The sequence below is a fragment of the Aulostomus chinensis genome, chromosome 18 (assembly GCF_037954235.1).
Source record: "Aulostomus chinensis isolate RoL2024-O1b breed Wild chromosome 18, RoL_Achi_v1.0, whole genome shotgun sequence".
In the NCBI taxonomy this organism is placed as follows: Eukaryota; Metazoa; Chordata; class Actinopteri; order Syngnathiformes; family Aulostomidae; genus Aulostomus; species Aulostomus chinensis.
In genome coordinates, this window is record NC_141337.1 from 16,517,824 (window position 1) to 16,660,219 (window position 142,396).

General features: G+C 42.5%; 8 protein-coding genes and 1 long non-coding RNA gene across 13 annotated transcripts; 6 read left to right on the plus strand and 3 right to left on the minus strand.

The window, feature by feature from the left end:
• The first annotated feature begins 338 nt into the window (after positions 1–338).
• pvalb6 (parvalbumin 6) lies at positions 339–42,215 on the plus strand. The gene is made up of 5 exons (XM_086183909.1): positions 339–591; positions 38,155–38,220; positions 39,852–39,984; positions 40,123–40,232; positions 41,627–42,215. Exons 2-5 carry the CDS (start codon positions 38,160–38,162, stop codon positions 41,650–41,652), a joined length of 330 nt encoding a protein of 109 aa, XP_086040035.1. The 5' UTR covers positions 339–591; positions 38,155–38,159; the 3' UTR covers positions 41,653–42,215.
• Positions 42,216–42,770: 555 nt separating this feature from the next.
• Positions 42,771–57,772, minus strand: baiap2l2a (BAR/IMD domain containing adaptor protein 2 like 2a). Of its 2 annotated transcripts, none has more exons than XM_086183908.1 (14): positions 57,609–57,772; positions 57,140–57,215; positions 55,011–55,097; positions 53,829–53,890; positions 53,585–53,656; positions 53,182–53,262; positions 52,932–53,063; positions 51,285–51,383; positions 50,186–50,234; positions 48,697–48,895; positions 48,545–48,610; positions 46,752–46,902; positions 44,635–44,675; positions 42,771–44,172 (listed from the first exon to the last, which is right to left on the minus strand). In XM_086183908.1, exons 1-14 carry the CDS (start codon positions 57,660–57,662, stop codon positions 44,094–44,096), a joined length of 1,248 nt encoding a protein of 415 aa, XP_086040034.1. In that variant the 5' UTR covers positions 57,663–57,772; the 3' UTR covers positions 42,771–44,093. The 2 variants fall into 2 exon arrangements, with proteins under 2 accessions (XP_086040034.1, XP_086040033.1); XM_086183907.1 differs by having other exon boundaries at positions 46,752–46,905.
• Positions 57,773–58,933: 1,161 nt separating this feature from the next.
• LOC147245428 (uncharacterized) lies at positions 58,934–64,340 on the minus strand. Its single transcript, XR_015110123.1, has 3 exons — positions 64,105–64,340; positions 60,558–60,923; positions 58,934–59,540 (listed from the first exon to the last, which is right to left on the minus strand). It is a non-coding gene; the product is annotated as an uncharacterized LOC147245428 (long non-coding RNA).
• nptxra (neuronal pentraxin receptor a) lies at positions 62,066–74,686 on the plus strand. Its single transcript, XM_086185512.1, has 5 exons — positions 62,066–63,059; positions 67,711–67,993; positions 68,465–68,697; positions 70,249–70,428; positions 70,842–74,686. The coding sequence occupies exons 1-5, from the start codon at positions 62,361–62,363 to the stop codon at positions 71,070–71,072; spliced, it is 1,626 nt and encodes a 541-aa protein (XP_086041638.1). The 5' UTR covers positions 62,066–62,360; the 3' UTR covers positions 71,073–74,686.
• Positions 74,687–95,756: 21,070 nt separating this feature from the next.
• Positions 95,757–106,247, plus strand: fam20cl (family with sequence similarity 20 member C, like). Its single transcript, XM_086184199.1, has 11 exons — positions 95,757–95,848; positions 97,748–98,245; positions 98,949–99,127; positions 101,688–101,766; positions 101,854–101,946; positions 103,644–103,759; positions 103,861–104,041; positions 105,144–105,253; positions 105,503–105,584; positions 105,756–105,815; positions 105,962–106,247. The coding sequence occupies exons 2-11, from the start codon at positions 97,749–97,751 to the stop codon at positions 106,212–106,214; spliced, it is 1,650 nt and encodes a 549-aa protein (XP_086040325.1). The 5' UTR covers positions 95,757–95,848; position 97,748; the 3' UTR covers positions 106,215–106,247.
• A 1,229-nt stretch (positions 106,248–107,476) lies between these two features.
• On the plus strand, positions 107,477–118,754 carry sp100.1 (SP110 nuclear body protein, tandem duplicate 1). 3 transcript variants are annotated; one of them, XR_015110144.1, is made up of 16 exons: positions 107,477–107,843; positions 109,569–109,743; positions 109,884–110,090; positions 110,198–110,314; positions 111,293–111,426; positions 111,535–111,579; positions 111,695–111,734; positions 111,960–112,037; positions 112,982–113,101; positions 113,169–113,308; positions 114,372–114,440; positions 114,665–114,798; positions 116,273–116,390; positions 116,512–116,586; positions 117,396–117,576; positions 117,685–118,754. XR_015110144.1 is itself a non-coding variant. In XM_086185602.1 (16 exons), exons 1-16 carry the CDS (start codon positions 107,700–107,702, stop codon positions 117,781–117,783), a joined length of 1,836 nt encoding a protein of 611 aa, XP_086041728.1. In that variant the 5' UTR covers positions 107,477–107,699; the 3' UTR covers positions 117,784–118,754. The 3 variants fall into 3 exon arrangements, 2 of the variants coding, with proteins under 2 accessions (XP_086041728.1, XP_086041729.1); XM_086185602.1 differs by having other exon boundaries at positions 117,436–117,576; XM_086185603.1 differs by lacking the exon at positions 111,960–112,037 and having other exon boundaries at positions 117,436–117,576.
• Positions 118,755–119,691: 937 nt separating this feature from the next.
• LOC147245432 (uncharacterized) lies at positions 119,692–122,957 on the plus strand. Its single transcript, XM_086184928.1, has 4 exons — positions 119,692–120,201; positions 120,719–120,787; positions 121,184–121,476; positions 121,808–122,957. Exons 1-4 carry the CDS (start codon positions 119,970–119,972, stop codon positions 122,654–122,656), a joined length of 1,443 nt encoding a protein of 480 aa, XP_086041054.1. The 5' UTR covers positions 119,692–119,969; the 3' UTR covers positions 122,657–122,957.
• Positions 122,958–124,486: 1,529 nt separating this feature from the next.
• On the plus strand, positions 124,487–135,225 carry LOC147245433 (uncharacterized). 2 transcript variants are annotated; one of them, XM_086185623.1, is made up of 14 exons: positions 124,487–124,512; positions 125,271–125,406; positions 125,543–125,741; positions 126,351–126,413; positions 126,518–126,651; positions 126,749–126,802; positions 126,888–126,936; positions 127,994–128,200; positions 128,306–128,361; positions 129,844–129,889; positions 130,324–130,659; positions 131,987–132,235; positions 132,905–132,947; positions 133,027–135,225. In XM_086185623.1, the coding sequence occupies exons 3-14, from the start codon at positions 125,579–125,581 to the stop codon at positions 133,187–133,189; spliced, it is 1,563 nt and encodes a 520-aa protein (XP_086041749.1). In that variant the 5' UTR covers positions 124,487–124,512; positions 125,271–125,406; positions 125,543–125,578; the 3' UTR covers positions 133,190–135,225. The 2 variants fall into 2 exon arrangements, with proteins under 2 accessions (XP_086041749.1, XP_086041748.1); XM_086185622.1 differs by having other exon boundaries at positions 125,271–125,741.
• Positions 135,226–135,711: 486 nt separating this feature from the next.
• On the minus strand, positions 135,712–139,070 carry ccdc97 (coiled-coil domain containing 97). Its single transcript, XM_086184731.1, has 9 exons — positions 138,992–139,070; positions 138,774–138,852; positions 137,709–138,596; positions 137,457–137,621; positions 137,175–137,334; positions 136,681–136,769; positions 136,387–136,564; positions 136,184–136,307; positions 135,712–135,968 (listed from the first exon to the last, which is right to left on the minus strand). The coding sequence occupies exons 3-9, from the start codon at positions 137,847–137,849 to the stop codon at positions 135,851–135,853; spliced, it is 975 nt and encodes a 324-aa protein (XP_086040857.1). The 5' UTR covers positions 137,850–138,596; positions 138,774–138,852; positions 138,992–139,070; the 3' UTR covers positions 135,712–135,850.
• Between the last annotated feature and the right edge of the window lie 3,326 nt (positions 139,071–142,396).

A 142,396-nucleotide genomic window follows, 5' to 3' on the forward strand; every position in this document is an offset into this window, starting at 1 on the left:
TTGATTGTCTCCCAGGATTGCCCTCATGTGACAGCTTGACATGAGTTGGACTTATGTTTTCGGAAGCCGCTAAAGGTCACTCATGTAATGGATTAAAGTGTGAAATGTGCACTGAAATCTGATGGTTTTACTTATTTTCTTCCAACAAACCTCTTTTACCTTTACCCTCATCCATCCCTCACTATCCTTCCTCCCTCCTCTGTCCAACTTTCCTCTCCCTCCACTCCCTGCAATCCCTCCTCCTCCTCTCAAACATCACACAATCCCCTCCTATCCCAATCCGGCGCACCCTCCCTCTCTCCCTCCATCTCCCTTTATCTCTCCCTCCCTCTCTTTCTCCCCTTCATCTCACCTCCAGCCAGCCTGAGCACCCTCCTCCTCCTCCTCTTCTTCCTCCTCCTCTTGGAATCGCCACCTTCTCTTTATACCTCTCATCTGTCTCTCTTTACCATCTTCTGGTCTTTTATCTCTTCCTCTCTCTATCTCTGTCCTCCACTTCTCTTCGGCCATCAGAAGCTTGTGAGCTCGCTGCTCTTCCTTCAGCCACTGAGGATTTCAGAAGCACACAGGACGAAGACTCTGTCATTGGAGGTAAGTGTCTGGGTAACTTGTATTTGCTGCTTGTGAAGGCAGAGTGGATGAGAAGAGAACGAGCAGAATGACAAAAAGATGTTCTGCAATATGTGGGAAAGTGACATGACAGAACACTGGGGAAAAGATGAAAGATGATGGTGGTCATGATGACAGTCAGGAGAAAAGTGAGCGGTTATATTGATGCAACTGCTGCATTAAAAAGAAGAGTCAGAGGGAGTTCAAGAAGAAAAAAGGCGAGTACAACGGAGAAAAAAATCTCCCCATTATCATCAATGAAATACAGATAATCAAACAGAGAGTGAGGGGAATATTTCACATAAGTAAATGGTAAATGATATAGAATAAGAGGGATGGTGGTGCTTCCCTGGTGTAACAGCTGCATGCCTACAAACGCAGCGCTGCCTTCCTCCTCCTCCGTAACATCCCATTCACAAACAGGACCTGGAAACAGGCGACGGTGATTGGTTCCCTGTGCGCTGTGAGTCTGTGTGTGATTCATAGTGTGTTTGATTCATAGTGTGTGTGTGTGTGTGTGTGTGTGTGCGTGTGTGAGAGAGAGAGAGAGAGTGAGTGAGATGGAGACAGAGAGCGAGGGAGATGGAGAAGGAGGGGAAAAACTCATTATTTTCATTATGTCCTGGATGTCGTGACATCAGAGCAGTGCTTGAATGGAACTGCAGGGGGCTTTTGTGTACACCATATATCTATACCACAGTCCTTATGATACAATAATGAGACAGTGATGTAATAACCCAGACGGTGGATATTGTCACAGTGACACACAGATGTGGGGACAGACTTGGATGAGAACAGCAATTTTGCATCCAACTTGTTTTTGTTCTGTAACTCTTTCTCCCTCATTGCATCATTCGGTGCTGTTCCACACTGTCATCCCTTTCCCCGCTACCACCGCCACAATCTCGCCGCCACCTACCCACCAAGATTAACAGCTGTCGAAAAAGGCATGTACTCTTTCTTCTTATGAAAGCTAACCAATTTGAAGGCGACCTATTTATAAGGCTGGTGGTGTATTGAATGTGGAGGGCAGGGAGAAGATGGAGAGTAGAAGAAGAGGAATTTCAGGTACCTTCTCAGGTGGCAACATTTTGAGAGACTGATTAGGTTGATCTTGGCATTAAGTTGAGAAAAACATTATTCCACAGTTTATATCATAAATACACTTTTTTGTTAGGGACCTGCAAGAGGAACTTCTTCCGCCATCTTCAATGTGCAGACTTGTACAAGTGGGTTCAATAATCAAGAGCAAATCCGGTCACTGCTTCAAGGACTTTTCTGGAAGTGGTGAAAGTGTAGGGCTCGGATATAATAGTGTATCATATTCATAAAATAAACATACTGTTTATTGCCTTTTAATTTGTTCAAATGGAAACGTTCAAATACAGAGTGCTCAGAATCAATCCTTGAGGTACACCCCAAGGTTTCTGGTTAGAGAGAGTTGGTGAGGCAATGTCACACACCGTCTCTCTTCTGAAGTGGCCACAATATCACATTTTGTGGGGGAAACAATGTCACTGTAAATCAAATAGTGTCACATTTCATGGTGGGCGTGCACAAAAGTTCCTTGCTTCAACAACATTACCACAAAAATACTGGAGCTGGCGACAGTTGCTTATATAATTACCTTAACCAAGTTCCTAATCCTAACCAGACCCTAACTCTACCGACTCATCATAACACATTATTTCCCAACAGTGAATGCTATTTCAAGACACTGCTGTGAAAATGAAGTATTCTAAATGTCAAACATAAATTAACTGCTGTCCATTGTGTTGCGTTGTTGAAGGGATTTCCTGTTCCCACCACAAAAGCATCTTAATTGACTGTCTGATGTCCTTGTTTCCCTGATGCTGACATATCATTTTAACAGATGTCGTGCTAAGAGGTTGCGATCATTTCAAAAAATTCTGCGAGATTGGGTTGGATTTGTAACCACTGGAGAGGTGAGGAGAAATGGATAGGAATGGAGAGAGCGGGAGTATGAGGAGGGTGGTGTAGATTTATATCAACATATAATAGAAAAGCTGCTATCGAATTCAGCTGTCCATTACAACCGCATACCAGTCTAGATCTTTCTTTTGGCTCATGGCGGTCACCACATGCCCACTCGATATGATAGTCACGTAGGATGCATATCTTCTCTCAATATCACCGAAAATCCATGATTTTACAAACATGGAGGTCTGTGGAGTGTGAAGTACAGGTGTGATATATTTCTCCCGGGGAAGAGAACTCATAATGTGGCTGCAGGAAGTGTGTGTGCATGAAGGAGAGGGTCTCATATGCCTGTGAATGAAAAAAAGGACAACACAAAGAAGTATGTAATGGTAGTAGAGGAGAAAAGCAGCACGACGAGGTCTCTGAGTGTGTAGCTTTGTGTGTGTTGACTATTTGAGGCCAAGGTGATCCAATCAAGGGACTGAGGTCGGTCTCTCGCGGTCAGTCATCAGCTTCCATAGGGTGAGGATAATTTTGCTTCTGCTGTGACATCCTTCTTGTTCAGGATTGATCTCTGAATGAAGGAAGAGGTCATTCACCCCACCATAGTCCCAAACCCAGACCTCCAGGGTGCAAAATACACTCACTCAAACAGGCGTCTTGGCATGGCAGTCAGAACACGTATTCATATTCCATGTGCTTGTATGCCCACATATGGGCCCACATGTATTTTTTCACTCTAGGATACCCACAAACCATTTCTTCACCCACCTCTGAGATCCCTACAACAGGGGTCAACCTCACCATGTGGTCCGTCATATGGTTCATACGCTTGACATTTCCTACTTCTACCCTGAACCCACCATGAACAGGAGGCCATGATGCAGTCACAAACTGTAGCTACGTTAACATTAGTTTGAATGCGCAATTTTTATTTGAAATGGAGAATTTTTCATTGTTGCTTTGGTATAAAACAGAAAGAAAGGGACTTTGTATCATGACCATTGTACAGACCTGTCTTCAGATTTAAAGTGAAACTACACACAATGAAAAACTCACCAGTGGCACAAGTGATGAGACATGTATATGTGTCTATGTGTGGGGGTCTGTCCTTCGTGCATTGCCAGTTGATCTTCGGTTGTCTGTTTCCTCTCATCTGCTGTTATTTTCTGTGGAGACATGACTGGGAGTGTGAAAATGTAGGATGCAAGCCTGTTGCTGTGAAGACTTGATAAGGAAAAGTAATTTGACTGGGAAAGCGCACGTTTGTTTTGCATTGGGGTTGTGGATAAGGTGCAAAAATATGCACACTTGGAACTGAAATAGAAATTGTGTTTTCTCTGCTGCATTATTCTTGACCTTCTTGTAGCATCACCAACTTTCTTTCTTTTTTTTTCTTCTTTTGTTGTCAGCGTTCAGATCATTCGGCCACCGCCAGCTGATTCATAACTGCATGGTAAAGTGTAACCGCAGAGCACATGGTGACTGCATCGCTACAGTTTCTTCACCACTTAAAAGGTTGCCTGGATAATTAAAATAATGTTCCCGAGGTCACTCTTAGAGAATTTGCATTTGTGCTGATTTTGTCTTGAAAAGCCCAATTAACCCGGTGTTCAGGGCCCTTGTTAAAAGCCATTAATTAAAACAAGCTGATAAGGGAATGAAGAAGAAGACATTATATATGTTTTTGCTGAGAGGACAAGTTTGAGCAAGAAAGGAAAACTGAACTGCATGAAAATTCTTTCTTTCCATACAGCTGGTGTCAAACCCCAATGTTAAAATGATGTTATAATATTGCACTAAAGATGAAACTAACATTACAGCAGCACATTGAGACGCACTGATGCGGAGCACGTCACAGATGACCTGCCCCCCCCCCCCCTTCCGACAAGTTGCGGATGCCCCTAATATCACGAGGGCCCTGAGAAGACGTCTGTTATGCTCCCTGGAGCGGTGAATGTTCATTGTCAAGGTCAAGGACAGATGTTGTGCGATGGCATCTGGAGAGCGCTTTGACAGGCTCGCTGATACGTATGATGATCAGGGTGAAACGTGTCTGACGCTGCCACTTTGGGGCTTAGGATTGCATGTCTGCCCACTGGTGGAACAAGTCATTGATAGTATGTGTGTGAACGGTTGCTGTGCTGGAACGAAGCCACCTGCTAATAAGGAATTATGAGTGTGAGGTGAACAGCTGCTGGCTAATATTTGCAGAGGTGATGGAATTGTAAGGGGTGCATTATTGGTATGAAGTGACCAGCTGGACCTTGTGAATGTGCAATCGCAATAAACGACAAGGTCTCAGGTGTCTCGGGCGCACCAGTGATGGTTTATTTACAATAACGGTAAATATCTTTGGTTTTAAGGTGTCTTGTGGTTCCACTGTTTTTTTATTTGTATCTTTTCTCTCAATCCACAACATCTAAAAACTTTGTTATCATGCACATGAATTCAGATGGAGGTATGAACAAAGTGAAATTTAAGTATATTTTTCCTCTATAGGGTACCCGGGTCAGAGAGGTTGTCGGAGCTAATTTGAGGAATATGATATGTTTCCAAAAACAGCAGTGTGAGATATTTTTTTACGGAGGTCCCTAAGACATCGCTAACTTAAGACTGACACAGAGGTCAGCCCAGCACGAAAGGAGTCAACCCACTTCCAATTATAAAACCCACGACCTCCTAAATGAGATCATTAACAACCTCACGGTCAGATGGGACCGAATGGAGCAAAATTGGATTGAGACTTTTCTTTATTTAGAGCTCAATCTTTGTTTTAGAAAGAGAAAATGGAAGATGATGATGATGTGACCTATTTTGCTCAAGCCACTTAAAGCTTCTATCTCTTGGGAATGAAGTCATGGTATATTTAGAAACAGTTCCAGTGTCAATCGTCAGGTTAAACGTTCACTTGGCCAACAAATGCAATTCTGTCCCACGTATGGTTATGCTACATCCATCTGGACATGGAGTTTCTTTCACTCGTGTTGGTGTTCACTTTTCTAAACTGGGATTGAGCAGTAGGTTAGGCTATGAACCGTGATCTAGCAAAGCATTGTCAACAATATCCATCAATCCACCTTTAACATCACAACCTGTCCACACATCCCCCTCCTCAGGAACAAAGATCAGAGCAGAAACAGGGACATTTGCCTTTCTAACTTGCTTCTTCTTCTCACTGTACTCTCCTTTCATCTGACCTTCCTTAACACTGGGTTTCCTTTAATCCTCAATCCCATCATCCCCTCGCTCTCCTACCTCCATATCTGCATTATTGCTCGGTCTCCTACTCTTATCTGTACTGAACCATTCCCAGCAGAGTAGAGACCTGAGTTTCCAGTGCTAGCCTATTTCATTTTAGCCAAAGCCTAGCCTGGAGCCAACTTTATTTTGGATCCAAATGTTCTTTGAAGCAGAACTTTTAACATCAAAACTTTTTCGTTTTGAACACGCCGTCCTGGTAGACACAAGTGCTAAGGGGTGAACCAGTTCAAAGAGCTCTTAAGACTGCAAACAAAATGAGATATTAGGTGGCGAAGGTGATGAATGGATTCAAAAGCGCCACTAATTGACGTCAATGGGTAGAACATGTGATAAATTGAGCAGCAAATGTACACATATGCTGGACTGAATGGTTCAGTAGCCCTGTGCAGACGCGCCATTAACATGCACGGTGAGTGTTCTGATCACAAGACTCTCAACATGCATCCTGCATGACCACATGTGATTGACTCTCAGGTCCCTCCATAAACACATGCATACCCCAGGGTTAACGATTTGCTACAAGCAGCAAAAATAAAACATGCTAATCTTTTTCTTTTTTTTTTTTGCTGTAGATTATATGGACTAACACATTCATTCCTTTTAATTTATTTAAAGATTATTTGCGGAGACAGAGAGATTGACTGCTGGATGGGGAATTACAAGAAGAAAAAAGGACAGTCAAAGGAAACCTGAATTACTCACATTAAATGATACATTGCAACTTTTACAATTACTTTTTGTGTTTGGATGCCCTTTTGCGTGATTAAAATTGAAATTAAGAGTTGGTCTGTTAGTTTTAATAAACCCTTTCAAAAATCTGCGGCCTGCGTTTAAACAATTATAGATTTTACAGCTTTCGCACATCGATGTAGAAGAATAAAGATGTTTGTTAACGGTCACACTCGGGGATTAGACTCCAAAATTTTAAAAAACTTTGATCATTTTGAACAGATTTTTGCAGTCTTATTCAGCTGGAGAAACAAAAGCAGCACTGAGAGGTAACACCTTACACCGATCCCATACTGTTCTCTTTTATGGGCCCCAATTCACTTTGGTGTCAAACAAATAATGCTTTGATGAGGTTTTCATATTGTATATGGATGAAAGAAAGAGCAAACTGAAGAGGCATGTTTGGGTCTTTTTCGGTTGAAACCTGTAAAAATAGAACATTTAAATGCACTTTTCCTTACCTTATGAAAATGAAGCTTTGGAGTATGTTTTTGTATGCAAAAATATACCTACATGGAAGTGTGCAGGATTGTGTGCGTGTCCTTATTTACTGCTTCCCCACAGCTATAACTCTGTTAGACTGTGTCTGTCTTTTGTGGCTTCATGAATGACTTCACATTTATGTGAATGTGGATATTATGTCCTCAGCCTCCCATCTATTTGCCATCCTGCTCCCTTTCTCCGGCTTTGTACGAAGCTTGGCTACAGCCAACATGCCTGAGGCCAGTCCTCGGCACAAGTGTGCACCGAGGGTCAGAATGAACACGAGAGATTGAGCGGGAGATTGTGTGGTGTGCATTCCCCTGTCGTGTGTGTCTTTGTGTATGAGCATCCAAGAGTGTGCTACTACCGCTGTAACTGTTTTCTGCTGCAAGGTCAAGGAAGAGCTCTCTCTCTCTCTCTCTCTCTCTCTCTCGCTCGCTCAGCACTGCAGGAGCTGCTGTCAGCTGCTGATGCTGACCAGGCGTCACTGCCGGGGTTGGAGATACAGGGCAGCACTCATATACTTGTACTAAATCGGCATCCACTTGTATGGATGAGCATTGCTCATTCATCTGAATGCAAATTCCCATGCCATAAGAACTGTATTGATGAGCATTGGAGTTGAGATGTGTAGACAGCCGTCCCACCGACCAACTTCTCCTCCTCCGCCAAACACATCATTATCCAACTGAGGATACAAGAGTCTATATTTAGACGATGCTAAACAACCACCAGCGAAGTCAAGTGCGGCGCAGCCGAGTCATGTGTCAATACATAAAGCATTTGTGTAATGATGCACTAAATCAGATGGATGAATACAACGTGAATGCTTGATTGCGAACATGAATCATCAGGATACAGCACAGTCTCATTTCCCTGCGGTGTTTTTTCTCATTTGCATTCAAATAATTACTTATTCAGATTACAACTCTCCTATTTAAGAATAAACAAATCTTCCACTAATGAAGGCAAATGCCCCCAGACACACCTTTTTTGAATTTAACCAGTCATCAAACTCTGTGACTTTAAAACACACACACACACACACACACACACACACACACACACTCACTCACACCACTCGGCCCCTCCTCTAAACCCTCTCTCCTCTCCCCTCAAATCACAGACGTGGTCTAGAATACAAATTGTGTTTTCCTTTCTTTATTTGGGCAGCCAATAACGGCGTAGGCCAGAGGCGAATTGGAGAGGGGGAGCGAATGTGTCCCACCAAACAAAAAAAAGGGAGGCAACAATAGGGTGGTAAAGCTGCTCTACAGACAAAAAAACGATGAGAGAACAAAAGAGAGGTAGAAATGGAGACACACGGAGACTATGGAGGGATGAATGAGAGATGTGTGAATAGGGAGACAGAGAGCGAGAGAGAATGTAAAGACAAAAGGTAAAATGCTGATAAAAGAGAGGATGGGTTCTTCTGTGAAGGATGAGTGGATAGATGGCCCTCAAAGATGTGGTTCATTGTTCAGTCCGGCTAACAAAGGTACAAGGCAGTTTATCCTTAATTGGTGGTGTTGAGAGCCGAGCAGTAAATGAAGAAGCCGTGTTCTGCGTTGATATGAGTCGACTGTCAGGGATGGACAGCACAATAACGGACCGTCAGCTTGTTCAGTATTCCGATAAAAACACGTGAATCGGTGACACCGATGAGAAGGATAAGCACAGACGTTCAGAGTTCCCCACGCTTTTTATCCTAATTAAGCTGCAGGACAGATTGATATCAAGGTTGGCACGCACGTTTCAACACATTTGTTATCAGCTCGTCAAATATGGAGTCAGTTGCTCATTAAACTATGATACTGCAGGTTAATCACTGGTGTCAGTTTTTGTACAAGCCTCTGAATAAATAAAATACATCACTTCTAACAAAGTTTAATGTTTGAATACACGAGTCCTTGCCCCAAGTGAAGGAGTTCAAGTATCTTGGCGTCCTGTCCTTGAGTGAAGGGACTATGGAGGGAAGCTGGAGAATCGGCGCAGCGGGAACAGTTTGGAATTCTGTCTCCTTCACTGTTGTAAGGAATAGAGAGCTGAGCCAGGAGTCAAAGCTCTCAGTCTACAGGTCAAACCTATGGTCATGCATACAGGTAATGACCAAAAGAAGGAGACTGTGAGTAAAAGCGGCTGAAATGGCTTTGGGTGGTTGTAGGCACCTCCCATGTGTGTTCTAGGCACATCCAGCTTGGAGGAGGCCATGGAGGCAGACCAAGGACCAGGGAGAGGAACTGTATCTCCATGCTGGCCTTGGAAGGACTCAGGATCCAAGTTTGTTGAATATTTTGGTCTCTTCATTGGTCCTCACGTAGCTGTTGTTGCTACCCGCCATGTTGCTGCGTGTTATGGGGAAACTGGAAAGACTCCATCAGAACTTGTTGCGCAAAAATGTTTCCACCTCCCAGTTGGCTCATGAACTTGCACGAGTCAAAACCCACCCCAAGTGAACGCAGCAACTTTTTTGTACAAAAGAGGATTTTTTAAAATGTCTTTTTGGTGTCTCCACCCCCCTTCTCCGATGTGATGCTTCAAACTGGGCTTAAAAAGAGGGTAATGGAAACTCAGTTAGCGATAGTGTAAATGTGACACTTGAATTTGGAAACAGGAAAACAAACAAACAGTGGCCTCAAGTCACAAAGTCCACACACATCTAAGAGAAAACCTTGAAACCCCTGAGCAGGGGTTTTAAACGTCTGAGACGATAGATGTCCTCTGCTTGCCCCTCCTTACCTTACATAATTTTGTTTCTGAATGCCTACATAGAATCACAATTTTATTATCGGATCTCTTACAATCAACTTTTAAGCCGAGCTCGCACAATAATGGAATGCTGTTTAACTGAACTTCAGAGCGATAAGACTCTGTCCTGATTAATTCAGTCGTTTCTGACTCTTGAAAAGTAGGAAAACAGTACATTTCCCTTAAAAACGACTGCATCCCTTCCACCTCACATGTCTTTAACCACATCACATACATTTAGGCTGCTCTTGATGTTCTTTTGATATCTAATATTCTTTCACATCTGTTCTGTGAGCTTCCTCTGTTACTATCTGGAGCCCCTCACACTCCCCTGATGCAGCTGGAAGCGAGCGGCCGTCTGTAGTCGCAAAGGTACTTTGCGTGTTCTGTTTACCTCGCATTCTTTTAAATACACAAACATCATCAAAGTCTGTATTTTTGAAGCAGCCCTGCGCATCGAGGCTGACGCCTGAATAGTTCCTACGCGGAACTAATTTGATTCACTGCGTGAGTGACAACAAGTTGCACATTCATGCTCTCCGTCAGTCGGATGGTGACTTGATACGTGCCGGGACTGGCATTGTGAGCATGCTTTCAGAGAGTCAGTGACAGTTTTGAAATTTTATTGAGTGGGGCACTAAACCCTGAGCTGCTCCCGAGTAGCTGGTTGGCACTTTGCATGAAAGCCTCCTCATCAGTGTGGCAGTGTGAGTGTGAGTACTGCTGAAGTACAGAAGGCAGGTGACGTACAAATGGAGTCTCTTAATGACTAAGAATGTGTGTATTTAATTACATTCGTTATTCACCCAAAAATGTGGACTTGAGAGGAATTTCATTAAGCGAGTTGTCCAGTGCCTGTCGCAGACAATATGCAGGACTCCAACCTTTGAGTCCATCAGCCCCATAAAAATCAATACAAATTGGTCTGTTGGCTACTCGTCTCGTAGGATCCTGGGCTTTGTCCCCTGGATGAAGCAGTTAACAATGACGTTACCTTACTAAAGCTGCCCCTTAGCTTGAGTGCAGCAACGTGGAAGGAAGTGGAAAAAAAGATCAGGATGAATTGGAACCAAAAAGCCAGGGCTGTTTTGATTTGTTTTATAGGGAGCTTTCTGTGTTCACCCGTCTGGAGAGGTGAGTTGAATCCGATCATCCTGTGTGTTACTCATGTCGAGTTATTCTGTGAATATGATACCAAACACATTTCTATCAAACCAGATGAGGCATCTCTTCTTTGTCGCACTTTGTTGTGACCCCCATTAAGGGCTGGAGTTGACATCATGCACATATGGCCCTAATCTGGGTCACTTCTGGTCCTTATGGCGCAGCTGAGTTCCAAAATAAGCCTACTCGGTCATGTTGCAATGCTTTTTTTTTTTTTTTTTTAATCAACAAACAGTAAGAGCAGTTAAACAACGAAAATAATAAATGTGGGCCAGCTAAAAAGAAGGAAATGTACCCAGACCAGCCAACATAGGGTCGTCACTAGTGCCTCAAACACTCATTCAGTGTGACCAAACACCAATAAACATGTGGAAACATGACCACCAGAATTTTGTATTCTGGTTATTTAAGAAAAAAACTACAAAATATCACTATCAGGTTTAGTTTTCTACATTAAATTTATGCTAAAGTGTCTGTCCTAACTATGAATTTTGATTATTTGATTCATAACCACACATTACCTGACATAACTGACATTTGATGAAGCAGGAAGCCAGTGACGCACATGTATGCACACACACACACACACACACACACACACACTGTCCTATCATTGGATGTTTAACTCAGTTCTATTTGTTCTCTTAAACTCAGCTAAATTGGCCTCAATCACTTTAAGGCAGCTGGAGAAAAAAAGAACTGGCCCTTACATCACACTGCTGTTAACCAGCCAGGCATGACGAAGACTGCAGTATTTTCAGCTGGGGAGACACACACGCGCATGCCAATGCGTGCACAGTGACCCTGCTGCTCTTTTGAGGCACCACAGCTCACACAGCATCTTCAGAGACAAATAACAGCATTAAGATATTCCTCTGGAAAGTTTGAATATTTTCTCAGTTGCAGCTGAAGGTTAAACTCCACTTTTATAGGTTTTTCACAACATGAATCCATCAGTGTCGGAATAGCATTTCATTTCTGGCACATGATTAGGGATAGAAAAATTGGAATGGAATAATACATATGAATGAATGTGTGGGGGTCTGTGCGACTAGTTTAAAAAATTTGGCCTCCTGTTCTTTGGCACATGATGTATGATGATGGTATTTGACCTGTTTGCCTTCATATCTGCCACATAAGTGTGTGTTTGACCCTGTAATGTTTTGTACACTATATGTGTGGTACCTGACCTTAACAAGTGCATGCATGAGTGTGTTACTGAGTTTTTTAAAGGTCTTACATTCTGTTGCTGCTGCGAAGCCCCGTTGCAGAAGGGCAAACTCGTCCATTGCAGTATGACGTTCTTGCTCAGACAGGATTTGCCTCGTGTAAGCACAGTAACAAGTACATTATTATGTCTAAATGAATATTCAGAGAGCATCATAGGGTCATAAGCACTTAAGTCTTCAGTGTGAATTTGTCTCCCTGTGTCATCGCTCCAGATGATCACATTTCCTCTCACAGTTCAAAAGCACTTGAAAAAGCACATGAAAGCAGACAAACAGCCAGTAAAAACCCACGGGACAAGTTGCCACATACCGTTCTGTGGAGTTAAGAACACTGACAGCGCTTGGCATGACTGACTTCAAAAATACATTTTTAGTTGCCAGATAGCACAACATCCTCCAGAGCTCAAAGGCTCAGGTTGCTATAGATGATAGCAACCTGTTCCAATACATGTAGGAGTCAGCTTAAGCTGCTTTAGCAACAAAGTCAAATAAACATCAATGATCAACGATAGGATCTGACTCCCATCAACCTGCATCAGATCATTTAGCCTTCTGCTACTGGCCGGTGACACGAACGCCAACACATCTGTTAAAGCATTAATCACAGGTTAATATGAAATGTGGTCAGCAGGACTCAAGCACCTGTCTGGTGTTTCCTGCTACCAGTCACCACAACAACCTGCCCGATGCAGATTTTCCAATGTTTGACAGCCAGTGTTGGGGTAGTTACAGGGGATTTGATGTCGTGCTTGCGGCTTGGGCACAGTTTACACTTAACTGTCAGATTCTTGTCCTTTCATGCAACAAATTGAAGTACCATGCAAGGACCGAAAATCTCCCTGAAAAAAGATGTCTTAAGTGGCTCTGCCATTCTTGTTCTGTCTCTTTCGTCCTGAAATTGTGCACTAAAGTCAAATGGAAGCTTGATTTGCTTTCCTGTCTTTTCATGTTCCGTTTATGCAGATCGTTGAGGAACCTCAAGTAAAGCAGGTAAAAAAGAAGAGAAACTCTTAAGTGATTACTGACGATATCAGTAAGAAAGGCACGCATTACAGACAAATGTAATCTGATTACAGTAATGTGTTCCTTCAAAGGGTGTCACTTCCAACACTGGTTGGATGAAGCTGACTAACTTGGGAATTTGTGTGTCCACCGCAAAAAGGAACCCAAATCTTTGAATCGTTTCCTTTCCACAGTCGGTTTCGTCGCCGCACGATGCGATGTAATGACGTCATGATCATGACGGTCGCGATATGGGCAAGATTCACGTGAGCAAATATCATCATTAACACTGCATACAGCAGATGAGAAGAGCTACAAATTGTACAGCCACAATAAAATATATCATTTAATTGTGTGAACCCACAGAAAAATGGGCTTCTTGCCCTTTAAATATATCACATTTAATTTGTGTACAGTGCGTAGGGAGTATCTGGAGTCAGTTCATGATGTTTCTGATGTGTCATAGTACATCGCGAACCTCACCTCTCGGGAACAGACTGGTTGATGTGCTGCATGTTTTTCAAATTAATCAAAGGAGACCTCAAAGGTCATCTTGTAAGCTTTCTCTTAATTTGAAAAATAATTGTATTACACTGGAATTGCATTTCAGAACTCTTTTACATTTCTTATACTTGAAATTATTAATCAGGGATGTTTTTTTCATTATACAAATGCAGGAATTTTCACCAAAAAAAAGTAATAATAGGACAGAAACGTGACAATGAACGATTAGTTCATACCACTCAGATAAGGTGTTTCTTCTGTCTTTTCCAAAAGTCATAGTAGCCATTTATACACCTCATTGAGCCTAGAGGCAAAGTTATGATAGGCCAGCCTTGAAAATGCTGCTGCCTATTTAATCAGCAACATGAATTAATACACTTGGAGTTAGAAGAGAGATAGAGGAGGAGAGGAGAGAGTAATTGCTTGGCAGCGGATGAGGCGATGGCACGGAATACACATTTGTCACATTGAGCTTCAAACCTAAAAAGGATCGGCTTCTTTGTGTGATTGCGTGTACATTTATGTGAACATTGTCTGCATATATTTGTGTGTGTAGATGTGTGTTTGCTTTATTTGAATGCAGTGCGTTTTTGCAAGGCCTTTATTGAGACCCAGAACGATAACGCTATTGTCTGCAACAGATTATTGAAAATGGCCACAGCAAAAGCTGACTGGAAAAACATGACTGATAATTTTCTCTGAAAAAAAAAGAGTACACTGAGGAGAAATGGCAGACAGAAAAAGGTTGGTACAATGAATGGATATATGGATATTAGTGTGTGTGTGTGTGTGTGTGTGAGTGTGAGTGTGTGTGTGTGCGTGTGCGTGCGTGCGTGTGCAAAGCCACATCCTGGTCCTTCGGTGGTCATCATTCAATGCACCACACCTGGAGTATAAGAGGCTGTCTGCAGCAGCCAAATGATCCTGTCAGGAGGGGTGGAGGGACACAGGGATGGAGGGAGAGAGATAAAGGAGAGAAGGAATAGAAAAAAACAGGGGGAGGGGATGAAGGAGGCAAGGGAATAGAGGATTTAGAGGTGAAAGAATAGGGGACCCAAAATAAATGTGCATGGAGAAGGGAATGATGAGGCCAATGTGTTGCTAAGACAAAATGAAAGTGTAAGATAATGGAAGGAGATGGGTGGGTTGGTGGGGCGGGGGGGGGGGGGGTGGTGGTGGGAAGGGCAGCCAATTGAGAGGGAGTAGTTGGATGCAGAGACAGAGAGATAGATGAGGGTGTAAAGCTGGGTTGCTTCAGGAATGGAGAGGAGCCACAAAGTCAAATGAATGAAAAGTAATTATAAAGAAAAACAAAACAAAACAAAAAAAACGAAGACAGAAATGGAGAGAAAGATGTAAAGACAACAACACAAATAAATTAGACCACACACAAACCACAGCTGGGCACGTCTGGTTGTAGTTTACATGATCGCTCTGCTTCCTTGGTCCCATCCATTTTCTACCACTGATTCTGTTAAGGGTCATGGGGGGGGGGGGGGGGGGGGGGACCAACACATAGAGACAAACAACCATTCACACTCACAGTCACACCTACAGTCAATTTAGAGTATCAATCAGCCTCGTCCCCTCTTGATGTCTTTGGACTGTGGAGGAAGCTGGAGTACCAGAGAGAACCCACACAGGAACAGGGAGAACATGGAGACTCACACAGAAAGACCAGAGTTGGGACTCGAACCCAGAACCTTCTTGCAATGAGGTGACATTGCAAACCACTGCACCACTGTGCCGCCTTTCCTTGGTCCCAGTTAATGATATCAAAGCTCCTCTCAGTCACGGAAGAAGGTTAAGTTAAGTTAGGCTCGGTAGGTTAGTGTAGGTGAGGTTAAGTTAGGTAGGTAAAGTGAGGCTAGGCAAGGTCAAAAAGATGTTTCTATGACTATGACAAGAATTTAGCTTCTGCAGGTCTTCAGGCTTGGATTTTAATCCAACAGGAATTTTGGAAAGGATGTGTCCATGTATGGTCCAGTTACAACATTTTATATGTGGAAATACCAAAGTCCACCACCTCACCATGATAACGGCGCTTAAACAAAAATTCACAGTCTTCACAGAAACTCATCACAAAAAAGCAGTGTAATTTCCAGTTGCACCAGGTGATGTACTGTGATGGACGTAGAACGTAGCATGAGCACAAGTTGAACACATCAAACATCCATCCAATCATCTTTCTTTCCACAAAATCAATTGAAGCCACGATTGTTTGGCCTCTTTATGAATCAAGCCAGTGCCCCCCATCCCCTGATCGCTGTCAAGATCTACGTAAGGAGTAGAAGTCAATCCATCAAATGCCGTTGTTGCGAACGTTCTCATAAGTCAGACTTGACTTTAGATGAAATGAATGGAGCGACTAACTTTCGGAAAGTCAGACTGGTAACCGGGACAAACGGTTGTGATGTCTTCTTCAGACATAAAGCTGCTGTACGTACTGTAGCGACGCAGACAGTGAACGCAGAGTTCCATCTACTTGAGATGCAGATCCACCTGATTTCCTCTCCGGTCTCACCAGAATAGAGGATGGCAAGATGATGAAATGAAACACCTGAGGAAACCAGCGTAGACCTCGACCATATTGAAAGCAGCCTTCTTGTTAGAGTTTGATAGAAAGACATAAAAAAAAAAAAACTGGAAACGTGTGACAGAGATGATACTTTGACGAGAGAGGAAGAGAGGTGAGGAGTGGAGAGGAGATAATAAGGAGGAGAAAATAGGAGAAAAATCCACGAGGAGGAGAAATGAGGGAAGAGACTGTGAACGCAGCCTATCTGTTAAAAAGATCATCCTAGACAGTTTGAAAAAGTCCTGCCAGTGGGAACGTTTCCACTGGTGAGATTTTGATGAGTGTGGAAAAGTTCTTGTCGGTGAGATGAAGATGAAACACCAGGATTATGAATCTCTAAAATAAAATATTTGCATTGTACTGCATGTTCCTGCAAGTCGGGAAAAAGCAAAATCTCTATGTTTCAGGGCCAATAATTAAATTGACATAATTTCTAGATTTTATTTGCACAAAGAAAAAATCGGTTCGTTAACAATGCATTAAAGTAATCTACTTTTATGACGACAATTTAGCATTTTAATTCATGTTACTTCGTTGGACGTCGTCTTTCAGGTCTATTCAAGGCTCACGCTGCTGATCGGCAAACTGGAGAGGAAGCCCGCACTGGTACTGGCTAAACTGGAAGCCTCAAAACTTAGGCCCGGTTTTATTTAGGACTCCATCAACTAATTTCCATGACATTTTCATGTATTTCAATGAGATCATCTGGGAAGATACTGTCGCTTGGGTTCTATGGTCCTAGCATGGGCGTCTTCACCAGTGTCTTGATACAAATGTTGATCCTGGTATTCCATGCATGCATGTTTTCCACAAATGCACAATGAGGACATTTTATTTGGAGAGAAGAAGAAGTAGACATCAACAGTTCGGACCCTTATGGGCCCCTTATGTCTCATCAGGTTCCCATCAGGGTCTCATCAGCGACCGAAGGACCACCAGTCCCTGTTATCTTTTCTCTCTCAGCCCCCCCCCCCCCCCCCGCTTTCTGTCTCATCCCCATCTTGTCCTTCTCGCGCCCCCCCCACCAAGCATCATGTCTCTCCTAATTACTCCCCCTGTCCGTCTCCTTGTCTTCCTCCGCCCCCCCACCCCCCCTACTCCTCTCCTCACCTGCCTCATCTGTCACCTCTGATTCCATGTCAAGAGGTTTTATTGGCAGGCCCAGTTCAACAGCTACTACCAGCAGGTCCTCTGTGTGTCGGGTGTGTGTGTCCGTCTCTGCGGGCGTGAGAGATGTGATTTGAGAGAAGGACAAATAGGGGAAAAAGTGTGTGTGACCTGATGTGTGTGTCCTAGCTCCTGGCAGCTCCTATTGTTGCCAAGCAGACTGCAAACCTATATTGAATGAACGTTCGACCAAAGCCAAAATCACCCTCCTCTGTTCCTCCCTCTCCTCTTTGTCATTCACTCCCTTTGACTCCCTCCCCCTCTCTCTCTCTCTCCCTCTCTCTCTTATCGCCTTATTATATTCCCTTCATCTGTTTGTTCTGCAAGCTGACAGAAGTTAAGAATCTTTGGAGAGCTGTGCAGTTTGTAGGAAGTACTGTATACCCTGCGGCTGTGTGTGCTGCAGCTAAACACACACATCAGAAAACTGTGAGAACACTGACACGCAGCAGTGAAGTGTGTGAGAAGGGGAGTTTTGATGCAGAATGACGAATCCCCGGAGTGCAGCAGCAACCCAAAGGTGGTAACAGTAAAGGTCAAAGTATTGATCAGCTCCTTGCGAGCTCGATGGTGAGTTAGTGAACGCACTCTTGCTTGCATTCTTTCATTCCTACTTTCTTTTTGGCGTAAAAACAAGCACGCGCGCACACACACACACACACACACACACACACACACACACACACTTTTATTTTAGTGACTTTTGGGAGTTTTACACCAGGTTCTTTAGTTTCCTGCCAACTGCAAATAAAATCTCAGCAGGGTGTATCTATCTGTGCTTCATCATAGGAGCTATGGGGGATGTTCTGGTTGAGGCAGATGGCCGCTCTCATTGGCCTGCTCTGTTAAAAGGCAGCTGGTCGCTGCTGAGCAATTGACCAAATCGATCGCTAAGACCCGCCCATGAACGCATACGAGCCAATCACAATCGTAGGTGCTACACAATATACTCCAACATCCTGAGTTCAGAACACCATTGACGAGCATTAGTAATCCTGACTTGCGTCTGGTTTTAATATGTTTTTTCTCGTAAAAATACAACAAAAATAATACGATGTACGTGGGATGAATGCAACTCACACACGAAGTGTCATGAAAGGCTGACTGATGGATCAACTTTTACTCTGTTTTAACAACCAAACCTCATCAGGCCACACAGTCAATTCAGCTGTCTCCTCCAGTTGCAAGGAGCCTCTTTGGTTATTGTTCTGACACTGACAGCTTCCATTGTTCTTGGGTCACCGCGCCAATGGTTTGTCGGCAGCAGACCACTCAGGGGGCGGGTCCTAGCAGCAGATGATTTGCTAGGTCTCTTTAAATTGATTTAGCGCAAAGAGCACTGTATGTTTCTGTACTTGCTGCACATGTCAAGCGTCATAGGATTGTGATTGGTGTAAATAAATGAACTTGACTACAATTGTACCAAAGGGTGATGTTTATTAGTCAACAGGAATTTCCTACGCCTCAGGATATTAGGGCCTCAGCTTTTGCTGGAGTTGCACATGCCGCCCCCATCCCCTAGAGGTAAACAACTGCACTGACACACACCACTCGCATATATAAAGGCCCATATATGAGAAAAAAAATTGCATGAATAAATGCCTGTGAGAAGACTTATTTGGACCCCTGCTTTGTCTTAAACACACATAGGCTAATATGGTGTATTACGTAACAAAACATGAAGCTTCCACATGGCTCGTGGACACCACGGAGTTAATACATGTTAACACGGGGAGGAAGACGGATGGTCAAGGTTGTATATTTGAGCTAAATGTGGCAGGTAACAAGTTAATATAAAAGTATAATCATGAAGTTATTGTGACATGTATAGCAGTGTGTGTGTGTGTGTGTGTGTGTGTGTGTGTGTGTGTGTGTGTGTGTTGGGGGGTTGAACAGGCCAGAGGGTGAGCCAGCAGCAGACAAGGCCCCATTTAGAGAAGACTGTTTGATCCAAAGCATGAAAGCGTGAGAAAAGACGCTGAAATTGAATCCTGGAGCAGTTGGATGATCTTTTTTTTTTTTTGCAGAGAAGCTCTGACTAAACAATTTTGCAAAACAACTCTCCTCCATGAAATTAAATTTAAAAAGTACTTCTATTTCAATCACAACTTACCTCATAGTATTAATATTTCAAGTGTCCATTAGCCAACCTACGCCTTTGGGACTTTTTAAACTTTCCATTAGTTGTCTAACATCAGTGCTAACCCCTTTTACATTAACATATTTGCTAAATAAAATCCAGGAGCAGCCTCAGCAAGATAAGTGAGTCTTTGTTCTTTAATATTGATCAGGTTGTTCATGGATTTGTGCGGAAGGAATGGGGACAACAAACCATTCTTGGAAAGATTTATTTCCACAAGAAGTCATGAATGATGCAGGCTTTTGTTGGCTCGCTTGGTAACTTCTCATTCAATCTTCTCAATTATAACTACGCTGCACTATCTCCCTCATAAAGCAGCAGCATCTGAGGGAAGTCTTTTTAATTGTAAAATCAAAAGGAAAACCAATTTCCTTTTTACATGTAATTAAACATTGTGGGATGTTTTCTTGATACAGTAAGAGGACTTTGCTTTTGCAGTCCAACACACGTTTTCATCATTTTTCTTGACTTCATGAAAGCATCTTTACAGTTAGCGCTGCTGGCTCAGAGTTACTGCTCTTTCATCTAATCACATCATACCGCACTTGTACTTGTGCACTCATTAAGGCTAACAAGTCGTGCCGCCGTGGGACATGAGCATGGAGTGGATCGATGCACGCGAGATTCCGGTGCATTAACTCGACTTAATTACAGTGTCTCGTGGTGTCACACTCCTCTGTCCCTGCAACACACATGCAGGCGCGCGCACGTGCACAAGCACAAGCACAAGCACAAGCACAATTGTCATCTACAACAAGAAAATTTCAAAGCACAAGAACCAGTGAAGATTTCCACTCTGGGGGGGGGGGGGGGGGGGTGGACAAGTGGATGCTAGGGTGGTGGTGCGGCAGGAGTAGCAGAGGGAGAGATGGGAAACTCCTGCAATTTAAATAAACCCTAAATTGGTAGATTATTAAATTAGACACGCTATGGCTCAATTTGACTGCCTGAGCTAGTTTCCAGGGTTCACTCCATTTTTTATTCATATGTCATCAAAAATAATGCCTATTGGCACTCTTCACTGACATTTGTAGCGATGTGAGGCCCGAGGCTCGTTGTCTTGATACTAACAGGCTGGCTCCAGAAATGGCCGCCTGGTCAATAGAGACAACAGAGGAGAAGCTAGGCTGGCTTTAAATGACCACAAATATATCCGTGCAAATAAATAGAAAAGCACCCAACAGTTTCGAGAGACTCAACACAGCAGAAGCTTCCTAAAGGATTCTCCCTCTCTATGCATCAACATCCCTTAATTCACCGAATCGTGAAACACAAACAGGTCGTACAGTGGAACCCTGGACAGAAAACGCTGGCTGTAATTTATGAGAAAAGGCTGACTGATCTACAGGTTATAGCAGTTTTGTGTTTTGCATCCTGGGGCTTGCTGGCAGAGCCAAGAGGCAAAAGAGCCGGTGATTAGTACAGGAGAGTAATAAAATGAAACGTTAGCCCTTAGAATAAATCAACTGCTCTCTCCAAAAGATCCAATAAAAAATGAACATTATAATCCTTGTGGAGGAAGATTTATTACAGCGATGTTGCGTTTAGTTTAAAGCGAGTTTACTAGCGCATATTTTGACTCAAATGCTGTGAGTTTGACATTTAACTGATTGATCAAATGATATGGGCTCGTTCCTTTGTGCCTCGCAAAAGAATCCTTCACCCGAGTGAGCCTTTGACAGAAATTAGTCTTTAACTGCAATGCGGCTCTCCTTCAGCGTACTTGTTAGACAGTTGGCGTAATTTGCGTTAATGAACCAATCACTTAGGAATAAACTTATACTGTTTAGAAGACCATGTCTGCTGGATGAGAGTGCAGAGCTGGAGCGGTTTTCATCATGAACGCTTTGTTTTTGTTCTAATGTGTTTATAATGTGCTGCATGGTGCAAGTTGGTCCGAGATGAATAAAAGAAAGATATAAGAATCATGGACCGACAATCTTTGTTGGCCATTATCATAATGCGCACGTGTCACTGATGTAATCCTGGTTTGAAAGGATTCAAGGTAATAATCTGCAGATATTCTCTTTTTTCATTGCCTGAAACCAGTGATTTGGTGCAATCCTATACAGTTAACACGCCCCGAACACACTGGTCTCTACAACTCTGAACGTCAAGGTCATTTTGCTTGATCTGGTGTATATGGTACATACTGATATGAACAAACTACAAGTGGCCTATGGAGAGGTTAGGATGAAGTAACTGTACATGTATCCTCTGAGGTGAGAATCCATGTTCATGCATTTGTATGTGCAAGCCAGTTTCATCAATAAACATGCTGAGACAGTCGCATGCTTAAAATTAAAAATAAAGAACCCAACCTTCATGCATACAAACACCAGTTTGGACCAGCTAATGCCAGCTAGCACAAGCTAAACACCAGCTATGAGGAGTAAAACATTGGGTAGCTCAAGCAAAACCACCAGTGTTTGTCACATACAGGTCCAGCAGAAAGCCGACCAACTCCACATCGCTCCTCACGCCCAGCCTCTCCTTCGGTGCCTGTCACGGGTGAGGGAACACATGCCGGCTCCCCACCCATAAACACTGAAATACAGGCAGAGGGCAGCAGTTCTGCAGACACATCCAGAGGCCCATAGGTGATGACTGAGACGGTTTGATTGTGTGTCAGTCGATATTTTGTTGTTTTTTTTTAAGGAAAATGCTGCAGACTTTACCTTTGAACTCCACTTTTCCTTTTGTAGGAAAACATGAATTAATGACACCTAAAAGAAAAAAAATAAGCTTAACGTGAAGGCACCGAGCTGTGTGTACTGCAAATTATATTTAGTTGCCTGTCAAATTCAAATCATGTTTTGAAGAAATGGTTCACTTCCTCTTTAAACTACAGACCATACCTACTCATATAGACTCTCATACACTCCGAGGCAGACAATCTATTTTTAAATTATCTTACTTCCTATCTTTGGAAACTTGATTCGACTAAAGCTTGGCCTGGCTTTCTTCTTCTCTCACATCTTTGTCTTTTCTTGAACTCGTATTCCGTGCCATCTCCCAGACACCTGTTGTCTGGATTCAAATTGTTCTCCAGCCAAAGCCGGCACCGGATACTGTGTGAATCACACAATCTGCCCCCCCTCACACTCTCTCTGTCTCTCTCATACACACACACACGCACACACACGCACACACACAAACACACACGCACGCACACACACACGTAAATGGACTTTGCAGGTCTCAGCCTGACAGCTTTCCAGTTTGTGTGTATGTCTCACAGTGTCATATCCATTTAAAGGATTATTGCCAATGTATCATTATCCTGCATGTTGTATGTAAGTTCATGTGTTGCAGATTAATGTGTTAGAGGGCAAAAATAGAAGATCGTAGGAACCATGATCGGACTCATGTAGTGAATCACACGGTAGTCGCAAGAACGAGGATGACAAACCATGAGTCTTACAAGTATACAGCACATATTGAAATATCATGTTCAGCTGGGGAATTCCACTAAGTACAAGACTACAGGGAAATGTTCATTTCTATCACCATAATCTGCTGATGCCATATTTTTTCCCCTTAATCGAGTATATTCTAAATCTGAGTGTCCCAGTGCCACATCATCCCCAGAGCAGAATGTTCGAATATAAAAATGAGACAATAAACTAAATATGTTGTAAAAATCACAGCTTGGCCATTTAATTAGACTACTGTTGTTTTCCCAGTATACAACAATTGGAGAAGAGTATGCCTGTACAGGAGCTGGCAGCGTGCCCCTCACAGTTAGTGGCAATCGCACTTTCTTCCATACAGTACCAAACTCAACAGAGGCTTTAAATTCCAAGACCATTAAAGAAAAATGGATTACTTTAGCGTGCTCTACATTTCTTGTCCGTCCAGGACTGTGTTATTTTTGTCCTGGCACCTACTGTGATAAAACCTCCTTGGCTGTGTGCTGTTTGGCTTCCAGGTTGAATAAGACCAAGAGAACATGCACAGATTGCCAGGTCAATTTGTTGCCTTTTAAAGCGTTTATTTACAGGAGCAACCAGGGATGTTAGTCCGGAGGATGAGGTCTGTCACACTAACGTCTGTCAAACTAACAGAATATATTGACATCTCCGATGTGAACATGAATGCTTCATCTGCTTCACAAATGTCAGCGTCAGTCCGCTGATCCAACATGGACACAATGAGGATTGAAAATAGTGACGATAAAGATGAAAGTGATGAAGTTACCAATTATGGTTTGGATGATTCAAACTACAACCTGTGGAGGGACCTCATTTCCACACAGTTGTGTAGAACAGACAAAAACATCAATGAATGTCTGACAGTCCCCTGCTGTCCCCACGCTCATAAATCCTTCTCCCTAAATCAAACCCAACAAATCCTCTGCTGACTTTAGCCTCCATCATCCCATCTTCTCCCTGACAAGGCGTCATTCCTCTGTGTATAAAGCGACAGGTCAATCATTCTTTCTGTCCCCGATGTCTAAAGGTATCTTACGACTTCTGATGGAGTGGCTTTGGTCCAGTATCTGTGGAGGGGTCCTCTGCATCAGAATGAGACTGGTGAACCTCGTCTCTTTACACAATCTGATTATGCAGTTGAAGAACAGATTTGTCTAAAGGCCTCCATATGTATTCAGGGAGCGTTCAGCAGGTGGATCCTGCTACACTAGCAACAGGTGAACATAGACGCATGCACGCCTGCATGCACGCCTGCACACACACACACACACACACACACACACACACACACGTACGCACCCTTATCCCCAAAACAGACAGCAGATGAGATTGGATTGGATTGCCCATTAACATGCAAGTCATTCCTCTCCTTCCCTGTCTCATCCTCATTTGGCCTGTCAGATATCATGTCACCTCACCTATCTGTCTGTCCGTCCATCTATCTATCTATCTATCTATCTATCTATCTATCTATCTATCTATCTATCTATCTATCTATTTTACAATCTACCTCAACATTTTTGCCATTTTTTGGTGTTTACTCCCCATCATGGTCTTTACTTTCCATAAATGAAAAAACATGTCAAAAACATGCCACTCATGGATCTTTGCAGGAGATAAGTAAATATCCAGGTTGCTGTAGATAACACCTGCAGGTTACACCCTATGTAGTTTAGATGTCGTAGCAAATGAAAAATACAAAGAAAGAGAGGAAGAAAGAAAGAAAGAAAGAAAATGAAAATAACAGAAAGAAGTGAAAATTTAACAACCAAAATAAAAAGACTAGTCATTTGGTATGTTACTTCAATAATAAGCCACATTAACATGAGAATTTGAAGAAAGAGGAACCCTGGACGTGTCGACTCACTTGCCTAAAAATGCCCCTGACGGTCCGTCCATGTGTGAGAAGCCACATCTTGGTTCCTTTCACAAGAACATGTTGCCATGTCATTGCAGCTGTAATTAAAGCCATGACTCAAAGCCCAGATCAAACTTATTAAACATGCTGGATCAGAGGAATGGCTGTGACACACTTATTACAGAGGGACCACAGCTATTCAGATCGATTACACAAGGTCCAAATGGCTGCTGCGAAAAAAAGCCTTTCACATGAGGACAATTCGATTCAGACAAATCCGTCTCTTATTATTCTGAAAATGTCTCATCTCAGACGACTCATTAGGCTCATTAGCAGATAATACTGTGATGGTGGAATGTTAATTGCCAATTAAATACAGGTGTGATCGCTTCTTCGCTGCGAGCTCCAGAAGACAACTGTGGAAGAAGCTTTTTATCAATCATGTCCATGTGGCATAAAAGTTGTTTGGGAATTTAGGGATGAAGGAACTCAAAACTGGCAAAAAACAGGACAACTTTATTCTTCTTTTAGCAATCTTTTCCTTCTCCACTCGGTCGTGATACGTTGGAGAGCTGACGTTGTACAAGCTGGGCTGTTCTGCCCACAGCTCGACCATCCGCTCTTCTTTCTGGATGGTCCATCCCGTTCATCCATACTGCAAACAAATGCCGTCTCTGCCGCCAATACCACACTGTTTGTCTACCAGGTTTACTGTTTCTGGTTTTGTTCGAGCTCATCCATCGGTTGTTGATTGTGTTACGTCACCATAAAGACTGAAAGGCACGTTCGATATTGTCATGTAAGCTAAGCACAAGTTGGGTCACCCCCTGTATCTCGTGTGGGGAGCGATAAACAAGTGTAGTCAAATGAAGGAAGTCAACTTCACACTGCTAATTCGTCTAGTATTGAAGCACGCGGTTGAAGTGGAGAGCAAATCAGGCTAAAAAGCATTGTTTTTGCCATGCAGAGCAAATGTATTGTGCTTATAAACTCCTCAATAGTGCATCTTGTACCAATTTTAAATCAAATAGATGTGTTTTGAATGTTATGTGTTATTTAGGTCATTGTTGAGTACAAAACGAGGTCATACCCCGAATTCCCAGAACGAACAGCTGCGTCGCAGTCCCTTGACGCCGACCAGGTTCATCCTGTGCGCATCTGCAGTTTCCACCTGCAGCATATCAGTCATGTTGTGTTTAGACTGCTGGCTTTGTGAACTTGCTCATTCTACTGATTTGGTCATCGTCTCTGGTTTTAGTATTTCTTTCGTGTGCATGTAGAGGACGAGGTTATATTCCATCCTTTTCTGTCTGCTTTTGGAATTTGGAGTTTTTCACGTGGTGTTTTATTTCAAAATTGAGAAAAATACGATTCACCATGCCATTCCTGTGAGGATCTGGCTCATTCTGTCCGCGCCGCACTGTAAAAACTATTTTTTTTATGTAAACATAGGCATTGTGGAAAAAAACCCTCCCCCCCTACTGTGTGTATAGTCTGTGCTTAAATCTGTTAGCATTACGGTAACGGACAAACTTAGCGTCTGCTTGGTGTCAGCATACCGACGTCCACTGTGATGATATCCATCAGATCCTGACAGCACATCAGATCAACGGTGAGGTGAAGGAGAACCGAAGATTGAGGGACAGAATGGTAAACTTGAGTTAAATAAGCATCCACTTATCATCATGTCATGCATGACATCAGGCTAGCTGCACGCTCTCTGTGTCTGTCTGCTGTCAAGCCCCTCTAAAACGTGTTCGCATTATGTTGGCTTACCTGGACTCAACTTCAAAGGCATCTCTCTCGCTTTTTCAGTCTCCCGCTCTCTTCCCTCCCTGGAGTTCTTCCTTATAATCTCTTCCATCCTCTTTGCTGATCCCAAGATGAACTTCTCTTTTTTTCTATGTTGCAGCGAGAAATATAAATGGAATCTCATAACCTGTTTGGAGTGTGTATGGTACCAAAGACAATTAAATCATTAGATGGAGACTGGAGGAAAGTGTTTTGTTTTTTTTTCTGAAGTGAAAATATTTGATCATCATTTTGCTTCTGCACTCAAGTGAAACAGTAGAATTTGTGGTTGAGGACACACTATTTCCTTGTAAATGAATATGAAACCTGCATTAATATTCCAGGCAGCTCCCCACAAACTCACACATCCATTTGAAACAGTCCTAAACAAGCCATTATGCACATAAGTCCCATCAGTAATTACACAAACTGAAACCTTTTTAATGACACTAATGCAAAGTTAATCAAATGATTTGCAGCAATGGGACAGCTGGGACTAGATTCCTGTTTAGCTGCAAAGAGTTTGTGTTGATTATGTGACGTTGCCATTGATGTGGGAACAGAGGGGAAGCCCTGATTGTTTTCCTTATTAAATCTCACTCACACAAGCTTTAGCTATCTGGATAAGCAGATTTTAGCAGTGACTCATATTCAGTCATTTTACTTTCCTGTTCATGCCCCATATGTGACATTGACATTTTATGCTGCCATCTGTTGTCAACCTCTACCATTTCCCTGGTCTCATTTCTCCCTTTTTACTATTTTAATTTCTGCTCTTTCATCATCCGACTCCATTTACCTTCCAGGTCCGCTTGTCATTCGCTTGTCACTACTTCATCTTCTTCTTTCATTCACTCCTTCCTCTCGTTGACCTTCTGAGCCCCCTTGTCAGCCCAGAGAGAACTGCGAGAGGCGCTCATCTCGGGATGAAGGCTAAACCCCCGTGTGGCCCTCCGGCTGCTCAGGGGGTGATACATTTGGAGGAGTGTATCAGTAAAACAGTGACAGATGGATATTAACATACTGTAGAAAATTATTCCCAATTACATAACACAAAGTGCATGGAAAAGACTGTGAAGAGAGGACTTTTGACAGGGAAACGAATAACAACAAATAACAAATATAGATAAATGAAAAATGCTGTCAGATTTGACAACATTTCAGTAAAGGGTTAAGCACAAAATGCTTTGGGGGGTTCTTTCAGTTGTTCAGGTGTTAGGGAGATTACTGCGACCCCTTCTTCTGTGATACTCAAGCAGTGTTTTGTGGATTAAATAAAAAAACTTTACCCCCCCCATTTTAATTTTTGGGTGAAATGTCCCTTTAAGGTTAGGAAAACATCATCGGTTGGGTTAATTTTGTTAAAGAAGTGTTATGAATGGGATTTGAGCAGGACCACAACATCTTCCCCAGCTGCTCAGTCATATGAGTGTTTGTCATATGAACCAGCACTTCAACCGTCCCAGGATGCAGATTTCCTCATGTTTTGACAGCAGTGTTATTGCGGGATGTTTAACCAAAACAGCACAAAATAAAGGTGTACTGGCATCATTTGTATGCTACTGCAGTTTTGGTCACATTTTCTGCAGTATCACCCTGCAAAAGATGTCTGTTCTCATCTGCCACCTCTTTGTGCGGGTTGAACCAGGTGAACTTGCTGATGTAACACAGGTCTTTGGGGTTAAAAGGAACAAGTGTTGACAGAAGGCTTCCACTCTGACCTCCTCTGTAAGGTCACACAAACACACACCTCCGGCGGTAGCCTCTCTTGTGCAGCTCTGACAAAACAATGCGCGGTCTTCCTATGAGTAACTTGAAGGTTCTGCTGCAACGGTAAGAAACTTTTGACGGGCAAACGCCACTGATAGATCGCGTTATGAACAGTTTGACGCTGATGGTGATTTTTTTTCCCTCTTGTTTACTTTCATTCTAATTATGATTGTTGAGGACTGGTTTCTGGCTTCATTTTATGATTTCAAACTCAATAAATCTCTGTAACTGGAGCACATCCAACTAGCAGCATCCAACATCAATAAAAAGTCTATCACATCTATTTGATGGCTGTCTCATCAATAAAACAGCTTGATAGTGACGGAAATAATGACACCTGTTGTTCCACAGCAGCAAGACTGAACTGAACCCATCCCTGTGTGTTTGTGTTCTTTGTGTTGGAGGATGTGGAATCACGTGAGTGTGTGTGACAGAGATGAATCCATTCCTCCCAGCAAAACCTGTTCATAGCTTTCATGTATACAGACGGACAGACAGAGTTCTTTGCGTCTCGTAGGAGGGTCTCAACTTTAAGGTCAGTGTATTCTTCAGTATTACCTCTGCTGGACTCCTGCTGCAGCCCTTCTACAGGGATGTAGAGCCTAGACAGCAGTGCCTGCCTGATCCTGCTTTTGTGTCTATCGTCACACATGTTAAGCTTCAGGTATTTTTCTCAACCTGGGTATTATAATGTGGCTGTTGTGAGCGATAGCCAACTTCTAAAGACTTATGTGGATGGTGTCTTTTATTAGAAATTTAAAAAACAAACAAACAACAACAACAAAACAAGAGAGTTGCAGGTTGTCCCCGGGTGAAGACATATCATCTAGGATTTGTAGCATTTGCTACATCCTGCAAGCTAGTTAGCTGTATGATTTTAGGCTAACATTAGCCTAGCCTATTCCTATTCCTATTATTTTCTTTCTCGCTGAAATATTCTTTTTCTCAAAACAAATCTTGTGTGACAGCAACAGTTGTTGTCGTTTATTTTTGGCGAAAGTTTAGTTGCAAATGCTGTGTATATACAGCAGGTAAAATAAGTATTGAACATGTCACCATTTTCACCAGATGTTGGTACTGTAAAAACCCATGCAACCCACACATGCAAAGAACTCAAAATGTCCGTAAATTAAGTTATGTGTAATAAAATGGAATAAAAAGTATTGAACACACTTACTTAAATGTATTTAATACGTCATACAAAAGCTTTTATTGGTAATAAGAGCTTCAAGACGCCTCCTGCGTGGAGAAGAGGTGGGAACATCATGCTGTTTTTCAGCATACAACACTGGTAAACTTCATAGGATTGAAGGGAGGTCGAATGGAAAAATGCACCGAGACATTCTTGAAAAAAAAAACTGCCACCATCTACCAGGATGATGAAGATGAAACGAGGGTGGACATTTCAGCAAGACAACGATCCCAAACACACAGCCAAGGAAACTCTCTCTTGGTTTCAGAGAAAGAAGATGAAGCTGCTAGAACGGCCCAGCCAATCACCTGACTTGAATCCAGTAGAAAAGAAAATCTATGGCGAGAACTTAAGATCAGAGTTCATAGAAGAGGACAACGGAACCTTCAGGATTTGAAGACTTTGTGTGAAATAATGGGCCAAAATCCGACCTGAGCAGTGCATGCAACTGGTTTCTCCACTCAGGGGGCATCTTGAAGCCGTTGTTACCAACAAAGGCTTTTGTACGAAGTATTCAATAAATTTCAGGACATACGTTCAATACTTTTTTATTCCATTTTATTACACATAACTTAATTCATGGACATCTATGGTTTGGTGTCTTTGCATGTGTGGGTCGCATGGGTTTGTTACCCACATCTGATGAAAATTTCCTGTCAGTAGCGCCTTTAGAAATCTGTTTACTGAGAAAAATGGTGATTTTGCCTTTTTTATGATGATGGACTGAACATTAGCAGGTCTGTGCTCATTTTAACACAGCCAACATTTGCAACGACAACATACATTTTAGTGAGCAAATTGGTTGTTCGAATCAAGAAGAAGAACACGTTGGATGAGGACGATATGAACTTTTGGTCAGGGACGATATCAGCAACAGTTTCCAGACAAACCTGTGATCTAGAAATGAAACCATCCCCCCCCCCCCCCCCCCAGTCATAAATCCACCGCCCTCCGTTCCGAGTGGCCAGTTGAAGTGAATGTAAGTGCTGCTCAGTAACAGAAAGCTTGTATATGAATTGTCAGTTTCGCTAATATGAGAAATAGCTCAAAGAACTTTTTTGTTATCATTATCATTTGATTCTCTAAAAAAAACAAAACTAATATGACACTGATTATTTCTGGTCGGCTGGCTGGATGAGACAGTCTGTGCCCTCATTCCATCTCTGCTCATATTTAAACAGATGGCGAGATGTAACAGCTACACAGTAATCAAAGTCAAAAGGGTTGACATGGTCTCCGTGCCCCTGCAAATTTCCTCGAGCTGGATCGGGTTAATTAACTTGTGACACCACATTACCTGCAGGTGTGTCAGCAACTCACCTTGTAACCTGTTCAGGTCGCACGCTTCACCACTACCTCTAACAGATCGGCAGGATCGCTAATAAATGGAAGGACATAATGAAAAATACTGGTATTACAGGAGGATTGGGCTCTCTAATTTGTCACGGATGATGCTTTGTGCCTCGGAGGAAGTTTCAGATAAAAACAGAAAGTGAAAATTAAAAGTTGAAGAGAACAGAGACTCGAAAAGGCATGGGAGGGGGACTAGAGGACAGAGCGAGGTCCCTTGAGTGGGAGGAGTGAGAAAATGAGGTGGGGAAATCAAATGGCTGGAAGGAGGAAGGAGCGAGGGGAGGAAAGGGCAACAAAAGGGTGAGCATAAAAGAAGACTAGCTGGAATGAGAAGTGGACGCTGATGATTATTAATAGTAATGTTTAATTTGCATGAGCGCAGACAGGAAAGTGATATGCTCAGGCGTAGCAGCACTGACCCCACCCTGAAGTAGCCTTCTGCCTTTTCTCCTAAAATAGTTGGAGAGGACGCATATAAAACAGAAAGACCATTCTTTTCCTATCTTGTACTGGACGCTTCTCCCTCCTACTGGACACCTGCTGTTACCAGGTAAGAGAGAGAGAAACTACAGCCAAAGGAGGGAGGATTGAAAGGTTCTCCACCTCTTGTCATTTCTTTGAAATAAAACAGTTGTAAATAAAACTAATACATGAAGGAGGATTACAAAAAAGTGATAGTTGGAGCGAAGACAACCTGATGAAAGGTAATTTACCACCTCTTCAGGCTCCTCTATAGAATGAGATTAGATTTAGATACAGAGTCGTGTGTCAACAAGGTAATTACTTTCTGATAGCAACGGTTTGCTAAGAAAATAAAAGAAGGCACCGACATCACTTTGTTGCAGCCTGTGATTCTTTCAAGGTCAAATTCTAATTACATCTAATGAGATGCACGAGTCTCATCTCTGCTGGGGGGGGGGGGGGGGGGGGGTGACTTCGTCAAAATGCTGATGCAACTGAAGCACTGAAAGTCTAGAGAATTCATTTCTGTGTGGTTAAGAGCGTGTGGATAATCACATACATGTGCATGATCCCTGATTATTCAGTGACAGACAGTTAATAAACAAGCAGGAGACATATAATATGTCTGCGTGTCAGAATAAAAAAGGTTTGCCTTTGAACACTCTGGCTGCGTTCAGTCAGTGATTAAAGCAAATTTACATCTTTAATTTGTTTGCTAATATTATATGCAAATGTGCAGAGTCTGAATGTGTGAGATTTGCTTTTATCACCTTTGTTTTGAAAAGTCTTCTTCTCTTTAATGTCTCACTTTATGAGACAGTGGATCTGGGTGGTGTCCAGGTGGAACCACAACATTGTGATAAGGCATGGGTGGGTGGGGTCGGTGGTACTTAGATATACAAACATTATAGTATTATAAGTAGTAGTATTACCTGTGTCCAGTGTTCTGCATCCTAGTAAATATAGAAATTCCATGAATTTCAATACTTTTGCTGCTGTTGAGTTTTTATTCCGAGTCAAATATCTTGATGAATAATGAGTGGGCTGTTTTGGCGCATGGTACAAGTTTTCAAAACAGAAGAATCGGTTGACCTTGGTGACCCAAAATTGTCTCTAGTGCCAATGAAGGGTCCAACTTTTCCCTTATCCCGGTGAATCAGCAGAATAATATTTTGTAGGGCATCTGGATAATTTACCAAAATGAATTTAATGTTTTTAATCTGTCACTGTTTAATTCAGGCAATTCTTTGCTAAATGACTGTCGTCGTCATTGACCTCCACTTATCTGGGTCCTGGTTGCTAAATGACTGGTTTATTGCAAAGTTAATACAATTCCCATCAGCCCCAGCTGCAGTTTGTGTTTGGTCGTGATTAAGTTAGCCACTAACGTGCTAAACTAGGAAAGTAAGCACAGCAAAGGCTATGATGTTATGCATGTTGTTTAGCATGTTAGCATAGTCGTCTTAAACATGGCATACTAACTACTAGCATCTGGCTAAAAGCACCGTACTAGTGTGCCTGAACTATTAGGGCCAGAGTTTGTGAGCAGCTAAATGTGAGTGAGGTCAGACACAGAATCCCCGCGTCCACCTCTCTAGTGTGAATTCTGACTCCATAGTTCAAGCACAGCCAGATAGTAGGTTTTTAAACACCAGAAACATTGTTTGCACTTGCTCTTATTGTCTATGACAATCAATACAAATGTAAGTGGTGGGCCTACATTTAACTCATGTTGACTCATTAACTGTTCAGCTATGCTGAGACACACACACACGCACGCGCGCGCACACACACGACAGCTGTTATTGCCAAGCTGGAAGAGTGCTATCCTGTCCTGTACCTGCTTGAGGATTAGACAGTGGACAGTGGTGATAACAGCCAGATCATCCCCAGGCCTCAAGACTGCTCTTATCAAATTCATTCTTTCATCCCTGTGTGTGTGTGCGTGTGTGTGTGTGTGTGTGTGTGTGTGTGTGTGTGTGTGTGTGTGTGTGTGTGTGTTTGTATGCAGACCAGTATTTATTTTTGAACAGTTTCTCCTTATCAGTAACTGTATGAAATCAGTAGAGAAAGACAGCTGTTATAAGCTTCCAGCTTATTTGGAAATCGACTGTGCAAATCAGCTGCCATTCAGAAAGATTTTATGGTGTAATTAAAATTCCTCCGTTTGATATTAGGGAACACGGTGGCAGGAACTTTACAATGCTTCAGAGAAATATAGAGAAATATTCAGAATGTAACTGCTCATACTGGTATGTAAAGTAATCTTTAATCAATGTAAACTTTTATTTTCCCATCATCTTTAAATCTTTAAAAACATCCTTCTGTGTTTCAGTTAGGAGTCAATTAGAAGCTCTGAGGGGATTTCTGAAGGATTAACCATCAAATATATGATGCAATAACGTTAAATTAAGATATTTAGGGGTTAAGAAAGACGAATACGGAACACAGTTTACTTACACTTCATGTTTTACTTTTATGACCCAGAGTGCACTGCAGAAAAACAGTCTGAATTATAGTAAAAAATAGATAAATAAATAATCCATTACACTTAAAGTCCATAAAAGATAGACTCGAGTAAACGTTGCTCTCTGAGATGCCATTCTCTTAAAAACAAGCTGTTTTTTGTATTATTTCTTATAATCGCATTTGAGATGAAAATTAGTCAACCATACATGGCACGGGTTTTTTTTTTTTTTGCTGATGTTACGTCACAAAAGATTTGGCCCCTTTGAGTCAGCGTTACTGTGTACAACAGTTCATATCATCCCAAAAGGACATATCCCGACATAACACCAAGGTCAGGTTATTAAAGTAGCATAAAACTCCAAGGATGAAGGATTCACGTTCATATCTTATTGCTTTACACGAACGTGAGCTGAACAAAAACCCACAAAGGTTCAATTCTAGTTCACAGAAACTTAAAGAAGATTAGATAATCCCAGTAGTATGGTAATAATATGTACATGTGGGAATAGAAAAATACACAGTTGAAGAGCTGTACTGGTATTCCGGCTACGATGACACGACCTTGACTGAACATTTACCGTCACCATGTTGGTCCCTTTATCACACACAATCACACATTTCCTCAACAAACAGAGACGGGACAGCCAAGTCAGAGAGGGCGAGAGGCTCGGGTTTCCTGGACTGAGAGGCCGTTCTTGTTTAAGCCTCCCACCTCTTCACCTAACTGGCTTGGCACCCAAAAACACATAAATCCTTGCACACGCAAGTGTATACACACACATGCACGCACGCACACACACGTGCACGTGCACTAACGTTCACACGGTTGCGCAGCTGTTGCAGTGTAGTGGGATGTTGGCAGCTCTGCAGCACGGTTGGATGTCCCACACACACACACACACACACACACACACACACACACACTGACCATCAGTGTGTGTGGTTGTCCCATGAAGGAAACCCCCGTGTGATGAATGTCATTGATATGCAGAAAGTGTTACACTTCTGCATATTAGGATGTTAATGTGTTTGTTTTCATATCCAGCAAATATAAACTAGAGGGAATATTCATAGCTTCACACGGGCAAACTCAGTCTAAAACAAGCAAGTCATGAGGGGGGCACTTGCACCCCAGATCAACTCACTTCAATGCATAAAAAATCAACAAATTAGTTTAGAGCAACGTGTCCGTTAACAGTCCCCAGCCGTACTTTTACACCGTGCAGCCAGAAAAAGCTCAAAGTTGCACACGAGAGAGAGAAAACACGTCAATAAACAATACATAAGTAATCTTTTTTTAATGCTTTTAAAGAGGAATTGCAGAAGGGACAAAAAGATCATTATGGTGGTTTGTTTAAACAGCAGGTAGAACAAAACAACTTCACCATGGCAACTTAGAAAATTCCCTTTGAAGGATATAGTCGAGGAGAGGATGCTCATTGCGTTAAGATTGGATGATTACAAATATATTTAAAATATCTTTGTGTCCTCCATGATGGAGCAGAAGACCTGTTAACATTTGGATTTTGTTTAAGGGAGCAGACGAATGAATGGACTGACTGAAGACTACATTTAAAAAAAAAAAGCTGTTTTTTTTCCCTCATAAAACAGCTTTGTTTTTCTACCACATGAGATGGAATAACACCAAAAACAAAGCACTCAAGCATTCATGTATGCATCAGCCTCTGACCAATTTGTTCCTCTGCTTTTATGCAGCAATGTCTTTGCTGTCACCTAATAAAATGTGTTTGACAGACAGTGTAAAAAGACAAAAGTGGACATGCCTCTGCATAAATAGATGCTAATAAAGTCCCATATTAAGATGTCCGACTGTTTTTTTGTTGGTTATTTTTCAGATTATAGATTGATATCATCCTGATCCAAACTCCTCCGCGTTCTCCTTAAAACAAACCCATGCCAGTGACTTCATGCAATCCCGCTGGCAGCACAGCAGCTGAGATATCTCGCGAAATCAATCTTATCCTCCTCATTTCACAGTGAATTGCTTCTTTTTCCCCTAGGACACCTTTGTAGGTAAAAGTCAGGAGAGGAAGTTGAGCTTTACAATGATAAAAGATTGGATGTGTGGCTGCACAAGTTAAGTACTGTTCAGTATTGATCTGTGTGTGCAGCAGTATGTTACTCAAGTAGATAACACTCTCCCTCGCTACGAGCTCGTACATCACTGTTCCTGAGCGTCGCACCAGTGAAAGAACGACGTTGAATGGTGATTAACACATTTTATTATCCAAACATTTCAAAGATATTGCCTTTTGTTTTCTTCTAATCTATTTTAATTGTGTGCATGTATGATTGTTCTCATTACTAGAGCTCTCTCTCTCCTAATTAAAAGATTTCCCCAACGTTTTACACTCATTTAGAGTGGAAGCAGGGTGGCTAACATTAGAGCGAATATCATATTAGAATGCTTCAACTGCTTTAGAGGCATAATTAATTTGTAACAGGCGGAAATGTAGAGAAGGTGTTACTGACTCTCAGAAGGACACAGCAATGAGAGTTCAACGAGACGTGCTGCACGGAGGGACACGATGATGATGATGATGATGATGGTGATGGTGGTGGTGGTGGTGGTGGTGGTGGTGGAGATAATGACGACACAGTGGCACAGCGACCTTTCTAGGGGTCACTTTTGCATCGACGTTAGAGTTGAAAGATTCAAAACATGAAGCCAGTAAGCTGCTCTCACAAACGCTAACCTGACTACGGGTCTGTAGTACAGCAAGCAGTTCTGTCAGGCTCTACTTTCACTCCAGCTTTGCCAGAAATGTTCGACATCTTATTCGTTTTGAGGAAAGTGACATCATCATTGTCTGTAACGCATATACTGTTGAGGGTCGTGGGGCGGCCGGAGACCCTGGGCTCACATTTATTGAGAGATAACTGTTCAAAATCGCATTCATGACCACCTAAAGTTCAGGAACAACACCAGGGCCCCCTCCCTCACCAATTTAACCACCCGCGTCCCATTAACTCAATGACCCGCACCCTCCATCCAGACCTATGCGAGCAAGTCCAACCCTTCCTCTTCCTCCCCAGCCAAGAACCTTCTCACTGTGAGGTGACCATCAGACTTTTGAGAAAGTGCTTTCTCATTCCGATTCTAATTTGTTTTCTACCCCCCCCCCCCACATCCAACTTGCAATCCCTGCAAGCTACCTGGCTGTGTGAAGTAATACTCAAGTACCCTTCAGAGAAATTCCTTCCAGCTCTTCAGTGAGCAGCTTCTTTCTCATAAGTGGCGTTGATCATTTTGGGTCATGCGATGTGTGCGACAGTAACTGGTGTTGAGGAGTTTAATCGAATGTGCGTCCAATAGCTGTTTAGATGTCTTTGTCGTTGCCAATCCAGTCAAAAGAGAAAATAGTGCCATCTCCATCAGATTAACTGAGAGACAAGGCAGCCCATTGAATGGTGTGAGGGTTGAACTGGTTGGAGGTCTGAGACAGTTGTCAATCATTTGTCTCACACACACATACACACACTCCTTGAAACAATATGTCCTCGTGGTGTGTTGAGCTTAAAGGTTATACATGCTGCGTATGCATGTTTTCGATAGCAGTAGAGTAGAAGGAGGCATCAGTCAAAGTCGAGGGAAGGTGACAACTCCATAAGCAGCGATCAGGTTCAGTCACACACACACGGACTAAAGAGCCAAAGTGCTGTTTGAGTGCTGGGCTCACCTTTCACTGTGTGAGGTACAAAAAGATTCACCCCGCCTGGAACGGGCTGACACAGTGAAATCTCCTGTGGCATTTCAGTCACTGCTGAGGGCACCTGCTGCCTCCGCCCTGTCTGTACCAGCCCGGTGACATCACACTGATAATATGGCCGACATTGTTATACATGCTGGTTACGTCCTTATTTTTCCTATGATTTATGATAAATTTATGATAAATTAAATAAATCTACTTTTACAGAAACCTGGTCAAACCATCCTGTGTCTGTGTCCTCTCTCTCTTCCTCTGTGGCTTTCTTCCGCTAGGTCTCTCTCTCTCTCTCTTTTACTCTCTCTCTCCCTCCTTTTGTCACTCTTCCTGGACTGTCACTAACTCGCTCTGTCACTCATCACCTCCGTCTCACATGTCCTGGTTTCCTGCTCCATTTCTACAGTGTCACCGGTGTAATACGAGAACGTCTTTGAGTTGTCTTAGGTGACCTTGTTTTTAACCTCTCTGTCCTTATTCTCTCTCTCTCTCTCTCTCTCTCTCTCTCTCTCTCTCTCTCTCTCTCTCTCTCTCTCCAACAGCCAAGATGGCAATGAGTGGCATCCTCAACGCTGACAACATCAAGAAAGCTCTAGATGCATTTGCAGGTAAATCCCAAAGCAGTTTGGCTTGATAAGCTGAGAATAAAACAGGACATCATAGCCAAACTGTATATCCTCACAGGTTTGGTTGGAATATTTGGGCTCCGCATCGTAGATTTTGGTGCAACTGGCACAACGGACGTTTATTTTGTAGCCTTTAAATGTTTCCTCTCGCCTCTCGCGAAAGCTACCAAAGCATCACCGTTGAACTCAGGGATGCCAAAACTAATAATAGACTTTTTTTTTGCCTGAACTTGACGGTATTGATTCCACCCTGCCTACGTCTATAGGGGAGTATATATAGAGCGCTGCAGGGATGATGTATTTCTATAGGACAGAACAGAAGCTAGCGTCACCATGGCTATCCTTCACTAAAAGCCAACTAATTTTTCCCGCACAAGGCGTGAACATATCTGCTCCTCCCGTTTGCACGTTATTTCAGGCATTTTAAGGTGCAAATATTGCATCCAATTTTGATGCATGTCCATCGAACTCAGAACAAACGGAGAACCTAAGTGAATTCAAACGACACTGCAACTCTGACTCTGTCCAAATAATACTGCAAAGGTTGCGTCAGTGTCCCGACAAGTTGCGTGACTTAGTTTACGTTAGAAACATACTCCATCCAACTATCTGCAGAGTACAGAGTAGCAGTGGCTCCATCCACCCGGTGCGACTTCTTGGTCCCGCAGGCGGCAGCATACCAGACGCTAAAGTGAGTCAGTGTCGGCAGGAAGGAGGAAGCTGTCTTACAAGAACGTAAAATAAAGAAAATAAGAGGAGAAAGGAAATGTGTGTGGTTTCTCACTCTGATCAGATGTGGGGTTTTTTTTGGGGGGGGGGGGGGGCATAATCTCTTCAAAGTCCTTACACCTACATTTGTGTCCGTGCTAACAGTGAAAGAATTTTCCCACTAAATTTGATTTTTAAATAGTATTTTACCAGTTCCTTTCCACATCATGTAGATGCGGGGTTCTTACAAGTCCTTCAACATTTGGACGTAATCAGCAAAAAGGTGTTCCAATGTAATCAGCAAAAAGGTGTTCCAATTCATTTCTTGACGCTCAAAATTTAAATTTTAATCTCAACATGAAATATATATATATATTACAAAAAAATCTTCCTCCTGGATTGTTTTTCATCCCTGGCCCTCACACTGCAGTGGTCCTGCGCTTGTGCAGGGGATTTGTCTTACATATTGGTGTCGCATATGTGTAGCGTTATCTATACAAATGGAGGACGACAGAGCTCCGCGACCTAGAACTGACAGGTCCTCTGGCTAATACATGTTCTCATTTTTAATTGCCACATTGTTTGAAGTGTCATTCGTCTGAAGTAATTATGTTTTTTTTTCCTTTTTTTATCCTTCTTTTGCCTTTGGGCATCATCAACTAGCTCAGCACAGAACAAGCTTTCAGTGACCTCCAATCACTTTCACCATACTTTTATCCCATTCCATCAACCTTAAGCACCAACACCTCAGTTTAGAGGTGTTTCCAAACCACTGAAGTGCATCTTCTTGTTTGTGTGTTTGTTTGTACCTGGTCCTGTGTGTGTGTGTGTGTGTGTGTGTGTGTGTGTGTGTGCTTGTGCGTGCGTGCGTTTGTGTGTGTGACGGTGTGCGTATGTGTATTCAGTTGCTGACTCTTTTGACCATAAGAAGTTTTTTGAGATGATCGGTCTGAAGGCCAAGTCAGCTGACGATGTGAAGAAGGTCTTCACGGTGCTGGACGCCGACAACAGCGGCTTTATAGAGGAGGAAGAGCTCAAGTAAGATAAGGACACACACACACACACACACACACACACACACACACACACACACACACAGCTAATTAAACCCAAATCATACTGAGCTACAGATGTTTTCTGACACTGTATCTGTTCTCTTTTTCTTAATCAAACCAGATTTGTCCTGAAGGGTTTTGCCAAAGATGGCAGGGACCTGACGGACAAAGAAACCCAAATATTTCTAAAAGCAGCCGACAAGGATGGAGATGGCAAGATTGGAGTTGATGGTAAATGCTGTCAGACTGCAAATACGGTTTATCAGAGGGAGTGTTACAAGGCCAAACTTTTTCATCAAGATAGGCGACATCAAAAGCTAAAATATGAAATTTAGTAATACGATACTGGGAAGAGTGTCTTGTTGTAAACATGCTAAACATTGTTCATTGACAAGATGAAACTGTCAGGATTGAAACGTCGACAGACAAACGAAGAAGAATGGAACGACTCTAGCTTGTTATAGCTCCTAGGTGGGTTATTGTGACTCAAATCCTGCAGAGATTAGACACACGTTTATTGTTGCTGTGGAAAGTGTCGATCAATGCATCCACTCATGGGATCCCTGACATTTTAAGTCTTAATGAACTGGTATCTTGTTTTGAAAGATCTGTCTGGTTTAGTATTTGATTGGATAAAGAGAGAGAGAGAGAGAGAAAGAGAGAGAGAGAGAGAGAGAGAAAGAGAGAGAGAGAGATCCGCTGACAGGCAAGAGACATTTGCTCTCTGTAGGAGAGTGAGTGGTGCAGCTGGTGATACTTTCCCTGTGTTGTTAGTATTAATTATCAGCAAAAGAGAGAGGAATCACAATACAGACTGTATTTTTGCTGGTGGGCCACCCATTGCCAACCACTGATGGCCGCCTGAGTTATAAGCGAACCAAGCGGCTGCTTGTGGCCCCGTGGCCACCAGGTGGCCCCCAAACTGTGTTTTTTGCTTTGTTGTTGTTGTTGTTGTTTTTTAAACATATTAAACATATTAAAGATGTGAAAACATCATTTAATGAATGAATGAATAATACAATACAAGAAAATTCTGATTTCATGATCAATATGCCTGACATCGTTTGAGTCATGATTCATGCGCATCAGCTCCCAGACCCCCGCTCCAGTTTGAACCCGCTCTTGAACAAAGGGCACCACCCCTTCCTCGTGCATCTGTGGCCTAAGTGACCATAGTTCACCGTCCGTCTGCATTAATACTTGATTATGTAACATTATAGTGTGACATTTGTGTCAATAATCGTCCAGCACAGTTTACGCCGCGCGGTGATGGTGGTGTTGGGGGGATCAAATTCTGCTCAGGGCCCCCTAAAGGCTCGGGCCGGCACTGCACTGATGTACCGTATTTGTCCATTTTTTGGTTGCCCATTAAAGAATTCATGAGAAAGTCAAACGTGTACACTTGATTTTTAATAAAAGAACTTAAGAGCACCATGTGAGGAGGGCTAGCCGAGCCAACATGTCACATTCTGACCTAAATTTTGGACCAAACCTGGGTCAGATACCTAGGACACTGTGGCTGAGCGTTAGCGAGTTGTAACGCGACATCTTTAAAAAACAAACAAACAAAAAACCTTGGCGATAACACATTCTAACAACTTAAGAAGTTTCTTCTTCTCTTACAGAGTTTGCTGCTCTTGTGAAAGAATAGATAGTCACCTATCATGACTGGCTCATGCTTGAAGACCACCTCCTAACCACGGCCACCCCCTACCACCGACTGCTCTCTTCACAAAGTGTTAACGCTGCACTGAAATATGCTGTGGTCCACCCCGACACCCTAATACCCTCCCTACCCTTTCACTCAACCCTCACAGCTACATTCATCCTGTTTAATGTATCCTTTTTTATACAAACTGTTCTACTTTCTGCTTATGTATAGATAATAAACACATGCCTGCAGGAATAAACCTCACATTTAAAGCATCAAGTATAGACGTTTAAAGAGATTAGAAGAGAAAGTTCCTAAACTCTGTCTGGATTTCTTATTCTTTATCTTTGTTTTACTTAGCCAACACTTCTTCTCACTCCCTTTTTTTTCAGTTTCTCTTTTCTGTCGACTTCACTTGCACTCTTCTCTCGCCCCCCCACCCCATTATCCACACCCTCACACCCTCCATCCCTCCTTTTCTCCTCTGGTAATGAGCTGTTGTACTGTTGTAAAACGTACCAAAAGAAGAAGCTGTGAAAGAATAAAGAAGAATAAAACAAAAACCACTCAGACTTCTTTTGTGAATTCATCTCTTTGATGAGTCTGATTTTACTCTCTTTATCTCTCTCTCTTTTGCTTTTCCACTGTTCTTGTCAAACAGTTATAAAGAAAGATAATCATGTAGAAAAAGGGAAAAATATCTGTCTTTAGGAAGGTCAAAACTCTCCCTCAGTGTCTCTTAGTATTCATAAGCATCATTCATCTACAAAGACTTTTTATTAAAAACTAGACGAAAAAAACCCACGTTATTCTTCCACCTACCAGAGGTGCTGAACTACTTTATCGGTACCATGCTGTCAGGCCATTAGCTGAACTGGATTCACACTGAGGTTCAATTTGGGTTAAGTACCCCCAGAGGAAGCCCCAAAACAGGCAATGCGGGATTCCTCATCTTCTTTAGTAGGCCATTTTACTGCCTGAGCAAATAAATACAGACCTGAAGCTTGGAAGAGATTGCTGAAGCGGCAGAAAGTGCTCAGTAGTACAGACGGTGAAGGTCAGTGTGTAAATACGTGGTACTCACAAAAGTGTCAGAGGGATTGGAAATGAGCCTTTGATAAACAACATTTATTCCATAATAAAATTCTAGAATCCTTTTATTCTTTGTTACTTTCAGTCGTGATCAATATTCCTATTAGCACAACAGCGACATATCGTCACCCTCTTAAAATAATTACCTCAGTCATTTTTGACTTTTTCTTTTTTTTCCGCCTAAATCGACTCCTTATGATGTTTTCTCTCCAGTTTTTTGTGTTTTGGGAGGAACTTGAAAAAAATGACTTGGGCGATTATTTGAAGGCAACGATATGCTACTTTCTCATTGAGTGATACGGCAAAAGGAACAACGTGATGCTGTTAAAATTACATGACCTTAACCATGAACGCATTGCGTCACTCGTTTATTTTGTACAACACGTCACAATATCCAAGACTTTATTAATATCTCTACAAGGCTTTAAAGCACATTTGCTATGTGACTGACACATTCATTTCTGGATATGTCTTGCAAAGCAAGAGGCATGATACAAAGTAGAAAAATGACAGTAGAAAAGAAGTGGACATCGCCAGTGTGATGTCATCTTTAGAGCCCAAAAATGAGCTTATCTGGATTCGCGTTACACCTGTACACACTTTCACTCTGATCGGTGTAGGAGGGTTACATATGACCAACTCAGATAACTTACTTTAATAAGGTAGTGTTCGTTTTGCAAGTCAACTAATTAGATACTATTATGCATGAGCTTGTGTAGAAAGAATTCAGCCTGGTTACACCGGTGGTACCTGCAGGTCAGTAGCAATGCCCTTCCCTTAATTATGCTAATAGGCTGCTAATAGTCTTGAAACCATAAACTCATTAAGGAAAACGTTTACCTCAGTAATGAGTCGAGGGTCGTAGAACCAGAAGCTGCATCCACTCTTTCATACGGTCTATGACTAAGAATCCATCTCCCAAAATGTATAAATGACATCTTGGGTTTAAACCTATTGCGCACCAGCACTGATTCCTAACATCTGTTAAATACACAGCCAGTAATCACGTATTACCAAATAGAACCAAAAAAAAATTCCCATGAGAAACACAGTCTAAATTTTACTCAACGATTGAAGCATCTCAAAGAAGGGATTTGGAAAAAAAGTAGGATCAGCACACGTTCATTTAATACCATATCATACAACAAATCCACCTGTGACACCACAAGACTGTAAAACATGAATAAACGTCGGTGTGTGTGTCATTCAAACTGTCCCGCTTGTCTTACTGTGGGTCTCATATGGAACATGATAGCAAACGAAGATGCAAAAATGTCTCTTTTAAAGTCTGTTGGCTTTCGGCCGTACATTCTTCTGGAGCAAACCAGCAAACGCCATGGAAAAGCTTTTCAACGATGTAGACGAGGGCCCGATCTATCATTGGTGGATGTGGGCTTCAGCTTTACTGTAGCAAATGGGTTGGTACCCCTTCAAAATAAAAGAGAGACAGAGAGAGAGAGAGAGAGAGAGAGAGAGAGAGACAGACAGACAGACAGACAGAGACAGAGACAGAGAAAAAAGAAATGTTGGAAGAAGAGAAAAAGCTATGAGAAAAGGTTCAAATCTCTGAGCATAAGAGTGGATGTTATAGTGCGGAAAATGGATGTCGCATTTCAAAACGCACCAGCCTCATCTGGCAAACTGCTCACCTGAGGAGAGCATGGCCGCCATTGTTCTCAAATGGCCATAACTGAAATGGTCCTAGAGTGCACTTCAAATTCGGAATGGAAGCGAAGCAATTCTGTGCTATTTTAGATCAATGCCCTCATCTGGTTTTTTTTTCTTCTCTCAGATTTAATGCCTTCATGACACACTTCAAAAACATCATTAGTTCAAAGAACATGAGTGGCTTCCATTGGAACATTTCACAGCTTGTTCATGTTCTCTTACCTTGGAAACAGTTCTGGTCGTGATCCGTGAGGCTGCGAATTCTGGAGGAACAAACAAGAAGGAAAAAAATGAGTCAGGAGCAACCCAGAGTGCTAACTGACTCATGCACTCATGCAGGCTCAGCAGGATCCGATTCTTGACCCCTCGACCTTCCCTTTTGCGCTGTGTCAGGTGATCTCACTCACACACACGCACATGCACACACACACACACACACACATGCACACACACACACACACACATATCCTTGTACTTATATCTTTATGAGGACTTTCATTGACATAATACATTCCCTAGCCCCTCCCCCTAAACTTAACCATCTCTACTGACTGCCTGACCCTAACCTTGACCCTAAACCAAGCCTGAACCTGATTCTAACCTCGACCCTAAAACCAAGTCTTGACCTTCAAACGGCCCTTTGAAGATGTGAGGATTCTAAAATGTCCTCACTTTCCAAAAATGTCCTCACTCTGTTGGTTAAATGCATATTCTAGTCCTTAATATGTAGCAAGTACAAGAACACACACACACACACACACACTTTATAGTAGTGGACAATGCAAAATCACACCACCACACAGATGAACAAGGGAACCAGGTACATGCAGAAAGATCTGGTAAAAATGCATTTATTTAATGTAAGTAAGTAAAAATGAAATATGTAAAATATGGAATAACATTTGTGTGTTAATGTTAATGGTGAAGAGCTGAGATGCATTCAAGACTTTCAAGACTGCAGTGTGCAAAAGAAGGAGGAAACCAAATGTCGAACTTGCAGAAATTCTGAGCTTTTGTTGACTAAATATTACTTCGATCAAATGGTTTAATTAACATAATATTACGCTTCATAAACTTCATCAACCATTCATCTCCTTCTGGCCTGTTAAAATCTCTCTGCGTGTTTTTGACGAACACAAATGACATTCAACCCACAATGTGATTGAATATAATCACACAACAGCTTATTAAGGAACACACATACACACACACACACACACACACACACACAAAAAACACACACACACACACACAGAGGGAGGGATCACACTTCAAATACATCTTTAGCCTGACAAACTGCAAGTTACAGCCCTCAAAAGTGAGACTAAGATCATTATCAAAGAGAGGAACATGCACATGCACACGCACACACACGTACACACACACACACACACACACACACACACACACACACACACACACACACACATAACCACGACCTCAACTTCTTCAACTATACACCATCAGCAGCTGGAACTTCCTCCCTGCATCCACCAGAAAGAGGGCTGAGGTGTCATTGTGAACAGCACTTTACCACAGTGCCCCTGCTGGACAAACGGGCAAATAGCATCATGTCTCCTTGCTAATTGAAGGAGAAACAGATTTATTTGCAAATGTTAGCTTGCATATATTCTGGTTCATGTGAACAGAAAATTAGATAGCAAATTAAAAGCTTATGCAAACCCAAAGTGACATCACTGTTTTGAAGTGATGGGTTTATCTCCTCATCACACTGACCTCGCATAAACTAATAGATCACATAGCATAAAAAAACACATGAGAATATTGTCACATACTGTTTGAACTTGAAGAAGCTTGGATATCAGGCTAATACTTAGTATCGTCCTTGAGGTTGTAGGGGTACACTTTTAATACTGTAACCTCAGCCACAGGCCTCTGGTTTAAGGGGTTAAAGGTCCGACTCATGGCTTTATTCATGCTTAATAATCATATACTTCAGTGGGAAAACAATAACGGATAAGAATTTTGGTTTCTGCAGGCGGTGGAATCCTTTTGACTACTGATGAACTTCCAATGACGCGCCGTGAGTTACAAACACTTCTAATCGTCACAGACTGATAGCATATGAGAGGAGTACAAGTGTGAAAGTGTGTTGTTAATGGGATTCATTCATGGAAAGCCTCAGAATGAGTTGTTATTAATGGATTTTAAATGACCAGTTTGCATGCATTTGTGAAATATACTGAACCATTTATAATCGAGTTATTTCAGACTTCAATAACTGGAAAAATGTAAGATTTCAGTGCCTGTCTTTATCTTTTTAGTAGGGTGGGTAAGTGATTGATAGCAGTAATCAATAATCAAGTCAGATTCCTCACCTTGCTTTCTTGATTAGACTCCGCTCTTCTGTCACCGGTGTGTGTCGCATAATTCATCTCCGAGTGTTTATTTGAAGATGGCAGCGGTGGAGGGGGCGGGGCCTGGCCTCCGCCCAGGCTGTGGTTGCTTGTGTTGCGTCTGAGGGTTGAACTGCTGGAACGACACAAATGTTCACTTTGATTTCTTACTATTTGATGGTTTTTGTGTTTTTACCGCCCTTGGTATTCAGTCGGGATGGATGTCCATGGTGAGCGAACCACGGATGAATAAAGAAGCTCTTCCTCACAGCAATGGGTCACCCATATATCTGAAATAGTTCATGTTATTATTCCAGGACTGACCCTCTTCTTTTCAATCTGTTGGGCCAATCAAACATCGGGGACAGCCGGGGGGGCTGAAATTGATTAAGTATTCCAGTATCAGGTTTGAAAGGAGAATTTATGCAGGAGGCTTAGTCTTTAATCTCCCTTCTTAAAGGTGAGAAAGATCGACTGACGGGTAAAACAAAACCTCCCTGCATGCTCGGCCACAGCTAGCATAGCCTACGGTGGACAGACAGAGACACATATGTAGCATTGAAGGTTTCATTCCTACTGACCTACCGTTCTTGACCGTTAATTGTCAAGCAAATTATTTTTCAAAAATGTCGCGCCGTCATGTTTTTTTACAACCGGATCAGGGCAAAGGAAGTTCTCGTCAGTAGATAGCAGAGTAGGCAAAGTTAGGAAGAGCTGCAACAAAGAGACAAGAGGAAGAGGACGTCGACTTGTGTAAAATGAAAAGAGGCCTTGAGGACTTACTACTTCCACTACTTTTTTTTTTCTACTTTTTTCAGGAATTTTTCCACTTCCAAATCACCTTTTTTATGTGATGGCGCATCCAAATATTGTGAGGAAAACACGTTTATAAAGAGGCACATTCAAACGTTCACATGAGATGTATGAGAACATCCCAACAACCACTGGACAAAATACTGTGGAATATTCACTGTCCCAGAGGTTGAAACCCTTCTGACTGAGATACCAGTTGGACCAAAAAAAGATGCAGGAACCCTAATTTTGTAGTCGTACTGCGAGTGTTTCACATCCTACTTCAAATGTATTATTGGATAATGAATACTGTATTATGTATGATATTCATTTAGGAGTGTAACAATATATGTATTCGCACCAGAGTGCACCTATGACCTTTGTGTTTGTGTGCACGCCTCAATCAAACAATCAGAGGTGAGCGGAGGAGCTGTATTAAAGGATTATCACTGCACTGTTCTATCCGACGGGAAAGAACAATTTTTAAAAATCAACTTAAACGTTTATTTCCTTGGGCGTTACGGCGTGGCGCTCCGGCAGCTCTACAGCCAGTGGCTACTGTTGACTCATCGAGATGGCGCTCAATAAGAAGTAAGGGAACTCATGTGGACAAAAGGAAGAAGTGCCGGACCTCAGTGTCGGTGAGTTCCAGCTCATTTCCTGTACTTGCTGAAACCCTTTTTCCCACCAGTGAGTGTAGTAACATCTCCTCAGAGTCTCTCAAATACTTTATGGTGCTTTCGAGATTTCTGGTTGAACTTGGGTCCAGATAATGACTCCGGTGCGACCGACTTTTCAACTTGCACCATTAAAAAAATTTCATTTCATTTCTCCAGCATTTTTTAAATAAACAAATGCCTCCAACAGCATTTCCATCAACCTCTTCTCCACTTTGTGTTTAGTTGGTAGGTGAAGGACCCAACTTGTATTCCAGAGCAGAAATCTTATCCTCTTCCATGATGAACCAAAAAATGTGTATTTACCCAGAGTCAGGTGATCTTGAAAGATCCCCCACTTCTTCCACGTAGGAGGACGGGAACCACCCCTGGCTGAACACACATGGAAGGAAACATGAGTGTGGACTTCATGACGACACAGTCCAGCATTCAATATGACCTTTTAACCCAGCTCTCACCGGGAATTGCTGTCAGTGCGTCCGTACAACCAACCGTTCTTCGGCTGTTGGACCAGCACGGTGATCATCTCTCCCCTGTTGAAGGGCAGCAGGGTGGGGTTGGAGTCGCCTGGCTGGTGGGCCCCTCTGGCCCTCGCAGATCTTCCCCCACCCCCAAATGACTCTGCTCTGGACCGAATGCTCCCCTGTGGAGACGGGGCTGGAGAGGTGAAGAGTGTAACACATAGAATTGACTGGTTAGCTGGTAAACCTGCATAAATGACACCAACAGCAGAAATCCATATGGATGGTTCCTTTAACTGTGTGTGTGGTGTTGTATTGTATTTGTTATATTTTTGATGTATTTTGTACTTTCTTCTCCCTTTGTCTTTTTATGGTCTTTTGTACTAATGTACTTGCCAAAGGACTGCAGATAGAGATTAGCAATTCTAAAACACCAACATATTCACAGATGTGTTCCAACTTATATTCAAAGTGCTGCCCCTTTCAAATAAAGACTGACTAACCAAACAAATAAGAATAGAGTCACGTCTTTATCCTTATTGTCCCTGCTATTGACACCAGGAGTTAAGAGGACCAAGATGGCAACGTTGCTTTTGTCTAGAGGGCAGCAGCGTTGCAGCTGCAGAGCTCAAACACGCTCCTGCCATTTCAGAGAGAAACTGGGATATAAGAAGAAGGAGCACAGTTTCCTATTCTTGTCTTGATACATTATCTACTTTTATTCAAGATAAGCAAGCAAAAATAATTACACTGACTTTGGCCAGAAAGCACAAATGAGGAGGTCTGAAAGTGCATGATTTGCAGAACTGCGGAAAGGATGAGAGAGATGGATTAGAGAGAGAGAGAGAGAGAGAGAGAGAGAGAGAGAAATAGAGATAAAAGACTTAAAGTAGCTGGAAAGGAGGGAAAGCAAAATGAGCTGATAGACAGGAAAAGGCATTAAGGGTCCCACATTATTTACAGATATCATAGAAGCACTTTCAAGCTATAGTGCTTCGTATTACCTGCCAAACGTGTTCTCACAATACCCATTAAGCTCATGGCTGGCAGGTTAAATCTCTGCATGTCACAGGAGATGAAGTTTTTGAATGGAGGGAATGAATGTATCATATCTACTACTGCTACTGGTCCTCTGCTTATTTGAATGTGGAATTTCTCGTGTAATTGACTTTGCAATTTGCATTATCTGACCAAATGAGTCCAATTCTAACAGTGACATGAGTCATTTTGTCGGAGTTGTGCGCGGCATTCGGCCACAGAAAACCCACTGATGAAAGCACGTGTTTGTAATGAGGGTCACTGCCAGAAGGTGGAGCCAAAAGTGCTGCACTGTAGTTTGAATTCTTAAAAGAAATGCAACAAACCAATAAAACGGTAAAATCACTGTGTTTCTGCTTGCTGGTTTATCTAAATGCCAGATAACCTTTTTGTTATCTGATGGATTAGATTTCTTTCAAATGGATCTTTCTTCAGATCGGCAACTCACCCCTTGACGGTATCTTGCTGAGGTCCTCCATGCTCCTCCTCACCTGCGTCTGTACAACACATGATATCAAATCCCGGAGAAGTAGACTGTCAATCATCAGCGCAGTTGTTAAATCCATACATCTCACAGGTTGCAGGAAGTCGAGGTTTTAACGGCCGAGAGCTTCACACATCCGAGGAGTTACATGACAGCTGCAAAGTTTCCCTATTTGAAGACTTCATCGTCTAATGTGGCATGAAATTAGAGTCTGTGTTCGGAGGGAAGGCATTTAGAGCGGACCGGCCTGTTGCTGTGATACAGTGATTAAAGCAGTTTGCAAGGACACCCTGAACCATGTTATCTTACATAGACTCTTGTTGTGTAGGGTGTGTTGGATGTTCCATTGACTGTCTGCAGTCGTACATACATGGTGACTTTCAAAATACTCCAGTTAATCCTCTCTTATTATAGGAGGTGCTGTGAGGGGCTGACAGTTGTTTACTTGAATATTAATTGCAGCCTTCACGTAAACACGAGTTGAGTTCAGTCTGTGAATTATGTATTACGCTGTTAATCCCATTGTTTTCTCCCAGAGAGAACACACAGGGATGATGTACAAGGTTGAGATTAAAGTTAGTCACTGGACAGAAAAGTTATCTAAAAAAATGGAAATACAAAATTGTATGGAAATGACAAATTAAATTTGTGTATTTCTGTTTTATATAAGTGTCATATTTCCTGTACGAGAACTGTGCCTCATAAATGTAATTCAAATTATCAACTGACCACCAGAGAGCACTCTCGTAACAGATATTTTACTAGTTTCCCTCCAAAATGTGGTATCATGTGTGACTAGAAGGCACCCGGCTCTATCAAAATATGATGTTTTTCCAGTAACTTTTAAACTGAATTTTAAAAGTCTAAATTCTGTTATCCATTTCATATGATTTGTGCCTGACAGATCTCGTAGAGCTTCCCTCATCTCTTTCCCTTCAGACAGAATATCTCACACCGGCAGCTTCTACTCAATCTGCTGCTCGCCTCACTTGAATAACTCACTTTATAAACTCCAGGGAGTTCCTTTGTGACTGAGTGACTTCTGTGAACAGTCTGAACTCACAGTGCTGTCCAGGGTTGCAGGTGTTCCGGGGTCGAGTCCTCTGGTGGCGTTCACCTCGTCTCTCCAGTATTCAGCGCGCTGTTGAAGTGGAATCCCTGACTGCCACACAACAGCCCAGTAAACAAAGGTAAATAAACACAGCACACGGCTGCGGTGGCTCGTGCCAAATATTTAAGCTTCATTCATCTCACAAGAATTCCATATTTAAATGGTTTTGAAACGCGGCCACCACTCTCGACTAGAGTGGTATCAATTGCGCTAGTGATTGATTTTCTCTTTAAACTTCCCAAATAGTTTAATTTAGAGATGTAAATGGACTTCAACTTAAATAGCAGCTTCCTGCCACAGTGTTTTATACACTGATGGAGGACGCTGTCATGCTGGGGGCCAACCTACTGGTCAGGAGTGGGAAGCGAGGCTCAAACCAGTGACCCTTTGGTAACCTGACTGTCGCTCAGAGAGTTAGTATTCCTGACGACACGTGTATGATGTTTGAATATTTGATAAATGTCCAAAAATGAACACCCTGTTCGTAGCATAAGGCTTCTGCATGTATAGTGTTGCAAAAATGAGTCCTACAACCTGGAAATAAGTCAGCATTGTTGGCTCCCTGGTCTCAGCCAGTGAGTTAAATACCTGAAATAATGTCTGTTTCTACACATTGTTCTGTGGGATAATATAACAATACCGCAGATACCACATACCTTGTGAATTTCTAAGCTTTTGTGATTTCAAAATGTCAGTTGCTAATAAGTGGCGAAAAAAGTGTGGTAAAATGTTAGCTTCAAGTTTCTAACGATCGCATTTATGCTTTAAAAATCCTTTGAAGATTCTCTTGCTGAACAAAATGTGTCACTGACTATTCACAGAAAATTAAACTTTTGTTTCCCATAGATTTGATTTCCTGCAAGGGTCTTCTGTCTGGAAATAATTGAAAAAGACATGTAAAAAAAAAAAATCCCGTTGTTTTTTTTTATTATTAAGTCGAGGCAATCAGTGGTCATGCTAACTTCCAGGTTGGCCTTCAAAAAAGATCCCCGGTTGTTTGGTTCAGCCCTGAGGTCAGGAGATGAAAATGACGAAAATAATGACAATTCTGGCACTAAAATACTGCTGATATACTGGTGCATCAGCATAATAATGAATATAATACCACTGTAAGGAAGTTAGTCCACGTTTAACTCTGCTGCTGTGCTTTTGCAGTTGGAGTGCCGAATTTCCACTTGTAACAGCATTTTCTAAGTTCTTCAGACAAACAAAATGTGCTAGGTTTGCTGCCATAGTTTGACCTTAAAAACTAAAGCAGACTGTCAGTGAAGATGCAGCTAGAGACTCAGTTGAATATATTTGGTTTTTAGTTTTACCTCGTCGATCCCAGAAGATGTGCAACTGGGTCAGCTGAGCCGTGTTATCAGGAAAAAGAGCGGGAAGCTAAAGACAATGAACCTCTATCGTCTCCATATCTGCTGCTCTGTGTCTGACCCTCATTATCAGGGAAGAAAATTTCCCTATGGGACTAATAAACTCTAATCAGCACACATTACTGTGAATTCCACTTCCTGTTATTGACTCGTTCCGATTCACTGCAATGACCCAACAAACAAACCAGAGAACATTTGCTTCACAAATGCAAAGTCGGATGTGCACCTTATTCATGAGGCTGGAGATGGACTGCAGGAGGCTGCAGTGTTTCTCAGCCAGGAAACGATATCTCCTCTCCTCCTCTTTCAGTGCCTCGCTGTGGCTCTCCCTGAGGAACTGCACATACTCCCTTCCATCCTGAGGAGGCACATCATTGACAGTACACAGATATGCAGTAAAATGCACAAGGACATATCCAGCGGTGGTGAACTTCTCTCCAGGGTGCAGCCAAAGAGGAAGCGATAGACACACAAACCTGGTGAGCTCCTTGTCTTAGCTGCCTCTCCAGAGCTGCAGCCTGGTCGTGGACTCTAATCTCGTAGTGCTTCCTACTTCCCTGTATAGCAGAGCAGCAATCAGACACTGCAGTGAGTCCAAGCACGCTGAACTACACTCATCGCATTGGCTCCATCAGTTTCTTTAGCATTTATTTGAACAGGATCAATGTTCACACGAATGCTGAGGTGGAATTAATGATCACTACTTAATGGCCTGTGAGGGCAGTCTGCTTGATTCATTTATCAGTTAACTCACTCCAAGGCAGCACGTACTACTCTGAGGTCACTAATTCCCAGGGTGCCCTGTAGTTATTCATGTGACTGCTCATTCCTGAACATAATTACAGCAGCTTGACCCGTCTGGAAGAGTCCCTCACTCACTGCTATGTAATCTTTGTCCAGTCTGATGTTGTTGTCCATCTCCTGAAGAACATCCACAGTGAAGCAGCGGAACTAGAATCACACACACACACACACACACACACACACACACACACACACACACACACACACACACACACACACACAAATCCTGTTAAAAACACCAGGGAAACACACACACACACACACAAACACACTCTCCGGATGGTGATGGATGGATTAGTGCAACTGTGGTGTGACTTACTACTCCCTCCAGCTCTAAAGTGAGTCTCCTCTGGCTCTCAGAGATCTGGATCAGAATATCTCCTTAAAGATGAGCATGCCACATGTTACGTTATATGTTTTATACAATAATCTTATGCAATATAAAATCCCTTCACTCATATTAATGCACTTTTTGCACATTGATGCAAAATCTCGGAAAAAAACATTGCTGCATATGATACATGCTCTCTGTCTTTCTCTCTCTCTCTCTCTCTCACACACACACACACACACACACACACACACACACACAAAACACAAGCTGAAGAGATTTTGGTGGTCAAAAGTCAGTCTGACTCATAGAACCACAATATTGTAATTTTAGTTTGGAAATAAGACACATTTTTTCATCATCAAATACTTATATTGTGACATTTTTATTCCAATTTGAAAGTTCAGGTAGGTGTTTTTTTTTCCTGTCGTGTTGAGGGTCTAAGGCCTGAGGTGAGACAACCCTCTTGCTTTGAGGAAAACTTTCATTTGTGATCGTGGGACGATTAAAATTTGACTCATCTTTGACTTGACAGTAAGTCAATCCAGTTGGGACGATTAGTCCAACTGCTACACCTTTCAAGAGTGTGTTTATCAGCGGCCGGGTTAAATGAGTAGGAGCGCAGGCCTCTGCCTGTCATCCTGTATTATTCATGTTCCCGCCTGGCATCTGATACTCATCCCAAAACACTCCTGGATGAAGGAAAACACACTCAAGCACATCACAATTTCACATTGAAGCCCTCTGGTGAATTGTTGTGAGTTTCACTGTGTTTGTATTTGGAGTAAAACTGACTCGGAAAGGCTCTGCAAATAAACTGAGCCGGATGTGAGCCAAATACTAATATGATATACTGAGCTGCAGCTTAAAAGTCTTAGGCACCCTTACACATCAAAGGATATGCTAATTTTGCATGCGCGCGCACACGCACACACGCACGCGCACACACACACACACACACACACACACACACAGTGAAAGGAGTAATAAAGCAGCACCAGAGGGGAAACTTTGGTCTTGGTGATTCTGAGGAATGCTGTTTAATTACTTTAATGAATGTCCATAAACACATCAAAGACAAAACGTTGTCATCCTGGGCTGTAGGTACACAAATGGCCTCCTCCTCCAGGTGTTCCACAAAGCTGTGCATTAGTGTGTGTCTGCACCCACCTATGGAGTGTGAGGACATGGTGTGGAAAGCCTTCTCGCCAATCTTAGACAGCGCTGTGAAGTAGGCCTCGCTTGTTACAGCCAGAGCTGAAAGACACGGATGACACAAGTCATTTCACAGTTAATTCACGTTATTAGGTCCCTTTCCGTACGCACAAATATCTCTCTAAACAAGTCAAGTCAAGTCAAGTCAGTTTTAGTTGTATGGCTCCAAATCACAACAAAAGTTCTCTCATGACTCTTTCCAGGTAGAGCAGGTCCAGCACTTCACTCCTTCAGTGAATTTACACCCAACAATTCTCCATCAGCAGCACATCCTGCAACAGCAGGGATGAAAACCTTCCTTTTAACAGGCAGGAACGTGGAGCAGATCCAGGATCAGTGGGGACGGTGCTTTGACCGGTTGGGGGGAAAGAGAGCAGGAGAGCAGGGCAGAGACAAAGACAGATAATGGAGGAAGACAGATATACAGAAGGAAAGGGAGGGACAGAGATAAAGAGAGAGAGAAAGGGAAGAGACTGATGGACAGACGGGGACGTGAGCAGGTGGAGCTACGGGTGGCAGCTTGAGCCTCTTCAGGTCTGCAGCCTCCTCCAGCAGCACCCGGACAACAAGATTGGCATCAAACAAAATCATGACTCCATCAGCATCATGACAACTGCTTTCCCTCTACAACAGCTACAAAAGATTTTAAAGGGATAGTTAATGAAACAAAACAACAATGAAAATTCAACCATTCCCTCCTCGCCTTCATGCTTGGGGAATATTCAGGACCATATAATCTCCACAACTCCATGAACACAAACTCCAAGTGTCCCAACATGCCAAGGCGTTTTGAAAAACATGGTGTTATGTATATTCTTTTATGCTTGAAACATTGGTTACCATTTACTTTCATTATTTGAGAGATTACAAAATCTTATTTTGAAAGTCCAGCAGTGTTTTGTGGACTAAACACTCCAGCCCACTTTCTATCAGCGCGAGGATGAGTAGACCATAACTGTAGTTCCATTTTTTTGTGTGAGCTGGCCCTTTAAACCTCCAGCCTGGAATTGCCCTGTTTGTTTGTTCCAGCCTTGAATGTCCCTGAGAGAGAGAGGCTTCTGCTGTATTTTCAGTATGGTGAGGAAAAATTGCTGGCAGCATTGTTGTAAGTCTGTCGGCTGGTCAGTCCACCACTTTGATGAATACCTGCACGACTAATAACTTTCCCATCAGCCTCTGCAAGTTGTGCCTTATAACAAATACTAATCAATCTCTCTCTCTCTCTCTCACACACACACACACACACACACATTCCCTACGGCTATGAGGCTAATGGATTTCCATAATGAAAACCTATGTGATGGGGCCTTAATAACAATGGATGAGCAGCGTTCACTGCCTACTTAAATAAGAAAAGCTGAAGAAACCTTGGATCTTCTCGATGTAAGGAGAAGCTGTGTTTGGCTTCATCAGGCATCTTTTTGGCTCCGTGCAGGTTGTAACAAGAGGCATAATCAGTATTTAATGTCTCCACTGGTGCAACCACCGTTGACACCGTTGCTCTTGTGTACAGACTCTGTTATGTAACGTGTACAAGCATCATCGCTATCCAAAACTGCTTCTGTAGCTGAATTTCATTCTCATCTCAGCATTTTAAACGCCTTTCATCTTTAAATCATTGCACAGGGATTAGAGGTGATTATAGCACAGATAATGAAGACATAAAATATAGACGCAATTACCAACCGCACACTGAGATTCAAATTAACATTTTAATCTTGCTTTCTGTAAGGACCTCATCGTCCTTACAGAAAGCAGAGGTGGGAAATAGGAATAAATGGCTTCCTCTGCGTGGAGAGATTTAATACATTCCTGTTTGTCTTTTGATCAAGTCGTCATAACAACCGCCACAGGTCTTGGTCACAGGCCCGTAATCACAAATATAACAACACCAGATAATTCCCAGGGCATACGGACTTTGGAATGAGGTCCTCAGAAACAGATGTCACATATTCTGTATATCGCCATTTGAGTTTCCTCAGTTTATTGCACTCATAAATGGCAGTGCATGAGTAGAAGCAGCGGGAAACAGAATATAAATGTAAGAAATTCTTGTGATATTTCCTGTTTTTTCTCTGTCTTACCGTGGAAAGCTTGAACGTAGCTGTTTCCCAGTGACACAAGTTTTTGCAGGCTTGGATTGAATTCATCCATCAAGTTCTGTTTCAGAAACAAACAAACAATAGTACACAATAATAAGTCATAATAATTGTAATAATAGATAGTATATAAAACACATCGTATATAATAATATAAGTAGAAGGCTAAATTGTGGAGAAAAAGAAGTTTTAATCTGTATTTATGAGCATATAAACTGTCCCTCCTGACACTCAGGTATTACCAACTAGAGGAAATAGTCAATACAATTGACTTGACTTCAGATTCTGTCTGCAGCTGAGAAATGGTTCCACGTTTTCCAGAAACAGAGCCCCAGGTTTCTCCAAAGAATATAAATCTAACCCTGCCCACTGTTAATCTCCCAGTAACCAATTTACTGCACCTGTCTGTGTCTCAGGTCTGTTCACAGCAGTACAAAAACTCTCTGGTACTCACCGAGTAAATCTCCAAGGTGGAGCGATACAGCTGGTCACTATTCATCGCTGACATGTCGATGCAAAAGCTGGGAGTTCGTCTTAAAGCATCGGGAGTAGGCGAGCGAACGGGGAGGTGAAGAGAGGGAGCAGCTCAGTGTCAATGGTAACAGAAACCGCTCATGTACCAAGGAAAAACCACAGTAAATAATTAAACAGGGCTGGGCCATAAAACACGCACTTGCTGTAAACCCAGAGTGTGTGTGTGTGTGTGTGTGTGTGTGTGCGTTTGCAACATTAAATGTTTTATTTAACACCGTATGAGAGCTGTATTACTACTTTCAGTTATTCAAGAGAGATACTACCACAGCTTCAACCGGCTCAGTGTTTCGTTTTTGTCTATTTTAGATAATAAAAAAAAATGAATGAATTTCCCAGGAAGTTGAGGTGAATCACGTGAGCACACGTAGACTCACTCAGTATCTAACTTCGTTCACTCTGTAACTCAAAGTACATTACAGGATTAAAACACGTGGTAGCTCTGGTGGTAAGTAAGACTTTAAAGGACTGATTTATGAACTAATGTATGTACTGTAAACAGAAACATGCCAGAAATCCCAGTCCTTTAATGCTGGGTTATCACCTCCTGGGTTTTTGATTGGGTGACACGTAACTGGGAGGTCACGTGCTGAAAAAAAATCCTATAATCTTTTTAATCACTTTTAATGTCAAAATTCTGCCTGCACAAATACAAAAACAAAGCAGAGTATTTACATTTCATCAAATTCATACACATTTTAAAGTTCCCCTTCAGTTTTTTTTTTTAAAGTGTTTTCCTTCTTGTTCCACATGTGAGCGTTGGAGCTTCGCTGCCTTCAGTGGTGTTGGTACAGCGATTGATAGGAGAAGGGTTATTCTGTTTGATGATGGAAATTTTGTCAGATTTTTAAGTGAACAACTTTTTCTTGGGAAACATCCTTGTTCTCATTCTTTCGTGTATATCGTTGATAGCTGAGCTCCGACGGTTCAGCACGTGCGTCCAAGACTGGAGGCAGCAGAGGTCGGCTGCAAATTACCGCGTTCGCCTGGAACTTGTGTTCCTGTCGATGCTGAAATAACTGCGGGGTCTTTTGACCCAAGATTGAACGTCGGTTGAGTCTGCTCCAAACTGGAGGAAATCCCAGACGGAGCGGGTCAGCGTGGTTTTTGTCCGATGGGTCTGGGGCTCGATTTAGCAGCGCCCTGTGAATGGATGGACACTGAGAGGATGGGGAGTGTCAGCATCATCAGGCCAGATCGTTCGATGACGACTAGAAGAGCGACTGGCGCCACAAATCATGGCCGAGTCTGTAGGGAAGGATGAGGAGGACAAACTATAAGTCTGACCCTGATGTTTCGTTGTGTTTTTTGCACAAAACATGTGAGGCGCACGTGGAATTTGTTCTTCATTTGATCTTTAAGACCTAAACATATTTGAACTGTATAGTTCTGTGGTTGATGTCGGCCGTAGCGCGCTAAACACACTGAAACAGATCAAAAAGATCCAAGATAAAGCTCTGGCCGTTTTATCTGTTGGAATTTCATGATTAATCACACACTAAGCCATGATAAATATCAGTGACAGTTACACATTAACTGAGAAGACTTGCACTTGTTCTCTGATGTCTTCGGAGAGGAAAATGAAAGTGACTCGAACGTTGAAAGTGAGGAAAACTACACGCGTAAAAGCCACAGCGAGGAGTTCCCAAACTATAAATGATCAAAACCTCAAATGACAGAAACGTCATCACCGTGTTATGGCCAAATATCCGATATAATAATGCACGGTGTGTTTGTACTGCGCCTGACTAGAGTGATGGATCTATGATTATCAGCTTGGTCAGTTCAGTAAAGCCCTGCCCTCCACGGGAGGCCGGTGGTGTGTTCCTCTGGAGGTGTAGGGAGGGGGAGGATTCTGTTGAGAGAGGAAATAAGGAAGTAAAATGTGAGAGCTGAAGCTCCAAAGTTCATGATTTATAGTTTAATCAATTACAGACCCAGAGAGGGATAGAGAGAGAGAGAGAGAGAGAGAGAGAGAGAGAGAGAGAGAGAGAGAGAGAGAGGGAGGGAGGGAGGGAGGGGTTTGTACACTAGGTGGCACCATAAACTAAATCAACATGACTGGAGTTTTAAAAAGCTTCATCTCCGCAGCAGGTAGAATCCAGCGGCTCACAAAGTGTTGTTTGAACCACACTCGAGCATTTAAATTTCAATAATATTTTATATAGACTTCTACCGTGCAGCATTCCAGTGGCAAAATTACACAGTAGTTCTTGTTTGCATGAATTATATGCTTTTGTCACACAAAACTATGCGGTAATGTCAAAGTCAGGTTAAATGTTTTTTTATTTAGAAAAATGAGTTTGCCTTGTTCCGTGATCTGTTGGAAGCCAGTGTTTAGCAGATTTTGCTAAATTTGTCCAAGGCGTATGTGTAGCATCCAATACTAGTCACAAGAATATAATATTCTTTTTTTAAATGTGCTATCCTGTATACACGTGATGCATGAAGTACATTTTAATGATGATAATTATGAAGTTACATCTTTCAAATACACAACTTTTACTTATATTTTTGACTTTTTTTATTATTCAATGCTGTGAGGGCGTCTCCCAGCTATGGTTCATCAAATATACAAGACATTCTACTACAAATGATAGAAAACAGCAATCACTGGTGGAAAAGCAGCCAAACTAAACAGACAAATTGGAGGAGAACAAACTCCATCCATCCATTGCCTCCTGCTTATTCTGTTAAGGGTCACGGAGGTGGGGGGTGGGGGCTGCAGCCTATCCCAGCAGCTTTCAGGTGAGAGAGGGTTCACCATGGACATCAATAAGCCTCGTCCCCTCTTGATGTCTTTGGACTGTGGGAGGAAGCTGGAGTACCAGAGAGAACCCACACAGGAACAGGGAGAACATGGAGACTCCACACAGAAAGACCCTGTGATGGAGCCGGGACTTGAACCTGGAACCTTCTTGCTGTGAGGGGACAGTGCTGACCACTGCACCACCGTGCTGACCTGATAACAAACTCATGAGGAGGAAATACAAACATATCAGATTTCATGTCATTACCAGTCCATGCCAAAACACTCGATTTCAAATATATAAATGGACAGAGAATGTTAGAAATCTTTGACTACCAACTGACAAGGTCTGACCAAATCCTCCACACAGATTAGGGACTACGTCCTGCAGAAAATGTGTGTGAGACCAACGTGTTTCTTCCACTCTTCACTCCACCGCAGCTCAGCGGAGACTAAATTGTGCTCCGATGTTTGAACGATCATGTCATTCTGATAGAACAGAGAAATGAGAGTCATTTCAAATATTTGCATACTGGAATCCCTGAATGTGTTCATGCACAGGCTTGGGTTTACACCTCCATCATTCTAAAATACACAAATAAACCGTTCAAAGCTCGAAGCAAAGCAGAGCACGATAACAACTCACACTGCTGCTGTAAAAGGTTCCAAAGTGTTGTTTACTTTTGACAGCGGATACAAACGTGTGTGGCGCTGATTCATCCCGCCAGGAGCGACAGTCTTGTTCTCTTTAAAGGAGCAGATAGCCGTTTCTTAGCTAGCTCCAGACGTGTTGGAAGCCCCCACCCCACCCCCCATCTTAAATTAGAGCAGCCTAAATCTCCTTTGTGAGAATGCACATCACACACGAGAGATTTCCTCACACCTGTCCATGCGTGTGCTTGCCTGCCTGTGTGTGTGTGTGTGTGTGTGTGTGTGTGTTGTAAACTCCTCTCGCCAACCATATTTCTAATTCATGTGTGTGCACTCGTCTCACTGTGTGAGATTAACACATATTAATACTTGGCCTGGCAAGCACAGGTTTAACAACATTCTGTAACAGCACCAGGTCTGTCTACTGTATTACACACACACTAAGACACACAGTAGCACACGCACACACAGGGCCATCATTCTGCCATCCGTGCTGCTGTGGAGCTGCTCCCTAGGGAACCTTGAAGCTGACTTATAGCCTTCCACACATGATGGTATGTCTGTAATGTGCTGCTGAGCTACAAAACATGAAGCCGAAGGGAGGAAAGAACTTCTATTTCTGATGTAACAGGAACAGCTACGCATGCAGGAAAGGTCTTCACAACTGCAAGGAAATTAGAATTCATGCAGAGGCATTGCAGTCGCTCTTTTTTTTTTTCATACATATTTTTTTTAATGTTAATAACCCAGTTAACTCAGATTGGATGTTATTAAGGGCAGAGGATGTTTGATATCCCTATCCCCAATAGAGCAAAAACATTACAGTCAGAATATTGCTGAGAAGTTAACTGAAGGAGGACAAAAGGTGGTTTCAGGCTGCATGGAAGTGTGGGTTCTCTCTCTCTCTCTCTCTCTCTCTCTCTCTCTCTCTACCCCCCCCCCCCCCCCTAGTAGGCTATTACCAGGCTGGATTTTGCCTGAATACCGAGGACATGCGCGTTGAACAGTCAGAGGAGGTGTAACACAAACTGTCTGCTTAGATGTTTTCTCTCGACTCCAGAACTCCGTGATGCTCCTTGTCGCCTGTTCTTGTTGAGAAAAGTAGACTAAAGAGGGCTGGTTTTTGTTTTTGTTTTACGTTTTATATAAATATTCTGATATTCTGGATCTTTTTGGAGCTTTGACATCATCAACGGGACTGTTATAAGATTTTTTTAATAGTCGCTGTCCTCCGCCGCCACCCTGAAGTTCATTGTGATCATCTTGGCCGCCGGGATGGTGGCCTTCATCGGAGCGGTTATCTGCATCATCGCGGCCGTCCACACCGGCGCCTCAAAGGCGGCACAGCAACAACCAGCGACCGACAACCACTCGCTGTATCCGGACGCTGCGGCGCAGACCCCAGCAGCCGGAGGCTCGGTGGCCCGGGTCGGGACCTTGGGTGCTCTCCATGGTTCTGAAACACCCAAATCAGAAGCTCCGACCTTTCACATAGGGCTGAGCGGGCTGGACGGGGTCACTGGACTCACCGGGCATGATCCAGCAGTCAGCCGGCTCATATGCACGCCGATACCGGCCGGAGACTGCAACCCAAAAAACTTTCAGCAACAAGCAGACGACCCGTCGCTGTACGCGGGGGAAGATTGGGGGTATCTCCGTACCACCGCGGAGGAGCTCCGGCAAACTGTCCTGCAGCAGCGGGACCAAATCTTAACGGACCAGAGGACCATCAGAGAGTTAACGGGGAAACTATCCGATTGTGAGAAAGGGCTGGACGGCCGGAGCAGCGCTAACAGACGCGGGAGCGCTGCTGCGGGTCTGTGGGGGGGCAAGAGCCCGCCAGAGGAGACGCATCTGGAGCGGGTCATGGTGCGGGACAGCCCGTCCGACGGTGCCCACGTGCTGACCGTGAGGGCTGTGGACGAGCTGGAGCAGGCTATCACTCAGCTCAAAGACCGCATCGAGAAACTGGAGGTATGTGAGAGGGAGCAGCACATAAATCACCTTCTGCGTGCAGATAATGAATCCCAGGGAGCATCTCTGGCCCCCCGTGATAGAATCACAATTACTCACATACCATAGGCTGCATGGATATGATTAGTGATCTCTTTCTGAAATTAAAAGGAAAAGTACATGACCTTCATCCTCCTACCTGCCCCATTTTGATATAAATTTAGACCTTAACTCTTTCCATCATCCATTTAGTGATTTTTTGTTTTTGTTGGTAGCAAATCTGGTTTTAGATTATTCTTTTGGCAACTACACTGGCCATGCATGCCAAGAAACCAGATTGCAATTTAAATTTGGGGAGGAAAAAACAGAGAGGAGGAGAAATGAGAGGAGAAAAAAAAACAGAAAGAGGTGGAGGAGGAGGATGAAGAGGAGGGAGGAGGATATATAAATGAGTTGGGGAGAGAGAGAGAGAGAGAGAGAGAGAGAGAGAAGAAGTACATGAAAAAATAGAGCAGAGTAACATGAAACATGCTCTCGTCTGACCAGAAACCCGTGATGTATAACCTCATTTTTAGCTAAAGAAATAACATACATAATTTATGAGTCACCTATATATGTTGAAGCAGAGACAAATGGATTCCTTCTTTTTAATAAGACAGGCCTGTACGGGCTGTTTTCTTTATGAATTATGTACTTATTTTTCCTGTATTAACACAGAAACCAAAGCCAACTGCTGAACCTGTGTATTTGTACTATCATAGACGGTGAGAAGCTGTTCCCAGAACACGCTTCATCATATCATGATGCTTCAACTTCATGCGCCCGCATCTCATTTATGTCATTTTTATTTACTGTTTCTGGTCGATGCCTGCTCTCTCCCCCTCAGCACCCAAGTCACGTTTCTATAAACAGAAGGTACTTGGCCTACTTGAAGAGCACACTGGTGTTTACAAGTCAAGTGGTGAATTTAAGAGACAGGCACTCATCCTAGAATACTAGTCGGGTCAAATAACTATGTTAAATTATTCACCCCTGGAGATTGCTTCTGTTTTACTGATGTACTCACGTTCCCGCAAGCTCCGTGTTCACATGTTTTCCTCTGAAATCTTGACACTCATCAGGGCTGGAAGTTTTCCAGGATAATTCAAATCGCAATCTTATTTTGAGTCGATACCCAATCTGGAAAGGGACGCAAACGGGTGTGAACGTGCTTTTAAATGGTTTCCGTCTCCAGCAGCAGGCCTGCTATCATCGGTCTCCGAGGGCAGAAGCAGACCTGGTTTCCTGTGTTTGAAAGCTCTCCGGCTGATCTGGTTCCACTGTGGTGATCCAGCTGTGAACTAAGAGTATGAAAATGAGGAGTGACGTATACTAGCGCGTAAACTATGCGATTCCCGTACAACTGACTCGGTCCTCCTGCAGCTTTAGTCATGAGTGTAGCGTTTTCACTCTACAGCAGAGGAACGTTTAGTGCCGACCATCATGACAAATCCTTCACGACACAGATATTGCAACTGTCAGCTTAAGTCAATGGAAGAAGATCTTTGAGCTGCAGTTTTATTGAGCACCTCAGGATATAAAAACGTGAAATATGTCAACCTGTCGATTCTATTTTTGTTTGTTTAATTGCAACACAAGCACAAGATTTGCTGCCTGGAAACCCTGAAATCCTGGGTTCTACCTCCTGTACCACAAGTATGCTTGGAATCATATTGAACACGTCCATGCAGGCATGTATGGGAGGGTTTGCGATATTGATTTATTTCTTCCTATGGAGAAGTATTGACGTTTTACCCGCCTCAAAGCTCAATATCAGGCTCAAATGAAACAGAAGCGCTCGGTTATTGTGTCCAAACCTACAGGAGTGTTTGTGGCCAGAAAATGAGTGTTTGTGTTTGTATGTAGCATGGTGGCATCCATAGAAAGGTACAGCTACCGACTATTACTGACACACCTCAGTCACGAATCAGTAATAGGCTGTTGCCCTCTGATGACAGACGCTGACAAAAATACAATGTACTTGACAAGATGAAGTGTAATGAGCAGTGATCGGCAAGACTGGGGAGCTTTTTTATGAAATGTAAAGATATTGTAGAGATATTCAGAATTTAAAGTTATTATACAGTTGGTGTGGGCTAAAACAACGAAGGAAAGGGATACAAATGCAGGAAATAATTGTTCTTCCTTTTTTTTTGAAAGGGTTAAGCTGGATAACTTTAAGCCCAACGTAACATCACATCATTAAAAGAACTGAGAATGTTCAAAAAAAGAAAGCCCAAAGGCTGGAAAAGGGCCACTCTGGCTGAAACTTCAGGACAAAAGGAAACAACCTGGCAGGGAGATAGTACAGCATACACCAGCGGAGTAATTCTGGTCCAGGGCCGGACTGGGAAAATCATTTGATCCATTGTTGAAGAGGGAGTCTGAGGATCCTCCACCAGGGTAATTTAAGTTATAAAGACTTAGTTTTCCCCACGTCTGCTTTTGCACTATTCAGTTTGACCAGGTGGGAAACACAGTTACTTTGGTGTGGCTTTCAGGTGCAGGAAGCAGGCTCAGACTTCTCAGTTCAAAACTCTAGGCTTGCTGGACCGTACGTATGGTGGAAGCTAAGAGCAGAAAAATGAAGCCTCTGCTTGCTGCTAGAAAGCTATAATGCTAGCTAGCGTTTAGCAACCGCGTTTTAACACGTGAACACAATGTGGGTCCAGATCCACGCTCACGGTGATGATACCGATCGTAAAGGACCGTGTGAGAACCAAAAGTCTTTACAGCTCGTGTTTCTGTTACAGCCAAATATTTCACTTCAAATCGTGTTCCAGTGGTGCAAAAGTTGGCATTTTACTATTTGTATCAGCAGCAAAACCAAATGATACACAACTTTTCTATTATTCAATGGTTGCTACATACATACAGCACATAGACACCTCCAAAGTCATTATTTTGGTTCCCTTCCCCTAAAACTTTGGTTTATTTGTATCGTTTTGTGCACGTTCATACTGGTATGTATGACTCGGACTGTTCGTTGTGTGTATGCCTCCAATGGTTCCCTCGTGATCTCTACTGCAGGTGTTGTAAACAAACAGGCTTGGTAAAAACACTGGACGACATTCAGGGATCTTGCAGAGTCGAGCCATATTTCCTCCCTGGTGGTTTGGGTGTTTTAATCAGTGAACCATTATGCAGCAGAGCCTGCAAATTTGCTGTTGACTGAGGAGGATACTTCATTCTCTGGGCAGCTGCTCAGAGTTTCAATTATGTGTTGGTTTAGTAATAATCTATTCAGACATGAAATGACGGTGATTGTACCTGATTGTTTCACGCCCAAATCCCCATGTGTTTCAGTGGAATTACACGACGTGTACTTTTTCAAACATGTCTGCGTCAGTCTGACCCCGGTTTGTGCTTCTCACATCTAAACATTCGAACTACAGAAGCTGCAGTAAGCTTCCACTTTTCCCCAAAAACCTTTGAAGTAAAATTCCTTCAACAATACATACCAGAGTAGTGCATTTCAAGAATCCTCAAAACCCCCGAATCATTAAATATTAAGTCTACTGCTCAATAAGGAAAAAATCTAGTGGTGACTTTAGTTCCTATACAGAAAGCTGCAAACGCACAAAAATATTTAAGTGCGTTATTCAGCAGGAAAATGTGCAAAAATTAAAGCATCATAGGTACACAAAAGCTCCAAAAAAGACAAAGACTTACAAAGATGTTCTTTGAGGATTCTTGAAATTCTTCCGGTCAGAACAGCGGTGGGCTGAAGCGAGGAACCAAGGGGACCTAAGTAAGAAAATCAGCAGCTGAGGCAAGTAAGTGTTGAGGAATGGAGACGTATCGAATGACTGAAGAAGAAAATTCAGGCAGAAAACAGGTTTAAAGCAACATGAGACAGAGAAGTACATACAAAAATATCTATGAAGAGACACACTGAGGAAAAAACAGGAACAATATCAACTGAAATAAATCCATGATAAGAAAACTAATGAGTCCAAAACTGAAAATTAACATGTGCTTAATTACTTTGAAATATATTTTACCATCTGTTGAAAAATGCAGATGAGGAGCCACAGCTCAGAGGTTTCTGAAAATCTCCCGTTTCAAATGACATCAGAGCACATTTAAGGGCAGTATTTGCAGGTTTTGTGCTGAATGCTGCATTGCCGTGTTAACACGGCAACATGTTGACGGCGAACCAGTGCAGTAACTAAGGTTACTGTTAACGTTCTGATATCTGCATAGCAATGCTAGAGTTAAACACAAAGTACAGCTGAAGCTGAGTGGAACGAAGGTTTATGTGGCTTACCAGCAAATCCTTAAATTTGACGGTGGGAATTTAACGGTGCTTGATGAAAATGAACTTCTTTCTGTGGCTGTGACATTTATTGATTCACTAATGTATTGAACTAGATGTTGTTACCCCTAGAGCCGTAAACCCACTATGAGAAAAGTAGTAAGTTAAATCAGCTGCTAGATACTGTAAATCTCCATATTGATTCAAACATGCCAATTATTTATTTGACATATTCACATGTGCGTCTTAAAACCCCTCGTATTACTACAATGATGATATGATATTCATATAGTAACCTGCCTAAAGATATAAAGTTAAGTATTTCCCATTGACAGTAAAGCCTCACTGATCCACTTTTGCCTTCCTCCTCTGCAGGCAGACATTGGCCCATTTCCTCACAACCAGACAGATAGCAGTACCTCAGAAGCGCCAGTGGAAGGCGGAATGTCTAGTGGCCCAGAAAGGTTAGCTGATCTTGGGCACAAAGCTGGTGCAGAGACACCCTGGAGGATGGAAGACATGGAGGAGGAGCTGGAGAGGAAGGTGGAGCTGCTGGAGAAAGAGAGAAAAGCCTTGAGGCTGGAAACAGAGAAACACAGACAGGAAATCGACCAGGGCATCAATAAACTACGCCGCAGAATCTCAGGACTGGAGGAAGGTAAGTATCAAGAGGAGGAAAAACAAAGAATGTGTATGTTTGTGTGCGCGCCTACTGTACACCGTGAAATATGGAAATAAATGATTCATAACTGTGAGTAATGACTTTCACGATGATTCAAATCACTACTGATGTGAAAGATATACCCCCAAAAATTACCTCCAATATTTAATTTTGTATTAATGTTATACTGTTAAGTAAATTTGAGCCATTGGGTTTCTTTGTGATAAATAAATTATATTTAACTTATGTAAAGCAAAAAAAGATCAGAAAGACTATCAAATGTGTGCCCATGCTTTAAAAAACAGTGCCGAAGATCTGATGTGAAGAAAGTGCAGTCAGATGAGAAAAGTAGCAAATCTATTTGATCATTTTGCCCGATCACTGTAGATTAGATCTTTGATCTCCTGTTGCATTATCTATCACCTTCTCCCTTTTGTTTCCATATTCATGCTTTCTCATTCATCTCAGCACACTCGTTCCCAGAGGGCTACAGGCTGTCCTTCCCAACACGAACCAACTACATGTACGCGGTTGTGAAACAGCCCATGCCAAAGCTGAGGGCCTTCACCCTCTGCCTGTGGCTCCGGCCCGCAGAGCGAGGCTTCGGAACGCCGCTGTCTTATGCTGTTTCAGAGCAACCAAACGAACTGGTGCTGCTGCAAGGCCTTCATACCCCGTCAGAGCTGCTCATCAACGACAAGGTACGGTCGCACAGGCAGAATCTGCGCTCAACTGTGTACTGATTGCATGCAATCGATTTTCCTAGATTTCTTTCTCACCGTATCATCATATTTCATATATGTTTCATATTTATTGATAAAATCTCTTAAACGCTTCATTACTATACACGTCTCTTCGGAGTTACATCACAAGCGTGTTTGGTGGCATTGCTTTGCGAAAATGTCTTTTAAAGTATAGTGAAGACACTAAATATGACAAGAAATATATGTTCTCCTGTAACTGAAGTACTGACAAACTGGCATTATATTGGTTCCATCAACTATTTGGTGTTCACATTTTTCACTGTTAGGCCTGAGATGCTCGTACCATGAGCGTAGCGACGGTTACTGCACTCCATTATCATTGTAATCACTCCGAACAGCTTCAAGTACCAGGCACATCACCGTGAGGCACGTCTCCATTGTTTTGTGGCAGGGCTCTCTCTCTCTCTCTCTCTCTCTCTCTCTCTCTCTCTCTCGTTGGGTGATGACACTGTCCCTCGGTGTTTAAAAATGACAGAATCTCCATAGAAACATCTCTGTCTGTTGTGCGGGGCGTGCAGAGCCAGTCAGGTGCCAGGCGCACGTCTACTGTATGTTTCATTTGTTAGGTAGCATCACTTACAGGGATGCAGTCGTTCAAGATGCCGATGAAAAAGGCACTGGTCGTTTCTTTTGATGGGGTCAACAAAATGATCCCAAAGGTCACAAGTCAAAAGAGAGAGGGCGATTGCCTTAAGATGTCATGTAGGTTTGGCAGATTGCGACAGCAAAATGTCATGTTTTGCATCAAGCACAAAACACAAAATGTTGATTTTTCAAGAAAAGCGGCCGTAGGAGTCAGTTCAGCCGATCGACCATATCCCGGCTGAATGCGATTCACCCCGCTGCATCTACTTGACCACCCCAGTCCAGCTACTCCAACAGCTGATGAAGCGTGAAACAACCCTTGAATTTCTGTACAGAGAGTTCACAACCACTTAAGAGAAGCTGCCTTTTCTGTGTGTCATCCGCCCACAAATTTTGTATCTCCAACTCAGAGTGTTAATTTAAAATACAATTTAATGATGTAGCAAGATGAATGGACCCAAGAATCTGCAACACTAATTTGCAATACACAATATGAGAGCCTGGAGACTTGAAGGCAACCAGCCATTTGTCTTTTTTTCAGCCTGAAAAAATGTCATCCTGTACTTTTTCGGACTTAAAACACATCTTGATGCAAATTGAAAATGCCTATAGTGGAAAAAAAGCTGTACTGTATTTGCATACAAATAGTCTACATCAAATTAAATGGCCAGTTGAGGAGACAAGTTAAGGAGCATCATGCATATGTTTAAATGACTAACTAGGTACCACCTTGTTAGCCTGGCAGGGTTGTGCAGAGCATAGCGGTGGCTTTTGAAGTCATAATGGTAACAGCCTGGAGGGCAAGTGTGTCCTTGGAGGCAAGAAGAATGTCTTTTGGACTACAACAGCAGAGTACAAACATCTCTTTTATTGAGAATGCTCTTTTTACTTTCTCATTGCTAGGTGGCACAATTGCCTCTGAACCTCTCTCGAGGCAGCTGGCAGCACATCTGTGTGAGCTGGAACCAGAAAGGAGGAAGCTGGCAGGCGTACCAGGGGGGAAAGCTGAGGGGAGAGGGTCACGGCCTGGCTGCCAGTCATCATATCAGGCCTGGAGGAGTGCTCGTATTGGGGCAAGAGCAGGTGAGTGTACAAAAGAGCGAGTGAAGGAATGAAGGAATGAACAGGTTAGGGGCAGGTAAGGATGATAGATTACTCTTAAAAACATTCCCTTTGGGGTACTACTGCAGACTACTGCAAGTTAATCATGGTTTACTCACATTGTCCCCGGGTCTATTCACTTACTGCCTCCTCCATGAGTTATAAATAAACAGTAAATAAAAGCCTTAAAGAGAACCTTAGAAGTATAACAGCACATTTGCTAATTCATGTGGAGGTGTTAAGACTTCTGTCCAGAGCCAAAAGAACCCTTCAGGGCATTCGATTTTGCTGGTTCCTTTTAATCATGTCTCCGTCTTTCTCAAAGTCCAGAGGCTTGCCAAAGCTATGAATACTTTTGTTTCTGAATCTTCAAACAACTCTTTCTTCTCCTCCAGGATTCCCTGGGTGGAGGTTTTGACTCATCCCAAGCTTTGGTCGGTGAGTTGTCCCAGGTCGGTCTTTGGGACCGGGTCCTATCCTCTACCCAGGTGGCCAGTTTGGCTCGCTGTGGGAGAGTAATCCAGGGCAGTGTGGCTACCTGGACTGAAAATGGGATTGAGGTTTATGGTGGAGCCACCAAGGACCCAGGAGAGCCTTGTAGTAAACACAGCCGGAGCTCTCAGTGATCGACGGACAACATTTTAGAAGGAAGAAGGAAGAGAAGGAAAAGAAAACGACAGGAGAAGGAATAAAGTCAGAGGCTTTTTTAAGAATGTAGGATACCAACTGCACAGCAATAGTGCTGCTTCTGAATTATTTAGCAATTCTATGTGACTAGAAGTGGAAAATAATGGTGTTTGACATGAGAGGAGGCTTTTCAGTAACTTCAATTAACGTCTTGCAGATGCCATCTTTGACACTGGAGAAATGTGCAATACAAGATGACATTCCTCACAGCTGAGGCATGAAGTGGTTCGTATTTTGTTGAATCTTTATGAGTAAAAGAACACGTTTTCTTCAGATGCAGAAAATCTCAGTGGCTTCTTTATTAGCAGACCAAATTGCAGTCCAAATAAGCACGAATATAAGCATTATACAACTTGCTGAAAATAGGAGCTACTAGCCATCAATTTAGGAGCGGTTATATTTAAGCATACCATCAGGGTTAGTTAGCAAAGAGATACTGCAGGTTGAGAGCTGTGCAGACATTGGTACAGCCCGATTATTCCACACTGCATCGTAAGAAATTTGATGAGTTCACAGCTGTTGTTGCTCAAGAGCTGTTGACCTCCACTATGGCTGCCAGACGCTGTGTCAAGCTAGCTGAAAGGCCTCCATGAATACTGCGGGGTCAGAGTGAAGTTAATTAAGGGCTGTGACAGCTTTGTAGTAGTGAGTCAAGGTGAGATGACGAAAAATGTTGGAGAAAGGGAAGGAATAATAAGTAGACGGTGTCAGCAAGGAGTCAATGATGAAAGACAAAGGAAACGAGGATGACGGGGAAGAAGAAATGTTACTTTTCTCGAGTGATGCTACATGTTTTTTTTGCCTCTGCATGATGTACTCATGTACTTGTATCGTCTTGCCACTGGAATGTGTTTCAAGGATAAGGACCTCCTGCATCAGGCTTGTAGGTGATTTTTGTAGTTCCCTACAGTATATGATCAATGACCTAAGATAATAAGAATATAAATCATGAGGAACAAGGAAGTAACCACCGCTCTGTTTTAGCACATTCCACATGTTCCTGAAAAGGCTTTTTCCTCCATGTTTGACATTCTGTGAATATTTAGAAAATCAAACTATGTTCTGATGAAGGACTTGACACGGATAACATTTGGTTCTATCTTTTACAGTTCGACGCATTATGAATGACAGTCTTTTAAAGATGCTATGTGTATTGGTCAACAGTCAAACTCAAACTCCAGACCAGCAGGGGGGGAGCGTATCACCAGGACAGTGGTGTTCTCCGCTATCATTATAAAACAAGGAAATGCTTATATTAAATATATTCATGCATTTGAGTGGATGTTATAGAATTAAGAAGCTATAGAGAGATGAAGTTCAAGGAGTTCTTGGGGGCTTAGTAGTTATCGGTCATCCGGGTTCTGCTCTGGTTTGACCGAGAAAGAACTGGGCTGGAGAACGAGCTTTCAAATTGGCACTGGAACATTCTGCTGCTGATCTCCCGGTGGAGGTAATCACGAGCCAAATTGATATCCGCATTGTTTGATTATGTGCAAACAAGCAAAGTGCCATAATGGTGGGGTCATTTTCACAGCAGTCTTACCAAATCTTTGTGGCTTATGACTCACTATCGTGTTGGAGGTGCAAAGTGGTATTACAAGATGGAATGGACCAGTGCTGGCTAGTTAGCTCACTGACCTCATTAGATATCTCTGTGGAGCAATACAACTGTTGTTTATCCCTGTTGTGTTGAAGGATTTTTTTGATACATTTTTAAACAAAAATGCTTACATATAGCACCTTTAAAGTGACCACTGATTGATGTTTCACATGTACATAATGAACTTATCTTGAGTTTCTTCACATTCTTCGCTTTTATTTCTCTTGGCATTTTTTTTCTTCAAATTTTATTTTCATCGTAGCTCGTCAGTAATTTGATTTGATAAATGAACAACCTGTAACCTCTTCCAACCCTCCTACATTCCGTGCATGTGTTGTATGTATGTGTAACGGCCTTGTTGCATCCAATGTTTCTGAAACGCTACCCGTGATCATGTTTGTACTTCCAAAACATTGTTGTCAACTGTTGTAAGAGAAATTATTTTTCAAAATATCTTAAACACTGGAGAAAAAAAATAGTATCCTTAGTGGAAAGTGCCTGCCAGGGTATTGATACCCCTGTAAACAAATCATTCATGCATTATTCTGATGGAAAAGTCCCATGACAAAATGTGTTGCGCTTAATAAAAAATCAATGTTTCCATCCCTTGGGAATTTAAAGATTTAGTTGGAAACTCACCAGAATGCCAAATCAAAAGGCCTGTATTACAAAGTGGGTTAGCATGTCCAGAATATGGCTGAACAGCTGCTTTGCTGGTTTCATGCAAATCACATGAGAAACAATCATGTAAAGCATGAGCTACATCAAAACTGCAAGAGTTAATTGTTGATTGACGTTGGGTTCATTTAATTACTAACCAAATAGATTTCTCTGATTTGACACGTCAGGTTAGCTTGACAAAACCTAACTGCTATCATGGCTAAGGGGCATAAGTTAAGGTGGTCTCGTAAATCCCACCAAGGTTTTCCAAATCTAGCTGTGAGCATGCTCACTTCAGAGGGTCGATGTTGGCATCGAACAATCAACCCCAAACATGAAGATAAAAACCACCCTTCTTTCTTCCAGAAAGATATGAATGTATTATAAAGCTTTATGTATAGTCAGTAGACCAGTAAAGCGCTAGAGTATATTAAACACAATGGATTCACTATTTAAATTGAACCCTTGAATATCATTCTGTGTAAAAGTTAAAAAAAAACCTACAAAGTAGTGCTTTATTAAGTCTTGGAAATGACTTTACAATTATTTGCAGTCAAATGCAAAGAACAAAACAAAACACAGACTGCAGGGGAGGCTATCTCCACACTGAGGATCACGGGAACTTCCAGGGATGGTGACATCGTTCTCCCCAGCGAACTGACTAGCCAGTTGGCTATGTTTTATTTGATATTAGCCAGCGCTGGAGCATGTTAGGGCTGAGGCGTTCGTTACCATGGTGATATGGTCTACAGAGCAGCTTCGTGATACTGAAAATTCTGGGTTGGACCTGAAGTTACCTTGCTATCCACTGATCCTGCTTCGTGTTTCAGGTCTACGTCATCTTGTTGTGCCTATTATTGTGTATGCTGATGCCTCTCTGTCTGCGGTGTTGTTATTGATAGTACTCTCTGTGTTTGTTTAGCTCATGTAAGAGCTTTATGGAAGCTTTTTGATAGTGATGTGGCATTTTTCTTTTCAACCTTTTTAAAATCTTGCCAGAATGTTTTCCTTATTCCTTTTTTTGTTTTTATTTCTCTTTTTTCATGCCAATTCTAATTTGTTTTTCACTGTAAATGCATCGCTATGTGTCCATTTCCTTTTTAGAGCATAAATACTGTATGTCTATGTCTTGTTTGATGTAGTATTGTTTGCATATATGCCGTGTAGTAAATGTGAAATCTTTACAAGTAAATCCCTAATTTTCAAATAGAGTATGAGTCCTTTATTCTCTCTGAGCTAATTCAATGAATGAAGGAGGACAGAGCTTCTGCTAGGTTCAAGTACACACACGCATATATATATATGCGTGTGTGTGTGTGTGTATATATACTGTATATATACAGTATATATACACACACACACACACGCACACATATATACAATTGTACTTGAATACTGAAATAATAATAATAATAATAATAATAAGTGCAATACACAGGGCCAACTCTTTTCTAGTAGCTGCGCTCTGGCCACAATCGTCTTGCTTTGCTCTCTGAGCCCTTTGTACATTTCTTTCACAGTAAATTACAGACCACAGCTCGATGAGCCTTCTCCCCTATGTGAGTCAGGTGCATGAGTTGTTGAAGGTCTGTGAGACTCAGTGAGTCATCTGTTGTGATTCAGCTGCATCAGAACATTATTTTATAACATACTATATTTCTGTAGTACATCTTCAAAGGTTTAAAGGGTTTGTGCCTGTGCATACTGGTATTTTACAGTTAACAAGGGCTTGCTGTCTTGCTCTATCTTTTATTGTGCTGACATTCTGAAAAATGCATTTTCTCTTGATGGACTTTATGGCTCACTGCCTAAGAAGAAGACCAACTTCATGGTAAACTCCATGCTGTGTACTTCAGAAAACATGTGAAATGATCATAAGCTCTTAAAACTACATCCAATGGCAAACACTGCCTAACGCCCCTGAATCAAAACCTATGGAAAGTCAATTAGGATTGCTTTTGTCACGCGAAGGAATGAAATATCTGCAGCTTAAAATGATTCTTCATCAGAAGGTGTAATTTGCCTTTCAAGCACTCACTAATAGGTGTGTCGTAAGCTCACAAAAACACGTTTTTTTCTCCGCTGGATCACTTCTTTGGGATTCCAGACTGCAGAAAGAGCCAGCCACATATATAAAGCTTGAAGCTGATGCTCACCAACTACAATTAAACCCCAGAAATCTGTCCAAAAACATCAATTTAAGAACTCTCGGGCACATTATCGGTAAAATAAATAATAATAAATATAATAAAAAATAATTCACGTTTTCTTTTTCCAGCCGCATACACAGGGATAGGGACACTCTTTGACTGAAGCCAAACACAAACAACAACCTCAGCACGTTCAGCTGAATCAGCTAGCCTGCGCTCATCCGAGCTCCTTCACAGGAGCCACCTCCACATTAAAATGCATGAAGAGGTTGAGGTCATTTCATATACTTTCCGTGCGATCTCCTAGGCAGGTGAGTCACTCATTCATGCCTTGCATTGTGCTTTCCCACACAATCAACAAGATGGTGGATGTGACTGGTGTATCAAACCACGAGTCTGTTGTTCATCCGGGAGCCTATTATCAGCTGTGTGATGCTGGACTATTTTCTCCGATGAGAAACAAGAAGCAAAGTCAGATTCTGGTCACCAGGTGCCACTGAACTATTGTGGAATCGATCTCGTGAACAGCTGGTGGGGGGTTATGTTGCCTCTCATTACTGCTGTGCACTTTGAAAGAGTTATTTTTATTCATCCTCACAATATGTAATCACCAATGCAAGAGGACTGCCTAAAGCTCGGCTGACACTACAGGATTTTCAGCCCAAGTTTTCCCCGACTCACACCTCCCGGGAATCAGTGGGGGGCATTCCTGATTTGAGGCTGGTCGAGGCTGATTTGAGGCCAAAATAATCCTGTAATGTGAGGGGTTTGACAGCACAGTCTCAATGTTCCTGAATGAATCAGGCTCTCCCTGATTTTAGATCACAAAGGTACAACATATTTAGAATTCCAAATCTGTATGAATATGTCACTACATACCACGCGGGCCTTTGAGAGATGAGACCAGAATGAGTGTGAGGACATTTTGAAAATGGCAACTGTGAAGGAGCAAGAGTGCGTTGGACAGCTGAGATGGAGAGAAAGATGCACCGCAAGTGGCGAGAACACGATTTTGGCCTTCCTCTTTTTCTCTCTCCCACTACACATCACTAACAGCTCGTTAAAGGACATCAGTTTCTCCATGTCTGCTTCCCAGGGAGATGGCATGAAATGCGATCACGTGATGTGGTGCATCTCACCCTCGGGGACGATAATCCTACGACTATCCTGCAGCGTGTGTTGCGCCATTCAAGCTATTGTCTCCCCAATCAACCACATGAGCATAATAACCTTATCAGCAGCGCTTGCACACTTGTCTGATTAACATATTCTACTCCGTGGGCGAGCATTCATACCAGTGTGGCCATGTCATGCTGCAATTACACAACTATTGTTTACATCTAGCAATGGTGGCTGAAACTGAGCAAACTGATGGCTAGAAAAGAGCTCAAACGGTGTGGAAATGAGCTTTCATTAACACGTAGTAGAAAATGAGTCATTATTAGCATTCACAAGTGTGGTGGTCTGCATTTACCCGACTTGTAGAAAAATTTCAGGGAGGTGAATATCAGCCAACAGCCTCGGTTGGAGAAGCAGAAATGTTGCACACCTGCAACAAGTTAGCTTTCTTACTGCAGCTTACAAGTTAGCTGACTTAGCTTACAAGTTAGCTTACTTAGCGCAAACAATCTCATTATCCATATTCCCTCCAAAAAACTCCTTTAAAATAACAAATTTAATTCACATCCTCCTTGAATTCCCATGTCACCAAAAATAAATGGAAACACCATAACCTTCCAAAAATTGCACGTCTGTCTTCTTGATTGAATTGTCTACCGTCGCTGTGCTAATCTCCACGTCTGCGTGTTGAAGGTATTGAAAGTGACGCATTTAGTTCTCACTCTGCCTTCATTTCCCACGTCTCTGTCACCCTCCATTCTCACACTCCACACATCTTCTCACTCCCCCACTCTTCTCAACGCCACATCTTCAGACCCACCATCATCCTCCTCATCTCTTCTCCTTTCCACTTGTCATCTGCTCTTAACTTCCTTCATGCCTCATGTCTGATTTTTCTAACGTCTATTCAGCCAAGACACCCTCAGCAGTTCAACTGTCTAAAAAAAAAAACACTGCTGGAAGCTCAGACCTTTCAAGTTTTCTACTATAAATCTGCCATTTTTACAGATATGTTGAGGGACTGTAGGTAAAAATCAAAGCAATGGTGTAAATAGCAATGTTTAGGGTTTCAAAGATAAATCCCTTCATCCCTGCTACTCTGCCTTAAGACACGAGACAGTTTTCTTATTGTTTAGATTTTTGTCTTGGGGATTGTGAGCTTCCAGAGTGTGGTAATGACTCAGACTGATTTGAATAGGTAGCAAATATTGAACAACTAATAGTTTACATCACTGTCAGGTACAAAAAAAAAGCCTCAATATCTGTAATCCCTAATTAGCAAGAGTACATCTACTCCAGAGGATAAGACGGAGCGCTGGGGTGGTTCATGCAATCTCCTCTGTCAGTAATGGACTTACATCTTAAGTCGATCAGCAGCTCTGGAGCTCATGTCAGACAGTCACAGTCAGCTGTCCAGAGTCACACAACTAAGAGTGTAAAGTCCCATTAACGTGTGTGTGTGTGTGTGTGTGTGTGTGAGAGAGAGAGAGAGAGAGAGAGAGCGAGAGAGAGAAAGAAATAGCCTACTAAGGGGGGATATAAGAGAGAGAGAGAGAAAGAAATAGCCTACTAAGGGGGGATATAAGAGAGAGAGAGAGAGAGAGAGAGAGAAGGCTTACATGTTGTCAATGTTGATGCTCCACTTCAACGTTCACCTTCTACTTCAAATAAAGAAATATATTTCCTTCAAAAATGTCACTTTACTGAAACATGCCATGTTGATCCTTTGTGAAGTATTTCAATCGCTCTTTGCTCAAATTCACTTCTGTAACCTTCACTGCGCAGATTTATCACATTCAACTACTGAGGGGGAAGAGTTTATTCGCGCTCCTGCCAGTATGAAATATTTGTATTTGCTCTGCATGTTACATGAGATGTAGCACAGATAAATACCCTGATTATGCTTGTAATTACTGTTTTAATGCTGTGATCTTGAGATCGCAAGTTCATGGCAACTTCATTTTTCTTTAAACCTTTAAACCCTATTTGCCCTTTTATTTATTTATTTATTTATTTATTTATGTATTCATTTATTTATTTAGTTATTTAGTTATTTAGTTATGAAGTCTAAGTTAGACATAGAAATCTTTTTAAAAATCTCTCCAATTTGGATCAAGGGCAGAGCTTGCCGCAGCCCCAGAGCACGTTATGATGTAATCCAATGGGGCAACTGACTATGACCTCAAATTACACACAGTAAAAATGCAAGGCTGTGTAGCAATGTCATAACAAAAGAGGTTCTAACTCCATTTCATTGGATAAACATCAATTGCATATTTACAGCTTTCAAAAAAAGCAAAAAGGTGTAGACATCCTCTTAAAAGACAGTAACTGAATTTCATCAACAGAAACCTCATGTCAGGTTTTCCATATCAGGATTCATTGTCGATAAAACCACTGTATTCGTCTTCTGCACTCTCAACACCGTTCAGATGCTCAAATGAAAGAGACGTAGGAGGAGACACTAATCCAGCGTGTGATTCTTACACATCGGTTCAAATCTCTTCTCAGTTTTTTGTTTTTGTTTTTTTTCTGTGTTAGCACCTCAAACAAAGGTGTTGAGCTTCGGATCTGGTGTCTTTGCTTGTCTTGTTGAAATATGAAGACGTCAGCCGACAGAAAGGCAGCCTGCAGCTTGCGTGTAGGCACCACCCGAGTGGATTCACCAGATCCTACAGGGATTGAACCTGTGACCTTCCAGTTCTGCTAAAACCACTATGGCCACCATGCTGACCAGCTCTCAATGTTTCAACACGTGATGATATTCCCTGTTGGATTACTGGTCACCATCTAATCCATAATTTTCCATCAAGGAATGGACAGTATGTAATCCTGTGTAATCCATGGAATGGAGTTTGCAGCATATTGAATGAACTCTGGCTCATCTTAGGATTCGAGACAACAAAAACTAATTTATGATAAAGGATTAAATTGTCCATAAATCCACATTTTATTCTGATTGTTTGGTGCTGTCTGCTTCTTTCTCAAGCCCAACTTGTTGCCGCTTCTCTGAGGGTGAGGGGACTTTTTATGATGAAGCTGAGCTCATAACACAGGGAACTCATTTGGGAAAAGAATCAAATAAAAATAAAGACTGACAACACAGCATAAAAGCCGAAAATAAAATATAGAGAACAAGTGTAATAAAAAAGACTCCAATATAAAATAATAAGACAGCATCCCGTGAAAGGAAATCAATACAATAGAAACAATATTAGAAATAAACAGACTATATAAATGTAAAGTAATACGATAACATCACATAAATGAAGTCCATAAAAACAGATTATCTCCCCTGGCAGATGTTTCAGAAGCAGAGGGGTCCAGATTACATGGTCACCCTCAGATTTGGGGCCTCAACATTTCTGTCGTGTAGCTTGGAGCCAGAACCCGATGAGTTTAGATGAGGAAAATCCAAACTGAGCAGGGAGCCAGAGGAAAGAGACGAAGCTCGACGCCTTCAGATTTGAACCGTAGCCTGTTGTTATTGTTACACCTGGCAGGGAGGACATGTTTGTCTGTGTGCTAGCAGGATTATGCAAAACCCTATCGAACTGATTTCCTTGAGACTTGGTTCTAAGTAAGAACCTGTTAGTTTCCATAAAGCAGTTAACAGGAGAGTTTTGTTATATATCATTTCTTTAGATGGTGAGATAGGTCCATTTTGGGGGATTTTTCTGAAATTCTTGGAAACTGTGACATGTGGAATCATAACAAAAATAAAAGTAAAGTTATGTGTGGTTGTTTTCCTCTGCGCAGTGACCTTCATATCTGACCTTTGACCGCCCAAATTTATTTATTTTTAAAAAATTTTTCCAGTACATTCTTGAATTACATTGACCAGTAGCCAGTTGAGAATAAAAAAATCATACACAGATATCAACATTTGATCTGATTAAAATCCAATTCCGTACCCCTTATCCTTTACGGGTGGGGGGGGGGGGAACCTATCCCAGCTGACACTGCGAGAGGCGGGGTTTACCCTGGATGGGTCGCCAGTCTGTCGCAGGGCCATCAGGAGCAATTAGGGGCTCAGCATCTTGCTCAATACTTGGATACTTGGACATGGTCACTGGGGGAAGTGAGGATCGAACCAGCGACCCTTTGGTTGCGAGACGGCCACTCTACCTCTGATCCATGCCACCCCCTTATCATGACACGTTCTCTCTAAATCCTTCGATTTACCTACTCATCATTTTCCCTGTTTTACAAAACAGGTAATCCACCTACTCAGCCTCCACATGGCCATGTACCAGAATCATACACTTCACACACACACACACACACACACACACACACACACACACACACACACACACACACACACACACACACACACACGGTCCAAAATCCCCACTGAGACTCCATCTGGACAGGAACACGCTTTACTCTTCCTCCGCTTTTGTCACCCGCTTTACATCTCATCTTCCTCCCTCCCACACAAACTCTCCTCTGCTCTGTTCTAAACACAGGTAGGTGGCCTTGTATAACTCCTGAGGCAAAGCACGCTTGTTAGAGAGCCTCTTGGATCACTTCCCTCTGACGCAATTTATGGGTTATAAATATGTACATTCAAAATGTGAGATATTTTGGACAAAACTACACTAAACAATGATTGATAAATCCACATTGTTTAATCTTTTTGTCTGAGAATCACTCGTGTTCTTCATGTTTTATATGTTTCTGTTGTATTTGTAGTAACAAAGGCTTTTACACATTGTTTTTGTTACTATGATGTTTTTTGATGCATTTGAGGCAAAATAACCATTTTAATCTACGAACATTGACAGTAAATGTCAAGTTCTTCATTTAATATATTTCTTAATCCAAGCCAAACTGAAAACGCTGTGCCTTCCTTTAAGAAGAAACACGACAACCTTAAAGCTAGATGTTTGCTTTTTCTTCGTATTTCTAATAATAACAATGTAAATTTTATTTATAGAGCACTTTTCATACATTAAAAATGTAGCACAAATGGCTTTACATATTTAAAAGCAACTCCACCCCCAACCCAAACCCCCACCCATACGCACGCATGTATGCACCCACAAACACACACACACACACACGAGCACATACACATGTACGCACGCACGCACGAACACACACACACACACACACACACACACACACACACACACACACACACACAACACACAAGAAGTGAGATCTAAGAAACCTGAAACGTGTGGCTGAATACAGATGAACCAGGTCAGGAAACACCATCACAGGAAGCTGTCTGCACTGGGTGCTATTCACAGCCCAAGGCCAAGATGCCTCCACCCTGGCGCCAACCCAGCTACAGGCCAGCGAGGGGTCTACAGAAGTAAAGCACTGCCATAGACCCCCCGCAGGGCCAAGCAGATGTTCACCACAAGTCAGAGACATCCCAGGCAGGGCCGATCACAGCCCCCAGCACAGGCGGCCCCTGCTGAGGAAACACAGCAGACATTGAATAAAAACATAAAACTACTGGAGATATGGAATAAAGACATAAAACTACATAGACTAAGAACATTAAAAATAAAAAAATAGAGATAAAATACTAATACTACTACTAATAAAAACTCTGTCATAAAAGGAAATAAAGAAATAAAAGGGCAAAAATATAAACTGACCAAGAAAGTAAGACATTACTGAAAAGCTAAATTAAATAGGTGGGTCGTGAGCCTGCTTTTAAAACTATCAACATGCGGTGCGGCCTACAGGTCCTCCAGCAGGCTATTCCACAGACGGGGGGCCATAGTGCTGGAAAGATGCCTCATCCTAAATTTGTGTTCTAACTTTAGGGATTACCAAAAGGCTAGTGCCGGAAGATCTCAGGGTCCGCAAGGACTCATATGGTAAAGGCAATTCTGAACAATTAGGGGGTCCAAGACCCCTAAGACATTTAAAAACCATTAAAAGGATCTTAAAATCAATCCTTTAACACACAGGGAGCCAATGCAGTGCTTTTAAAACCGGTGTTACATGTGCCCGCCTTCTAGTCTTCACCAGCTCACGTGCTGCTGAATTTTGTAAGAGTTGTAAGTCTGAGACGTTTCTTTTTGGAAGACCAAAAAGCAGGGCATTACAGTAGTCAATAAATAGTAAATAAGAGAATGCATTAGCATCTCTGTGTTAGCACAAGAGAGAAAGGGGCGGACCCTGGCTGTGTTCTTTGACTGATAAAATCCTGATTTTGTCACGTGTTTAATGTGTGGAATGAAACTGAGCTCAGAGTCAAAGATGACACCCAGATTCTTTACCTGATTTGATGGATTTAAAGACAGTGTTCGCAGTTTTGATAAATGTTTCTCTCTCTGAGCCTTAGGATTGATAATTAAAACCTCGGTCTTGTCCTGGTTGAGCTGTAGGAAGTGTTCTGCCATTCAGGATTTGATGTCTAAAATATATTTAAGAAGGCATCAATTGGCTCTGTGTCATCAGGAGACATGAATATGTATAGCTGTGTGTCATCCACATAGTTCTGGAAATTGATACCATACCTCCTGTTGACATTTCCCCATGGGAGCACATTTAAGTTAAAAAAAAATTACAGGGCCTAAAATTGAGCCCTGGGGCACACCATATTTAAGTTCATGGATCCTTGTGGAGCATGCGTCCAAACTTGAGAGAAATTTTCTATCTGTGAGATAAGAACTAAACCACTGAAGGGCAGTTTCAGTGAGGCCGACCAGGTATTTTAGTCTGTTTAAAAGTATCGGGTGATTGACTGTATCAAAAGCAACACTTAGATCCAAAAGCACAAAGACTGTAGGCTTGTTTAACTCCAAATTGCACCTAAGATCATTAACAATTTCCATTAGCATAGTCTCTGTGGTATGGTTTGTGCTTAATCCAGATTGAAATTTCTCAATGATGAAACGGTTATTTTAAAAAATCATTCAAATGAATAAAAAACAAGTTTTCTAAAATTTTGCTTCAAGATGGTAAGTTGGACACTGGTCTGTAGTTATTAAGAACATTAGGATACATATTGTTCAGCAGCAGCAGCAGCAGCAGCAGCAGCAGCAGGCAGCAGGCACAGTGCCTGTCTGAAGGGAGCAATTCACAATATTCAAGAGATCACATTCAAAGAATCCATAAAATGTTTTCAAAAGTGATGTTGGAATTGGGTATAAAAGGCAGGATGTTGGTAGAAAACTCTACCAAGCATCTCAGCATCAACAAGAGCAAAACTGTCCACTGTTTCCTCAGGTAAAACCAAGCCCTCTAATGTATTAAGAACTGTATTATATTAGATAAAATAGAAGATCTTATAAAATCTGTTGTACCCCCGAAGTGGTCTACAAAGTCTTCATAAAGGGAGTCTGTTGGAGTGTTTTGATATCTGTTAAAATTAGGGTTGACCAAAAGATCAATAGTGTCAAAGAGTATTTTCAGACTGCTTGTATGATCAGTGATTTTGTTGGTAAAATAGGTATTTCTTGAGTGCCTGAATGTGTGGAGTCTCCATGTTCTCCCTGTTCCTGTGTGGGTTCTCTCTGGTACTCCAGCTTCCTCCCACAGTCCAAAGACATCAAGAGGGGACGAGGCTGACTGATACTCTAAATTGACCGTAGGTGAGTGTTAATGGCCATTATTATAAGATTTTAATTGCTCATAGTTTATTTGATGATTAATTGTTCATTTATTTTACCTCCATTTCTGTTTGACTACTCTGCACTTTCTTTTCAGTTTTTGGATTTCTTCATTTCTCCACTACTGCGCTTAGGCAGTACCTTCTTTGTAGTTAGTGGAGCTTCGAGATCAAGTGTTGATTCGAGTTTATTGATAAAATGTTCAACGATGAAATCACAGGATGCAGGTGCGGTAGCTGGGAGTGCTTACCCGAGATCTCAATCAAATTTCAAGCCATTTCTGAGGTAATATAGCCTTTCCTGATAGTTCAGGCTGAGGTCTCCTCAATAAAACTGGTGATATAAAAAAAAAAACCAGTGATGGTCTGACACAGCCAGGTCAACAACAGAGGACACATTGACTGACAGGCCATAGCTGAGGACTACTTCCAGAGTGCATCCTCTGTTTTGAGTTGACTTTGTGACAGTTTTGTGAAGTCCAAGCAGCTACTTTAAGTCCATTTAAAAACCCTGTTGCCATGGAATCAGATGGACTGACTATGTTTAAAATCACCAGATTAGTTATGATAAAATGTAAGTGGCATGGATTATTGAACAAAATTCAGAAAATTCAGTGACAAACGCAACATCATACTTTGGTGGTCTGTTGGTGGTTATACAAAGAATCGAGGGACTGTTCAAAACAACTGCATGATGCTCAGAGGTGGTATACTGATCAAATAGGATGTGCTTGGTCTTTCATGAATTGTCAGTAATCAATGCCGTACCACCACCTTTCCTTCCACTTCTCAGGGAGAATGTGAGGTTGAAATTTGGTGGGGAGACCTCAGAGAGAATAACTGGCGCGTCTGTACTCAGCCACGTTTCAGTTCAAATAAACAGTCAACCTTGTTATCTAAAATCAGGTCATTGATTATAAAAGATTTGGTCGAAAGGGGGCGAACATTTAAAAGTTCCATGTTGATGGTGACAGATGACCTATGTACTGTACAGCTGGATTGTTGCTGTTTTGGGGGAGGTCTGAGGTTACTTAAGTTCCCAGGGTGAACATGGTGAAATCTGGTTTTCTTGCACTGAGTGATGATGACAGGAATTGGTGAGTTGTTAATGAAAACAGAAGGCTCAAGTCCAGTATTGTGTGTGTTATGATCAGAGGTGGAACTAAAAACATAGGAACCGGGACCTATTTAGCGTGTAGCATGTAGTGTCTGTGTAGGTTTGGGGTGGAGGGAGGAGAGCATGGTGTCTTATGTGTGTTGTACACCGTATGTCAGGTTGGCGGACAACACGCGGGTGTCGGCTCTGTTTAAGCGATCCAAAAAGATGTCTCCTCCCCCAAAAGACATAGAAATTGTCAATGAAGGCAACATTATGAGTGCTGCAGGCAGAAGAGAGCCAGGTGTTCAGGCTGAGCAGGCTGGTGAACCCCAATGCCCCTGCCACAGGTGGGGGTGGGGCCGGACCTAAAAACAAATCAGCTGGGACTGTGAGAGTTCGTTAAAAAGCTGCGTAAACTTTTGTCTGGAGGTGTCGATGGTGCCTACTCTGTGTATTTGCATCAGTTCATCCAAAAAATTGTTTTGTTCTCAATCCACATAGCCCGTTCTTGCAGCCAATCACATTGGTTCACTTTAAACCACATTTGCATAAAGTGTTAGCCTTCGTGTTGTATCAGGCACTGATGAATCACAATAAGAACTGGTGAATCACACACACACACACACACACATGCACACACGGACTCACTTTTATATAATAGCTTTCTATCTTGGCTGTACTTTAAGCGCTTTACACTGTTGCCTCATTCACACTCACACACTGACGGTGGACACTGCCCTGCAAGGTGCTAACTGACTTATCACTTATTTTGTACTACTACTTATTTTCCTCTTCCTTTGGAGAGAGATGATACAGAGAGACAGAGGGAGTGACATGCAGCAAAGGCCCAACAGCACACGAATGAAAAGACATTTTGGAACGTAACCAGATAAACTGTTACACATGGGCCACAACATTGGTGCTTGTCACTTGTCACATGGTCTGGTTAGATTTAGGGCACAAACACTCTTTCACTTGCTTGGTCTGGGGAAATTAAAAAAAAACAACAAAAACACAACATCATTTTAGGAAATGTGTCATTGTCCATTTTCCCAAAGTCAGACAAGAAGACACCCATCTCTGCTCCGTGCTTCTATGAGGGAGCTGAGATTCACAGAGACCTACTAACTGCTAGTTAGCTTAGCACAATCAGTGGTAATGTGAGGGAAGTGTTAGCATAGTCATCATATGGGTATTGTCCTGTCTGGATGATGGACTAAGTCCCCAGAAAAGCTGCATGTTTCTTTAAGGTTGCCATGACAACCTTTGAGGCGAGCTTAGCATATATTTGAAGAAGAGGTTATATGAATATCCCTGTGTCTTTTTATTCAGGCATTATTGAGGAACATCCACACAGACCAAATCACCCAGTATTAAATTAGATAAGTAGCAGTCAGGCCTCAGTGATTCCATACCAGAATTTCCATAAAATCCCACCCCTCCCCCCCGACATTTCCCTCCAAATCACTTTCACTTTCTCTCTAATTGCGTCTCTCTTCTCAGAACCTTTTGTCTCTCCATCTCTATTGTGATTCAGGTTAGCAGATGCATGACAATTTTGGCAGCCTGTGACTCAATTCTCTTGTCAAGCTTGTATGTGTGTGTGGGTGTGTGTGTGTGTGTGTGTGTGTGTGTGTGTGTGTGTGTGTGCGTGACTTGTGTGCGTGACTTGTGTGCGTGTCTACCAACAAACCTTGCCCAGCTCATGGTGGTTCTTGTCAGTGACAATTCAATTTGTGTCCTAATTTATTCATAAAACATCCTGAATTATTTACCGTGAGCGTATTATATTTTTAAATGCTCTGTTTAGCTGCTGCGTTTGTGCTCTTTAGGCAGATGCTTGTCTCAGATTTTCTTTGGGTTTTTGTGGGAATTATTAAAATTACATTTGTACATTTGTGTCTCCGGGCGAAAATAGTTTTGTTTTTATATTCACGTCCTTACGCTGCTTGAATTAATCTCACTCAACACTTTCTTTGGCAGCAATACGTTCTGCTAATCCATCACGTGTGCTTCGGACATTTAGACTCGTTTGATTATTCTGCTCTGCAAAACAATGAATAAAAACAGGGACATTTGTATGATTAAACTGTGGTGTGAGGACAGATGACAAGTGAGAGGATGTGTGGAAGAACGAAGAGTGAGAAAAGCAGAGTGGTCACAATGACAGAGTCAGCAGTGAGCGCCCTTTCATAGTATTTGAAGGGATCTGCTTTGCTCTCTATACATGGGATTTATCCAGCTAAACACAGGCAGTCAGCTGGACAAAGGGAACCGCACTGTACAGACTGAAGTTGGCCAGCTTACATCTTATTGTACATTCTGTTCTGCTCTCAACCACATTGAAATCACTGTGCGGAGGATTGGGGTGACTTTTTTTTTTTTTTTAAACAAACGATGAGAATAGTAAACAATGTAGGGTACACAAAAACACACAGTTGACAGATCTGGTGAATTTTGGGACTGCACAATGTTTTCCGCATTATATTTTGGAACAATAAGCGAGTCGCTCCCAAGTAATATACCGAAAGTGTTCTCTGTGTTCGAGTTGGAATTTAAAAAAACAAAAACAAAACAAAACCATCAGATTTGCTTGTATGTTTCTACGACAACAAATATAAATCAGAGACATTCAATTTTTCAAGGGCAATTGTGTTAACTGGTTGAGTGTTTCTATCTCTCATTGATTTTTTTTTTGACAAAGGCGGAATAAATGGTTGTAATTGGTTTTAGGATCATTCTCCTTAAATCATTTAATGGGAAGAATGAGACAGGTTGGACACACACAAACACACACACACACATATCTAGATAGATAGATAGATGATAGATGATAGATAGACAGATAGATAGATGATAGATGATAGATAGATAGATAGATAGATGATAGATAGATAGATAGACAGATAGATAGATAGATAGATAGATGATAGATGATAGATAGATAGATAGATAGATAGATAGATAGACAGATAGATAGATGATAGATGATAGATAGATAGATAGATAGATAGATAGATAGATAGATAGATAGACAGATAGATAGATAGATGATAGATAGATAGAGAGATAGATAGATGATAGATAGATAGATAGATAGATAGATAGATAGATAGACAGATAGATAGATAGATAGACAGATAGATAGATAGATAGATAGATAGATGGATAGATGATAGATAGATAGATGATAGATAGATAGATTGATATAGATAGATAGATAGATAGATAGATAGATAGATATAGATATATATCCATCTATCCATTTTCTATACCGCTTATCCTTTAAGGGGGGGGGGGGGGGGGCTGGAGCCTGTCCCAGCTGACATTTGGCAAGAGGCGGGGTTCACCCTGGACAGGTCGCCAGGCTGTCGCAAGGCCATCAGGAGCAATTCAAGGCTCAGTAGCTTGCTCAAGGATACTTGGACATGGAAGTGAGGATCGAACCAACAGCCCTTGCCAGATGGCCTATCTCTCTCTCTCTCTCTCTCTAATTTTTTTGATAATTATTTATGAATTAATAGAGAGAGACACACACACTCAGACACTTTTCAATCTCAGCTTTGTGCTGACAGCCGCATCCAGAGGAAATTAAAAATGACTCTTCCTATGTGTCCTCCCAGACCCCCCCCCTCCCCCTGCTTCTCTATTTGAAAGAAGAAAAAAAAACGCCACCCACATCTACATGAGTAATGGTTTCTCTCACTATCTCTCTACATAAACCTCATCAGTTAAAGGTCAAATACACGCTTTCAGCAGCATGTTACGGGCGCAGCCATCTGAGTAATGAGCCGTATCATCCCTCACAGTTCAGTTCACACTGTTCTTCTTTTTTGTCCATAGCCTCACACTCCACTTTATTTTTTGAACAAAGTCTGCTTGGAGCTGTCATGAAATTTCCAGGAGGGTGTTGAAAGTGTGGATGTTGATTTTTCTTGCATCATCTGTGAGGAGACTGGCTGAGCAGATTTTGATGAAATGAGCGAGAAAAACTGAAACAATGACTCAAGTCTGTTGAGCAGCTGCTTAGTAGAAGCTGAAAAGAATCATGAGGCACGTTCAGTCCCTCCGTCACACAAACGGGGTCGACTGTAAGCTCCCCGCATCTAAGCTGGACTTATTGCTTCGTTGTAGACCACCTGAGGCTGTGTGATGACCTCTGATCTCTCTCGTGGCTCTGGTTATATTTTCAGTCATTACAGTCAGAGCCAGAGCACACTGACAGTGGACTAGATGGAGAAGTTGGATGGATTAAGAATCCTGACATTTAGATATTGCAGATGTTGATATTGCATCATCAGCATATTTGATATCGGCAAAAAAAAAAAAAAAAAAAAATCCAAGATCATCATCTCTCCACAAAAGAATTTGTCTTTTATTTTATTCTACTTTATTTTATTGAATTACTAAGTTCTGGTAGCCATTAAACCAAAATAACTGAACTTATTGAAGCAGGGTCTTGGGGGGTAGTTTCCCTATCTGCAGCTCCCCTGAGCTACCAAAACTAAAAACCCCTTTGTGAGATGCTTTGTGTCCATGGTGCGGTCCTCACCAGGAACCTTAACAGGCAACGGCAGGAAGATGAACAATAAAACACAAAACAAACTGCAGTATGAAAATGAAAAGCATCTCCAGCACGTTTCCAGCTGCGGTTTAACACTTCTATCTACTCACGGCTGGCAAGTATGGAAGTCAAAGTTCTGTGGGGAGTTTTGAAGATGATCTCAATCAAATTCTACCAGTTTCACACGTTTACTAAGCTTCTCGAAGACGAGGAGCCTATGAACTTTACTGGAGGGTTGCAGAATTTCTCTCCTCAGTCAGGACCACTCACCCCGAAAGGTCTAGAATTTAAAGTTTCTTTAACAACAAAATCTCAGTTTTTAACAAAAGATAATTTTGCTAATAATCTTGGCAGACGGTTTATTATTGGGGGGGGGGTTCTATTTCAAACAATAAGTTTAAGTTTCTCCAACAGTGGGTTTAATAAAGCACTAAAATATACAGTAAAAGCCAATAGCTGTGAATATGTAAATATATTTTAAGCAAAGGCTGAGACAACTTACAGCACTTGAAATACCAACCTAGTTATCCCACTTCAATGCTATCAAGCCACAACTGATGATTTCTCAATCAATATTGAAATGAATCTTTTAAGTTATAAACTGCTTTGACTGGAAAGTGCTAACGTGTAGCATTTTAAACCAGATTTTTGGCGTACTGGTTTATATGGTGATTTAATGAAAGTCTCTTAAATGTGTGAAAATTCCAAAGAGCTGAAGAGTAAACCAAAGATTCGTCGTTTTACGCCTTTCGTTAACACTGTTTTTTAATGGTTGTTAAAAGGATCGAGATTATTGAAGGTAATGGTGAAATGACGGTTACACGTGCACAAAGCATAAATATTCCAGTCCTAATAAGGTCAAGCGATCTATCAATACACAACCATAACTATTATGTCATTGGTCTAAAATAAAAAGACACAAAAAAGGGGAGGAGTTGGATAAACTCATTATGAAATGAAGAAATCTCCATCCTTCCATGTCCACTCATTTCCTAGCTGGGCTGCTGAACTCATCTGAAATTGCACACGAGGACAGAGACTCACCACGCTGAGACTGAAGTGGCCCGATAATCTACATTATTCATCTAGTTAGTAATTTTAGACGATGCAACGCTTCGGTCTTCCTCTGAGTTCATACAACAGCAGCACTCCGCCATGACAACCCGAATTGTGGTTGAAGGTGGAATTGATTTGAATCAACGTGACGCCTACATTTTTTCCAAGCAATTACCAATCTATGTTGTTGTCACGTAGCAATCACAAAGCTACACAAACGGTTTTGGTCACACAACATGTAACACGTTAGTGTCAGAAGCTCGAGTTGACGTCTCATTTAAGTACACGCGTGTGTTTCAAAAAGGAAAACAACAACAAACAACAACACATGAATACAGGCTTCAATTTTCTCTTACCAGCCTGAGAGAAAGAGACAAATGGGAACAGCCTTGTCATTCCTTATGTGGCAGGAATTTCAGAGAAACTCAGGAGGATCTTCAACAAGCACCGCATCCCGGTTCACTTCAGTCCAGGTCGAGGTGGAAGCTCGTCCACTCAAAGGACAAAACTCCCAGACACACGACAAGCCATGGAGTTTGTGCACTGCAGGCAGGATTGCACTGATCTTTACATCAGGGAAACAAAATAACCTCTTTGCAAACGGATGACACAGCACAGGAGAACCAACACCTCCAGTCAAGACTCTTCTGTCCTTTCACAGCTGAAGGAGAAGAGACATTCCTTTGAGGACAGGAGACAGATGGTTTGAAAGAGGGGTTAAGGAAGCCATGGAGCAACCATCCCTGAAAAGAAGAGGCGGCCTTCGTCGTCACTTGTCCCCCACCCACATAGACACTGGTTGGATCAACGACATCCTAAAGAACCACTTGAATACCGGTTGAGCCGACGATTCCTTTGACCTCGCCGACGATTCCTTTGACCTCGCCGACTCTGAAACCCAAGGGTCGCAAGCTAGAACGATTCTGTTAGAGTGTCACACCCACGCAGAGTCATCACACCTTCAACTCCCCACGAGGGACTCAGACGAAGAGTGGATGAGAGGAGAAGCATCGTCAAGGAAACTGAAACGGTCCAGTTGACCTCGACACAGATCTGAAGAGATACCACGACCTGGATGACCGAGAACCAACACAGACATGTTGGGATTTTATTAAAGGAATTATGTTCCACAAACTCTCGCCAAGCCCTGCAAGTTTTGGTAATTGTAAAATTAAATAGCTTTGAGTGCCACTTTTACTTTAGTTATGACACTGAACCTCCAGAACCTGAAGAGGTTTGACTAGATTATGTGTGCTGTTAAAACTGCAGTATCACACGGAAGGTAATTAGCGGTAAACAATTAGTCTTTACCTCAGTTATATCAAGAAAATACAGAGTTCTTTATAAGGGTGTCACGTTGTCTCCCCAGACATTTTCCTCTAATGAAGGAGCTTAATTCTTCTGTTCTCTCTTAATTTGTTTCCCTCTTTCTTCCTGTTTTACTTCCTCCCTAATTGCCACTCGCAGTATTATTAGCATACATGCACAACACAGGTCCAAACACTCAGCTAAAGCTCACCACAGATATTGCCCATGTGGAGAGATGCGGGATGAGATTATCCCACAAGCTGTCACCTTGAAATGGACGCAGAGAGAGAGAGAGAGGGGTAGAGGAAAGATGGATGGAGCGAGGACGGGTGGATGAAGGGAACATTACAATTATTCCACCGGGGATACAAAAGATTGCTTGTATGATTTTTTTTACTTATTGGTTTTTGTGTTTGTTCACAGAGGAGCAAATGTATCGCTCGTCTCCAAATAAATCATGCGTTGCAAAACACATTGTTGCTCGAGCCTACTTTGTATTCTACAGAAGTTCCTTCCTCATGGTTTCCAACATCTATCTTACACCCCCCTCTCTGTTCTCTCTCCTCCCCATTTGCATTTGCTCTTCTTTGTCTTCATTGCGCTCACCTGTTATACTCCATCTCTCCTGTCCCTCACTCGGTCTTCCCCTCCCACGTCTTTCAGTCCCCCCCCCCCCCCCCCTCCCTAGATGAAATATTCATGCCTATCCATACTGAGAGTGTAGCAGCCGGAGCCAAAGGAGTCGATGCTTTCAAAGGCCTCTGAGCTTAAAGGAGAGAGAGAGTGAAAGAGAGAGAGGGAGAGAGAGAGAGAGGTGGTGGGGGAGGACGAGTGCGAACAGGAGTACAGAGAGAGGAGGTGAACACAGAAATGAGCAGGTGAGAGAGAAATAAGCGCAGTGACAGAGAGAGAAAAGAGGAGAGAACGAATAGCAGGGCAAGTGAAAGAGAGGAGAGGACGACCAAGGAGCCCCTCCATCACATCAAACACCAGCCAACACATGATGAAATGCCCCTTTTGCACACACTCACACACACAACACACATGCGCACACACACACAGACACACACTGCAGGTTAAAGAGAGCTCTTCAACCATCAGCCAACCCATGATTAAAGATTATGTTCTCTTTGTATTCTACACTCCCACCCTCCTATAACACTGGGTTCCCCCCTGGAACCCAACATAACCCTTACCTCTTGAATTTCATGCTTAAAAGTAGTGATTCACATGATGAGAATGTGTTTTATGTCTCTAGAACAAGGAATACCTCATATACACACGCACACACACATTCAACCCTACATTCAGTTCCTGCAGATGTCCCTTCAACACTCCTCGTGTAACTGCTAGGCACAACCCCCAAAGAATCAGGGGGGACAGAGCTTGTGTCCCCTGTTCCATGCTGTTGGGTTTGTGTCCCTGTAAGTGGCTCAGGTGTATAGGACCATGTCCTCCAGTCAAAGTAAGGAAGAACAGAACAACTTCACTTTGATAATTCACCCCACCCACCCACCCACCCCCCGGGGTAAGTTTCACTTTTGATTTGAAATTGTTAAGAAGTTTAAGTTTTGAAGTAAAAAAAAAGTCATAACTATAAGTTAAAAAGCATTTTTTGCCATAATTATTGATTTTCTTTTTAAATAAAAAAAACTTTGCTTTTATCTCGTAGCCGCGTCTCTGTTTCACAATTTTACTGCAAGCAAAAGAAAACAAAGTCGTAGCTTTGATAAAACATTCCTGTGGGAAAATCGTAACTATAAGTCCAAATTATGAAATAAAAAATCGTAATTACTGAAAACACTAGAGATAAGAGGTCATGAAATACAAAGTTGAATTTGTTTGTTTTTACTGGCAGATATGAGCTTTTATATTTACATACACCAGAAATGTTGGACCTCATGTCTCCGGTCCTTTTTTGGTACTGAGAGTTAAACCCATAGTTGGGAGGAAATGTTTTTACACACAGATAGGATGGAAAACTCTTAACGTATAAACAAGTACACACATGCTAAACTCACATGCAAGAGTAGGTGCACGTGCGCGCACACGTACGCACACACACACGCGCATCCACACACCAGATTTCTCTGAGGCTTTCGTCGGTCAACCCTCCACGTGATCCGTCGGGTCCTCTGCTGCTAGGTCTCCCTCCATCACGCCAGATGTGATCTTGAATTCATTTTGTCTGATTATCCTGAGTTTGCACAACAGAGTCGCCGTCTGCCTGCCTGGCAGACGAAGCACATGCATGCTCCAATTAGGTGCCAAATTCTGGGTTGTTTCCAAGCAACCTACATTAAGCTGCAAGTGCTGTGAGGGAAACGGGGCTTCAAAGGTTTGACTGATGCGTTTCGCTGTTTGAACGTCAGTGTTTCAGTGTGTTTTACGCTGTTGTTTATGTGTGTGTGTGTGTGTGTGTGTGTGTGTGCAGGCGATAAAAAAAATGGAAGAAAAAGGAAAATTGAAGGAAACTGAAAGCAGCACAAATGAACATAATATATTTGATTCCCTTACATCCTGTGATAGGATGAGTGCTCTGACAGAGCTTGGAAGCTGCCTCTTGTCATACGCTTTTAAAGGATGGTGACAGTGTCTAATTTTTATCCTTAGATAAAATGGATAAAATGGTTTTGTGATGCTGAACAGTTTTCATTCCAGAAACTCCATAAAAACACACCATTTAGCTGCAGGTTTGGAAACACTGGTCCGCTCTCCTGGGACCCGCTGCAACATACATTACACCAGCAGAGACATTATAGCCGAGAGGGACCTTGATTATTCTCTCCCAAAGTTAGCTAATTAACAGGAACATATAGTGCTCTAATTAGCAGCATGTAAGACAACGATTTTTCAGCCCTCGAAGGATAAAAAATAGAATTCTGAAAGTAGAAAATTTTAGCAGTACATTGAATTGCTTTCTCGTGTAAAAAAAAAAAAAAGGGACGGAAAAAACTAGGGAGTCAGGTTCAAAGAAAGACAAATAGAGACTGAGTTTAGGGGATGAATATCTCATGTTTTATCTTGGCTTTCTTGGAATATTAATTCATCACTCCGCATGCACCTTAGTATGCTGCCAGTATCTAATTCCAACAAACTGCTCATAACACTGACTATATTTTCAAAGAGTGTTAAAGCAAAAATATCAAAAAAGACTTTCCTTAAATCCTCAGTATCCTCAAACGTCTTCATGACAAAAAGAGACAAAAGGCGAAACGTGGCGAGAATTTGGACTACGTGAAGTTAAAGGTGGACTCCAACATGTGGAAAAGACTGGCGTTTACATATATATAGATATAGATATATAGATATAGATATATAGATATATGTATACATGTCATTGCCTGTTGATCCATGAAGAGCGAGATCATTTGGCAGTTTTTTCTCTCACTCTTAACCGTAGGTCACAAAGACCCAGGTCACTGCAACCTGCTGCTCCTCTTCTGTTTGAATTGCAGCAAGTGTCTGATAACAAACAAGCGTGCGACTGCAACCTGTAGAAATACAACTGAACCCTGACATCTATTTCATTAACAGAGGAAGAGGAGGGAATAAAAAGTTCTTAAAGGGAAGAGATGTAAGTAATTCTTCTAGTCTGCTGGTCCAGGGAATTGTGGAGCAGCGAGTTGCTCAATAATTTATTGATTTTCTTCAGTGAGCTTTTCTCTCTTATTTTAAGCGTTTGATGTAAATGATTATCTGACAGTTTGTTACTTAATGCAGTGTGAACCCGTGCGGCAGCCTGTCTCACTGTCTTCTTGACAGTCTGAATAAATCAGTCTATTCCTCTCAGGGTCTGCTCACATGCATGTGCGTGACAGGACAGATTGTATCAGAATTATAGCAGTTTCACAATATGTTAAATGCTGTATGTAGCCAAGTATAGTAAATAAAATTAAGGTCATTGCATCAAAAAACAAGCTGCTGTTGTTGCTTGCCAGTTTTCAGAGTGATATGACGCTGTTCATTTTTCAAGGACAATCATCAGTTGTTCATTATACATCCATGTCTACGTAACGTCTGTATTCAGCTTGAGTTGAAGAGGCTAAAGCAGGCATGAGTGTGATTATCTTTGGAGGGGCAGTTTTTCTGCGGCGTGGGAGGATCACGGCACATACGTTTAGGTGTTCACGGAGCAACCGGTTAGCTTAGCTTCGCACAAAAACAGGAAACAAGTGGAAACCACCTTTTTTTGCCTCCTCCCAATAAGAACAAATCTGCCTCATCTCGTGGAGATGTCTGTAAGTGTTGGATCAAACATGCTTGACTTTTCAGTAGAAATTATGATGCCATCCACAAAGATTTATGTGGTGTGTGTGTGTACGGTAAAATTGTGAAACTTGGTAGAAACCGCAAAGAATGCAATGATGTCACGTCGGTTGGTTGGGATTGGGTAACCTAATCAATCTGTTTTGGTTTAATTTATCATCACAAAACCCTCCATCGAAACACAACCAGGGATTCATGTTTTTCATTCCACCGCACGAAGACCTGCTCCTTGGATGTCGCTAAACATGTCCAAACAAGGTATTACTTAGTAGCCAATCAGAGGCAAGGTAGGGCTCTGGGTGGGTCTTCTGAGGACATGCCCAAGTTCTGGCTAACATCTGAAACACACCATGACTTGTCACGTAATCATAGCAACAGTTGCACCATTCGTAACTTGCTGCAAAATCGATGTATGGTTGAAAGGACCACTTCACGTCTGGCAGTGGGAGAAGCAGAGTGATTCAGCAGCTTCCAGTATCATGTCTGGCGGAGCCGGCATTAACACGAGTGGTTTTAGCCGAGCCACTGGGAACGCTAGCGCAGCTCGTGTGGTGTACCTGATGTGCACCGTGTCGGTTGTTTTTTGATGAAATATAAACGGGATTATGAGGCTGAGTAAAGAGTAAAAACTCCACGGAACACTTTCATGTCATTACAAAGGCCAACTTGATTTTTTTTTTTTTTTGGTACGTCCTTTTTGTCTTAATTACAGCAAAAGGTAGAGCTGGCATCTCTCGTTGGAGGGCTACACAGCATGAGGCTGGTTCAGTTCTTTCCAGTCCCGGACAGGAAAAGTTTGGGAAATGTTATTCTGCTGTAGATGACTCATAACTTCGCCTCTAAAATTCCAGATAGTATCAGTGTCTTTCTATGTGACTTGTTGTGCAACCAGTTGCAAAAAATTACAAACGTTCAGTTACAGTAATTAAACCAGGATATTTGAGGTGCTGGAATCAGTCTATCAGTTTTTCTAGTGTTGACTGGCTTTCTGTCGATATTTCCGTCCTATGTTTCAAACTCTCCTAAAAAACAGGATTTTAGGACTATTTTTATTTAACTTCAAAGTTCAACTGGTTTTTAATCTGGTATTTTTTGTGTTGAGTCCAGTGAAACCCAGTGAGAAGCATCTTTCATCATGGTCAGGGATGAGGATGGCAGCGCTCCACAGTCTGTTTGGAGTTGAAATATTTTTCTCTCTATCTTCCAGCATGGTGAGAAAGAACCTGCGTCCATCCACTCGCACCGTCTATCTTTGTCTGGCCTGTCTGTCCCTTGCTCTCCATCTTATTCTGGCATGTTTCTGTCTCGCTGTCCTCCAGACAGCTTGCATCCTTCCCACCTCCTCTTCTTCTTCCTCCTCCTCCTCTTCCTCTGTTCCAAGAACAGATACCCAGCACCATCAGTCATTCTCCTCCTCTTCAAAGAAACTGCCAGCAAGCCGCCAGCATGACGAACATCCCAAATTAAATGCTACTGGGTTTAACTATAAAGACAAAGACTCATTGAGAGAGGAGGAACTGATTAGTGAAGTCATTAAGGGCCAGTCTAAGCTGGAAGCACTTTTCAAGCACCCACTGTACAACCTGCCACGCCCCCAGCTGCTGGAAGACGATTGGCTACTGAGGGTGAAGGAAACTACAGAGGAGAGGAAACCAGGAAGTGAGGAGGAGGCCAGGGAGGACAGCATCACCGGGGACAGTCAGTGGTGAGTTGGTCACATGGCGTAATAGTAGTTTAGCTTAGTTTAGATAGGTCACCTGCACGGATTGATCTCAGAATATTGGGTTAGTTTCTGTTAAGGGACGGTGTGGAGCTGGTAAATAACTGAGCACCAGAAGTAAAGGTCAGTGTTTGACAAAATAAAATATTCAAATCAAACCCGTCTGTGGTTGTATTACTTGAGGAAAGGTCACTATTTGTTGGTCCAGTTCTTTCACACAGAAATAACTCAACAGAGAGACTGAAATGATTTTAGTGATCCTTTCACTTTACTTCCAGGAGGACATTTTCGATTTTTTAATTTCCTGAATTAAAAACATTCTGAATTTTTTTTTATGACATTTCAAAGCACCTTCAAGATGAATTATAATAACCCTCTGACTTTTCATCTTATCATCAAGTCAGAATTTCAGTGTGGATAATACTTTGGTTTATGGCCTAACGCTAGCAAAGCTCTGGGCATAGGCTGCATTGTTTTAGATTAAATAGCATATGATAGCATATAGTAAACAATATAACGTATTAAGACCAAAAATGACTACATTTGAGTAATTACAGCTCTTGCTATATTCCTATCATGATTCATTATCATGTAGTATTTTGTTTTACTTGCTATCTCTTGATACAGCGTTGATAATAATTAACGCACAGAGACTCACTTCTGACTCAGGTCTTTTTCCCTCCTGAAGGCAGAGTGCCAGTGAGGAGGAGGGCTACGACAAAGTCACCTGGACCAGCGATGTGGAGACCCACCCGCCCTGGCTACGATTCCACTTGGGCATCTCTCGCTGGGAGCTGTATAGAAGGGAGGACCCCAACCTCAACAAACTGACTCACTACTTGGCGACGCAGCGTATCCTAGGTGCCGGTGAGTCAGAAACAGGGGCTGATAGGTACACATTCAAAAGAGACTTTAGAAGAAGCTGCATAAAGGCTGAAGATAACCAGCGGGTTCATTATCTCCCTGTTCCTGAACAACGCATTACTGAGAACAGATGATGCACACTCTGCCACTCACAAAGCATTTCTCTCTTTCAGTCGTTGACGTGCTAAACATCACCAGTGCTTTGAATGCTGTGAAGGCTTTTGCAATAACAGGCAGCCTGAGGAGAAAACACAGCACTATTTATCACAGTTTTATACAATCAAGGTCTCTCGGAGTTTAAGGCCAGACGGATCCAATTCAGTACTTCAACAAGATTAAATTTAGAAACTGACCTCACTGTAAATCAGTAGGGTGCTGTGTGTTTCATCACCATCTTTTTGGTTAAACACAAAACAAAGTTGCAACCATGCTGCTTCCTCATTTTAGCTCCAATCCCTTTATAGAAACAAGCTAGTCTGGGAGAGAGCCAGAGGCAAGTCATGATGCACTGTGCCAAAGTTGATGTTTAAAGTGCGCATTTGAGAACACATACACTCATACCCGAGTAAGATAACGGATCCTGCAGGCACAAGAAACCCTTCAACCTCACTGTGTTGAGAAATAGATTTCAGTTTACACTCATTGCAAGAAACAAAGTCATCGAATCCTGTTTTTGTCAAGTTTCACACTTGAAGGTCCAGAGCACGTTTCATTTTTTGTGGTACATTCTTTACATTTGGTTACTTTTGGTGTCATGTCGTAGTTTGCGAGTACAGTAAAGAGTTTTGCGTGCCGTACCGTCAATACATGCTGCCACCATCACCTGTGAAGGCTGCGTCTCCCTACGATAGACATCAGACGGGCGGATGAGTGTGCACCTGATGTTAGCATGTCAGTGCAGGCCTAACCCTCACCATGAATAATTTCATACCTGCTACAATGGTTTGAAAAATCTAGCTGTCTCCTGCACCCCAACTGTAGCCAAGCTCAATGTTTTTGTGGTGAGTCTGTAGGTTTTTTTTTGGGTGCAGCTGATTTGGGCTGAAATACATTTTAGTTTGAGTCGCATTTCAGCCATTTGAGTGTAGTCCAGGAACATTTTTTTAAATGTATAGTTTTAGTCAGCAAAATGAACTCTGGGCCTTTGGACTATAGATCACGCTTTACTGAATTGCACCGTTTTTGGGTTGTTTTTTTTTTTGGATGATTTCCAGAAGAAAAGTAAAAGAAGAAAAAAACAATAGTTCCTTGGAGGTAAATGAGGCTGTGCACCAGCTCCTGAGCGCACAATACAAGTCACAACAAAATTCTAACTTCAGCTACTCTCATCTGCATGAGCTTGCTTGCGTGATAAATATAATCCTCCAAGGAACCAGTGTTATCTTAACACACACGCGCACACACACACACACACACACACTCATATGACCCACGTGCATACAGTTCATGCACCCACAGTGAACACATAAATAAACATGTACACATTAGCATTTCATGTTTGTTCAACTCAGATGCTCCGTCCTCATCTTCAGCACACCATCAATTGAATAATGTATCGAGATCTGTATTATACAGTGCAGATGAAGCATTAATCTCAGCTACAGGCTGTTGCCAATGATTCCTTTCTATTTCAACACTCCCCGCACATAGAAGCGTTCAAGTTATACACATATCATGAATTAATATAAGAGAGGAAACAGGTTATTGCTCAGGATTTAAATTATATTATAGGATTCATAACTTAGTTATGAAGTTCTCCTCCAAATTTGGAATGCAAACCTCTTTTTCCTGAAGCCTTGAATTCTCCAGGACAAAATAGGATGGTACTTGTTTTTTTTATGAAAAGCTGAGGGGAAAAAAGCTCCGTTTTGGAAGAGAAATAATTAGACCGTGATTTTCTCGTTTATGAGCTCCAGAGACCTGACGAATACAAAACAGATCATATCAACAGAAACATATTCACCATGACAAAAGCTTTCATACATTTTACAAAAACAGTACATTGTGGGAGCTTTTATAATCAAGCCAGAAGGATCAAATATTTCCATAAAGCTAATTAAACAAAGGAAACTTGCTGTAAGACACTAAATGGTCTAGAGGCATTTGTTGCTATTTTTTTTATGCTAATTCTACATGAAAGTGAGTAAACTACATGATCTCAATATGATGATGCAGATGCAGTAATTCAGGACTTGAGGCTAAAATGATTTGTCATTGTTTTTGCTGTCCTGGTTCAAAAGACAGGCTGATGGGCTGCACCTCCAGTGTAGCTTCCTCCAGTATTGTTTAGTTTGACTGTCCATGCAGTAGAGAATGCAGAAACATTGTGTGTGCGTGCGCGTGTGTGTGCGCTTGTGTGCGTGCGTGTGTGTACAGCTTTGAACAGAGTAGAAAAGTCTGATTCATGTTGGTGCATTCAACATGAACAACATGTCAGGTGCTAAATGATTTGTTCAGAATGATTCATTTGTTCATTTTTGGTGGTTGTACAATAGGCCACAATATAGAGAGAACAGTGAAATGCTCTGCACCACAGAAGCACCCATATTTCTTTATCTTTCAGTTCAGAAGACTGGAGGTACCCAGCTCAAACTGCTCATATCGTTCCCAAACTATGGACAAGCTCTACTCAAACCCATGAAGTAGGACTACTGACACCGTCCAATATTCAAGCTAACGCACAGCGTTTGCTCCAGTTCAATGATCTTTTGTGTGTTTTTGATGTACAGACAATCCAGAGACGCAGAGACAGATGTGAACCTCTTCTACTTCTCAGACTTTGAAAGACACAATGCTGAGATTTCTGCCTTTCACCTTGACAGGTATAGATGCACCTACTCAGCAGGCAGTGGGTGTTCTTGTAGGATCATTCAGTAACCATCAAGTTGCTAGCCTGACTGCGGAATCATTCATTTGGAAAGCTATTGTTCTCCTTCTCTCAAAAGGATATAAGTCAAAAGATGAATGAATAGATTAATAAAGCCCTTAAAATACATACATGATCAGACACAAATATCCATGAAACAAACCACGCCACTAAAGCGTCCCCTAAAACATGGAACTATACCAGTTTTCTCTCTCTCTCTCTCTCTCTCTCTCTCTTTCCTTTATGCTTTGTTTCCAAACATGTAAAGCTGGGGTCTGTAAGTCTGTTTAATGAATGGTGGTTGCAGCCACAATGCCAGAGAAATGAATGGTGATTAACCCAGGGCGCTAATTTTGCTGATTTCTTAACTCCAAGGTAGCTGCACTGATAGCGAAAACCTGTTATTTAGCTCACATGTAGCCTGTTAGCTCGATTTTGTTAGCACACTGTCCACAGTCCATCCAAAAAAACTCTGCGTTTTCCAACATACAAGGGTTGTGTCCGAAGTTTCCAGCCCCACCCTTGAAAGAGTCCTTATATTCCTAGAACAATTCTGCCTCGAGTTTTTGGGTGATCAATTGAAGATATTTCATCATTCCATTTTTCAACCTGATTCATTTGGCGCTTTCACACTGGCCACTGAGCCCACCTCCAATTTGCTGCACTCTGTCTGAAACCACGGACCAAGCCGCTAATTCGCCCGTCTTTTTTTTTTTTTTTTTCCAGACAGAGTGCAGCAAATTGGGGGTCAATTTTGGCCCGGCAACATTCCTCCTCTGAGGTTACACTTAATGCCGCCTCCACTGCAGTGTGAATCGAAGCCGTTCATGTGCCGACTTGGTGTGAGTTGGGCGAAGGTGTCGATGATGATGCATGCTCACAAGCATAACGCTCACCGGTTCTCCTGCACCAAACACCTCAGAGAACGTCAACACCGGCGCTGCTGGCAACCAGAGCGACGAACTGCTGTTTAAAACTTACAGACTGTCACGAGAATAAATATTCTTCCGATGCATCCTCACTTCAGCAAGATGAGCACCTGGGGAGCCGCTTAGATCAGGGAGCTGCTCACCATCACTGGCAAGAGGACAGTAGATAACCGCCTCACAGGACTGTGAAGGATGGCTTGTTGCCTCTATCACGCATGACGTCCACACAACACTCCTTCTCCTTATCATCTCTTGCTTGGCTGACAGGTTGTTGCTTTTTTGACATGCAGGTACTTGATAACTGCTTGTGGGTCAGATTCTCTATTTTTTCCTAAAGTCAGTCGGGTACCTTGAATCAGGTGGCAAAACTTCTTAGCTTAGCTGTGACACTGTGATCAACACAGTTGATCGTCCAAAATGTAAGGGCACGAGGCAAAAATGTCAAAGGGATATGAAAAATGCTCTCTGGGTGAGACCAAAAACCTTTACCCCTCCTACTCAGATAAGCACCAGAACTAAAATAAACAGAAGGAGCTGCGCAAACACGTGGGAGATGGCAGAGCTTTTGGTTGGCATTGAATGGATTTTCTTTGTATTCTACAGACTTAGAGACATCCAGAAATCTATTTTAAAAAAGAGATGTTAGTCATAAGAAGCCCCTCTGTCTTTACTGCCATGTTTCTCGCATTTTTCTTTGGCTAAGGCTCCCTCCCCTCTGTCTCAGGTTGTTGGGCTTCAACAGGATCCCTCCAGTGGTCGGTCGACTCCTTAACGTCACCACAGAGATCAGAGAGATCACCACAGACCACAGGGTCTCCCGGACATTCTTCACCTCCCCTGGTCAGTGTTCACCATCGCAAACCCACTGCACCGAACGTTCATGTTGTTCATGCACGCTGCCACTGCTACAGTAACTGAGCTGTTTCTCTGGCTCCCTCTAGTGGGGAATGTGTGCTTCTATGGCCAGTGTGAGTACTACTGTTCAACAGAGCACCCAGTGTGTGGTCAACCTCATGCACTGGAGGTATCCTTGGCTGCCATGTTACCCGACCTCACCCTCGCTCCTCGCAGGTCTTGGCGGTCACCATGGAGACGGTCCTACAGCCGCACCAAGAGGGCACTGTCAGTAATGAGGCTGTCTGTCCCTGGTTCTTTCTGTTACTGCTACAGTTTATTTATATATATATTTATTAGCATGTGTACAAATAGTGTGAGATCTCCTCTTTTATTTCAGAGCAGTAAAACAAAAACAGTTACTGAATCAAGCTGATATGTGATCTGGAAATGAAATGAAACCTGATGCTGTGTGGTGGTTCTTGGTTCGACAACTCAACAAAGCGAAGGTGAACTAAACAAAAATCAAAGCGCGATAAAGTCTGAGGTCCATTAACAGCTGACAACACTCCCTCAGCTCAGGTGTCACCATCACTATCACAACAGCAGCCGCACGCAGGACACCATGTTATTATCGTGCTGTTATTTTCTCGGCACCAACTTGTCACGTCATTTTATTTTGAGCAAACTATTTGCTCGTGTCTCTCTCTCTGAGTTGGACCAAATCACACAGACACAGAATGGTTTAATGCCTACTTCGGTTTGGGCCATTTTGTGTCTCGGTGCAGTTTGTTTGGAACCAAGCACAGCCATTGTTCTTAAGTCAGGTGGCTACAAAAGCAGACCAAAGAAACAGAACGAGACCCTTTTTAAGAGGCGGTCTTGGTACAGTTCTGAGGGAACTCTGGCACTACCAGTGTTCCTGGTGTTGAGTTCCATTTTTTTGAAGTGTCAGAGTTTGATGATCTATTTAAAAAAAAGAGTGCTTTATGAATAAGAACTGACTGATCAATTGATTGGTTTGGCAAACCAACTGATAGGTCCATCGCGTCCACCTTGTATTGTTGGTCGTGACACATCTTGGGTTGCTTGGATTTTCTTTCATCAGTGTGAATGAGGTTTCCCTCAGCGTGTATCTGCACGCTAGCTAAATGAAGGCTAAACTTTAATCTTCACCAGTGATTAACATTAGCAGTACCTAACAGGAAAAGCTTTACTAGCTTAGAGTGAATAAAAAGTCTTCTAAATCTCAAATTTAATACCAAAGACGATCACAGTCTTGGTGGAAAAATGTAGACACAAAAGATAAAGCCACGCATTGACACCGAGTATTTTAACTAGAGATAAGCAGAATTCCCCACACACGTATCAGTGCCCTGCTGTCTTCCAGGTGGGAGAAGGACCTGGCCTACTGTGACACAGTGAAACAGACGCCACCGTACAACCAGGGTACCAGACTGGTGGACCTCATAGACATGGCCATCCTGGACTTCCTCATGAGTCAGTTTTGAAATTTAAATTCAGTTCAAATTAAATGACTTAAGTTAAGGGTGAATATATATTTTAGTGACAAAAATCAGTAAATAAGATGAGATATGAATGTTTTACTTCTAAATGTTCATAATAACCAGGTAACCTATCGAAGCACGACACGACACACGTCAACTCCCGAAACAGCTTTAATGGTGAATAGCAAATGCACTGTCATTAACTGTCCGTAGGTCTAAGGAGACGTGTTTTCATTCAAAGGCAACATGGACAGACATCACTATGAGACATTTGAGAAATTCGGCAACAAGACTTTCCTGCTGCATCTGGATAACGGAAGAGCGTAAGTGCATGAACATCTCTTGACTCACTTCAGCTCAGATGATGTTACAGTGAAAAATTCATGCTGGATCTTAGCATACAGCAACGTCCAATATGCAGCACCCAGTCTGATATGACAACCCATCGTCACCCAAACACTGACAATTGGAACTGTCGCTGGAAATGTTTTCAGGTTTGGACGTCACTCTCGAGATGAGCTGTCCATTCTCGCTCCCTTACAACAGTGTTGCAGGTAAAGAAAAAAATAAAACAAAACAAAAACTGACTTACACACTTAAAAGTGCAAGAAACAAAGTGTGTGTTCATTAAGACTGATGAAGATGTAGACAACCTTCAGTTGTGTACTGCCCGTTTATGTGTGTATCTGGATCATCGAAGGATCCGTCGCTCCACCCTCCTACGCTTGCGTCTCCTGTCCCACCTGGGTTTCCGTCTAAGCGATGTCATGCGGGAGTCACTGGCCCAGGATCCTCTGGCTGCTGTGGCGCCCCTCCTCTCAGAGCCACACCTTTCTGCTTTGGACCGCCGCCTAGCAACCATTCTGCAGGTGGTGCAGACCTGCCAGGAGCACCACAATGATGTGATTTACAACGACTTGGAAGGAGATGATAGAAAATATGATCCAAACTAATGAAAAAAAGAAAAACAATAAATGGTGCATTTTTCACACGTATGCCTGGAGATCATTTTGGATTCTAATGTTCGGATCAAAAAGATTGTTGTGTCATTAATCACAAGTTACCCCACAAAGTTTTTGGGAGTGATAGTGAGTGCAATGATCCAGCTGAATGTCCACACCTGGATCATCTGCTGCTACCCTGTAAAACACTCAGCCAAAGGCAACATGGAACAACAATGAACCAGGAAGTATATAATAAAAACAAAAACATAACAATATTAACCCCCCAAAAAATAGGTAGGCCAACCAAAGGCCGGTCTAAAAAAACAGAGATTCCAGTTGCTTTGTCAGTCACATGACGCAGTCGGGGAGCTTCATACTTCACGTGTAATCACTTGAAAGTTTCAATCTCCACAAGTAGTAAAACGGGTGCAAGGAACTGACAGCAATAACTGATCAGAGGACCTCAGAGCTTGACTAGTGATGAAGGGTTTCAGGAGGTTTGTCATTTAATCAGGTGCTTGACAATGCAGGGCCTCAAGGGTCAGCAATGGGCCCAAACTCAAGAATGTATCCAGCGCGTGAAGTATAAAATTTGGGGGATTATGACATCTTTGACGGCTTCTGGTTTAAGAGCAGCTGCATTCGCAATAGGTGTTTACATTTCAGACAGTTCAGGTAGGATTTATTCATGCGGGTAAAAAAGATCATTGGCATGATCTAAACTGGAATTGATAAAAAAAAATTGTGAGAGGTTATTTCTAGCTCAGCCTTTCACAGCGGGCTCAAACAAACGTGATCGAGTGAGCCGGTTGACGTGTTTGTCAAGGGACGGGCTTGGTCGAGGATGAACCCTGAACTACGTTGTTTGTGCTGAGCACGAGTACTTAATGACCCAATACTGGATTTAACAGAAGGACTCAGAAGGAAGTGACACCATTTTAACATGAATAAACCCCACTCATCTTTATTTTGATTTGATAAACCATCTCTGTCCTCTGTGGGTTTTATGGTTTATTCACAGAATTTATGGTGTAAAATGCAATTAAATGAATATACATGCTTACTCAAATTAGCATTCACATTTTGACGTATTCATACATTTCTCACACCCCTCATTAGTCAATTATCAGTATTGAAGGCCTATGAGAGATTTAACCTGCTGCCGCTAAAGATGAGGTCCCCGGCAGCTCTGAGCAATGTCGCCCCCAGCTGGCAAAAAGGAGAATTGCGACTGAAGGTTAACGATCACTTTCCAAACGTCACTGGGTGGATGTTTTTATGCACTTTCCACTTCCTCCTTCGACCAACGCGGATGTTCAGTGATTCTTTTAGCGGGAATTTTTAGGTTATCCCGTTCATTTCACCGTCAGGCCTTGACGTTAATGCGAACGTAACCAACTGCGGGGTGAGAGAGCGTAGGAAGGGAGTCTGCAGCTGTTGCGGTTTCTCTGGAGTCGCCTTTGGTACTGATTTTGTCTTCTGGATTTAACTCTGATGGACCCGTTGGATTTTCTGGAAAATGAAGAACTGCTGCGTTTCTTCCACTGTAATAAAACTGAAATGTCATGTATGGAAAACCCGCACACATTCATGCGCCAACTCAGGGATCATAATCTGATCCCCGAGGACAGATTCAAGGTGAGGGCGCCTCTTTTCACTCTCACATCCTCATAGTGAAGCCTTTGAGACCCACTTGAGTTATGATGAGAGCTACTCGCTGCTTTGCATATTAAAGCATCCGCCCAACCATTTATGCGCAGCTAAAGTAGCTAATTAATACTCTTGAAGCCAATAATTTGCTTGGCCTTCAAAGTTTGCTCCTGTGAAGCCCATTTTAGTTCATCGGGTTTTGAAGCTGAAATAAAACGATAGAATGCAATCTCAAACGATCTGTTTGATTTTTAAGAACTCACCACATTTTATTTAGTAAATGTGAAATGCAGCAGTCATAAACAGTAGGGATGCACAACCGACTGAGCCAATAGACGGTATTTACAGATGTCGACGTAAATATAAGGTGTTTATGATATTCACATTTTGTAAAAGGGGTAAACATGCTCACAAATCATGTATTTACCACACTGTGTCTTCATCGTCTGATTACAAACACATCAAGAGCAAAGAAGAAAACACTGAGCAAAAGTGGGCCGATACGATACATAAAAACAATACACTTTAAAAATGACCTATACTGATGACACACCGAAAGATACTACGTATCCTTACGAATTTGAGTAGTACTTTGAAAAGTGCATTATACAGTAGGCTGCACTGCTTTCATGTCCATGAGTAAATAAGGTGAATACTAGCATGCAGGTACGTCGATTGGCAGCCTGCGACAACACTGGATGTCTGCACCAACAGTGTAATCATGTCCACAGACGGTGCAGAACAAGAGTGTAAATAAAGGCATGCAACGCCATAAATGTCCCTCATACATCTCGAGTCATCCTTGCAGCCGTTGTATGATGGTGAAATTGCACAAGTGAGTTTTTACACCGGGTTCCGGGTTTTTCCGGGTTCTCTCTGGTACTCCGGCTTCCTCCCACAGTCCAAAGACATCAAGAGGGGACGAGGCTGATTGATACTCTAAATTGACTGTAGGTGTGACTGTGAGTGTGAATGGTTGTCTGTCTCTATGTGTTGGTCCTGTGATGGACTGGTGACCTGTCCAGGGTGAACCCCGCCTCTCGCCCGAAGGCTGCTAGGTTAGGCTCCACCCTCCGACCCTTAACAGGATAAGAGGTAGAAAGTAGATGGATGGATGAAGTTCTCCTGAAAGAAAGCCCATGTTTTTATTGACAGTACATGTTAGTATTAAAATGTGGCACTTAAAGGTGCATTACTGATTTACGTTCTGCTAAAAGAAGTGCTGAATAGCTCTACATTCAGACAGCCACCAGTGATAAAGAGTTTGGTCAGTAACATGGGCCTCCAGTCCCTCCACTCTCCAGCAAACAGATTTGTTAAATCCTCTCTCCCGATTGGCTGAAATTGGGAATGGGATACCAGATGATGTCCTCTCCGTGTACTGCAGAGTGGAGGACAAGCATTACTGACAGAAGACTGTATCAGTCATGGCTGCTAGGATGTAGAGCTAATTAACACTCATTTAAACTACATTTAAATGTATTTTGTGTCACTTACAGTACCTTTAAATCACCTACTTTGTGTCACTTACAGCACCTTTAAATCACCTACTTTGTGTCACTTACAGCACCTTTAAATCCCCTTATACTTATCGTTGATCGATACCACAGAACAACAAATAATGTCTTTGGGAAATCATCCAACCCACAGTCTCATACCATTAGTATTTGCATTCACATCAGATATCCTACTCATCTTTCTATGCACGTGCAGAAACTGAGTCGTATGAAGAGTAAAGAGGTCATGAAGAAAGGCCTTTACGAAGCTCTAGACTGGTTCGAGACGATGCAACCACAGCACATCAAGCTGTTCTGGAGCTGTGTGTTCAAGGAGACCATCATAAACCATTACCCCAGTCTGCGACTGCTCCGCGACAGTCTCATGAATGGTAGGAACGTCCCAGTGATGACAGTCGTACTTGCTACCATTTTATTCATCTTCTGTGTTTCTCTGCTTTTTCTGCCTGAGTCACTGCGAAGCAAAGCATCAGCTGGAGATTCTCTCATCCGTCTCTCATGCGTCTCCCAGGGTCCTTCCACTTCGACACACAGCTGCCCGAGAGGTTGGAAGAAAATGTAACGAAGACACTTTCAGAGAATAAAGAGAAAGAGAAAAATCCAGAAAAACCAGCAAAAAAGAAAAGGAAACTAAAACACTGCAATGCGGAGGAAGAGCAACCTGGACCCTCTAATTACTCTCCAGCCCAAAAGAAAACTTCCAAGAAAATACACTTCTGTAAGTCACCTCCCACAAATGCTTCAGTGATTAATATACACAAGATAGTACCCAACACCTCAGTTCCTCAGTTTGGAACAAACAGTCAAAATGTTGTTGTTTTCCAGCGAGTCCATCGAAAGGAGAGAAGAGAGACTGTTGGAGTTGGCCCATCTATAAGTTCCAACTGCCCGTCACCTGTGGAGACCAGACAGGGACGCTGAACAGAGACAAACTGTCAAGAGGTCAGACAGGCAGACTGAGAGTCTGAATTTATATGCTCTTATTTATATTCATACCGTCGGCTACAAGTAGAGGGAAAAAAAAGATGCCATAATAAAATAAAAATAGCTTATATTCTGCAACTCAGTAAAGGTGGTGGATATTTGTGCCTTCTTTTTTTGTTACTTCTTCTCTGTGAGGCTTGATCCAATCACACTTTGAATGCCAGGATGCGTTTGTATCCACACCACTGAATGAATGTCCCAACACGTGAACACATGAGGCCCTGAACACATCTGTTGAGATCTGATCTGATCACAAGTGATCAACCTTCTTACCAAGTGGACACACACTCCATGTGTCCTGAGATCTGATCATTGACGCCATTCTTTGGAGAACTGATTTAGGAACATAACTCGTTGTGATTTCTCTCTCCTCTGTTTTTAATGTCCCACTGATGAAGAAGAGGAAAAATATCGCTGGCTGTGCTGCTCACTTTCTTGTTTAAGAGCGAATAACAACCAGTCTCTCTCTCTCTCTCTCTCTCTCGCTCGCTCTCTCTCTCTCTCTCTCTCTCTCTGACTGACTGGACTTTGGGGGTGATTGACCACTTAGTGCATGCGCTGATCCACTGTTATCATGTGAATGCAGATGTGACCAGGCAGTAGAATACATGCGGATTCATGCGTTAGCATTCCTGCACGTGTCAGCGTCATATTAGACAGCTTTGAAGATTGCCCAGGAAGAGCTGGAAACATGATAAGGCCACTATGATCACTGCGTGATTTGAGAACTTGTGTCACTTGAAGTAAATGCAAACGGCTGCAGATTAACAACAACCTTTGGCCTTCACAAAGTGATTTTGGTGTTTATTTGCGTACGGAGCAGAGGTCAGAGCATCAGCAACAGCATCAGAGCTGTCCACTCGTCACGAGATCTTTCAGATTTGTATGTGAAAAGAAATGTGACTTCTCGGTTGTCCTGGATCATTGCCGTTTTAGGGAAGACCTGCATTCTGGTGGGCAAGCAGTGGTTGACGCCCTCAGAGTTTGAAGCTCTTGGAGGGAGGAAGAGTAGCAAAAACTGGAAGCTTAGCATCCGATGTTTGGACATTCCCCTGGGAAAACTTATTAAGGTTTGTTGGAAAGCGATTTCTATATCTGGAACTTACATGTCAGGGAAAAAAAAAAAACAACATACAGTAGTTTATTGTGAAAATTATTTATTTTGCAATTCACTGCAGGAAGGACACCTGGAAACTGTTCGCTACAAAGGAGGCCGTAAGAAGGTAAAAAACAAAACAAACAAAAAAAAAACACAACAACAACAACTGAGTATTTCTGATGTAGTTGTGCATCGTTTTTACTATTTCTGATCTGAGTCTTATTTTTTCCTCCTTGTAGGCAAAGAAATCACTTTTACCATCTGATGATTTCATCTTTGGTATGTTGTTTTCATGCAAAACCTGAACCCCAGTCAGGACCGGCAATACGACCTCTTTTATTATTAGATACAGTATTTTTGACTCTGGTCTACCCTTAAACCACAGAGATATTTCCCTGCTACCTTTCCTGAGCACCTGATACCTCACATGAATGATTAAACCATTAGAATACGATGTTACATCTGTGAAGCAAAAGGTGAAACTTACGTGCTCCTCTTTTGTAGCGTCTGACAGGGAAGATGAACATGAGCAGGGAGGCGATGGTTCGTCGACTGAGAGAGAAACTTCCCCAGGTTTCACAGGTGCTGGTCTATTCGAAGTGGTAAAGAGATTACCTTGGGTCCAAAAATTCATATCTGAACCAGAAGAGGCCCTGTTATATACTACCAGGACGCAGAAAAGACCCATCCAGTATTTTTGTCTAAAACCCGGACAGCAGAAGCGCAAAGTGAAGTTCCTGGACCCCTGTAGGACCTTGTTCAACTTTGTTTCATATCTGATGTAACGTTCGCCCCTTCTGTCTCTGACCATGAGGCATATAATCCATCCTCCTCCTTCCTGGCTTCTGTTTATGTGCTTCCTCTCTTACTGATGGAGACAGCGTGGCTAAGCCACTTGCCAACGTGTTTCATCTTAAAAGTCATCTTTTAGTCACAGTGACAGAAGCAAACCCGATGTGTTAAGAATCTGTTGTTTGTCTGACGCAACAAGGATCATTTGACCTTTTGAAATAGAAATACGGTTCCCAATCCTGACTGTTTACATTAGCATTGCTAAATTACTGACCTCTGCTTTCTCATCCCCCCCTTATGCCCAGAAAACACACACACACACACACACACACACACACACACACACACACACACACACACACACACACACACACACACACACAAAACAACAGCACAAAACACACAAGAACACACAGCAGCAGCATAGCACTTCATCATGGTCAGCACTTGTTTTTATCTAAGCCAGGTCTTTCCCTGTCCACTCAGACACAAAGTTAAAGTTAATAGTTAAAGTTAATCAGAACCGAGATGTAGCTGCATCAGAACCTGTGTCCGACTGATCCTTGTAATTGTGCATCTGACCCATACGGGCCCCTGGGTCGGATCTTTGGTCTTTGAGTCCAAGGGAACCCGTGAAGACCTCTAGTTCAAGTTAAAGGAAAGTGACCTCATACGTGTGTGTGGTATCATATAGCAATGGTAATAATGAGATTCTCAACATGTAAACAATGCAGATGAAGAGGAGGCGGAGGAAGAGCAGCCAGAGCAGCCCCCCAATACTGACAGCATGCTGGTGTTTGAAGTGACGTGTGGAGAACTGTCAGGGAAGTTACATACGAAACGCTTCGCTTCAGGTAACTATATCGTACGCTCTTCTCCTACCTCAGAGATCATCTCATCTGATCTTGTTTTCACCACCAGGGAATTGTGGGAGGAGTATTCGGACTGAGACCAGCTGGATGAGCCCAATGGAGTTTGTGAGGGAGGGGTCATCACAGACAGAGCCCTCCTGGAGGAGGGACATCCTGTGGGAGGGCAAACCGCTCAGTGTCCTCATTGAGGTAACAGTGGTCAGAATGAGGTCAAACAAATGTTGGGTTTCTATCAACGTGTGATGCAGAGTTTCAAGTATCGTGACAGAAAAGGCTGATGGAAATCTGAAGAATCTTTTTTCAAAGTTTTTACTCTCGCTTGAGGGCATTTTCTTTAACCTTGTGAAAAAGTGAAAAGGTGAAAAATGGGAGATTGAAACCCCTCAAACCCTGATGTGAAGAGTAGCTAGTGTTTTCCATGGCCTGAAGGTAAGAAACCCCAAACCTCTCGCCAGGTCGTCCTATCGGACGGCACGTCTTCTGCTCTGTAACAGCCCCTCGTTACCTTTACTGCCGTCTTCTGTCAGCGTCAGGTAGCCTAGTTAAGTCACTCACAGCCAGTAGATGAAGAGGTGGGCCCCGCAGCCTGTGAGTATGATGCATGGTTGCAAGCATGCCACTGTAAATCTCTGCCATCCGATAGAACGCCGCAGTGCTGCATCAGCTCACTGCTCACGCAACAGTCAAATGAATTCAAGTAGACTGGAGAGCTTTCCCACATTTAACAGAAACAAGCTTCAACAAAAAAGCCACGTCCAAGACAAATGTAATCCAACTTCTTGTTTAGGTGGACAGTGTTTCTGTCGTTAGAAATGAAACTTAAATAACAGACTCTTTCACTCACTGCCCCACCTGTTACTGGAGGAGAAGGCTGTGGAAACGGGCCCAGCAGCGTGTCCATCACCTCTTGTGGTCTGTGCACAAGAAGCGTCACTTCTAATAAACACGGTGGAGCCGTCATAGCGGCGGTGCCACATCCCTTCCCTCCTAATAAGCGTCCGAAGTCGGCCGTATGACGGTGTTTGTTATTCAGTGGACATCAACGGCTTTATTTGGAATGATCGACAACCACCACGCAGGTGATGCAGACTAGTCAAATAAGGCAAGTCAACTCAAGCCAAAGTGAGGTTGAGGGCTTGTCCATGACCAGGGGTACTGGTCACGTCTGACTGGGAATGTTGGTATTAAATGGCTGAATAGATCCCAAGACCCCTGCGTGTTTGGCAAAAACATCTGCAACTGTCTATTTCAGGACAATCGTTTGAGGATCCACTCTCTTCTTTGTAAATGCAAACAGTGCCATCTGGATGAAAAAGACCTGGTAAGTTTGTCGCTCTGCTAAAAAAAAAAGTCCTCACTCAACATTCCGATTTATCCTGCATGAAGAACGTAAAGAACACCGATGCATTTTACATTGACGAAACATTTACACGTTTACGAAAATGTGTCGCATGACGAGCCAAAGTTAAGTCTGCTTTGGATTCGGATCATTTTTCTCTCAAATCAACAAATCCATTTGCTCTCATTTCCTGTGTGTGTCTGCAGGAGGATCAGAAAAACGATGACGAGTGTTATGTGTGTGGAGGTTCAGATGAAGAAAGGCTGGTGGTGTGTGATCAGTGCCCCCGCGCTTTCCACCAGATGTGTCACCTGCCTCACATTGACGACACTATTTTAGGGTGAGTTTCGATAAGAATCTGGCTCAGCCGAGACACAAAACCCAAATTTTCACGTTAGTTTGTCATCTGTCTTTCTCTGTTAGAATTAGAAGCTGCTGGAAGAGGAACAGTACTGCACTCGACTGTGCATTTTTATGAACACGTGCTTAATAAAAAATAATAATTATGAGCACACGTGCAAGTAGAAAATGAAGCCTCTCGTTTTTCACACAACAACCTGGCATGGCTGCATCACCTTACAGTCTCCCTGCCCCGTGCCAAGGCACATTCTCAGGTACGTCCCAAAATTGGCTCAGTGTTCGGGTCCGTGGAGAACACGTAGCAGGTCTGTTTTTGAAGGAGGGTGCGCCAACCTGCGCTGAGCAGACCGAGCCCGATAGAAAACCCTCACTCAACCAGCACAGTGAATCTGGTCAGCCTTCAATATGAAAGACCAGAAAAGGACAAAATGTTCCCACTTAACGCTACATACACATGACATGATAACCACATGAAACAAGGGAAAACCGTCAAATCAACAGAATCCAAGCAGGTTCACTAAAATGAAATAAATTAAATTGGTCTGCTTGCTAAAATCTCCCTATGTCCATCCATTTTCTTCCACTTATTCCTGTTAAGGGTCGCTGGGGGGGGGGGGGGGGGTGGAGCCTATCCCAGCAGCCTTCAGGTGAGAGGCAGGGTTCACCTGGACAGGTCACCAGTCCATCACAGGACCAACACATAGAGACAGACAACCATTCACACTCACAGTCACACCTAGAGTCAATTTAGAGTATCAATCAGCCTCGTCCCCTCTTGATGTCTTTGGACTGTGGGAGGAAGCTGGAGTACCAGAGAGAACCCACACAGGAACAGGGACAACATGGAGACTCACACAGAAAGATCCAGTGCACAAGCAGGGGCTCGAACCCAGAACCTTCTTGCTGTGAGGCCACAGTGCTGACCACTGCACCACCGTGCAGCCTATCTCCCTTTGTTCCTTTGCTATTTTAAAAAACACTGTTTCATTAATATGAAAAAAAAAATCTGATTTTCTTCATGTAAGGATCAAACCCTGGTCACTACCTAATTAACAAGATTCCACACACAAAAGGCTCTTCCTGTACCTGAGTGAATTACTTCACACTCATATTGATGACTGACGAGAGGGAGAGTGGCTGGGGTCATGTGTTACTTATCTAAGGACGTGTCAGGATGTAAAGGTGCATGTCCACCACAGCGTTTGTTCCTGCAGCACCAAATTTTAATCTTATACCATAAACATTGTACCATAAACACTGTTGGGTGTTATTTTCACACTGACAAAGTTCTTCTTCTTCTTATCAACAATGTCTGCAGAGAACATCTCACCGTGGTGAAGGCATTTCGTGCAGGCACAACACTTTGAGTGTATAAACAGAACAACTGACAGAGTGTGTGTGTGTGTGTATGTGTGTGTGTGTGTGTGTGTGTGTGTGTGCGCACGCGCGAACAGGGACAATAACGAGTGGCTGTGTACGTTCTGTGTGTTCGCTACCACTCAACGGTGGCGTTACTCGGATGAGTTGGGTAGTGAAGAAACCCTCTCCCACCAGATATCCCGACACATGCTGGTAAGCACCATGTGATTCCCCGTCTCATGATGATGATGATGATGATGATGATGAAGGTGGTGGTGGTCTGTCTATAACTGTCAAACTGCTGTCACTCACCTGTCTTTTCCTCCGTCAACAGGAATGCCAGTATCTCCTCCTCTATCTGTACAGTGTTGATGAAGAACAAGAGTTCGCTACAGACCCCAGCCTCTATGTAAGCCGCCGCTCACTCTGCTGCTGCTACTCTCAAATGAACCGATCTGCTCATAAAGATCTTTGCCAGATCATTCGTTGGTTCTTCTTCTGCTATCATTATTTCACACGTTTGAATACTCAGAAGCACACATACGGCTGCTGCCGTTTTCACCCTTAATCCTCCTTTAGCCCCACCTCCTGCGCTACATGCCAGGGCAAGCCCCACCCACCGCTTTGACTGGAAACCTTTTAGCACCCTGATGATGAATTTTCATGGTTCACCCAACCATCCAAAAAAAAATGGTTGCGATACTCACGTGTCTACCTCTTTCACATTTTGGGGGAGTTGACTAACGTAAAAGTTAAAGCTTGTGATCACCGGTTCAAGGTGAGGAAATTAATGAAGCAGCACCCGCCCTGCCTTCAGTACCACCACTTACTGTAGGTGCCCTTGAGCAAGCTTCTCAACAACAAAGGACAAAGTTTTCAGTGGCCAGCTGATCAGACTGCGGTTGAACTGAATATGTAACTGATTGACTGTGGTAAAATGGGGAGTGGCTCCCAGTGAGCTTCCTATGACTTAAAGAAGTATGTTAACAATATCTTGATAGAGCAGCAGTTGCTATGGTAAACAGAGGACGGTACAAACACGCATGCGTGCAGGTCTGGAGCAGCGTTTTCAGTAGAGAGGTTTCAGTTTTGGAACTTAACAGGCATTTACACGCGACCAAAAAAACAACAATAAAAACAAGGGGGACCAAATGCATCATATAGCACCTTTAAATAATCAAGCATGCCTCTTGAATCTCATTTTGAATGCACTGACAGATTGGTGAGAATTTCATTCATCTCTTCTTGACGCTCCCAGTTGAAAGACTACACGACTGTGGTCAAGACTCCGATGTGGCTGGGCAACGTAGCTGAAAAACTCCAGAATGTCTATCAGACTGTTGGGGAATTCATTTCTGACATCCTGCTCATTTTCACCAACTGCGCTTCGTATAATGAAGTAAGACACAATCTTTCCTGCAGGGTTGATCAGTCTTACATTTTCCACCAACAACATAACTGTGAATTTGTCATCAGACCATTGAAGGCTGGTATGTTTGTTTTGCAGGAAAATGCAGAATTCCTCGCCAAGGGCAACAGATTAAAGACGTTATTCGACACAGAAATGAGGAACGTGTTCAACATCCCAGAAGACGTCAACTTATGAACAAAATTCTGTTTTCCGGCAATTCTCATAATTGCTGAAAATGAAATGGTGGGAGCCGAGGGCCTTGTATTACTTAAGGACTTGTCTTGCAACTTATGCATTTAAGTATTAATACAAAGATACCTGTTACAAGTGATCCAGTATATTTTCTTAAGTTTAATATATTTTTTTAATGCTTTTTTTGCATTAAAGCACGTTGCACTGCATGTTGAGTCGATGCAGCCAGGTACGCACCATGGATCCCTTGATTCACTCTACTGTACAGACATGAGTGTGTACCTGCTGGAAGTTCACTCAAGATTACTTCCCTGGTCTTGTGTATAAGGAAAAAAGTGTTTACCAGCTACGTGTTCACTTGTTTTATTCTTTTTTTTTCTTATTATTTTTGCTGTAGTAACAAAGTATTAGGCGGCGTGGCTCAGAGGTAGAGTGGCGGTCTAGCAACCGAAGGGTCGCTGGTTCAATCCTCTCTTCCCCCAGTGCCCATTTTGAAGTGTCCTTGAGCAAGACACTGAATCCCTAATTGCTCCTGATGGCCCTGCGATGGACTGGTGACCTGTCCAGCGTGACCCCGCCTCTCTCCCAATGTCAGCTGGGACAGGCTCCAAGCCCCCCGCCCCCCCTTACCCTTAACGGATAAGCAGTATAGAAAATGGATGATGGATGAGTAACTAAGTATGTTTTGAACGGATATCTGACTGTTCACTTTGAAATTCACCAAGTGGCAGAAATAAACCCTGTTAACTGAGGATTGATTGTTGAGAATGTGTTGTGAGGACAGCCCAAATCCATGTGTGTGTGTGTGTGTGTGTGTGTGTGTGTGTGTGTGTGTGTGTGTGTCACACTGGGTAGGTTCCATTTTTATTGGTGGAGGTTTTACAGTTTTAACAATGTTAAGTATGAGGAAAGCATATCATTTCAAAACTATCTGGAAAAGGACAAAATAAAGACGTCTACTTCAGTGATTTTATTACCAAAGAAATTGGCTCAAGTTTTTCTTTCTCCTTTTGTTTATCTTTATTTTTTTGGTTGTTTTTCCTGCCACATTTAGGCTTTCCACCAGGTTCTACTGCTCGTCACAAGATGGATGGTTGGTTTACTAAAAGAGAGACCACAGCTAATATGTCGTCTCTGAAATATTTCAGTTTTACAGACGAGCAGGAGAAAAAAACAGAACGCTAAGTCCACTTCATGGCCTGCATTTGGCATTTAAACTGTAATTTTGTTGGTATTTAACTGTTCAGGTATCACAAAGTTCTATCAAACATATCTCTCTTTGAAATGAATAGTTCGAACAAAAAAAAAAACCTCACTTTAATTTTTAGATCTTCCATGGTGATTGTGTCGTCATGGTGCGCTTCTGTTTTTGCAGACCTCCAAAAGCGAAATCGAACCGAATAAATGCGAGCTTGTCAATTCTGAAAAAATAATCAGAACCATTTCCTGCCCGTGAAAAAAAATGTCCTTTTCTTTGATGAACAATCATCCCAATTCAGACCAATAGCTGAAGTTTTCTAAATACTAAAATCTTCCAATTTTATTTGCTCATGACAAAATAGGTTCTAATAGTTCAGAAAAAAATTAGTCACTATTTCCATAAAATCAATATTCCGGTTGTACATTTAAATAAAACAGCGGAGGGAGGGATTGACAGTCACTTCTAAAGCTGGATAGTATTTATATTTATTCAGGGACTAACTTTGGCCCAGAGCTGACAGGCTGCTACATGACGACACACACTCGTAAGTAGGCAACTGGAAAGCAGGCGGTTTTATGGAGGAGTCGCGGTAAGTCAACGTGGACCGGGTCTGCTATCAGAACTGACTCTGACTACCTCTCGTGTTGTATCCTCGCCGTGTGCCGCCTGCTGACGTCATCGCCACAGTCGCCCGCAGCAAACGTGCTGAAAGCTGCGCAGCCGCTCTGCGCATCCGTCGGTTTGTGGACAGCCATTTCTCTGCTGCCCCTCATGAAAAACACACTTCTATATCACGCATACACTAAGCTGACGGGTGCGGGGACGATGACAAATTGCCGGAGCTGAACGGATCGCCGCTTGAGATCAGCCTTCTCCAAACTTTCTAATCCGACGCCTGCGCAGCCGAACCAGACTGTCTCCAACGTTTGGCTTTGTGTAGTGTGTGTGTGTGTGTGTGTGTGCGCGCGCGCGTTTGTGTGTGTCAGCTATGGAGGGAGGTCTGCGAGGAGGCAGCTGCGACGTCGTAACAATGCATGTGAAAACTGAGGCGGTGGATGAAAATACATCTGCGCTGGTTTTGGGCAGTCAGGACTCGCCTGCGCCCTGCGGTGATACCGCATGCGGAGGAGGAGGCGGAGGAGGAGGAGGAGTGGATCAGACTGGAGAGGTGCTGGGGGACACGGAGCTGCAAGCCGCCACTACCACTCCTGTGCTGCTGTGTGAGTGCCGTGAATTTTCATTAGATTGCACATTTCAAATGAAATGCATCATTTCGTCTCCAATATGACTTTCAGGGTTGATGCAGTGCCGTCATTGAAAACCAGGAAAGGTCTTGGAATATGAAAAGAATTAATTCCAGGAATGGAGAAGTTTTAGAAAAAGAATCAAAACCAGAAATATTTGGGGCAGAGTGAAAATTTGCCTTTTAGTTTGGTTTTGTTTGCACTGGACTGAAAAAAAAAATCCCAATTGGTTTATGTTGATTTATTTGAATATGCATTTATGTTACATCAAACCATGTCGCTTGTCACTGTTAATATTCATCCCTAATGTTTGTATAAATATGCTTCTAAAATTTGGGATTTCTTGGATTCTTTTTCACACAGACGTGCAGTATTCAGAATTTGTTCTCAAATACTGTATATGGACGAGTCGAGGGAGTGTATGAACCCTGCACTTAAGGTTGTGACATCACTATTAGTCATCAACGTTTATATAAATCTGCCTCATCTTCAGATCCGGTGAGCACGGAACGGTTCTTCACCACGTCAGGTGATGGAAAAACCTACCTGAAGATCGCTCCAGGTAAGGAGAGGGGAGGCAGAAGTACATTTACTCAAGTAGAAGACAATGTAAAAGTACTTTCGCTCAGGTGGTACTGTTCTGTAGATGTACTTTGGTGATGAAGAAATCACAGAGTGATGAAAAAAACTGCAATAATTCTTCTTGAATAGATTAGAAGAAAGAGCCTGAGTCCAGAAAACCAAGAGATAAAAGGACCCGTTTGTATGAAAATGAAAAGTTACATATTTCTAAACTTTTTCATGCACTTATCTGCATTTTTGCACCTCTGGTTGGACGCCAAACCAGATTTGGTTGTCTCACACAATCTAATCTAATCTGATCTAATCTAATCTAATCTGATCTAATCTAATCTAATCTAATCTAATCTGATCTAATCTAAAATCAAACTTCCTACAGCCTCGGTGATGCCACCTGCTCCCTCAGAGAAGACGCTCCCCTCTGGTTCTGATTTCTCCTCCAAGGCTGTTCTGTGTCTGATTGAGGCAGTCGGGCGCCGTTGGGGACTTTACGAGACCCGAGAACGTTCTCAGCTCTTCCAGAGCGTCCAGGAGGAGATGGCCGCTAAGGGACATATACTTCCTGTTGAGAAGATACGGCGCAAGTGGAACAATCTGATCGTCACCTACAAACGGGTGAAAGACCGCAGCCGTGAGACGGGACACGCCAAAACATCCTGGGAGTTCTTTGATGTGAGTGTGATGGTGCGGAAAGTGACCTGTGCACACTGGCTGGATGTTTGACGATAACATCAGATGTCATTTGTAGTCTGCTGATCATTTTCGAGGTCGTGTGGTTTAGCAGTTAGCTCAGGAAGTAGAACCGAATCTGTCAAAGATCGAATTATTTTATAGCTCTGGAGGATTATAAGCGAAAGGACAAAGGATTTACGAACTTCTAGTTATAAGTCACCATTTCAGCGAACGAAGCTAACACCAGCATGGTAAAACTGGAACATGCGGCTGTCTCAGGTGACAAAAATAACTTTATTGATGCACTTTGTCCACCTGTTTGTGTCTCCAGTTGATGGACGCCACGCTTTGTGACACGGTTGGTACTCAGATCACCAACAACAAACGGAGCAAAGGCAGCAGCTGTGTCTCGCCACAGCAACAACAACAACAACAACAGCCTCTGGCTAAGATCACAGCAAAGCTACAGGCTCCACCTCCGACCACCGTCATCCGCCCTAATGGTGACTTTGCCCCAAATGTTGATGTGGAGTCGGTGGTTTCTGCCGGCAGTCAAGTCATCAATAGCACTGCTGCCTTAACCTCGGTGTCTACAGCCCCTCTGGCTAACACCCCAGAGCTCAAGCCCCTGATTGTCCTCAACAGTGACATCGGTACCACCAGTATCCACCCAGCCACCATCGTGCCGTCGCCATCTTTCATCTCCTCACCTTGTTTTACAGAAACGCCCTCCTCGTCCTCTCCTCTTGGATTGAGCAGCAACACAGACCTTAACGCGTCCCGCTTCATAAATCGTAAAGTTTCCTCCTTCTCATCGGGTGCTCTGCCCTTTCGCCTTAGCAACAACCAGAGCGTCCTCAGCCTTCCCTCCTCATTTCCCCCCACCTCCCCCTGCCCTCCTCCTTCCATCCCCACCTCCTTATCTGCAACTGAGGGACAGAACCAGAAAGGAACAGAGGAGAAAAACAGTACCGCTTTGTTCCAGGAGATTTTGAAGCGACAGGGAGAGCAGGTGGATCGAGTGGCTCGGCGACGGGTTGAAGCCCGAGAGAAGAGGCGCGAGAGGAGGGAGGTGCGGATGGCTGAGTCCCTGGGCAGGATAGCGACAGCACTGGAGCTGCTCTCCTCCAAACAGGACACAGTCATAGCCCTCCTGCAGAGACTGGCTGATCGGAAGTGATGGAGAAAGCGCTTTTTCCCATCCTAAAATTGTTATTTTATCCATTTTTCCAGTATTAATATGATATTGCGGCCATTTCCTCAGGCCACGATGCCTCTGAAGAGGGTTTTTAACTCCTGAACTGACTAAAACAAATCAGTATAATCACACTCAGCATTAAGATCCATTAAAACACTACTGACGCGCTCCATTAATATGATTTCACTAACGATGAGGAGCTGAGCCTCGTTAAATGTGAGTCGTTGCCATGTCCACCAAACCTTTCTGCAATATGACATTTGAGAATTAAAAGCAGAACGAGTGATCCCTAATGTGCTTTGTTTGCATTAATTTTTGTAGATTTTCCAAGGCTGCTAAAAAGCAATAGTGTGTAGGAACCACGAGTGTTTATGTGAAGAGAGAGTTAATGAAACCTGAATTCAAATTATGATATTTAGGGGGGCTGCACGGTGGTGCAGTGGTCAGCACTGTGGCCTCACAGCAAGAAGGTTCTGGGTTCGAGTCCCGGCTCCAGCACAGGATCTTTCTGTGTGAGTCTCCATGTTCTCCCTGTTCCTGTGTGGGTTCTCTCTGGTACTCCAGCTTCCTCCACAGTCCAAAGACATCAAGAGAGGACGAGGCTGATTGATACTCTAAATTGACTGTAGGTGTGACTGTGAGTGTGAATGGTTGTCTGTCTCTATGTGTTGGCCCTGTGATGGACTGGTGACCTGTCCAGGGTGAACCCTGCCTCTCACCTGAAGGCTGCTGTGATAGGGTCATTAGGGTTATAGGGATAGGGTTATGTGACCCTTAAAGGATGGAAATTACTCCAAATTCGGTTCTACGTTCAAACCCTTCCATGTATTACTGAAGTCACTGAAATGAAACACTTCATCTAATAAGTGAAAGTTTTGTTATATCTGTCAAACAGTAATGGCGTCCAAGCCTGTGTTACTTCTGTCAGTCACAGCTCTCACTACATCTCCCATCAGTGCTTCCACATCTATACTGTAAAACCGAACAAAGAGGCGCCACCCGTAGAGATCGGACAAATAAATGTGTCCACGTACACACACACACACGCACACACAATTTGGCAACACTGTTGCTAGCATTGAGGATGGTGCACCTCTGAGTGGAGCAGGGAGGTGCTGGAGTGGGAACTACACCTTCTCGGAGGAAAGGTGTTTGAATCAGAGAAAGAGCTGGTGTCAGTGTAAAAAAGAAAGATGAAGGGAAAGTTGAAGTTCTCTTTAGAAATGTCATTCTTTAGCTCCAAGAACTTGATGTCTCCACAGACGGTGTATCAGTGTCTGAAGAGAAACTGAAAAAGCAAGACTAGCAGCTAAGAAGGACCCTGACGTAACCTCCTCCATCCTGAGGTCCCTGAAGGACTCTCTAATTCTGACCCCACTGGTACCGGACCTGATGACTGTTTTGCATTTCATACAAAATGTTTCCAAGTCTTTCAGGAAGTATTTACCTTTCTTGTATTAAAAAGAAATAGACGTGAAGCTCTGCTTGACCAACTATTACTCACAGAATCCATCGTATTCCACGAGAAGCACATGAGCTGATGGGAAGCAATAACACTTCGATTTGATCAAAACCTGAAACGTGACGGAAACACAAGTTGATAGAATTCTTCTTCATCAATTGATTTAAGCGCTGCAGTTTTACGGGAAAATGAGCAAATGAAAAAGCAGCAGCTTTGCAACATGACATTCAGAGCAAGAAAAGAGAGACAGGGTGCTTTGTTGAAGCAACCCCTCGTGGTGTTAGAGTGCCCCCTAGTGGTCGCCTGGACGCGGTACATGTTTCTTCCCGCTGGATCATTGTTTGGTTTCCGTTTCCTGTGTTCGAGAGGTGCAGAGGTAAGGCAGCGTTGTGGTCTCCCCCAGATTATTACGAAGGACATTTAGGTTTTTGCGCTTTCTCGTTGGGTAGATGTGCAGCACATCTGTCGACAGCACACACCGCAGATGTGCAGCTGTGCGGATGGATAAGAACCGATGGTTCTCAGAACTACAGTTGTTGTCCCGGTGCATTCAAACCGGTTGACAGCAGCTTTGCATGCGTGATGGATTCAGGCTGTTTGATTGAAATTGTCATGTATTATTCAAACGGCGCCAGTATTGTAAAGCCAGTCGAACCATTCATCGAGCCATCTCCAGTTTCCCCGATGCGATGTCTGTCTGAGTTTAACGCTGCAGCATTTTGAGCGCGTTAACCTGACGACAGTATCACGAGAGATCACCCGAGGTCACCAAATCACGCGAGAAAACAAATTATGTGTTAAGCAGAGCAATTGATGAGTTTATGCGAGATTATTCATTTAAATTAGTTTCGTTTTGATAATAAATCAAGAGATTGACGTCGGAAATCAGGTGGGAGAAAGGGGGGCGGGTCCGGCAAGGAGTATCCGGTTTAGCGCATTCCAAATTAAAGCATTTCAGGCATCGAGGATGACGTTTCCTGTTAATTCCTGTCTAAACCTTAACAGGCAAGGACAAGCACAAAGAAATACAGACATTCTCTTTCAGAAAAAAATCTACAATTTAGGAATTTGGGTTCAAATCCTTTGTGCAGTTTTCACACTTTTTTTTGTGATTTTCTAAAATGTATTCAACAGACTGGAAGCCAGGATCTGTCACTTCCCACCTGCTTGGCCTGCTACTTGTTTTGCTTCCAGGCATACAAGTACCATCAAAGAAGGAGGAGCCGTGCCCTGCCTCACCCCAAAACTGGAGCATACTTCTTAAGACAAAATATCCACCCCACTGTTCTGTTCTTAATGGTGCTCATTTCCTCCTGTCATTCATACAGAGTTTTTCCAGACGGCTGAGGCTTTTATATGATGCTTTCAGAATAAATATTATGAATTCTACTCCTTAATAAACCCACATTCATTTAAGATTTGGTTTCGTTTGAAAATTTTGAATGGAGAGGAAGAGAGGACTTAATTCTGATGATGAAGAGGAAGAAGGGAGGGGCAACAGGAGAGTTGTCCCAAGGACTTGTAAAAGAATCAGAAGTGATGAAGAGGATGAGGAGAAGGAAGAGCCAGGACCGTCTACTAGGAGCAACTGCAACCAAGAGAACTGTGAGTCTATACGGTGTCTTGGCATCCATTTTCCTTTTCTTCCTATGCTCGTGTGACAAAACATTCCACAAAGAAGAATCAGTCTTGAAATGGAGTTGATATTTGTGTCAGTTAATGATCACATTTTCTTTTTTTTTATTAAAATGTACTATTTCTGCAGTCCAGTAATCTGACAATACAGACTGACTATATATATATATATATATATATATATATATATACACACACATATATTGGGAGATTGTGACACGTATCACATCATGAGCTTCTTGCCAATCCCTACCCCTAATATGAATGTGGACCTACAACGAGATTAATAATCCATGAAAGAAATTAAATCCAAATCCTTAATCCCTTAAGAAAATGGCCATTTTACACTTGCTTTCAAAGATAAAATTTCACGTTTAAAATCCGTATCAACATGTTTACCACAGATATTTTAGGATTTGATGGCAATTTAAAACTAAAATACAAACCTGAAAAACACCAAGTGACCTCAAATAGCCCACTAGCAGTACCTTCAGGGCCCACCAGGTGGCCTCGATCCACACTTTTGGAATCATTCTGTGTAGACTAATGCAGCTCTGCTATTTATGTCAATTTATGTAGCTCTCTTGAATGTAACCTGTGGAAACTTAAAGGGCATCCTGGATTTGGAAATGCTGGACAGGGGTAAGCAGACACTGATAGGAGTTTACTTCATAGTTCGATTGTCTTTTAGCTGTTTTCACTCTTTGTTTCTAAGCTGGGTTGCTGTATGGGGGTGGTCTCTTTAGGTGAGTTGTGCATCAATTTTAAGGACTGTTGGGTATCTCCTACTGGCTTTGAGGAGATGGGAGGAAAAGGCTCCCATAGGAAATGGAAAGCAAGTATTCACTATCAAAATAAGCCTCTGCAATTTTGGTTTGAGGTGAGAATTATTGTTAATAAAAAAATACATGGTTACTTAAGTTAAAAAAACAAACAAAAACAGAACAATCAAGCTGTGTAAATTTTCACTGTTACAGAAATGGGCCTTAACTACTAAGAGGTTTAAAGGGCGAGAACGTGAGCCTACAAAGGTAATGGAACTCTAACCATGTGATCCAGATGACAACAAATCTGTCCTACTCGAGTGATGTTTTTTTTTTCCCTGTCTTCTTACAGCATGACAAAAACCTGTTGCCAGATCATGAGTCAGAAAGGTCCTCTGAGGGTTTGTTTGGACTTTTAACACAAAATCAGAAACTGAATTATGCCATAAAGTGTGTGACAACTTAAAAGGTACAGTTTGTAGGATCCTGAAAGGAAAAAAACAAGTCCATAACACCAGCCTGACGTTCACAGGAGCTTCATCTGGATGGCCACAGCTTCAAACCACTTAGATTTGATGTAAACAGATCCAAAATAATGTTGAAATACCTTGTGATCATGAAAACAATGTACCCAAAGAATCGTGTCTGTCTGCAAGCAAACAAGCTGTAAAATGCTGGTGTCTCTGAATGGAGCAGCGACACAGATCAGATCTCCTCCTCCTTCAGCTGTCACGACTCAGCTCTCTTCCCTCGTCTCTTTGTCTCCTCATCTCAATCTCCTGCGCGTTCTTATGAATTCTGTTGACATGCACCCACTGCAAACAATAAGGCCATGGAGTTGCTGTGCAAAAGTATGGTAGCGCATTGGATTCACTGGATTAAAAGCATGAAAACAATTTATCTCCTAATTACGAAAAAAGATCTCCTAATTATGAGCTGAGGTGTCGAAAATGATCTTTTTAATCCAGTGAATGCAAGGCTCTTCCATACCCTGTCCCCAGGTCCTGACTTCATTTCCACGAAGCATCTCGCGTTGGTTCAACCTCTCCTGCAAGAAAAGAGCGACATAAAGCCGTTGAGACCTGAGGCTTTCCAGCTGAACAACCTCAGCCACTTCACATGCCCGCGCAGTGTTGACGTGCTAATCTCAACACCGTCCTCATTTGTGAAAAAACAGTAGTATTTCCCACACTCTCATACCGAGAAGGTCGTCATAGCAGATGAACTGCGATAGCCCACTGTTTAATGGTTCGCGAGATGCCCTAATGATGAGAAAAGTTCTACATTTTTTAATTCTATGCGCTTTCATTCAAAAGCATTCAGCAACAAATGAATTGGTCGGTGTAGCAAAGGATTGGAGGGTTTAGTTGCCCCAACCTGGTCTAGAAAAAAAACCCATGCTAAACTGGCTCTTTGAAGTCCGTGAGCACGTCATGAACATACTCCTCTTCCCTAAAGGATCAGAAACACCACGCACAGAGGAAGATGATAAGAATGATGAAGATTGGCCTCCAGTTTCTGGAGAATTGCTGACGGAGAAAGAGGAGGGAGAAGTCGGAGCTGAAACTGAAGGAGAGGCTGTAGATTCAAGTGACGACGAGAATGAAGATGAGGAAGACGATGTGGATGATGATGATGATGATGATGATGATGATGTGTCTGAAGGTGATATTTCCTGTAGAAATCATCATCTGCTGGAACTTCTGAATGGCGATAAGCAAGTCATGTTGCTAAATGATTTTGTGGATGTTTTATCTTCTTCTTCCACAGTGCAGAAAAATGCACTGAAGAGGAATGTAAAAGTTGTCATCAAGCGGCTGCCCGAGGTAAAAGGAACAGTATTTTCTTCTTCTGTTGTGTGCAAACTGCCGCATTGTTAATGCTATGGACACGTAGCCATTTTTGGTTGTTTGGGAAGATTCCCTGTAACTTTTGTATTTCCAATTTGCAAGTCAGTTCTTTGATAGGCGGCACGGTGGTGCAGTGGTCAGCACTGTCACCTCACAGCAAGAAGGTTCCGGGTTTGAATCCTGGTTTGGGCACGGGATCTTTCTGTGTGGGGTCTCCATGTTCTCCCTGTTCCTGTGTGGGTTCTCTCTGGTACTCCAGCTTCCTCCCACAGTCCAAAGACATCAAGAGGGGACGAGGCTGATTGATACTCTAAATTAACTGTAGGTGTGACTGTGAGTGTGAATGGTTGTCTGTCTCTATGTGTTGGCCCTGCGATGGACTGGTGACCTGTCCAGGGTGAACCCCGCCTCTCGCCCAAAGGCTGCTGGGATAGGCTCCAGCCCCCCAACCCTTAACAGGAATAAGTGGTAGAAAATGGATGAAATGAAGTCTTTTTTGGCCTATGCTCAGTAGAATATGGTACATTACAAGATATTTAGTCTTCAAACTGATAAAACTATGTTTTGTTCCCTCTGAATTCGTTGGCTACAACATGTTCCACAAATATTGTGACCACAGGTTTAACACTGTTGTTTTATTAAAGGGACTTCAGCTGCTCAACAGTTCAAGGTCTCCGTCTTCCAATAGCAACCTGAAATGGGGACTCGTCAGATCACTGCGCACTTTTCCACCTTGCTTGCGGCATTTCCAGTTGCTGGTGGTGATATATGGCTTCAGCCAGGCTAGAGCTTTAAGACGATGCACAGCTGACGCCATATTTCCAGTTCTTACAAACCTCATAGGGTTGGCTTACTCTTTCATGACTGTTTTGTCTTTAAAAGTGGATAAATTGTGTCAAGTGTCTGAAAACCTCTGCAAACTTACTCATTTTACCATCAGAATTGTATACATTTGGTCTAAACACACTTGTAAAGTTTGAAGAGATGAAATACTTGAATCACATCCAAGTTAGCAGAGGCCAAATCAGAGAAAGTGCTCAGTTTGCATCCACGGCAGTGAGAATGCAGCTACATATAAGACCTCTTTATACTGTAAGATGACATTTCCTGACAGCAGTGAGCGTAATGAGCACTACTTGAATGTAAGGGATGTGAAATTAACAACTAACTGACGGTAACTACGGTATAAATGAAATTTGTAGATGCCGCAACAAACTAATTACCAAAAATGTTTTTCACAAGTATTTCCTAGCCAAACAATGTGATTGTTAAAAAGAAAAAGTCTTTGCATTGTTGCACAGTTGAAGTCAATATTTCTATAATAATAATGATAATTTTACAGTGTCACCTGCTAACTCAGTTTGAAAGGGAGGAGCAATTACACAGGAAGTGCCGTCCTCCTCGCGCTGCGTACTGTAGTGCTCTAATGAACCTTTTGTAATTCTTCTATGTGCTCAGGCCTTGTTGACCCATCTGTCCAACAGCAAGGAAGGTTCACATGCAGGTCAGTGAAGGTTCAAGCTGTGTGATTAATCAGTTTGTGAAATGTTATCCAAGTTGCTTTGCCTGTTTATCTCTAGAAGTTTATCTGTAGGTTTCTGCTCTGTGTGGCTGTGTTGGCAGATCAAAATAAAAGGAACGTACAAACATTTTGGGACATACACTTATTTGCCATCTTTCCCAGAACCAGACAGGAGGATACACGGGGACTTGCTGATTGCTACTTGGCTTAGCACAATGAACTTTAGCGGGTGTCAAGTGTTAGCAGGTGTCTGAGGGTCTCAGCTCCCTAATGCACAGAGAAGAGAGAAGGGTGTCTATCTTCTTGTGTGCATCTGGAGAGGATGGCAAATAAACATATGGCCCAAACATTTAAGTGTTCCTTCAATTGTTTCTGGTCTTGTAATTCAAGATGACCTCTATTTCATTTGTAAACAGACAATCTGCAGCTGTTCAAGGATGAAGAGGGTGAGGAGGAGTATAAGGAGGAATGTCAAGATGACGACTCCATCACGAAAGCTCCACCCATAGCTCCAGACTCGGACCCAATCATCTGTGGTATTAATGGTCAAAATACAGATGAGAACTCCACTCCAAGTGAAAGTGATGAGGATCGACAGCAAGAAGCCAGATGTTCCCCAACATCTCCATCAGCAACCTCGCCCTTAGAACCAGACGGGCTAAATCCAGCTAAAGATGCTGAATCGTCCAATAAACACACTGCTGACCTGTTAGTCACTGTGACACAGACACTTCCAGCTTGCAGGGAGAAAGGTTAGTATGTCATGAAGATGTGATGCTTCTCACTGCACCTGGTTAAGAAAGTAGTTCCGGGGTTGTACAGTATCTGACTCTAAAATAATATCTCATAGTTTTCAACAGTTTTTTTTCAAAGTAAAATGTGAAAACAACCCTAGATCTCCTCATTGCAGCTAGCTCTGGCCACATCAGTCTACCCAACCTCAGGGACCTCTTGACAGTCTTAAACATATGTAATCCTTCTCAACTGTCTATGTGCCCACTTAGCGCTCACCAATACAGCGCTCTCCTGGTTTATGTCATACTTCTCCAACAGGAAACAGTTTATCACCATCAACAGCTCAGTTCCCCTCCAACCCCATTTATCCAAGGTATGCCTCAAGGCTCGGTACTAGGACCCCTCCTATTCACAATTTAAGTGCTCCCGATCGTTCAGATCATTCGTCACCAGTCTTTGACTTCCACCACTATGCTGATGTTGCATGTCAGCACTTGACCATCCATCACTACCATTGCCTACTGCAATGGTATCCTGTTGGTGGTACCCAGTAAAACCCTGGACAAGCTCCAGTATGTCCAGAACCCAGCTCCCAGGGTCCTTCTCCACACCTAGCCCTAGCAGCATATCACCCCACCCCCATACACCTTCATTGGCTCCTGCCAGTTACCAGATCACTTATAAAATCCTCCTCCTCACTCACTCATACCTCCAGTCCCTTATCCACCAATACAAATAGGACCTTTTCCATCACTGTACTTTATTGCAGTCCTCTGATATGGGTGTGCTTTTCAACCCAAGCACCAGTTGCCAAACCTTTGGAGGCAGACCTCTCAGTGTGTCGGTCCCTACTGTCAGGAACTCTCCCCTTAGTGATTCAAACATCCCAACCATATACATCCTTAAAGCTGCCATAAAAACCTGCCTGTTTACTGCAGCCTTCAGCCTTTCGTTGGTCATCTTAGTTCAGAAGTCAGTTAAGAGTTAAGCATCCTTGGGTTCTTTTAAATGTGCTTTACAAATGTAATGTGTTTTCATAATTAGTTTGATTAATGCAGGCAAAGACCATTTTGGATTTAAAGATATTTGATGACTTTTAGAGGGCGATATTTACTTTCCCACAGCTAGAGTTTGTTGTGCTAAGCTAACTAGCAATCAGTAGATGTCTGGGTCTCAGCTCCCTAATACACATGCAGAGGCGAGAAGGGTGTCTATCCTTTTGTCTGGCTCTTGGGATGATGGCAAATGAGTATTTGGCCAAAATGTTGGTGTGCTCCGTTTTGAACTCATTCAATTATATTTTATCTTGTTATTCAAGATAATCTCTGTTTGAATTGTAAACAGGGAAGCTGCAACTGGAGAATGATGCAGTGAGTAAGGAGGAGGCAGAGGTGGAGGAGGAGGAGACTGAGGGACGGCAAGATGACACCTCCATCACTACAGCCATACAGAAGGATCAAATGTCAGACCCACTTCTGTCCAACTGGACAGGCTCCAGTATGTCCAGAACCAAGCTGCCAGGGTCCTTCTCCACACCAAGCCCTAGCGGCATATCACCCCCACTCCCATCCGACTTCACTGGCTCCTGGTCAGGTACCTGGTCACTTATGAAATCCTCCCCCCTCACATAAAAATCTCTCCATTCCCTTGCCCTCCAATACATATCCGACCTTTTCTATCACTGTACTTTATTGCAGTCCTCTGACACGGGTCTGCTCTTCAAATCCCCAGCAGCAGTTGCCAAACCTTTAGGGACAGAGCTTTTAGAGTGGCAGTCCCCACCGTCTAGAACTCTCTCCCCTCAGTGATTGAGAACACGTCAACCCTGGACATCTTCAAAGCTTCCATCAAAACCCACATTTAATGGAGCATTGTTAGATGTCAGACTGCAACCATTTTTCCAGCTTTGCAATTCAGCTACCGCGTTCCGTCTTTCTTGCATTCCACATGGACTGTGAGGTGAGGTGATTGTTTAAAGCTACTCAAATGGAAACAGAAACCAGAAGCTTCCCTGTCCCAGTATTTTCTCCCTTCAGCGTTTGTTTTTCAAATTCAGAACCACATTTAACATGGACACATAACTTCAGAGTCACCGCAATTAGTTTGGGACTTCTTCTGTTTTTGGCGTGATGACATTTCATGTTCCCAACAACATCTGTGGTGTCATTCAACCACTTGCTAAGACGTGGCTAATGAGTCTTTCCTAGCTTTTTTGTGTAACTGCTCAATCCCAATTTCCATGCATGTTTTACTACTTTACAGGCGGACCCACTCAACCTTCCCTGGAGACGTTGCAGCAGCAAAGGTAGACATCAATCAGATCATTGGGATTTGAAAAATATGCTTCAGTTATGTGTGGCAATAACTGATGCGTTTGTCCATAGGGTTCCCCAAACAGTCCAGTCGGAGGAGGCGGAGGGTTCCTCTGCGTGCTGTGATCTAGATTCACTCAACCAGCTCAAGAAAGAGAAGATCAAAATGCAACTGAAGGTCTTAAGATTACAAGAGGAGTACTACACCTTGAAAATACAAAAATATAAACAATGAGAACTGAACTCTACTTCAAACTTTTGCTGTTTGGACAAAATGAAGGTTACAGGTGGGAGGGAAAAAATGTTCCCATATGGTTCTCTATAAATGATATATGAGCTGTTCACTTTAGGTCGTGAAGTTCTCCGTCTTGAAATCGTTCTTAAAAATGGCCCTGCTAGCGTAAAGGACTTGAAACCACAGCTCTTTTAATGGTCGGGGGATGTTAAGTGGGGAATTACAGGTGAGCATCTGCGAGTGTCTCTTTTGTGGTATTTTTCTGTAGTGCTCACAGGAACGTCACACGCTCAGAGTAGAGAACCCCCTGGATTCCATAGGCGCTTCTTCAGCGGTGTCGCATGTGCGCTGTGGTCTTGTTTTCTCCTCCACGTGGCTTTAAACTCCAGGGAAGCATTTCAGTCTGAGCTTCTTCTTTTCTTTTTTTTTTTTAAATACGTGTAATTTGTTTTTAACATGCTCGCTCTCCAGCGCTCAAATTCCCGCAGTTTTATCCACGTCTTCAGTGTCCAGCGTTGCCCTTACTAAAAGGATTGGTTGTGTCATTTAAAATTGCCCAACTGCAACATAGCGTTTCTTTTCCTTTTTACTGCTGTGCATTGAAAGCACCAGTGTCAAAAATACAACCTCCCCCACGTCTGTTCTCTGTTTCTCTTTCCTTTCTGACAGCATTGTCACCCACATATGCGACCAAATTGAATTAATAGTTTTTACTTCCCTTTTTTATATTTGTTCCATTTACTTTCACACCTCAAACAACTACCACAGTCAACTTGAAAGTGAACCGAATCCCAACTTTTCAGGAGGACCATGGTCTAGTTGTTTGGTCCAGACCGTGGTCGAGGGTAGATGACAACCCTGGGAATTTTAGTTTGTGTCAAAATCAGACGTCTGCAAGTCTGGAGCAAAGGAGCCTGGTGTGAAAGGTTATTCAGTAACATTATAAGAATTTTCTGTTTGGACCAAGAGGAACGTTCTGTAGATATTCTCCTAAAATATTCCCCCAGGAATAGTCTTGGAAATTAGTGTTGAGTCTGCCAAAATGGTTTCTTTCAGATGTTGTAAGCAGACATTTTTTGAAGCTTTGAAGTGCTACATGTTTTATATTTGTTATATGACTCTCTCTTTTACTTTTCACATGTCTTTATCTTTTAAAAGTTGCCTTACTTTGGATGATGCAACAATAAGCCATACCATTATGACCACCAGCCACGTGTAGGGCCCACTTTTGCTTCCAGAACAGCTTTAACCCTTTCAGGCCTGGACTCCACCAGACCTCTGAGGTGTGCTGTGGTATCTGGCACCAAGATGTTAGCAGCAGATCCTTTTAGTCCTTTAAGTTGTCTGATCACGGATCACATTGGTTTGTCAAGGACATCCCATAGAGGCTCGGTCGGATTAAGATCCGGGGACTTTGGAGGCCGAGTCAGTACTTGGAACCCATTGTAATGTTCCTGAAACAATTCCTTAACCATGTGAGCAGTGTGCCAGGATGCGTTATCCTGGGCCCTGCCATGAGGGAATATCGTCTTCATGGCGTGTACTTGGTTTGAGACCATGTTAAGGTTGGTGGTCCGAGTCAAAGTGACATCCACCTGAATGGCAGGACCCAAGATTCCCTAACAGAACAGAACAGCAACAGTCCATTACTGAGCCTTGGGCCCCTGTGACCCTGCTACCGGGTCACAGGTCGGTCCTCCATAATCACTGCAGACCAGAACCACCCAACCAGACCGCTATTCTCTGCTCTCAAACTCACTTGGATCCTCACACTCACCCCCCCCCCCCCCCCCAACATGTCAACTTAAACAAACACAGGTGCCATTGTAACGAGATAAGCAGTGTTTTTCCTGTCAGCGGACGTATTGTGGCTGATCAGTGCTCATCTGTATATTCCTCTTTCTGTGGTCGTTTGTGTGCTTACTTACATTTTGCTCTTCCTGCTTTCATTCATATTTGAGATTGTACCTTTGACGAGAATGTTGACATTTGTACCAATAAAATTTGAAGGACTTTTCCTCACCTGTGAGGAACATTTTCAACCGTTTATACTCATTCATTAGATATTTATGAAGCCTTTTCCAAGATTATTTTTTCTCAGAAACATTTGCAGGCCTGGAAATTGAAGGTCTCAAAAACCTTTTCAGGGTTGTTTCTTTATGATCGTACATGTATATTTTTTATATTGCCTTTGGGGAAAATTTTGTGCTCCTAGCTTGGAAAGTCTGACAAAAAAATAACAATGAAAATTTAAAAAATACTCACATCATTTTTGGGAAAACATTGATCATTTAAAACTCCACTAAAATGTCAATGTGGTGGGAGAGTCTTTTTTTTCAAGTCAGCACAATGGATTTTCTTTTTATAATTGGAATTGTAAAATGAACTTAATTGATATTAGTAATGATAAAAGAGCTGCTGTGTTGTTTTTCTATGTAACAAAAACGCAGTTTGGTAAACCTTAGTATAAAAATGAGCGCTAACGCTGCAGTCAAGAGCTGAGGCGCGTGAAAGAAAAACCCTTTGTAAATACAAAATGACACAAAGCCCACATGTTTATTACTAGGAGTTACTTATTCAGGTGCAACATAAAACAATGGAATAAACAATTTTCTTTTACATGTTGATATTCACAGTTGACTGAGAGCAGTAAAACATCCGCTATTCTATCATGTTTTCCTCCTCTTCATCTTCCTCGTCATCCTCATCAAAGTATTTTTCCTCCGCGTCTCTGCTGACTATATCCAGGTTGTCGTAGTCGGGGTTCTCGTCCACCTCGCTGGAACAGACACGCAAAACTTGATCATCAAAATCATGTTCATTGGCAGAGCAACAACATTTTGATCAAGACTGCAATCAACTTTCCAATGAATGAGCCCTCCATCTTTTTCAAAGGATAAACAGAAACATCTCTGTTGATCAGGACTCCGACATCATAGCTGCCCGGCCAGCATCTCGTTCTACAACTACCGCAAAAGAGCAGATAAAGCTGACCTGTAGTTGAAATCCTTGTCTTTGCCGTCAAGGAAGCGTTGGTGCATCTGACTGATGAACTCCTCCCTGAGCAGAGCCTTCTCCTCAGAGGTGGGCTCCCACTGCTTCTCCTGGACTCTGTTATCTACAACAGCAACAGGGAAACACGCTAAGTTTACTCCTCAGCTGCCCGAGCAAGAGCAAAGAATCTACTCGTCTCATACCTTCATCTTCCTCCTCCTCTTCCTCTGCACACTCTTCTCTCTCCTGCTCCTCCTGCAAACGACTCTGAATGAGACGCTCCTGGTAGGAGTTGAGGAGGAGGTTGGCGAGCCCTCCCGTGCCTCCCCCTGGTGCCCCCGGTGCACCGTCCAACATGGCTTCCTGGGAACGCTCCAACACCTAAAAGATCAGTAAAAAAAAAAAAAAAAATCAACAGAACTGCAGATTATGGATTAAAGTAATAAAGGCGTATATTTGTGTATGACAAGTCATGGTGATGCATCATGTGTTCTCACCTCCTCATCAGTCAGATACTGGCCAATGTACTGTTCATAGAGCAGTGGCTCCCTCATCCGCATCTGTTCCTCACTGAAGTACTCTCCTTCTGCAGGGAGACGCAGCGCGGGTGAACAGAGGGAGAGACAAAAACCTGCAATTCATGTATGTCATCATGTGTCAACAATATTAAGATTAAGATCGGTTGTCATAGTGACAAATATGATATATTAACCAAGTTAAACAGGCTTGAGCTGATCACATGACAACTGTGCAACCACTTTCAATTGTTCCAGCACTACGACGAAACCTATTTCCAGACACAATTGCCTGTGAACATATTACATAATAAAGGTGCAAGCATTGCTTTTAAAACACTCAGATTGTTTTTTTAATACTTTGAATGCCAAAAACATTCTGTAAAAAAACATACAGGTGTGAGAAGATACTGTATGTGTCACTCAAAACTTTTACTATCTTCTTGCTTGTAGCCTCACTAAATATAAACCACTACCTTTCTGCAGGGCCCTGAGAGCAGCATAGCGCTGGTTTCGGACCCTGGTCCTACTGGGACCCCCCGCAGATCGTCTCTGTATCACTTTGCTGTAGTGCTGAGCCCGCGGGTCCGAGCTGACGTGGGCAAACACTGGCAGATGCTGAGGCTTCAGGTAGGTCTGTTGGAGAATAAACAACAACAATAAACACTCCCTAGTAATCCAGAACCAGTTGAGTTCTGACACACACACACACACACACACAAACAAACATACAGACACAGAAACCTGTGTACACCTACATGGTACCTCTCCAGGAACACCAGCGGTCTGCTTCTGAACTGGTGCAGCAGCTCCTCCCTGCGCTGTTCCAGGGTCAGTTCAGCCTCTCCGATCTGCTGGCTCTTTACCTGGCTGCCACTCTGGACTATGACCTCAACCATGGTATTTACAGGACCTGACACCTCCTGGCTCATGCAGCAAAAACAGTCACACAATGAGAAACACGTAAAAGAGAAGCATTGAGAGCTCATGCATTGCAGTATGAATCTCACCTGCGTGTCTGGCAGTGTCTCCTGGGTCTCTACACGGCATCCATTGGACCGCGTCGCTGGTTTCTCGGGAAATTTCCGCTGCTCTTCTCTCTCAAACAAACTCGGCTGTACTCTAACAGGAGGGTCGATCTCACCCCACATAGTTATCACTGCTATCCCGCTTGCTAATGGTAACCCAGCGGTTAGCGGAAAGCTACGCTCCAAATTGACGCTAAGCTAACAAAGATAATATGTTGCCTGTATTTTTTATCAAATATAATGCGTTTTTCTACTTGACATGAACATTATAATGTGAATTAAATGCTGACATTACGTTTGGATGCACACTTACAGTTCTACCTGCTCAACTGTTTTGCTCTACGTTTGACGCCACATTGGTCCGTCATTGTAACTCAACCCCCCGTGTCTGCTGCTGATAGAATGGTTCCTCCCATCAGGGCTGCGCCATTCTGTCGCCCTCTGGTGGTAGTTTTGTGCACTTGAGTTAAGTAGAATATTAACCTTAAATTTGTCTGTTTGCGTTATACATAAATCCATCACAATTATTAATTATGTATAAAACCATCTGCAGCCACTGCTTGTGAATGAGAAATATCTGGAAACTCAATAATTTAGAATGGCTTTCACGTGATAGGGACATTAAAAAAATGACAAAAGAAAATATTGCAGCTCATAGTCAGAGTGTAATATTTCGACATTTTCAATATCTTTAAAAAAGCATAAATACATAACACAAATATAAATCTTTAAACCTTTATAAAATCTATTTAACAACTTAATGCAACATGATGACCTGCAGCCTCGTCTGTAACAGCTTTGCTATGAAAGGACTGATTTCAGTTTTGTCTCACTGAGGACATCGTGGCTGGTCCTCACTTTCTGAGACACCTTAGTGGAAAAACAGATAATTTCAGCTTTTTAAAGAGTATTCTTCATTTTCACAGATAATGTGGTGCATCAGATGAAATGTCTCATATTGCAATTGTACCACATTGTGAATTATTCAGTGATTCCCACTTCCATTATGAATATTACATTGTATTAAAGCATCCTTGTAACAATTACCTGCTGTGTCTTTGTTGCCGGTGGAAGGGTTCTGTCAGTCTGACAACTCCACATCTTCCCCGAACCCCACGCCTGAAGCCTGAGAGCATCACTGTGTTCAGTACTCAAGCTCAAAAGTAAAATCATCGCCTTTTGTTGATGCAGAGCTCTCTGGAAATTTCAGATCTTATAACAGCCACAGTAAGATCTCTTTCTGTTTCTGAATAAACAGTGATTACCATCTGCTGCTGCTGACATATGGAGCTGTGTGTGTGGGAGAGCGAGGAATTTATGGCCTGCTCGGACATCTTAGCGATTCCTTGGCTTGCTTACAGTATTTATGAGGACACTCTGTCATGGTGGAGACTGATTTAGGCACATTTTTAGATACAGTTTTACTCTCGCGGTTACATAAATGATACAAACACACCAGAGTGGAATGCATCGTCACACACACTGAGAATACACAACTGCACATACCTACTACACACACACACACACACACACACACACACACACACACACACACACACACACACACACACACAGTAAAGCAGGATTATCCCTGCCAGCAGTTTTGGTTTGGGCCTTATCTGAAGTCATGGCTTCGTTTTCCCATCTCTTGTCAGACTGGGGTGTGGAGTTCTGCCCCTGGAGACAACAAAGTACACACACACACACACACACACACACACACACACACACACACACACACACACATACATACACTAAATTATTCACAATTGTTCATCCATTACTCTTTGTTTCTGTTTCTGTTACTTCTTGAAGTATTCCATCTTTTCATCAACATAACATGAACGTAATCAACACCGTCCGATCTCTGTGACACTTGTGAGCAGACAAGGTAAACGGCCCCTCCAGCTCGTCCCCCTGAACGTCACGTGCACCTGTGGGAGAGAATCCTCATAATGGAGATGAATGAAACTGTCAACAGAAACAAACAAGTGTTTTATACTGACTCACAGGTTGGGAGAGATGCAGCCATTAATGCTGAAGGAATGACATGACATTTTAAAATGACCTGTCTGCGGTTGCGGATATATTTCCCTGACTTTCCCCTACTTGGAACGAACTTTAGGTAAATGTCAAACTCCAATGGATATGTCTCCAATATCTGACAATTTCTACATTTTCTGGATTAAGTTTGTAAGATATTAAAAGCCTAGTATGAGAACTTTACTTAGAATTCAGCATCTAGGATAAATTAGATAACCAGACATTACTTCTTCTTTTTTTTAAACTTGTTTTTCAGAGTAGAATTTACATAAATGTCAAAGCCAGTGCAGAAATAACTTGACTTTCTTACTTGATGCTGGCTTACGAAGAAGTTTATTTACAGTAAATATAAAGCTGTTCTCTATTAATTGAATATTTTGACATTTTAAAATAATTTTTTTTATATCAGGATATAAAGTTATTTATTAGGCTTTACAAGTGCATTTATGCATATTTTACTTTGGGAAGAGCAAACCTAGCTGGTTCCTGTCTCTGTGCTAAGCTAGGCTAACCAGCTGCTAACCTTATATTTAACTCACAAATACGACACTTCTCTCTTTCTGAAAGCAAATAACGTAATTTCTCCTTTGGTAAATGATTTTATTTTTACAAATTAGTGTCAAGATTTTAGGAAGGAGAGATTAAAATGATTATTACTGTGAAAATAAATGATAAGCTACCAAAGAGAATGTGAAGAGAATAGTAAGAAATCTACATCGAAAGGTAGATAACTAGTTTTGAGCGTCCCACAGCCCCTGAGAAATGGCTGCTGTCGCCGTCACAGTTCGGTCCATTTAGCCTGAGGAAAGTCAAGAGGAGTCACAGGTTGAAATTTTAATCAGTTAGCAGAGGGCTAGCAGGAGGTCGCCTGCTGGGCCGGTGTCAGTCTCTCCTGGCCAGAAATTGAGTGTCTGTCACCTGCTAAATGGTCTGAGTTCACTAACAGCCGTGTCAGACTGTTTTGATTCAGTGAAAGTGAGCACACACACACACACACACACACACACACACACACACACACACACACACACACACACCCACACACACACACACATGCACGCACGTTGGGCCGTAGTGGCAGATACAGCAGAAGTTGCTCTGGTTTCTTTTTTTTTATTACTCCTAAGATGTTTTCTTGAAACTGCTCAAGGAGGTTGTTTTTTTTTTTTGAAAGGAATTTTCTCTTTTGATGATCTTTGATTTCAAAAACTTTTCGGATAACTTTTGTTTTATATTTCATCTTTGCTCTGAAGAGTTCTCTTTCACTCGCAACCAGCAACTTTTGTCAAAGGATTGTGTTGCTCTACTTTACCAACGTGCAGCAGCATGAATCCAGTTAATTTCCTATTTTAAGTGCTCAACTTTGAACTATAATCTTATTTCTAGATTTAACAATCAAATTAAAGACACCTCGTCAAGTGAGATTCTCTGGCTGCATGGACAGATATTTTAACTTGTTTTGAGTAACTTTTCCCTCAGATGTTGTGTTTTTATCTTTTTTTAAACACTCCCCTTTTGTTTTTTTTTGTTTTTTTTTGCAGTGCTGAACTTTAGCCAGGACCCTGCCTCTTAATCTCACTGGGATTCTCGTTCACAATCGTTTCCTAGTCGGACCGCACGCACCACGCCGGATCACTTGTCTTGTGCGCGCAGCGAGCCGTCCCACACCAGGCCTCAGCCAATCAGCAGTAACGTGGAAGAGCGAGCCAGAGAGAGTCTTGAGATACAGCGCCAGTACTGTTCAGGTGGGATACACGTTGTGTCTCCAGCTTTTTTTCTTGATTTATTACTTTGATTCAACAGGTTTCTTTTTGGACAAAACTGGAAGTATGAATGAATGTGTCACAGATGTCTCTGTTGAACAGAATGCTTCCACTTCTGTCAGGTTCTAGTTCCAGGACCAAAGTGGATTAAACCTTCTCCTGCAGTTGCCTGTCAGCCTCTGCTTTGAGCGAATGAACTCAGCGACCTGTTGCAGCAGGAACCTTGGACCAGAACAGCTGGACAGAGACTAGTTTGGTCCGATTTAGTCAAATTCTTAAAACCCGACAAGGCTTCCAGAATAGTGTAGTTTTCACTTCCTGAAAAAAAGGTTTCAAGATCTTTTTTTTTCCATTTAGATTCATTCAAAAATGAAATATCTTCAGTTTTATAGCCTCCTGCGACTTTCTTTTCAAGGTTTTGGTTTCAGTCATAACCAGGTCGTGTTGGTTCCATGACACTACGAAGTCCAGCTCAGCTCGCTGCCCTGCTATATCAGCTGTCACGAGCCAGGTATCTCCTTCTGGCTTATTTCAAGAGATGCACCCTAAAAATGTGTTTTGCCTTTCAAGGTCTCTCAAACAGGTGCCTTGAGCTCGCAGAAATGAGTTCCTTGTGGCCGTACAAAGGGCCAGGGACATACACAGTAGCTTGAAGCTAACAGCGACCCTCTCATCCGACTGCTAACAAAACTGTCCAAACACGGCGGTTTAAAAACTCTCAGGCGCATTGTCTGATATAATCTGTCTTCTTAAGTCTCACTAATCCACGAGGCAAACACACCTTTTGTGCAGTTTTGCAGCTGTTTAATCTCCCACCCCTGTTAGCTTCCAGCAACATCTTTGAGGCTAGCAATTTGGGAATTT

Bases quoted from the DNA above. Each gene is read 5' to 3' on its own strand.
- sp100.1 (XM_086185602.1), top strand. From the start codon at position 107,700: ATGGACCCGTTGGATTTTCTGGAAAATGAAGAACTGCTGCGTTTCTTC. The intron at 109,744-109,883 runs GTAGGAACGTCC...TGCGTCTCCCAG, and splicing joins CCGCGACAGTCTCATGAATG to GGTCCTTCCACTTCGACACA. The intron at 110,315-111,292 runs GTCAGACAGGCA...TTGCCGTTTTAG, and splicing joins CAGAGACAAACTGTCAAGAG to GGAAGACCTGCATTCTGGTG.
- baiap2l2a (XM_086183907.1), bottom strand. From the start codon at position 57,662: ATGTCAGCGATGAATAGTGACCAGCTGTATCGCTCCACCTTGGAGATT. The intron at 57,216-57,608 runs GTGAGTACCAGA...TTTCTGAAACAG, and splicing joins CCACCTTGGAGATTTACTCG to AACTTGATGGATGAATTCAA. The intron at 50,235-51,284 runs GTGAGTTCAGAC...TGTGTTGTACAG, and splicing joins CTGCAACCCTGGACAGCACT to ACGCAGGTGAGGAGGAGCAT.
- LOC147245433 (XM_086185622.1), top strand. From the start codon at position 125,579: ATGGAGAGGAAGAGAGGACTTAATTCTGATGATGAAGAGGAAGAAGGG. The intron at 126,803-126,887 runs GTAATGGAACTC...GTCTTCTTACAG, and splicing joins GAGAACGTGAGCCTACAAAG to CATGACAAAAACCTGTTGCC. The intron at 129,890-130,323 runs GTCAGTGAAGGT...ATTTGTAAACAG, and splicing joins CAAGGAAGGTTCACATGCAG to ACAATCTGCAGCTGTTCAAG.
- LOC147245432 (XM_086184928.1), top strand. From the start codon at position 119,970: ATGGAGGGAGGTCTGCGAGGAGGCAGCTGCGACGTCGTAACAATGCAT. The intron at 120,202-120,718 runs GTGAGTGCCGTG...CCTCATCTTCAG, and splicing joins TACCACTCCTGTGCTGCTGT to ATCCGGTGAGCACGGAACGG. The intron at 120,788-121,183 runs GTAAGGAGAGGG...AACTTCCTACAG, and splicing joins CTACCTGAAGATCGCTCCAG to CCTCGGTGATGCCACCTGCT.
- nptxra (XM_086185512.1), top strand. From the start codon at position 62,361: ATGGTGGCCTTCATCGGAGCGGTTATCTGCATCATCGCGGCCGTCCAC. The intron at 63,060-67,710 runs GTATGTGAGAGG...CCTCCTCTGCAG, and splicing joins ACCGCATCGAGAAACTGGAG to GCAGACATTGGCCCATTTCC. The intron at 68,698-70,248 runs GTACGGTCGCAC...TCTCATTGCTAG, and splicing joins AGCTGCTCATCAACGACAAG to GTGGCACAATTGCCTCTGAA.
- pvalb6 (XM_086183909.1), top strand. From the start codon at position 38,160: ATGGCAATGAGTGGCATCCTCAACGCTGACAACATCAAGAAAGCTCTA. The intron at 39,985-40,122 runs GTAAGATAAGGA...TAATCAAACCAG, and splicing joins ATAGAGGAGGAAGAGCTCAA to ATTTGTCCTGAAGGGTTTTG. The intron at 40,233-41,626 runs GTAAATGCTGTC...CTTCTCTTACAG, and splicing joins TGGCAAGATTGGAGTTGATG to AGTTTGCTGCTCTTGTGAAA.
- fam20cl (XM_086184199.1), top strand. From the start codon at position 97,749: ATGGTGAGAAAGAACCTGCGTCCATCCACTCGCACCGTCTATCTTTGT. The intron at 105,585-105,755 runs GTAAGTGCATGA...AAATGTTTTCAG, and splicing joins CATCTGGATAACGGAAGAGC to GTTTGGACGTCACTCTCGAG. The intron at 105,816-105,961 runs GTAAAGAAAAAA...GGATCATCGAAG, and splicing joins CCCTTACAACAGTGTTGCAG to GATCCGTCGCTCCACCCTCC.
- ccdc97 (XM_086184731.1), bottom strand. From the start codon at position 137,849: ATGTGGGGTGAGATCGACCCTCCTGTTAGAGTACAGCCGAGTTTGTTT. The intron at 136,565-136,680 runs GTGAGAACACAT...CTGATCTTTTAG, and splicing joins AGTATCTGACTGATGAGGAG to GTGTTGGAGCGTTCCCAGGA. The intron at 136,308-136,386 runs GTATGAGACGAG...TTGCTGTTGTAG, and splicing joins AGAGGAGGAGGAAGATGAAG to ATAACAGAGTCCAGGAGAAG.